General features: G+C 28.7%; 1 protein-coding gene across 2 annotated transcripts; it reads left to right on the forward strand.

The window, feature by feature from the left end:
* The first annotated feature begins 19,706 nt into the window (after positions 1-19,706).
* LOC129988014 (high affinity cationic amino acid transporter 1-like) lies at positions 19,707-74,544 on the forward strand. 2 transcript variants are annotated; one of them, XM_056096086.1, is made up of 15 exons: positions 19,707-19,949; positions 42,593-42,740; positions 45,455-45,574; positions 48,649-48,777; positions 50,812-50,967; positions 53,338-53,477; positions 55,159-55,273; positions 56,016-56,238; positions 57,362-57,501; positions 59,070-59,172; positions 63,364-63,432; positions 65,545-65,726; positions 66,652-66,818; positions 67,873-67,981; positions 70,584-74,544. In XM_056096086.1, exons 2-15 carry the CDS (start codon positions 42,626-42,628, stop codon positions 70,829-70,831), a joined length of 2,016 nt encoding a protein of 671 aa, XP_055952061.1. In that variant the 5' UTR covers positions 19,707-19,949; positions 42,593-42,625; the 3' UTR covers positions 70,832-74,544. The 2 variants fall into 2 exon arrangements, with proteins under 2 accessions (XP_055952061.1, XP_055952062.1); XM_056096087.1 differs by lacking the exon at positions 19,707-19,949 and adding an exon at positions 41,306-41,687.
* The last annotated feature ends 69,635 nt before the right edge of the window (positions 74,545-144,179 follow it).

The following is a 144,179-nucleotide window of genomic DNA, read 5'->3' on the forward strand; positions in this document are numbered from 1 at the left end:
AAAAAAAAAACGTAGAATTAGGATTTATATTGTTCTTATTATAGTCACCTATTTCAAAAAAAAATTTTGATTTACTATCGGCTTTCTTCCATTCTAATCGTCAAAATTTAATTAGCGTCAACGGTAAAATGATTAGCAGTTCCAACTTTTCCCAAGCAATCCCGATTTTCAGCCCAATTTGACAACTCACCCCCGACGCCTCCCCTTTCTTCTTCATATACAGACTAGCGAGAAATCAGATCACCTGAACTAAATGTGAAACCGCCTCGTTGTTTCCAATACATATATTTCTTCAATCGTTTGAAACACTTGGAACCACCTCATTATTCATTAATTTGTAAAAATCAACTTGCTATTTATTGACGATACATTGACCCTTAAATATAAAAAGGAAATTTTGATTAATGATTTGGTAATAACATTCTGATACAATTTTGTCGATTTATTATACTTGTTTCAAGCACGGCCATTCTGACAGATCAAAACCAGATAATAAATTAACCCGGACGCCAGAAATAGGTCGTTCAATTCAGGCAATTTGGGAATTGTAAGATCAACTTTTTTATGTTTTATTTTTTTTCCATTCAAATTCAAATATATCTTCATACCTTTCAATTTATCAGACGCTCGGTTTTTTCAGATAAAATCAAGTAAGTGATTTTTACACAATTCAGATCAAATATTTGCATTTTAAGCATTTTAAAATCAGTATTATTACTTACTGGATTTATGAATAATCTGCATATCTAAAAATATTTCTTTTTTTCTTCTAGATTAAAAAATGAGGGAGTTAATTTTTAATTAATTAAATTTAATAAAAAAGTAAGTTCAAAATTAAATATTTAGTTTTTTTTTTATGTCATTCTTTTGAATATTCACATCGATTTAAATGATTTCTGATTTTTTTTAAAAAAATTCTCTGTTGGTGTGTAAAATATACTGGGATAATAACAAATACAGAAATTTTCAGTTTAAGAAAATAAGAATATTCTATAAAAAATTTTTATGTATAAATATTAATTGAATGTTGAATATCAAAGTTTAATAAATAATTTTGTTTAGATTCTGTTATTTTAATTTACCTAAGAAATTGAAAATTATGTAAAAATTGATGGAATTGTTTTAACCAGATCTTTAAAGAAATGTATAAGAACACTGTTTTAAATTAAGAAGATGGACAGACATTTATGATCGAAATCTAATTTACATTTAACCACTAGTTGCAAGTTTATTAATCACTTAACTGTTTTATTTTCTTTACTATCTAATAAGATGGCACCTCCTATTTTGGGAATATTTTCTTATTTCAATTTAAATGGAAATCCATTGAATACTTGACTTATCTATGTATTAGAAGTAATTTTAATATTGAATTATAATAGTTATGAATGGTTTATTTTTTGTTTACAACTATCAAAATTCGATAAATCGATGCACGTATGACATTAAAAAAAACAGGCAAAACAGTTAAGCAGTTAAAGCATTTTATATTAATAATGTTTTAATTAAATCAACTATATTTAAAAATATTTCCTCATTCTTTTTCTATTTCTAAGCATACAATACCTAAAAAAATGTAAAAAATAAATAAAATAAAATCATTGTTTTTGTGGAATGTTGGTTTTTAAACGATTTCCACCGACCTTTCATTCTTCTGATGTGAAATTCGATCAATGAATTGGGTCATGGACAATGAACTCGCAATCGATGAGTCAACGTGTTTGGATTAATCGAAATCGACTCTACCAAACTTAATTGCCACCGCAGCTTTTTCCATTTCTGAAACAAGCAGGGAAATCGCAGACAAGCCGGTCACAGAAAAGTAAAGTCAAGGTCAGAAAAGTGTCCTGATTTGGATCAAGTGCGATATTAACAAGTCGGAAAAGGGTTTCTGAAACTGGTTTTCAGAGGTGTACGCTCTCAGAATTCGAAAGTTTGTTCTCTTAGTTTTGTGAAATTTTTCTCCCTGTATTCTTTTTCAACTGTCGGCCAAACGATATTCTTTTCCCAAGTTTTAATAACCGAAGTGACCTCCGTTTTTGTACTCGGAACCGGAACAGAATATTTTTCAAGGAAAAGAATCTGGTAATATCTGAAACATTTCTTTCTGATTTATGGAATTGAATCAGGTGCTATATCAAAATACAGATGGGTTTTATCACTAAAAAAAATTTTTTTTTGTGCTTTATTTTTAATTAATCTCGAGCAGATGACTAACAGAGAGAAAATGTTTAAACTTTTACAGCATTTTTTTTTACTTGAAGTGATTTATAAAAAATTTAAAATGTATATGCTAGAATTATCAATCATAATGTTTGGATCAGAATATACTGAAAAAAGTTTTGGCTAACAATATTTTTGTTTTTATATTTCAATAATAATTCTCGTAAATAAAAAATCGGAGTTGTTCGTTGTTTACATATTTTTGCGTTTTTAATTTTCTCTCAGAAATCTGATTTCAAAAATTATTTGTATTATGTTACTAATATTTTCATTATTTTCCTGAAATATCCTTGGGAAATATAATTTTTCTTTTTTTTTGCAACCTTCTTTTTTACTTTCCTGTATAAGAAGAATAAAAGAATTATTCTAATCATCAAGAAATTCGAACTCGAAAATTTGGTGCATCTCCACGCCTGATACTCCTGTGTTTCAAAAACACATTCTTGGAAAATGTTTGTCTGTTTGTGATAAAGATATCTAAATAAAGTTAAATGGATGACATTTGGTATATGGTCTTAACATCAAATTTGTAAATTTCCGTCAAATTCTGAGCAAAATCTATTCTGATGTTGTCTGTCTTTCCTACAACTCGAATATAAATTAACATGATAGCTACAAAATAAAGAGAGCTAGATGAATAAAATCCCGTTGTTGTTGTTTCTTATGGCACTTGTCATAGACAAGCTCGCTAACGAAGTCAGCGATTTTAAGCCGAGAGAGCGTCTCTTGATAAAATCTCGTACACAAATTTAATATCTATAATTTAGACACCTATCAAATTATGAGCCAAATTCAAGAAGAGGCTGTTGGTCTGCTTTTATAGAAAAATGTAAACGCGATACCTCAAAACCGCAATGATTTAAACATTTGAAATTTGCTATGTGGTTTTTAATTTGCAGTTATAGTTTAGGAAAATTATATAAAATACAAATTATTATTAGACAATTATAGTTTTAATTGCAATTATAGTTTCATTCGTTTGTGCAAAAACACGTATAAAATACAAACTCTCCTTTATTAGAGAGCATGCAAGAAAGTTTTTGAAAGACCACTCTTACTGATTTCAGAAATTAGCATTCCTCCCCTTTCTCTAAAGTTTGAAGATAATAATAAAAGATGCATGATTGCTAGTTCAAAATAGATGCGGTGCCGGCGTCCTAGTATAGGAGTAGCTCATTTTCCCCGGGTTCGAGTCCCGGTTCGGGCATGGTTGTTCTTCTTCTGTGTTCTATCTGTGAGGTGTGTGAATGTGCCCCTCTATAAAAAGGGGTCGTGCAAGCGATATGGCTCACGATGTAGCTAAGTCGTACTCTTGGCCCTAGTTGGCGTTACTGGAAAAACAAGAGACACTCACTAGGCTTAAATCGCTGACAGATAACTTTTAGCTGGCTTGTGAAGGGCCATAAGTCACAGCAAAATAAATGCGGTTCTTTAATTTGAGAAAGGTTTAATTGAGCTGAAAAATCTAATTATATATTCGCTATAATCTAAATGATTTCTTTTTATTTTTCAATATTGTACAATTCTCAGTGTTTAACCAATTAATTCTTCTTTTTTTTAAATTTGGAATTCATTTTGAAAGAACATTTTCTACGGAGCTAATTAATCCGAATTTGACTTACTTCCTTCTGTTTTGATTTTGGATCAAAAAGGATTCCGTTCATTCAGTTTCGTCCCACATATTAACTGTAATATTTAATTAATATAATCAAATATTATAATTAATATTTTTATGTAAATATCCTTAAAAATAGCTACGCTTAATTCATTTGAGCAGCATATGCATTTAAATATAATAGACAGATTAAATTTTAAAACAAAATGAAAAAATTAACTATTTGGATGTGTTTAATGAAATTTCTCAAAATTGAAGCTCAAGATATCTGTTCCAACTTATAATGGCAATTGGGATGATTAAAGCTAGCATGCAGCAATATATAAAACAGTTGGCGATGATAAATTTGCATTTTCTCACCAATTTCCATAAAAATTAAATTTTTTTTTAAAAAAATGAGCAAAATAATGAAAAGTTTTCTTTTGTAATAACATTTGCGTCTTTCTAAAGTACAGGCATCGGATAAATTTAGTATGACAACCTTTTTAAAAATTAATGGTTTTCTGCATCCCTAAATTTTCAAAGTAAAGATAAAAAACATTAATATAAAGATTTAAAAAAAAAACTTCTATCAAAACTTAGGGGTTCGAATGAAACTTCGGTTTTTCGAAATTCGAATAAACTTCTCAATTAAAAACAATTTCGAGATTTCATATTCTCAGAAACATAAAAGAACTGACCATATTCTCAAATTCATTTTGATATATTTGACATTTCTTCTTGATTTACGTCCCATTGCGAGCAACTCATTTTAATGCATTTTGAAGATCTTTCAGATTCAGAAAGCTCTGAAACTAGAAAAGATCATTTTTTTTTTGGGGGGGGGGGTGATTACAATATTCTCTCATTGTATTCTTTGCATGGGAGAAAATAAAAGATTAACCTTTCAATAATAAATTTTATTTTTGTACAAATTTTTCCTCTAATTTTAATAAATTCAGAAAATTATTTTTAGGTATCTTTTTCGCTAATATTTTTCTTTATTTTAGCATTTGCATTTGTACACATGTGCCTCACGCCGATATTACATGAATCTTTTATATATCTTTTTTTAAATAACTAAAAAAAAAGTTAGGCTGTGATATTTCAAACTGTAATTTTAAATCTTCTTTAATTTTTCTTCAATTTTTGTAGTAGAGATTTAACACGCACACGTCATTTTTCATACATTTTTTTTTCCAATTCTTTAATATATCATTAAGTGAAAACTCATGCAAAATGAATTTTATTTCTATTATATTATAAAAAATGATCAGCACTGGACTTCAAAAAATAATCAAATATGTTCTTTATTTTCTTAATGTATTTTTTATTAAATTAAATGAATATTGAGATTAATGAATACTGAGCCTTAATGAATTTATCGGTTATTTATGATTTCTCAGAAATCAAATTTAAGCCTTTTCAATGCCACGAAGAAACCTGTTTGAACTAATCACTTTTTATTAACTGAATGATTTTCTGGGATAATTAATAGTATCTTATCTTTAAAAACACTCTTTGAGGTAAAAGGATTTTGTTTTAGTAGAAACAAGTAATTTTAATTGTTGTCATGATTTCGACTTAACTGATTCTTTACTAAAAAAACGCATTCCATGAGTATTGCCATTTTTTTTTTTTTTTTTGCTTCTTTCGAATTTATTTCTTTGTGTTCTGTAATGATAATTTTGAATTATTTTTTTACGATTTCATGATAAAAACAACATTAAATATATCGCGGCATATTAGATCCAAGTGTTTGGTTGTGATTCGTCTGAATTCTGATTCATTGATTTTTCTTCTCATTTCAGACAGATTCAATCATTTCAGTATATTTTATAAATTTTAAAGCTTATACTAGTACGTAGGCTACGATTAAATTAAACTATCGGATTAGTATGAATCAATAGTTTGTCAATGATTCGTCTGAATTATGATTTACTGGTTTTTCTTCTCATTTGAGATCGATTCAATTAAATTTGCTCATTTCAGCATTTTATAAATTTTTAAAACTTTTACTAATGCATAGGCTACGATTAAATTAAACTAACTGATTCTTCTGAATTATGATTGATTCATTGATTGTTCTTCTCATTTCAGATCGATTCAATTAAATTCGGTAATTTATAAATTTTAAAGCTTATATTAAAGTGTATGTTACGATTAAATTAATGTATCCGATTAGTATAAATTAATATTATTTTTGACAAAATAATATTAATAATATTTTGAAGATGCACCGGTCTGGGCTGGCTGTTATCCTATTAATAATATCTCAAATCAGATTTACATAGATTTACTAACGAAAATTGCAATAGAAAATATCATGCACATTAGCAGAGTCTTTAAGAAATATATATATATATATATATATATTATTTTTATTACGCTTTTGATATAAATATATAATAAAATTAGAAGTTTTATTTCTTTATAGTGACATCTTCTCTGACCATAATGTTTAGAAAAAAATCGTTTTTAAAATTAAACGCTAATTATGGATTTAAATAATTATTAACTAATAGGAAAAAAAATTCAATATCAAATAAAAAAAATTTTTAAATGCTGAAATTAAATTTTAGAAATAATCTTCAATGTGTTCCATGAATAGAGAACATAATGAATCAGCATGAAATAAAAAAAAAAAGATGCAGACCACAGCTCATCGATCTTTGCTATTTATTTATTTTTATATTTCTTCGCACATGAATAAATCAATCAGTTTAAACATAAAGAAAATTGTCAAGATTATTTCAGGGCGAAACAGAAGTTGGGATTCCACATTTAATAATGACGCAGATAAAAAGGGAAGGGATACTTTTCACTCCACCCATCGTCACAGACGAGGTGGGCGATTATACATATTGATTCTAAACTTGGAAAAAGTTATTATTATTGATGAATTAGTTGCATGATCATACTTTAGATGGTAAAACTATGTATCAAATTTCATATGTATGAATGGTTATGTTGAATCATTGTATGTATATTTAAAATCAACAGATGATCAAGGAATGGCCTTGTCGGATTTGATTCAAAATATAATACGGGTCTAAGCATTATATATTAAGTTTGTATACAAAATTTCATTCATTTAGTGCTTTATCTTGTTCACTTGAGCAGTTGGTCAGTAAACTAGACAGTCTTCCTCTTGATTTTCTTTCAAATATTAATAGGTATTTAATCCTTTAGTGTAAAAACGACTTACTAAATTTCATTAGTCTAGTTCTAAACGTTTTTGAGATATCGTGTTCACAGACAAATAAAAAAAAACATAATACCAAAAATGCTTTTTTCAAATTCAATAAGATTTGAAAAGTGGAGATTTTTTACAATCTCCAATACGAATATTTTAACGATTATATACTTTGTATTCTTCTTTACAAAAAAGTGAATACTAACCTAAAATAAATCATTACTATGCTCACTAAATGAAAATTGTTTTGATATTTGGAAATAAATCGATTATTTTACTAAAAGAAGATCTTTATAATTTGCATTATTTAGGTCAAACACGTCACTAGATGTTTAATTATGAGCCATATCATATCAATTCGCTACAATGAATTAATAATAAATAGTAATAATGACTAATTTAATAATTACTGAAAAAAATTAAAGTAAAAATATGTTATAAAGTTAGATGTTTAGATAGACGTCAATTAATTTTGATTGTTGAAATATTTTAAATTACTATTCTTCACAAATATTCTGTGATAAAAGTAATCAGTTTCGTCGTAATAATTACCAGTTATGTACATGTTTATTATTTCTCCTTCAAATGCAAGAATTGTATTTAAAACGAGATTAGTATTTTAATAAGTTGAAATTATCGTCCGGTGGCCTAGAAACATCAGCAACCAACAATTAAATCAAAGAAATGAAAGTGAACTCTTTTATACATGTTTTCTCACAGTAAGTGCATGAATTTCCTTTCCAAGAAAATGATGAAAGTTATTTTTTTCTGTTATTTGTTACAAAGTATGTCATTTTTTTACAGTCGTTCTTTATTTCTTACTTATGAGTGTTGAAAATGTGTTGCGAGTTCACGTGCGGGTTATGGCAACGCCCCGATATATTTTCAAACTTAATAGAAAAAAAAATACAGAAAATATTTAAATTATTTTTTTAAATTTAAAACTTGTTTTAATGTATTTACTTTTACATTTAAATTATACATAAATTCTATAAGAGCAGCTATTTTATAAAATTCTCTTGAGTTAGTAAACAAGTAATCGGAAAAAATGTCATTTAAAGCATTGTGTTTGAATATATGAAATAAAGAATGGAAAGATATTTTAAAATTTCTCATTTACATGTCGGTGAAATTTATACGTCTGTTAATCATATTGCCAATTCATTTGAAACAATTCTAAAGTAGTTCATTTACATAGATATGATACAATTTATTTATTTATATTTTTTAAGAGTCATTATCACTTTCGAAGAATACTTAAACTGGGGAAAGGATATCATTAACTTCGAAATTATTCGTAACTAATCTTCTTTGATGACCAGATATTCACTGAAGATACTGGATATTAATTGATTTTAGTAAATTCAGCTAAATTTCATTTAAATTCTTTAAATAGAACTATATAATAATGAGTCTTTCAAACTGTCACACATTAAAATGTTGTTATTTGAATCGTTTGACATATAAATTATGTTCATTTTTGCACATAAACTTTTTAAATGGAACCAGTGCCATGACATCATTGCGCTTTTTAAAATGTAAAAATAGGGTTATCTATCTTCTAAATTTTGAAGTTTAACAATTTTTTATTCGTCCTATAAACTATATACAGTGGCACAAAAAATTAAGAGTACACCTTACTTTTACTTGATGAATCCGACTTTCAATATAAATAACACATTACCGGGAAGTGCAAACAAGTTTTTATTTTTACACATAACAAATGGTTTAATTTAGAGTAAAAATAAAGAAAAATCAACGAAGGACTTCTAAATTGAAAAGTTTCAGAAGCATTTTAAATAAACATACGCAGAATTTTGTTTCAAAAAATGGAGAATACACCAATGAAATTTTTGCAATATCACGAATAGAAACAAAGTGTCACTATTAAGTTACATGTCTTTTGGCTTTTATAATGGCCTCTGAACGTCATGGTACCGATTCTAGCAATTTTTGGGGTATCTAGAGATATTTTACTCCAATCTTCTTGCAACACTTGTTTTAAATGGGTTTTGTTTCTAATTTTGTGCTTTTGAACCACATTTTCGAGTATGGCCCACGAATATTCAATGGCATTGATGTCGAGGCACTGTTGTGGTGTGTAACTGCTGTTTAGAATGAAAAAGCCACCATATTTTGACGTTACATGCATTTTGTTTGGGGTCGTTGTCCCCCTGGAAAATGGAATTTCCATCTAAACCCAAATGTTTAACACTTTTCTTTAAATTGCTGCGACCATATGGTTCATCCAACTTGTTGCAGAAACTTTTCAAATCATAGGCGGAAGTGTAAGTGCTGAAACTGTGCAAAATGCCATTAGACAAGCTGGATATAAAAGTCGCATTGTTAGAGACAAACCGTTCATTAGCTTGCAAATTCAGAAAAAGCATTTGGAGTTTGCAAAAATCATCAATTGAAGACCAATAACCTTTGAAAGAAAGCTATATTTAGTAATAAAAGAAAACTCAACATTTTTGGCAGTGACAGCCATCATACTGTACGGAGAAAGCCTAATATTGCTTTGGATCCATAAAATTTACATCCTACGGTTAAAAATGATGGTGACACCGTTATGATTTGAGGTTGCATCGCTTCATGCGGGGTAGGAAATATAATTTTTATCGATGACATTATACACGATATGGTTTACTTGGATATACTTCACAGAAATCTAAAGGAAAGTGCTAAAAATTTGGGTTTAGATGGAAATTTCATTTTTCAGTAGGACCACGACCCCAAACAGAATGCATGTAACGTCAAAAATATATTGCCTTTTTCATTGTAAACAGCAGTTACACACACCCAACAGTACCCCGACATCAATACCATTGAATATCTGTGGGCCACACTCGAAGCAGTGGGCCAAAAACACAAAATTAGAAACAAAACCCATTTAAAACAAGTGGTGCAAGAAGAATGGGGTAAAATATCTCCAGATACCATCAAAAATTGGTCGAATCAGTACCACGACGTTTAGAGGCCATTATAAAAGCCAAAAGACATGCAACTAATACCGATATGTTCTTTCCATGCGAGATATTACAAGAATTTCATTGGTGTATTCTCAATTTTTTGAGGCAAAATTCTGCGTATGTTTATTTAAAATGCTTCTGAAACTTTTCAATTTAAAAGTTTTTAGTCAATTTTTCTTTATTTTTATTCTACATTAAACCATTTGTTATGTGTAAAAATAAAAACATGTTTGCACTGCTCGGTAATGTGTTATTTATATTGAAAGTCGGATTTATCAAGAAAAAGTAAGTTGTACTCTCAATTTTTTGAGCCACTGTAGATATTAAACAAAGTTCTTCTTCTTTAGCTTCCAACATTCGAAGAAAATCACACGAATAAGTATTCGACGAAATAATGAAAACGATTTGAATTTCATGGCAATAATGTTGTTTACTATTGGAAATCGGGTAAAAAAAAATATTCTTAAAATATTCCCATAATTAAAAAAAATGTATGACTATTGAATTGATATTGTTAAAAAGACACATTTGAAATAATAATATAAATTTTGAAATAGCGTAAAATTCGTTTTTTACAATAATATTTATTACAATAATAATGAAAAATTCTGAAATTTAGCTTTATAAAAAAAGGAATGAAAATTTCATAAATCTTGTACAGTAATTTTCATAAGTAAAAAAAAATATTTTTTGTTGAAAATTCCATCACTATAGTTAGATTTTGAGAATGAACAATTAAAAAAAAATTCACATTTAAAGCCCCAGAAAATTATAATATTATTACATCTGTTTGAATTTCAAATCTCTTTGAAGGCAAACATTTGAGCTTGACAGGCATGGAATGTTATTTAATTTACGATATTTTTAGTGTTGAAATACTCCTACGGTTCGCTGAATTTTGCATGAAAAAATAATTTATCTTAAAATGGGAAAGAAGTTTCACAATAGTATTCTCTCCTTCATCAAATACCTTACATACAAAACTTCCTCAACAGTCATTCTTCCGTCTGCTTTAAAAGTCTTACAGTTAATGAAGTTTACGTTTCTTATTTAACCTTTAAAAACGCAACCTTACTTTCCTTTTTAATAACTGAGTGCGTAGTTATTATGGTTCACCTTAATAACCTGCCTCTTCATTGCGAAAGAAGTAGAATATGATTTTTCCAGAAAGATTTGACCACACCCACTAATAATTTAAATTTAATTTATTTTTTTTTTTTTTTTTTTTTTGAAAAATTCGAATGATTTTAAAGACATAAGAGAAAACAGTTTTGTTTTGAATAGAAACCAAAAATAAAATCTTCATGATAACGAATTTCTAAAGTAATGGAATCTTCTTCAACTCCACCCCTCATTTGATGCTAGATTTTTGATTCTCATTGTCGTTTTGCAGTTCTCTTTCCGATCCTAAAATTCTTCAAATTCTTCTTATGGTTATATAATTATAAGACCATCTTTATTATTATAATATTTTTTTTTCTTTTATTATTCTATATCAAGATATTTCTATATCAAGATAATTTTTTCTATTGAAATACTTTTAACCTGGAAATGAGTTTTCCTTTCATATAATTTTTTTACCAGCTAGTTTGATTTATTTTATGATTAAAAGACATTTTTCCATGGTTTAGCAAATTTTCGAGTATGTTATCAGAATAGATTTTTGGTATGTTCTTGTAAATTTAAAAATTACAATATTTCAATATGATTTTCGGAAATGTATTGCTTTGTATATTTTATCTTAATTATTACGTTGATTATAACGTTATACGTTTTGATTATAACGTTATATATATATATATGATTTTTCATTTTTACAATCGGCAGCATTGTCAGATTCTTAAATATAGCATCACTTTTTTTGCTTCAGGATTTTTTTTAATTTTTAAATTATTAAAAAAAATTGCATTATAAGTTAATTTCATAACAAATGATTTTAAGAATTTATACCGGGTTTTTTTTTATTATTGTTTGGTTTTATTTAACGTCTGCAACTTCGGTTTGGCCTCATTTCTAAATAAAAATATTAGGTTAATAGGATATTTTGTCACAATACTAAAACAAAGGTTCCTGATTACCCCACTTATCACTTATAATTAAATATTTTTAAATGAACGTTATTATAAGCTTTGGTTTTATTTAATTTTAAGAAATATGCTTGTTGAAAATTCTTTTGTGTAAGAGATTCATATAGCATTTAATTTATTTATTATATATTTAATATTCCTCTTTTAATGAATAATGTCAGTTCAATATCATTTTCCGTTTTAAATATGGCAAGCTGCATTTTCAGACTTTATTTTCTTTCTTTCAAATCTGCTAAAATATTTGTTTGTTGTTCTTTAAAACTAATATTATTCACCGAATTTCCTTTATTTACAAAATACTTGCAAATAAATAATAAGTTACAGACGAAATAAAATATTATTCAGTATATTTTAAGAAAAATCGTCTGCGCAATCAAAAATAACATCGATCGATTCCCTTACGTTTACGATTGCGCATTTTATTGACGTCATCTAATGATGAACACCAGAACAGAATGTTATTTTACGTTGAAGCTAGAGAGATGAGTAATTTAACATCAATAATATGATTTGATTTGTGATTTTAGAAGTATTTTAGCAATTAATCAAGAATAAAAAGTGAGAAAGGTAGTTTTTAGAGTCTTCATGCGTTTTATATTTTACTTCCCACCTGGTCACTTAATAATTTATTTCGGGAAAATGTGCAAATAAACGGTTTCATTTCGAAGTTTTACTGCAGAACACCGCAGATCCAGTCATTAAAAATGTCTATTTTTGTCAACTTTTTATTTATTTTCACAATGATGTGCTTTTTCTCAGTCACATTCAATTATGTAAGTACATGAATGTTCGATGTTTCAAAAGGTTTAATTCTTTAATTTGTTGGCAGCAGCGTAACAAGAGTTTTAGCTGTCAAGAATCTCATAGCTGCAAAATAGAAAACTTTAAAACGTTTGTCTTCAAAATGCGGCGTGTTTTTATGAGGCTTTCCAAAAAAAGTTTTTAAAAATGAAAAGATTTTCGTTTTGATAATTATATGAAATTTCATATCTGTTACTCGTTATGTTTTTGCGTCATCGAATTCAAAAACAGATTTATAGACAAAATGCCAAGAATGTGTCTTTTGATCTCGGAGATGTTTGACATATGGAAATTCGTTTGAAATATCAGGTTTAAGTCTTTAATATTACAATACTTTCTCTTTGTATAATATCTTAAACAAGAAAGTAAAATAAAGCTTTAAAAAAGAAAAGCACCAAATACTATCGTTCTATACATAAAACGGTCCGTAACGTCACAATTTGAGCCATAAAAAATTTCGTAGCTGCAAAATAGAAAGTAACTTTTATCTTCAAAAGCAACATGTATTTACGGCTTTCCAAAAGAAGTTTTTAAAAATCGAAAGGTATTCATTTTAATAATTAATAAAAGTATGACATTTTTCATTCATATGTGTTCTTATTAATTTTCTTCATGAACAATTTTTCCTGAAGGAAATTTAACGAGTTATTAGCTGTTGAAAAAATATCTACTAATTGGAAAGGGACTTCTGATATTTAAATTAATTTCGCACTCATCTTCAAAAATGTTCATTAATAATAAATAGCATCGGAAAAATTTAAAACTAATTTTAATTATGCTTAGAATTTGGATTAAAATTGTTTCGATGAAAAAAATGCGGTTGTACACTTTATAACTTTATAACTAATAATATTACAGAATCAAATAACTGTCATTGATGTTTAATTTTGTAATCACGCTGCGCTTTCTTTTTCAAATAGAAGGAATCTGGAAAGTTTTATGAATAAAATTTTGCCTATCCAAATTACCTCGAAAACTAATCTACGTTTAGTTAATATGTTTCAATTACAAAGGCTTATTTAGACTTATTCCTAATTACAAAGCCCGAGTTCATACATCGTTGTATGAACTCGGAAATATGAACTGAATGTGCTTTGCTCAGAAACGTGAACTCCAGTCATGATTTGCCGATATAATTTCTACTTCATTTGCTCTTCAATGGAGACCATGTTACCCTTAGAACTCCCGAGCGGTTCAAGAGGTTTGTGTTTGATTTCAAATTCTTAAATTTATTGCATTAAAGTTCTCTTACAACTCAAGATGTATGTGTGACATTAAGTTGCGTTTACATTCCTTGCTATCATGTGAATTACTTAGTTTCTCAAGATTATAAGCAACTTATGAGACTACCAAGTTACTTTTAAATTCCATGCTACCATTTGGAATATGCAATTTAAGAATAAAGGAATATTAAAAATCTTTAAGCCTCTTCTAGACGGGTGATAACATGCAATTTTAAATTCGATGCACAATTGCTCTGATCTAGTTGACAGACAATTGCAAAATATCATTGTATAGACTGTATTTTTAATCACTTTCTCTAACTAATCTCGAGACATTTAATTAAGCTTAAAAATACTCATTTCCAACTACATTGAAGAAATCTAAAAATAAAATTCAATAATAAAAAAAAAACACCCTAGATTTCTTTAGAAATGTCTTGTATTCATTTTGGCCTCAAGAGCAGAGAGAACTGTATTTTTATATTAGAACCAGAGATAATTTCTTCAAAATGCATTTTGTGTTCATAGCAGAGTGAAAAACCAGCGGGTGTGGTGTTCCTAAGACTTTCTCGAATACCTTCTAATGAACTCGCCATGGCAGAGAATGCCTTGCTCGACATTGGCATGGAATAGTTATGAAATATTAACTTTCAAAGTGAATTTATCATTTTTACTGAATCTAACGTGTAATCCTGGGCGAGTTATTTGGCGATTAATCCCTGGCATACTTTAGCCAGGAAATACAGACAGAAGACAGTCAATCCTTTGTTGGTTTTGTCTCAAACTTTGGCAGGTAACTATAGGACACTATAGTGGTTATATCTGTGTACCGAAATTTATTTATCTAGCTTTCTTCTTTTTCTAGTTATCGTGTTGAGTTATATTCAAACAACCCCACAAATTATCGCCTCCTGAACAGATTTCACTCAAAATTTGATGGAAATTTGCAAATTTGGTGTAAAGACAATATATTAAATTTCAATCGTCTAGCTCAAATCGTTTTTTTTAGTTATCTTTATCACAGACAGACGGACAGTTTTCAAAAACGTGCCTTTTGAATTCAGGTGGTCTAAAACGTAGAGATTTGTCAAAATCTCGAGTTCGGGTTGTTTTGACGATTATTATACTTTCTCTATCTACGTACATAAGAAAGTATAAAACTAATAACGGATTTTTTAGTGCTTTCTTTTCCATAGACGGTACACAAAATTTGATGCAAATCAACAATATTGGAGACAGCATTGTATTTCAAATTTCTTTGAGTAGTTGTTGCATTTTCGAATTACGCAATTACATGCTCTTAAACATCCAAAAGGGTAAACTAGGACCAAACTTTGGCATAGATCTAGGGAAATATAATATAATTTATGCTTAATTTCATTCATCCAGCCATTTACGTTTTTGAGTTCTCGCGTTCATATGGACATAAACACACGAACAGACAAACATCTCACCGATGGATTTCCACTAAAATGAGATAAAAAAATTGGCTAATTTGGAAAAAGGATAAATTTCAAATCTGTAACTCGTAGTGTTTTTGAGACATCGAATTCATGCACAAACATACAGATAAGAGATGCCCAGATTGTGTTTTTCGAACTCAGAGAAGTCTGAAATAGGGAAATTTGTTTGAAATCTCAGATTTAAGTTTTTAAGGGTTACGATACTTTCTCTTTGTATACTTCGTACATGAGAAAGTAAAATAAAGCTTTTAAAAATGAAAAACACAAGAAACTAACGTTCTATACACAACGGACCAATAAAATCAAGTTCGAAATAACATGCTTTTCTGTCAACTAGTATTTGTGTTTGTTTAAAGCTCCATGACTAAATAAAAAATATGTTGTTTCACTGCCTCTCGTAAAATTTTATGTTCAGTCTTTAATCCTTTGACTGGATCTAAAAACAAGTGACTTTTTTTTTTAGTTACTTTGAAAAAGAAGCAAGTGTATTATTTTTTTGTTTATCTTCCTTTTTCAATCTTAGTTGAAAGTATAAAATATATATTGTGTTACATTCAAAAAGCGGCAAAGGTTTAAACATAGCGTGAATGAATCACACCTCATCTTTTTCTTGCTTTAAGAAATCTGTTTATTTCTAAGAGCGCATCATTTTTTTAATATTATTTGGTCATATGTCTTTTTTCTGTTTGGTTCTAAAATAAATAAACAGAAAATACATGTTTGCTTTCTGTGTAAGTCACCATGTAGACAGGAATCGTTGATTCGATAATATTGTTTGATAACATTTGGTTCGCTCGATAATATCGAGAGATAATATTGGTAATATATGTTTTACGTAATATTTGGCTTTTTTTGTATTTTCTTTGGATTAGAAGACATGAGGAAAAAAAATTTATATACCTGATATTATTAATCTTTTTATATTTTGTAACACATAAATAAGAAAAAAACTACATGTACTTTCATAAAAGTATTTTTCGATTAAAACTCAGTATATTTTAAAAGAAGTGTTTACTATCTCAATTAATAATAAAGATGTGTGTGTTTTTAGTCTTTATGGAAAGATTTTTAATCTTAATTTGGCACAAAACGTACTTTGGTGGGTAGGAATATGCATTTTTCATTTGAGTTAAGCTTAACTTCTGATGCTCTTCAAATTTCAACCTAATTCTATTTTCGATCTATATTACAATTCTCTAAGGTAATATTTATGATATGTAAAGTAAATATTCTTTCCGGCAACTTTTCGAATCGGAATTCATGTAATTTACATCATCCTTTACCAAAATTTTAGATGTTGTGTATCAAGGCCTATATGTAGAGAAAGGATTCTAAGACTGTTATTTGTCAGAAGTGTCTCTTTCACAAAAAGTAATACGGCTCGTAGGCCTCTAAAACAAACAATCACAAATCTAGAAGAAAACGCTTCACAGAAATTAAAATATGACTACACATTTTTTTTCTGCTAATATCTTTTAATAATAAAGGTGTGTGTGTGTGGGGGGGAGGTGCGTGTATCGATACTCTACAGGGATAGACCATTAAATGCAAAGAAATCAATTTGGGCACATATATATTTGGGAAGATGGGAATGCGCTTATTGGAGTTATTTTCTTTTTTTAAATTTTGATGAATTAAACAGTTAAGTACGTTTGACATGTCTGCACCTCAATCCAATTTTTTTATCTAAGGAAAATGAAATCTTATTCACTTTATTAGAATTTTTTGAAAAATTTTCTATTCAACCATTTGTACTGCATTCGACATGCATATGCTTGCTTGATCGCTTGACTTATGTCATGCATATGCTTGATTGACAGAAATCGAATTTTTTGTTACAATATAAGGCCTCTAGATTTAAAGTAAAATTCTTTTTCAAAGCAATAAAAAAATGTGGATCTACAAAGTTTGTAAGACCTCGCATTCTCTATTAGAATAAACCATATTTTTATTTATTTTAAGAGTCAAATTATTTATTTTTTAATTGAAATAAGACGTGTTAGAATAAATTAAGATGGGAAAAATTCCGCTCAACATACAAATTGTTGAACGGTATTATTCCGTAAAAAAAACATTACCTTATGGATATTTTATAGATTTCATAGACAGTGCGAAATTATATACGAATATTTAAAATGGAATTTTTCATAAGAGAGCCATATCATTAAAAAAAAGCCCATATTAACAACAGAAATCCATGTGGCTAATTTAAAAAAAAGACAAGAAGGAAACTAACTTAAAAATTTACAAGTCATTTTTAAAAAGTATATATTAATCGAAAAACAAATTTATAGTTTAGAAAAAATCGAATTATTGATTACTATTGATTACGTTGCGGTTTTGACGCAGATTTTACATACCAATGAATACACGCTCACTTTATTGACCTTTCAACAGCTGACTTCTTTTACACTCTCGAAACCAAATTGTACATGATGTTTATTGCTTAAAAATTCATCCCTGTGTTAAATTATCTTCTTTTAACAGAATTTTGCAATTAATAACTGACTTAAATTCTTTATTTAATCCATATGCATCACGATTGTAAATCTTCGCAGATTGTAAATTAAACAGTGATGATCGGAGGAAAACGGAGCAAAACAAATTTTAAAAAATGATCATTTTTACCTTTTGCTTCAAACTTTAAATCAAAAAAGGTTATGAACGCAAAAAATCAAACTGAAATTGAATGCAAACATGTAATTCTAAGAAGAAAACCACCTTCTTCACATCTTTACTCTCTCGTACATAAAGTATTGTAACCGTCAAAAAAGTCGAATTCGAGATTTTGAGGAATTTCCATGTTTAGACCACCGAAAAATACCTTTATGACATTATGTTTGTTTGTCCATCTGCTTGTGACAAAGAAAACGAAAAAAAAAATTTGAACTAAATGGATGAAATTTGGTATATGACTTTTACACCAAAATTGTGAGTTTCTATCAAGTTTTGAGGGAAAATCATTCAAAGGGGCTCCGCCTGCTCGGCTAATTTAACATGATAACTAAAAAACGAACAGAGCCATATGGTTAAAATTTTGTACACAGATTTATCTAAAGTGTCGATTCCTATCAAGTTTGGAAGCAAATCCGCTAAAGAATTGACTTTCAGAAACGTGTAAAAGCTATAACTCAAAAGTGCAAAGTAGTTTTGTGGCAAAATTTATTTTCCATCAATTAGAAAAAAACACATCTAAAATACAAATTCATTGTTCGAGTACTATTAAAGCATGCCGGGGATAAATTTCCAAAAAAATCGCCAAGGATCACACGACAAATTCTGTAAAAATGTTAAATTCGCGCCAAAGATCAATATTTCGTACCTATTTTTCGCAAATGCCATTCAGTACATTTTAGACCTTACTCAAGGTCCAACATTTTATGCGTGATGAGGAGTGTAACACTTTTATTTGAGAGCGTGGCAGAAAGTTTTAGAGAGACCACTCCCGCCAATTTTAAGTTATATAACATATAAATAAAAACAGATCATTTAACTTTTTCAATATATGTGCAAATTTCGGAAATGGGTGCTATTTCTGATTTGCTTGTATCGTTTTTCATCAATTTCTGTACTGAAATCAGAATGTCATTATTTCTTCAAATTATTTTTAAAGGTACTTGTTGGTTGTGAATGTGACCAAAAAGCGCCAAGAAAAATTTTCGCCAATTCGGAGATTTTAATCGTCAAATTATATAGCATGTGATTCGCCGTTCAAAATTTTTCACAATAAATGATAGTGCAATTGAGTATATTTTTACAATTTGGCGAAATTTTTTATTGGCGCTTTTTGGTTTCCGTTAAAACCGAATTGTACCTTTTTAAATTATTCAAATTCTATATTTCCCCAATTTTAAAATTTTAATTGTCGATTTCAAATCAATTATGTGCTAAAAAGTAATTTACTGCCAATTCCCATTCATGTTAAAAATACATAAATTAGTCGACAGACACTAATCTTTTCAACATAGCGCACAGAAAAAATCTGACAGGCGGACACTAACGTCATTCGGAATAAATCCAATTTATAAATAATGACATTCGAACTTTTTGTTTCCCGCTAAACACTAGTTGTCACCAAACAAACGTGAGTATGACCTTGATGTCAATTCCTCATTCCTCATCTAATACCTCAGAAGAACCGCAATGCTTTTACGAGGAGCAGATGAAATGACAAGTCTGATGGGTAGCCCGGCAGTGCAAACATTGTTAAGGCGCTCTGTCGTAGCTCAGCTGGTATGCACATGCGAATAATCAATTTCAAAGTCGCAGAGGGAAATTTTTCGCTGAGGTGCGAGTGCGATTCAGAACCGCTGATTAGAGAAAACATCTGCAGAGAGATAGATGCCAGAGTGGCAGCTGTTCCTGATTAAAAAGTTAAATTCCATACGAGGTTTGTTTAATTTTATATATAAATCGTTCGATATAAATCGTTATAATGTTAAAATATTTAAGTTTTTATTTCTGCTTTTAAAAAACATACTTTAAAATCCATCCAAATGATGAACCAAATTTTAAAGCTTTCCAAAACAATTTAATTATTTTGTAAGGCTTTCATTTAGAGAAATATAATAGAAATAAGAACTGTTCACTTCATTGCAGACCTGAAACATTTAAAATTTAATTGCACATAATTAGTATAATATTTTATTGAAATATTTTTTTAACTCTACCTGAAAATCTTTTCTAACATCTCATGCTTTTTTTTTCTTTAAATGAAATTATGTTTCTTTATTTGAAATAAAAGGGCATTCCTATAAGTGATTGTAGATTTTACGATAAAAGATTAACGGTAAAAAATTTATAAATGGATTTTTTTTTTCTGTTTTTAAAATATACTATATTTTCTGTTGCTAGCAATTCGATAAAATAAAATTGGTATACATTTGAAACACCTGAATTTTTTTAAATTTTCAATCTAAAAGAAAAATTTATAATAATAAAATGTTTTATCTGATTTTTTATGTAATGTAACAATTGTGATTGCATTCTGAATACGAATAATATAAAAAAAACCTCATTAACTTTATAACAAATTATAAATAAGACTTATATGGTAATTATTTTTATAATGAAAAATTATAAAGCATATAATTAAATAATACTTATTTTATTTGCCAATATGATTTAAAAAATAGGTGTATATAAACACACGCTGACAGCACTTTGATCTCTTAATTAGAATCTATGTTATAAATTAATCCCTTTTCAGAAAAAGTTCCTTCAGATTCCACACTTATTGTATAATAATTACTTAAGATATGCACTTTTTTCAGAATATTTCCATCCATTTAGTTTTTCATTCAAAATACTCACGTTCTTTTTTAATGATTTTATCAATGTTTAAATTTTTCAAATCGTATTTCTGCTTCCGTTTCCATAAATAACTTTTATCAGCTACAAAGCATCTCTACTATTTTTGAGTGCTGCCACTGCAGTGAAGTAAATAGGTATAAAAAAAGTGCACTTTGCCGGTAAAAACCTAGATAAACCGAATTAAGGATAGAAACAATGTTGAGTCACCTGTAAGAATGTGAGAACTAAAATTGGCAATAGCAGCTTAACAGTATTGCAATCCCTAATTCCAATTTCTAAAACATTTTATTATATCTTCTTAAATGTTGATGAAAAGACACTTTGTTTTTCATTTCGCAGTAAATGTTTTGTGTTCACTGTAGAATATGTCTTACAATCTGACAGCTGAAAAAAAATCAAACAGTTGATTAACCTTAAGTACTTAACTCATGAATTAAGTCAAAATTAGCATTAACTTTGATTCAGAGATGATTTTTTGATGTCCGTCCTATTTAGGCGATTTAAAACATGGTAATAGAATAACGAATGAGTAGAATAATATAGTAGCTGTCTGACATTTTTTCCGAAATCTATTTATAATATGTTTCACAGGAAAGACAAAAATAAGATGATAATTATTTAAATATCTGCTTTGATATAGAAAATATTTAGTAAAAGTTCTTGATGAAATTTTTTCAAAGATTTCTTTCTCGTTGCTTTATCGTCATATTAAACACATTTTCTCGATCATATGTTTTATATTGTTTATATTTGATTCATTGATTCTGATTTTTTTTCCATTGTTCTGTAAGTAAATAAATATCAACATAAAAGATAAAAAAATTGAAAACTTTCATTTTGTACATTAGTATACTTACTAATATATAGAACTTTTAGTCTAAGTCACTTGTTTAAAATATATAAAATATTAGTTTATATAAACATCGATTGCAAATCTAGCTTTCATTGTGAAATTATATAACAAAATTAATTTAAGAGTATAAAAAGATCGAATACGTGAATTTACATTGTAAAGTTGTATTTCTAACTTTTTCGTATTCTTTTAATACAAAATAATAATTTGAATCATGGAAAAATTAAATAACTCATAGTTTCAATGTTATTATCAAAAAATGTTATTAGTATTGCTGCCAAATAAATAAATAAATAAAGAATATGAATTCTATGGATTATAAAATATTAAGACAATAACATTATGTTAAGTACAACTGACTTTCCTGTCTGTTTCATTACCTTCATTTCTAATGGCGAGTAAGTAACTTATTTATAAAGACTAAGTATTTGTTTAAATAATATTATGCCATAATAAATAAATACATAAACATTTTCACATAATTACCAAAATAAAAAAAATCTAAAATAAATCATTAATATATTGATTAAATTAAAAATATATTGAAGAAAGTAACTAAATTGAGAAGTTTAATAATAATAAAAAGATGTGCTAATTGCGTAAATTTGCTGAAATCTGAATCATTGACACGTACGAATAAAGTTCCACATGTTCCAAACGATTTAAGCCCCCCCCCAAAAAAAAGCTAGTAGCGTGTTAAACAAGGAGATAAAAATTTCTGAAATAAATGCCTATCATTTGTAATAATATCTTTACAAATTTATGGATATATACTTTAACAAAGTACAAAATTCAAACTATACATTTATTATTGCTGAAATTACTCAAAGTTGTATTAAAATTTTTAATGAAAATGAGTTTGAAAATGTAGATAGGATCGAAACAATAAAAGAAGTAATTTTCAAACTCTTGTAAAGGTCGATGCACGACAAAGAAAGTTGACAGTTTATTCTATAACACATCAGTTTTGGAAAAAAATTGTTAATTTAGAAGAGTTATAAAATTACGACAAAGCATAATCGCAGGATTTTCTTCGCCGTAGCTTCAAATGCGAATCCAAGAATGCCACATTTTCCGAGTGTAACTCAATATCGCATTTACTGATTAAATATAAAATCAAACATCGCAGATCAACTCCTTGAGATTAAAAAAAAATGCTAAATCTTGTAAGGATTCTTGTTTCTCTACTCTTGCATGGTTTCTCTATGTGTGATCTTTAATTATTTTTATGAAAATATTTTTTAAAGCGTCAAAATTGACTACGTTAAAATCGAATTCACTTTTTGAGACGATTTTTTCGAGATATCGAATATCGACACTTAATAAACCTTCTAAAGATTCTTAATTTAGGGGGGGGGTCGTTCTTCTTGCATTTTCCTTAATTTCTTAAGATTCTTTGCTAATAAAAAGACGAATATGTATATGTATTAACACTCTGCAGGCCAGACCTTTTGACCTGCAGCTACAAAAGTTGGTACATATGCACCTCAGAGGGTGGGAATATGCAATTTTGAATGATATTTTTAAAATATCAATTAATTAAAAATTAACTTGAATTTTACACCGTTTCAAAATTTAAACAAGTAGGAGTGATCTCTTAAAACTTTCACGCATACTTTCTAATAAACTTGCCGTGCCAGAGAACGCCTCCCATTTCATTTGTATTCAATAATTGATAGCTTGGACGTAAATTTAGCAATTTTACTAAATCTGCCATGTCATTATTGGCGATTTATTTGGCGATTATTCCCTGGCATACGTTAATAGTATCCAAAAATCGAATTTACATACGTTTTTCCCAACCGAATGAAATAAAAATATGACACAAAACTGCACTGTTGTCATGAAATCCCATACCAAATTTGATGCATTTAAGTCATTACATTTTTGAATTATCGCGTTACATGCTTCTGAAAGAACTGACCGACAGACAGTCAACCCTTACTTGGATTTGGCTCAAAATTTGACAAGTATCTACACTATAGATATTAAATCTGTCTATCGAATTTTATCTATTAGCTCTTTTTGTTTTATAATTATCATGTTAACTTTTATACAGACAGACGGACATACTAAAGTCCGATTTTACTCAAAATTTGATAGCAATCTGCAAATTTGGTGTAAAGACCGTATACCAAATTTCACCCGTTTAGCTCAAAGAATTTTTGAGCTATCTTTGTCACAGATAGACAGATAGATGGACGGATATTTTCTAAAAATGTGTTTTTCGAGCTCATGAAGGTCTAAAACGTAGAGATTTGTCAATATATGGAGTTCGAATTTTTTTATGGTTATAATACTTTCTTTATATTACACATACGAGAAAATAAAAAATTGCTTTTTCGAATGAAATCAATTAAAAGTCGAACAAATTTTGTTCTCACTTTTTGTAATTTTCAAAGTTATTATTTTTTGCTTATTTTTTAATGATACTTAGTTTATGTTCATATCTTAAAACTGGAACCCTTTTGATTGTCTCATCAAATATATTTCTTGATTTTCTACTATTGTTGAAAACTAAAAAAGACTCTGTTTAATATCGACTTAGAATAATTTATATATTTGAATTGAAATTGCTACAAAAACGCATGTCTGCATAAAAAATTGGATTTTGTAATTTTTTCAGAAGTGCATTAATTGACTGAAATATCATAAAAAAAATATAATCTTCTGTGTCATTTTGAGCATTATTTTGAATGGAGGAAGTCCATCTCTTATTTAGAAAATAGCTTTTGTAGTGAGAATTTTGTATATATTTAGTATGCGAAACTAGAAGACATTGACAATCTTTGGTCAGGTCAATGCTAACTAATTTGCTATTCTAACTAATTTGTCTTTTCTTGAACACAGTTTTCAATAGAATACTGAAGATCAAAGTAAATATGTTCAAAATTTCTCAAAATCTTTTATTTAGAACAAATATATGCAAAATAAGATTATTTTATTTTTAAATATAAATTTCATGCATGACAGTCACTTTTGTTTGGTGAAATATTCCCCGATTTTGAATTTTATCAAAGCAATTACTGATAAATAATTTAATTCTTGTACTTCCATTATGATTTTTTTAACAAACGCCGTAAGTAATTAAAATTCTGTCTAATAAGCTTTCTGCTCAGGTTCCAATGTGATGACATTCAATAAAGGACAAGGTTAAACTGAGAGACGAAGGATTGCATATCAATGTCTCTCATAGCAAGGTCAGTCTAACTTGCGTTTCCGGACGGCAAATGGGATGAAGCCGAAAACTTTCCTTTAGATCTATATTTCAAAAGTGACCCATGAACGGAAGTTAAGAGCGACTCGTAAGATAGCGGAAAAGATTGAAGCAATAGTTCAAAGACTTCCTTTTCTATAGATTGGTTATGAAATTAAAGAAACTTGTGTTTAAAAGAAAAATTGGAGACTTACATTCCAAAGATTTCTTTCGGACTGGCAGTGTCCGGAAAGATTAAGGATTGGTAAAGTAGGGAATTTTACTGGCAAAAGAAGATTCTCGTTTTGAATTTAACCAATATTATTCAGCTGCTAAAAGCTGTGTTGTTATCCTGTCAGGGATCTGATTGTCACAGAAAGCTTATGAAAGCTTAAGCAGAAAATATTCTGCACATTGGTAGAGAGTTTAAGAAATAAACCATTGAGAGCAGTCTCCCAAAACTTTCTCTCATACATTCTAAAAAGTGTTAAAGTGCGAATGTCTTGCATGACTTTGATGTACCATAGTTACGAAATATTAATCTTTAGCGCGAATTTAGCATTTTTACTGAATCCATTGTCTCATCTTTGGCGAGTTATTTGGCGATTAATCCTCAGCATGTGGCTAATAGTATTCAAAAATCCAATTTGTGTTTTAGAAGCGTTTTTCCCAAACGACTGAAACTAAAATTTGACACAAAACTACATTTTTAGTCACAAAATCACACAACAAATTTTATATATTTATGCCATTAAGTTTTTGAGTTATGTATATACCTCACGTATTTGAGAATCGTGTATATATTTCTATCTATTTAGCTCTCTTTGTTTAGTGATTATCATGTTAAATTATATTCGAACAGCTGGACAGACAGTCATCCTTTGAATGGATTTTGTTCAAAAATTGATAGAAATCTGCAAATTTAGTAATAAGTCCTTTTTCCAAATTTTATCTGTCTAGCTCAAAATGCTTTTGAGTTATCTTTGTCACAGACAGATGGATAGACATTTTTAGGAATGTGTTTTTTCGAACTAAAGGAGGTCCAAAACATGGAGATTCGTCCAAATTTTGAGTTCGAATTTTTTGACGATTTTTACACATTATGCTACGTTCACAGGAAAGTAAAATGCATTATTTGCAGTATGCTTTAGATATAAATATAAAATAACATTAAAAGTTTTGTTTTCTTGCAATGGGATCGTCTCTATCCAGAATGTCCATAAACCTGCAAATCAAAACTAATCTCTAAAATCAGACTGAAACAAATATTGAATCATTAACAGAAAAAAATAGAACCCCCCCCCTCTAAAATTAAAAAATATATATATTGAAGGAAAGTATTAACAATAACCTTCAAGTTGGCCCGTGAAGGTAGAACATACTAAATCAATGTAATTATAAAATAGAAATAAATAAATAAAAATAAAATGCAGATCTCGGTTATTTTAAACATTAAAAAAAAACCTTTGTATTTCCGGTTAGGAAGGGACAGTAGTGAACGGGTTAAACTCCGCCCAATATTACAGATAGCAATGAACATTATATATGTTATCTCAACGAACGGCAGTGGTTTCTCTGAAACTGTCTCGCATACTCCCTAATGAAGATGTTATTCCTCATCCTTCCTCTGCAAGCGAGCATTTTGTGCTTCATGATATAATGGGGAAAATTGAGTATGCATTTTGAGCGCTTTTTTTAAACCAAAAATTGACAAAGGACTACAATTTTAATAAAAAAAATTCCAAGCGTATATTTAATCCTTAGATAACTTATCCTTAACTTAATTAACTTATCAACTCAATTAATTTCTTATCCTTAGATTTTATTAATCTAAGTCGAAGGAATGTGAATGTACGCATACAAATACGTTTACGTACATGTGAATTTACTCGCTAACAGGTGGTCAATCCTTTCACAGATTTCCTTTAAAATTTTATTAGATCTACATTTAAGATACTAAGTTTTGCTCCAAATTTTTCTTCTTGTAGCTCTTAATATTTTATAGTTATCATGCTCATTTGCCTTCAGACAGACAGACAACTTTCCTGTAATTTCCTTCATAATTTTACAAAAAATCTACAGATTCGATGTATAAATCATATATCAAATTTCATCTATCTAGCGCAAAGTATATTTGAGTTATCCTGTTCACAAATAAACAGACCGACATAAATATACAAATGTGTTTTTCGGAAAGGAAGGTCTGAAACGTGATGGCATTTGTCTGTTCGATTTTTCGATGATTCATTACTTTATATGTTCCGTATAGGAGGAAGTAAAAGCTGATAAATGCGCGTTTTAGTAAATAGTAGCTAAACAGACGTGTTGATAATTTGAGCCTACGTGCAAAACGCAGATAACTGTCAACTTCTCATAAAAGCATTCCCGGAATTTAACTTAGTCTTATACGTTTTAAGCTAAATTTCATATACAAATCAGTTTGGGCCGGGATAGCCTGGTTGGTAGGACGTTGGATTCACGCCCCTTGAGATGCGAGTTCGAACCCCGCTGACTGAAGACTCTCCGTGTGTGTGGTGGCTGGCGCACGTATCTGTCGTGGTCACAAAGTCCTCCATGTCGAGAATAATACCACTGGGGGTACTGGATCAGGGACGATCGTTCTCTAATTCAGGTCTAAATTACGATCTGTGAATAAAATGCATGAATGAAGTCCTTCCCGTAAAAAGGGTTGTGACGTGTGTGCACCTAAGTCGTAATCTTGGCCCTAAATGGCACTACTGAAGAAACAAGAGACGCACCCTTGGGTTAAAATTGCTGACTTTTAAAGTCAGTGGGCTTGTCTATGACAAGTGCCATTAGAAACAACAACACCAAATCAGCTTGTTATCGATATTCCAAAATCACTTTAACTGATACAAACCTCCGCTTCATTCGCGAGTCCTAAATTTAAGAACTTGACTATATTTTACTTGACTAAGGCAATATCAAAAAAATACTAATGTAAGAAAATTGTTTTCTTATTTATTTGAACTATAAATATTATTTTATCTCTACTAATAATGAAGACGAAAATATGCGTGTGTGTTTCTATGTACTGACATTTTACGACTCAGTCCTTTTGACTTAGAGTTACTAAACTTGGAAGAATGTATCTCGTGGCGAGTTTTCCATATTTTAATTAATTTAAGATTAAGCGAAATTTTGGCATTATTCCGAAATTATATCCGAAAATATTACATTAGAAAAATGATTTATATAGCATCTTAACATTCAAAAATTTATCTTTTTAATAATATAAATTTTTTGCCACATAATTTTTTCTCAAATTTTTATTAATTTTTTATGAAACATTTAAAGCGTAATTTGCAACAAATTTCATTGAATCTCAAAATCATTTGCATTATCATTTCATTCTGGGTTCTCTTTAATTTTTTGATAAAGATATGAAGATGCGACTTATTTTCCCATTTGTGTTGTTTTCAGTGTTAGACATCTAATAATTTTTTTGATGTTTTGTTCTTGAATTTAAGATTTAAGTTCAAATTCAAACAATTGCAGCAATTTTTTTAAGTGTGCTTATTTTTAAATATTGCTGCTCTTTCCTATGATATAATTATTTGTATAAAGATGTGGACAGAAAATTAAGAAAATGCAAATCAGATTGAATAGAAGGGTGCAAGGTTTTTGAAATAGTGCGAGTTACATATCTATCAAAATTTGAAACTTAAAAATATTTTACTGGAGAAGAAATTGAAATTTCTAACAACTATTAATCCCGCTATATTAAATGGTCGCCAAAGATGCCTGATTTAAAATTAAAAAAAATGACTGCACTTTGTTGTTGTTTATATATTTTACAGAATAAAAAAAAGACAGAAAATCCATTATTATTGTTTGAATTAAATGTGAAGTTAATATTTTTTTCTCAATTACTAAATATAAATTCATTTTCCGATAATCCAAGCCATGCACCATTAAACTTGCGAAAAAACTATTTAATGCTTTTAAAAGCCATTCACCTAGAATAAGATTTCTTTCTCTTTATTTCAAATTTGATTTCACCACTTTTTTCTTTGAATTGACCACTACAATTCCATCTTAAACCGTGAAATATCATTTTTAGAACAGAATTTTCTATCGGTCTGCGAGCTAAGATCGATCGAAAAATACTTATAGGTGTTTTTCGAAAAACTTAGTGGAATATTTCAAAATATTGATGTAATATATCGAACGATGCAGATATCGAATTGAAATTTTTACCTAGTATTTCCTTTTAAATATGATGTATATCTTGTATAATCTCAAAAATTTTGCTCAATTTAAAATAATAAATAAATAAATAATATTTCACTGAATTTACAGTTTTTTAAAAAAAACATTTATTAATTTACTTACCTGAACTCTAAATTTTTTTGACAACTACAGCGTTTTTACTAAAAAAATAAATTTCAAATTAAAAACTCGTTAATTAAATGCCAAAGATCGAGATTTCAATCATTTCTCACCAAGCCCCATATCTGATCTAATAAGTAGTGACCTGTTTTGAGTAACGAACTCTGTAACTTCAAACAATAAACTTGCTGTTAAATATTTGTCCATGTCAAAGTACATTTCACTTGTATTATGTATAAAACAGTAAATGTAAAAAATGCAAGACCTTGTTTAATGAAATAAAACGCATGGAACCTAATTCAAAGATTATCAAAAATGAGTACAATGAATGCAAGAAAATTCTAGAAGTGACGCATTATCTAAATTAGAATAACAATAAGTGAAGACTGCACGTGTTAGCTGAAATCATGAAATATCATGTGCTTCAGTATTTTTCAATTTAAAAAAATGATAGGCTTGCTTTATCTTTATATCAAATCCAGACGAAGCTACAATTAAAAATATGTTAACAATGCAAATTTTTATATGTCGGCTGGTCGTATCTGATAAGTATTTCCATTGTTTTTCAAACACCTTGAGAGCGATAACTTTTATTTAAAATGACATTATCGGACTGATTTTAAAAAGATAATTTCTTTTTTTCATTTTTAATAAATCGTCTGCTCTCATTGCGTGTGGTCTTCTGCGATAAAAGAAAAGAAAAAGCCAGAATTGCGGTTAAACCCAGATTATTTTCACTTTTTATTTGCGAATCGTTTTTTCATATTTAGGTTGCCCTCGAATTCTGAAAAAAAAATCACAGACAAAAGAATTAAAAATAATACATCAAATGAGAACCGATCGCTATGATTAATTTTTTTTTTTTTGAAAACCTGCTGTATTACTATAAACAGAATTTTTTCCGCAAAATGAAGTTTCTAATTTAAGAAAGAAAAAAAATTCTATGCAGTGATAATGTATAATGTGTTTCAGCGCTCAAACTTATTAAAAAAATAACTTCCAACAACTTTTAAAAACAAAATAACTTCCAACTCTTTTGTCTAACATTATACAATTTTTTTATTCTTCAGTCATAACTTTATAAGTCTGTGAATAAAAGATCTAAAAATAAGAATTTTTAAAAATAAAATTAAAATTAATTAAATTTACGTATGATTTTTAATTATCTAAAAAAAATTATAATTATTTAAACAATTTTTTTACGTGAAAATTTTTGTCTGCCAACTCAAAAGTGTGACCAATTGATTATTTTCCTATTTAACCATAAAATTATTCAAAACTAATTTTTTAATCTGCAGAAATTTATATAATTAAAAAATAAATCAGTTAAGAACAGTTCTATCGTACAAAATATAGAAGAAATATTTCAATATTTGATATTTACTAAATAGTTTTTTCTTCTCATAAGATAATGAAATATCTATCATTGCAAAACATAAATATACTATTTAACAAAATAATCTTAATAAAAATAAATTATAAATTTTTTAAGCTGGCATGATGCCAAAAAATCATGGGAATATTGGTATTTTTTTTATTTATTGTTCCATGTGATAGATTAAATATTTCTAAATATGCATGCAATTTTCAAAGCTATTTTTGTATTTCTTATTGAATTATTTAACAATTGTTTTGCTTATTACAGTATAGTAAATTATAGTATGACAGTACAGTATAGTACTGCCACACTCTCTTTTCAGATTTCTGCAGAAAAAGGCATGATAAATAATTTATTATTATTAAAAACTTTTAGGATATTTATTTAAGTAAATTCATGGATGGAACTGGAAACAAAATAATAAATCTGATATAAAATGGAAAAATAGGAAGTTAACATATAAAATTATAATCTCTACAAATATTGTATTTTTGATGCTCTACAAGACAGATCGTTTGTCTCTAGGCTACTAAATTTGGAGCGAATATACTTTGGAAGACAGGAACGGACATCTAGAAATGATTTTTTGAAATTTTAACTTATTAGAAATTGAGCAAGATTTGGAGAGTATTCCACGATAACTCCCAAATAATTTTCGTGTACAAAAATGACAATTTAATAATCCAAAGAAAAGGTTGAAGGAAAAGAATCATTTCAGTTATCAGATTTGAGTATCCAAGGATAGAACAAAATTAATTAAATATTTCGTTTCTTTATCGTGTAAATTTAATGTTTAATGGAATACATAGAAATTCAATATTATACTAAATAGTTTGTTTAAAATAACATCCACATTAAAGGTCGAATTTTAAAAATGAATTACAAAACAATTAATTTATTAATTGAGAGTATCTAAAAATAGAACAAAACCAATTATTATTATTATTTTCTTTTTTTGGGGGGGGAGGGGGAGAAAGAGATAAGAGGGAAAAGAAAACCAAAACAATTGTCCCTGAGGACGTTCACACTGCAGACCAACGCCCGCAAAAACCGAAAGGTGGAGTAAGGTGAAGGTTACAGTTTTCGAGACCTCGCACGAGTAGAAGCGTTTCCTTGGAACGGTTTATCGAATAATATTTCCTGACATGCATTTTTTTTGCGGTTTCCTGTGATGATATTTGTGTGACATATGATAGACAGACGCCTTTTACGATTGCGCATCGTCATTAAAAGAAATGAGACAAGCATCAAATCAGTGTCATTATTGAAATTGCTTACATTGCTACTTAGTTGACATTAATATAATCGTTTTTTTTTTTCTCCTTCTAGAAATATGCACATATATGTTGAAAGTGTTCGTATACGTATTATTTAAAATGTGCTTATTTATTTTTATACTATTATTAGTCATATTCATCACCCAGTTTTTTGAATAAATTTTGCATTTAAATTAAAGTAAATAAAACAAATTATTAAATAATTAAATTTAATTACAAAAATTTGAAAGTAAACTTTTAATGCTCAGAAAAGTACGATTTCGTTATTTTTTCATAATTCCTTGCTTTTTAACTTTAATTTATAATTATGTTCTTATAAATATCTCCACATTAAAAAACTAAATATAAACTTCTACGATTCTTTTCCTTGTTCTGAAACTGATTAAGTGCGGGTGGACTAAAATTTATAGCTTGAAGAGCTAGAACTAAGGAAATAAAAAGTAAGGATCAGAACAATTTATTGGCAATGATATGCAAAAATGAGCAGCTTTAAAAATGTAAGAAAATATGGTTGCTTTAGTTCTTGTTGACACATTTTTATCATAATCTAACTTTGAAACCGGAATGTGAGAACATTTTCCTTTTCTCTTTACTTCAACTTTAAAAATAAATCAAATTATTTATTAGTATTGTATTTTCTTTGTGACTATATTATTGAATCACAAAATATTTTTTTATCAATCTCACGGTAATGATTTATTACTTGCATACAATCAAAATTTCATTAAATTAATCACTTTGCTTATAATTAACTCTAAAAAAATTAATTGTCATTGAAAACGTACAATTGTACAGCTTTTAAAAGTAATCAATAGGAAAATGAATAAGAAATCAGTTCAAAATTTCATTTTTATAAATATGAAGAATACAAATGACAGAATCAAAAAATCGTTGCAAAAATGGAGTCATTGTGACGTCAAATATGACGTGCTAAAGCTTTGTAATCGATTGGATATTAAGGCTGATTCATACATGATGTTCTTACTGGGGAGACCATATTCTATCTCTTTAACATCCAAGCACTTTTCAAGCGGTACTCCCTTTAACATCCAGACTTTCTCAGCGTGTCTATAGGAGACATGGACTCTCCCAAACTGAGGGGCAGTTACCCCCCGCACTCCGAGTAATAAATCTGTCGACGCTCTGCCTTGAAAAATTGCCTTGCGGTTTTCGACGACGGGAATCATTTTCCATCAACTTAAGAGTTTTATTCTAATGTATTTATATTTTTTAGTGTAAAGCGTTTCGCTCTCGTATTTTTTTTTTTTTTTTTTTACAAATAATATTAAATTTATTCTATAATTGAGAAAATAGGGATTTTTTGCAAGTTTTATGTTAGGCTTCCAAACCATTTAAATAAAACTGGCTTTACTAGCAATTCCAAAAACATCTTTTCGTCTTATTTTCATTAGGCTTTTACATTTTTTTTTTTTTTGCCAAAATTAAATAATATGTCATATATTAGCATGTATTTTTTTTTTTTACATAGTAATGTAGAACATACATTGTGCATATATCAAGGCAATTAGTACATTTGTTTACATAATAAAGATGTCAATGCAATTCATTGATAGACGAGATAATGTTTTAAATCTTCATTTAATACCAAAATAAAAACATTCGTTGAATAAAAAAATAAAAAAATGTTACTGCACTTTTTGAAAGACGTTTCGAAAAGAATACGCTCTTTCAACACTTAGCTAAGATTTTTTTTTATTGCCTTTAGCATTCTTTTTTTTTTTTTTTTTTTTTTTTTTTTTAGTATAAACGGTTATTTTCATTGAAATTTTGAATGCAAAATATTATTTTGCATTTTCGATAGTGATACTAAGAGAAAAGTTTTAGAACTTTAATTAAATTTTTAAAGAAGTTTTTACATTTTTTTTCCAAAACCTTACGCATTCTTGCTTTTACATTAAATAATCGAAAAAGAATGTGGAGTAAATATACATTTCAAAAATATCTTTATTTTGCCACTCTTTTTTACTAATCTTTTAAAATATAACTTTTAAAATTTTTGTCCAACCAAGGAATATATTACGTCAAACTTTATATCTCTCATCTATCGAGACAATTCGATAGATGAGATAACATATTTTTTAAACTTTATTTAATACTGAAATAAAAAAATTATGAAATAAAATTCGGGAAAAAAATTACTCAGCGAAATATATTTTGAAAATACATTCCTTCAGTTTTCAGCCTGAACATTTTACTAAAACATTCATCTCTATTGCATTCTTCATTAACTAAACATGAAGATTTAACACAATTATTATTACATTCATCATAAATATTATGTTTTTAGTATAAACTGTCATGCTGAAAATCTGCTTTTAAAACGTTATGGGAAGTTTTCTATATTATTAAGTCAAGATAAAATTTTGAAAGAAAATTTCATATGAAATTTTCATAAATTTACGCATGAGGGAATCATTTGCAAATTTTTGATAATAAGTAAATTATATAACATTGTTATATAAATTATATAACAAATTATATAACATAGTCACATATTCTTTTGACTCCTCATCTCCATCTCTCTCGTTTATCTGATCCTCATTAGTTTCGTCTCCTGCTTCTTTGTTTAGAATAAACGAGAGCTGAGCTAAAGTATCATTTTTTGGCCAACCATCATCTTCGCTGATAGATCGCAGTCACTTTCATCAGAAGCAAGTAAAATTGCTTTAATTTCTTCTTCAATGTGTTCACGATTTCTTTTACTCACAATGAAAAAATAATAAGCGTTTCAATACAAAAATTACTCTGATAATCCAAAAATCCGATTCACAATACGTAAAATGAAAAGTAGAAATTCACAATTGGAGAAATTTTCAGAATGGCATTTCAAAAAGGAACTCAGTATTTATATAACTTATCTCACTCTGTGAAGGGGGCAATAAAGAATACTCCCAATCTTTTTCTGGCCTTTTATTGCTATTTTGAAAGCGGAAGTTTGTACTTGGCCTCAGAAATTCCACAGTCCTTTGATGACAGAATAAGACGCTTAGAGTGTAAAACGACTTCCATCTACAGTAACAAGAGTCGCTACACATTTTGTGAGAAAACTGCCATGTGAATAGGCTGCAGTGACAATGCAATAGTTTGTCTTTATATCATTACAATAGTCTTGATACTGAAAAGAGCTTCTGATGCTTATTCGTAAAATAAACGACTTGTCGGTATCCTTACATTTCATTCATCGTTAACAGAGCACTTCAGTGGAAAATTTTTAATAAATGGCCATAAAAGTCTTTCCAATTTTGAGCTAACAACACATGAAAATAGAAACTAAAACCCTTTCAAAATACAAAATATACGCCAACAACCTATTTACTGAATCCCTCCTCAACCCCTACCGCCCTAAGGCACAGGGGAAACTACTGTGAAAAAGCCGCGATTGTCATCGATAACGAGGACCACCTGGAGTGTTTAGGAGAGTAGCCTCTTTTAATACCCATCTCCCCTGAAACGGCTAGCAGCCGCCCCAAACCGACCCACGTGGATATTATAGGGCAAATTCTCAAACCGCCCCAAACCGCCCGGCTGGCATCGAGAGGGCTATACATACACACGTACACTCTTGAAACTTCGAAAAGCGTTCAAAATATCGAATATTTTTTTATTGCTTCAAAATGTTTTCTGATCCTTTAGCTTTCAAACGATACCAAGATGTTGACAATATTCGGAATATTTTTGCAGTTATAATTATTTTTTGAGGTACTTGCACTAAAAACTCTAGTTTCGATTTTATTTAAAACTCATTTTATGAGGAATGATATTTTTCCACTATGGTGCTTCATTCAAACAATCATAACTCAACAAGAAATGAACCAAATACAATTATTTATATATCAAAATAATCTGTATGAAATAGCGGATGTTTTGTGCCTCAATCAAAGTTATAATTATAGAAATAAATTTTTAATAGCTATTTAAAAGTTAAAATTATCGAAAAAATCTCGCTTTTTTTTCTATTTATCGTTGATGAAAAAATTGTTAAAAAAAACTATATATTTTTATAACTTGATTGAGGTAGACAACATGAAGACTAATATTAGGCATAGTTTCCAATTAGAATTGCGTGTCTGTACAAATTATAATTTAAGATATCATGTTTCAAAAAATATGCTAATTAGCTGATTAAATATTATTTAATTAATTAATAATTAATATGGTTTATGATTTGTTATATGGTTTTTTTCTCACTGAAATGAGTTTAAACATATATTAATGAAATACTGTAAAAAAACTTTTTGAAGTTAAAATTTTTAAAAAATCTTCTAGTGTGTGAAACAGAATTCTTCAAAATCTTATTTTTAGAAAAAAATTAAATCTAATTCATCTATTTTTATATGTACTATTAATTGTCAAAAATAATAAAAAAAGAGATAATCTTGACATTAAATTTAAACCTGAAAGCAAGCACACACAATCAACAATCAGCGGTGTCCTGTTCATGAAGTCTTTTCACATTATAAACACAGCAAAAAAAATAATAATAATAAATCTAAATTTAAAATTAAATTTTATTCAATTTTTAAACACTTAAATTTAGTGATTATTTTATGAGTACGAATTGTTTATTTATAAATAAGTTTCCGCACAATTCGCGATTTATAGTAAAAATACTGGTCTGTCTCAGAAAATTGAGGATAGTTTATCTTATATAAACGTAATTTTTTAGTTTTTTTTTTTTAGGAAGATAAATTTTTATTTTGAAAATGGAAACATACTGGTATCAAGTACATTTCACATCGCCCCCCCCCCCAATCCCTATTATAATACGTCTTTGCTTTCATTTTCCTTTTGTTGGAATCTGAAATCATATTCAGGTAGTCCGTTACAGTTGGCAGTCGAGACAAAATACTGGCACAAGGGTCTCACATGTAATCAATACTAATCATACACCCCTCCTTGTCTGGTGAGCCTATCGTCTACATGAGCCAGTTTCTTGTGGATTTTGCTTTCTCTTATGACCATCATTTCAGCTTTTGTGCTTTTCAGTTTTTGATCTCAATTAAAACTGTAGCCAAGAACTAGAGTGCATATGACCCGACAAAAATACTTGAATAAGAAAGAACTCAGAAGGCGAAAAAAAGAAAGAAAGCAAGGTAATCTATTTTCTGATTTGTGGCTTGAAATTTTTCGAATATATTTTATTTAAATAAAATCTCTATAGTCAAGTTTTAAACACCTATGAAGACACGCCCCCTCCCAGCTTACAGTCCATTGGATCTGATAATTCTGCGTCACCAACCCGTTTCTCGACAGGTTTGCACCAAACCACATTTAAATGGAAAAAAAAGTAGAGAAAAGTTAAAAATTTATAGATTAAAGTATTAAAAAGTTATTTTTAGAAAGTCACGTAAAAATGAGGAACCTCTTCCCCCAAAGCTTCTTAAATTCATCTTCACTTAAAATTTTACAACAATCAGTGATTGGACACGCTTTTATGACTTTTTAATCATTTTCATCTTTTTCTCACGAGACCGCCCGCTTCACTCATTCGAGACTACCGTTCTACTTTTGGCGAGGCGTTTTGAGTTCTTTCCACCTAGAGATTTTTTTTGGAGACCGTGAGCAAACTGCTTTCAAGGACCTATTCTTGGCACGTGTTCCGAGACATGCCTCACTCACTCGGTCACAGGGAACCGCGGGAATTTCGTTTCGCCCCGGAAAAGAACCTCGAACGGCGCGAAAAAGGAAGGAGACTTGCCTGACGAATGCACCGATTGGAGTAAGCGCGTGGAGTGGCGATGTGACAGAGGATCGTCTGCTTTGTTAAAAATTTATTTTCAATAAGTTCTTTCCTTCTTTTTATTTCATTTTTTTAATATTCACTGATAGCTGTTTTATGACGGAATATTACGTCAGTAGTCCCTCTCTTTGGAATTTGAGGAAGTGGACACGAGTAGAGCATGGATCCTCTAATAGATAAAAAAATGTATAAATGAATATAATTTTAATGCAAGAAAGAAATATACATGCAAGATTTATTCGTTTCTAAATAATTATATTTATCACATTTTAATAATATAAAAAACTTGATTAATATCATTTCATTTTCTTTCTTTTATTTTTGAAAACTTATCTAGAATTTCCCTCAAATATCATTTTTAATTTATTATCTTTGGAAAACCAAATTAGATTCGATTGTTATTGTGGACAACATAAACTATATGTTGCTCAAAAAATTATCAAGTTTTTTTAAAATTATTATTAATAATAATTGTTTGGTTAGTTATTTCTTATTGAAGAAGAAATATCAGGCAAACAATACTAGATTAATTCTTCTTGATCAAATAATTAATTTATTATATTTACGAAAAACATAAAAAAACTATTCTAAAAGGATAAAAATGAATGAATCCAGTGTCATACACAAGAGAAATATTTCAAATGAACTGAAAATGCAATGCTTACTTTACAATATTGAAACCATAGTGCTGCATTAATTTGGCATTTTATTTTATTGCAAACAAATATAATGCATTGTTATTTCTTCCATTTTTTTCGAATTAGAGAATATTAAAAAAGAATTTGGTTAAATTTTATAATTTTTGACTTTATACAGATTTACATAAAAAATAGATTTATTAATATAGATAAGCTATATTCTCTTCCACACAGCTGCTGACTGACTTCAAGAAAGCTAAATATATATAAATTGTTTAGCCACGCATTAAATTCAGTTTTTAGCTTAATGGTTATTTTAATGTTAAAATTAGCTACTTTTGTTAATTTATATTTTTTATTACTGCATTTATTTTTTTGACGCTGAATTAGTATATTAATAGTTTTACAATTCCAATGTAAACATCGAATGATAAATGTCATTGAAACTGAAATTTAAAATGAGAAATTTTTTTCTATTTTTTTTTTTTTTGTTTTAAATTATAATGACCAAAAATTTTTTGTTTCTTTTAAGGGTTTATGATTTACAATAACTCTTCTTTTTTAAAATCAAATAAATGCCTTGAAATTAAAATCGCTTCATTTTTAAGTTATCGTATTGGCGTATACCAAAAAACATAATTTCATTTTTTTTTTTTCAAATTTATGAAGAAACAAATCTTCAGAATTATTCAAAATTTCAAAGAGATTTGTTCAAGGAAATGCACTATTTTTCCTTTGCGTATAAAAAATAATAATTCGAGACCCTATTTCCCTGAAAATAATTTTTTAAGTGACAATTGCGTCAAACGCCTAGCTGGTTTGGCTAACTTAAACTAAAACTGAAATTTAAAATGAGAAATTTTTTTCTACTTTTTTTTTTGTTTTAAATTATTATGACCAAAATTTTTTTGTTTCTATTAAGGGTTTATGATTTACAATAACTCTCTTTTTTTAAAATCAAATAAATGCCTTGAAATTTATCATTATTTTTGAATAATTATTTGGGAGTAAAAAAAATCAATGAATAAATTTTTTGCATTCCGTGAAATATTATAAAATATTTCGTTTGCTAAATGCAGAGTCAAAACCCTAAATATTAGCATTCCAGGTCAAACAACGATCTAGGCAGTAAAGAAAAGAAAAGAAAAGAAGAGAAAGTCACGAATTCCACTGTTTTTTTTTCGGTCAAAATTCTATTTCTGTGAATGCCAGTCATAATGTAAAAATTATTTTTCAGGGAACGGAAAAATGGACTTATAATTAATAGTTTTCATTTTTTTTTTTTTTTTTTTTTTTTTTGTAAATTACATGTTTGTAAATATTTGTTTGAAAAATCCTTTAATGAAAATCTTCTGAAGACAATTAAAATCAATGAAATTTGAAAAAACTTTACATACATAAAATGAATCAAGACATTCTAAATTATGGTCCATGATCCCAAATCAAATCAAGGGTTTTTACAAGCCCTTGTTTCTTACAAACACATTGCATTTGCGAAAAAAAAAAAAAAATGCAGGAAAAAATCATTTTATGTTGAAAAAAAATGCTCCAAACAATAAACAGTTGATTTTTTCACTGCAGTTTAAAATTCATCGTTATTTCTGCGGCTGTAAAAGAATAAACTTTTATTATGTTATACAGTAAAGTATTCATATATATTTACACACAAATGAAATCCAATCGAAAGTTTGTTTTTACACCACAAAATATTTACTATATACTTTTCCATTTTATTATTTATTTAGAAAATATATTCTTTTCTCTTTAAAAGTTTTCAAATCATTGCAGTGTTTTAATTTATACCAACACAATAAAGTAATGTAGAGATTTGTATTTGTTACGTCTATTGCAATGAAAATGATGAATGCGATTTAGAATAATTTAACAAATACATACGCTCTAAATCCTCCAAAAATAACATTTCTTATCTTAAAAAGATTTTTCACACATACAAAGTTCATTTCCAATATACAAGAGTGACATAATTTCTCCCATTAGTTTATTTTTCTTCCAAAGCAAACAGATAACTATGTGCTTGTGCTGAAATAAATAAATGCTTAAAATCTTTTAATAAATAAACAAGGGTTAATGTTAATAAATGTAAACAAAACTTTTTCAAATAACATACCAACTATGAGGCGCTCTTTCATGCTGTTTATTCCTAACAATTTTTTCCCTTTATATATAAGGTATGCATGACAAGTACCAAGCGAAAGGAAATTAGAAATGATCTATAACATATCAGAAACAGCCAAAATCTTCCTTTTCTAGGTCAAGCTATTTAATTGTAATAAATCATTCGAAACTTTTAAAATTTGTAAATTAAATATGAAATAAATAATATAAATTATATAGAATGAAAAATAACACTTAAAATGAAAAAAAGTTCGAAATATCAAGATAAAAGAGATTCTGAAACTTTCACTGGTTTTTATATTCTTCTAAACGAGATCACCAACTAGAAAATAATCAGAAGTTTTTTTTTTTATCTTTTATTTTCAAAAGTCCCATTTTAATATTTTTAAGAGTTTTAAGTTTTATATTTTTTTAATATAGCTCAATTTCGTTCTTCCACCAAATTTTTATTTTGCTGAAATCATATTATTGGACACAAGATGCTGAATGGCCTATGACAGGAACTCAAATCAAAGCAATAAAAAATTTCAATTAAAATATTATTTACAGCTTACTTTAATAGAAATTTAGTAAGAAAAGCAAATGTACAATAAGTGATACAGAAAATTGCATATGCTGACATTTGATAGCGACAAATCAAACCATCTCAATCCACTTCCATCTGTGTGTGAAAGCATCTGAAACGACTCAAAAACAAACAAGATCCGTGAGAATCTGCTCGAGAAAAACTGAACGTGTATTTTCCCTGTTGAGCATTTAGCAGTGAAACCAAGAGAGTTTCTGAGATGCTTTCATGAGTGACGACCGTAGGATATAATTAAAATTCGCTCGGCCGACTCCCGCGAAACGGATCGGCGCGCATGCGCAGTTCGAAATACCTTTCTCTTCGACCAAACGTTTCCCTTCTCTTTTCGCTCTCGGCCACTTCTCTCACTTCCCATATGTGTCGTGTGCTGTATCGTTCATAGATTTCTACTCCTCATATTTCTCGCTTATCCTTCGCAATCTAATTGGATTGTTTCTCTCTCTTTTGATTAGTTTTAAAGAATGAATCGAATTTGCAATAGCTTAAAACGTTGATAATTTGAACTGATCGTAGCTTTCTCATTTGCCGGCAGTGTTAAAGTTGTGCTCTGAAAAACGTGGTTCAAGCCAGAGTTTAAAAAAGTGTAGGTGCGCGCAATAAATATATACTTTGCTTATTCTGTTTGTACTGATACAAGGTAAGTTGTGAGTGAATGAATCTGCATTTGATATTGTAATGTGAGTAAATGAATGACTTAAATTTGGTTTTATCCTAGAGTATTGGAAGCCATTGCTAGGGGGGAAAATCCATGATGCAATCGCCCCTGTAAATTACTAGCCCCATGGGCTAAAAAAAGAAAAAAAAATATTTTATTTGTTTAATCATTTGTTTTTTCATGGTATAAACAAATTTTATGATATTTCTTATGCTTTATTTATAATTTATAAATTCATATGTGAATAATTTTTTTTAATGTCAGGTTTAAGATTTGTGAAAATATTTCAAATTTATTGCTTTTTTTAACATACTGTGATTATTTCTTTTAAAATATTTTGCTACCAAATTTTTAAAAGATTTTTAATTAATTTTTTTATAAAGATATTATATTAAAATAGTTCACCTTTATAAAAATTATATTTTCACTCTTTGATATTTTCTTTTTGAAATTAAATATTTCTTTCAAATAAATATCTGACTTTGCAATGGATTATTGTTAAAATATTATATATTTACAATTAATTGAAAACAATTCTTGATGAGATTGTCATAAAATTGTATATTATCTGTCTAAAGTATTCTGTCAGAATTTGTCATGTCCTTTTTATATGTCTTCAAATACCCAGTTCTTATTTGTATTAATTCTGCTTTATATTTATATTTTGTATTTCTTTTTATGTGAAGTTTTTATGCATGCCGTGTAATAATATTTTAAACCAATTTATACTTTGTAATTATTGTGAATTTATTTCAAAGTAACATTATATGTTTTATCAATAGATAGAATTTAGATGAATAGATTTAATTTTTAGGAAAAAAGACTACTGCTTAAAAGCAAAACTGTCTTAAAATAAATTTTTAATAACTCTAAAATAAATTTTTCAGCAAGCTAATCCGACTACAGATACTCCTCAATCGATGGGTAAAACAAGAGAATTTTTCAAGGCGCTGGTGAGAAGGAAACCTGTACAGGTCAGCCTAGAAGAAACAAAATTAAATCGTTGTTTGTCAACATTGGATCTTACTGCTCTTGGTAAGATTTGCAATTTAATTTTATATTCCTGCTTTTATAAGACATACTGAATATTTGTTAAGAAATTTTTAAGTTTGAATCTGACTCTTCTGCTTATTTACAAAGTGTTATTCTTATTGACTTAGATAAATTATTGCTTAATAACTATTGTCATGCTTAAAAAAAATATTCTACATATGAGTATAATAAATGTTGCAGTTGATTTTAGCAAAATTTTATTTTACTTTTAAGAAATAAATATAGTTTATAATGATTTATCCCTCTCTCTCTATATATTCTATCATAATACAATTAAGATTCACATGTTAATTACTTTCAATTATGTTGGGATAATGTTCTTATCAAAGTTGGAATAATTTCTTCACACTGCTATAGAAATATAATTAATGTGTAAATACATTCATTACCCTTAAATGTCACTTACTTTATGCTTTAAAATTTATTTTTTTTATTGAAAATATATGTTTTTAATCAATTTAATGTACATATTTTTCATAGAGCCATGATCAGAAAAATTGTCAATATAGATATGAAGGCTATCTTTACTGTGTAATTAAACTAAAGCATAATGTTATAGCGAAAAAAGCGTACCTCTGTTAATTACCTGCAGCAAAAATACAAATGTTTTTTTATTTAAACCTGTTAATTTGCTAAAAATGTAGTAAGAAAATCCTAATATTTATGAACAGCCTGCTACAATACTATATCCTAAGTGTGTACTTATTTTTCCTACTAATTTTAGCTTCGTCATATTACGAACTATTGACATTTCTGTCAAGATTGTCAAACTTTTAGTCAGCAATTTATATCTGAATCATTTTTCAAGTGATGAACTCAGTTAGTTTGAAATAAATAGACTTTAAAATTAAATGAAACATTTGCATTATGCATATATGTATGTATATATAAATTTTTTTTTATCAGTATTAACTGTTATAACCATGTCTTCATCTGCATTTATCTGTTTTATATATGGATAAGAAAAAGCAAAGCATACATACTTTTGCATTGTACAATTTTGATATTCAATTAACACTCAAGAAGTTAAAGCTTTAATCATAATTAATTACTAAATATTTCACTTAAATCATATTTTTAGTTTTAAATTTAGCACAAAAGTGTAGACACTACTTGGACCTATTAACATACAGTTGAACACTGGAGAAAGTTTCTAGGTTCATATTAGCTCTTTAAAGAGATTAAATTTTGTTTTGAGAGATTAACAAAGCCAAGACAGGGCAATCCAAAAACCTCTCAAATAACAGACCTAGGATTTAATACTTGATTACTTTTATATATCTTAATATTAACTATCATGACAAATTAAGATAATGCACCAGTAAATAATTTTCACAAAGAAATATGCAATGTACACATTGAATAATGTCAATGCACTTATGAATAAACACATATTTTTTTTTAAAAAAATGTTTTCAGTTTGGTACAGGTCTTATAACTCATGTTCATATTCATTCTATCTTGGGCACCTTGATATTCAAAATTTTTTTAATGCTTAATCAAATATTTAAAACCCAGTACTCAGATTTTGAGCTGATGATATGTCTATAGTGGTTAACATGGAAATAAATAAATAAAGGTCAAAAATCTGTAGTAAGACAATGAACTAAAAGGAAAGTCTGTTGATGTATATAAATGTATAATTTTGTAGGCAGCATATTAAAATATATAATAATGCAATGAAAAACTAACTAATTTATCAAATAAAATAAATTCTTATTAAGATTTAAAAATAGTAAAAAAAGACGCCAGATAATATGCCAGCTTGTCACATTAAAACTTTAAAAGTGTTAAAATATATGATAAAATTTGTCCAATCTGTTAAAACTATATATAATAGTGCAATAAAAAGCAAAAAATCTTATCAAGTAAAATAAAATCTTATTTAGTGAAGCTGATAAAATTAGTTTTATGCTTAAAATAAATAAATGATAATTATATAAAAAAACATATGTTAACTGAGTACATTAAAATTTTAAGTAAAATTTTAAGCAACAAAATTTGATTAAACAGTTAAAAATAAAATTACAACATTTTAAGTGTTAACAAATTTTGCATATTAATTTAAATTGCTGCATCTGCATATTAAAATTTTTATTTTTATTCAATGTGTTAAAAGTAAAAAATCTGATGCATCTTTAATGTTGAGAATAAACAGTGAAATAAGTTTGACATTTAAAGGGAAGGGGCAGAAATTCTTATAATTTTTTTTTCCAAATTTACTTTGGAGAATTGATTAAAAAAGCAAAGCAAAATTGTATGGAAATAAACTTATTACTGTTTAACAAAAAAATTAAGATGATGTAATTTTTTTTTCTTTTTGTAATATGTTATGAAATGACTGCAGAAAACATAAGACTTTTATTGCCATTTCAATCCTTTTCAGAGTAGACTAGAATTTTTTTAATTACAATGATTTTTCTTGATCCTCAGGAACATGAACACAAAATTACATTACAAACACATTGATTATGACTTATAATGATTGGTAAAATTTTGGTTCACTTGTCTGTTGAGAGTGCATAAGAATGTGTTATGTACTGTAAAATAATATTTTAACGGCTGTCACAAATCACTATAAAATAAATTTAAAAGTATGAAAATTTTTACTTTTTAAATTTTTATAAACAATAAATTAGTTGAATTTAAAGTATTCTTGTCATTTACCATTATTATAATAAAAATAATCTTTGTAGGCATTGGCAGTACTTTGGGCTTAGGAATATATGTTCTTGCTGGTCAAGTAGCTAGTGTAAAAGCTGGGCCTGCTGTTATTGTATCATTTTTTATTGCTGCTGTAGCATCTGTTTTTGCAGGTAAGTTAACATATGAAAATGAGGTTTCTATAGCTTTCCATTGATAAAATTTTAAATTTTCTGTAGGTATTCTTCTAAATGAACAAAACTATTTTTATATATTTGATAATTTTTATGAAATGAGTTTTCAAGTCTCTAGTGAAAGTTACGATTCCAATTCCAGACATATTAGTATTATATAAAAAAAATAAATAAATAAACATCTATGAAACGAAGTAATTTTTTGTTGTTGTTCTAAAAGTGAATTTTTTTAATAATAAACACCAACCACATGCTTAAACTTAAATAGCTGAAACTTTTTTTTTCTTTTTCTAAACATACAATTTCTTTTAGGTATATTGTGATTAAATTCGGATCCCGTGATTAATATAAGTGTGCACATGTTCTGAGGCTCTAAAAAGGACTCCATAAAGTTATTTACATATACTTTCAGATCATATTCAGAACTATATAAATAGTTGTTATGATGCACTGCGTAGCTTTTTTATACTTTTAACTAGATTATAATTACAAAAAAATTTTATGCTGCCATCATTCATATTATAACTATTATATAATTTTTACATCAAATTTAGTAGTTAAACGTTCAAATAATTCATCCATTCTTATTATCTATTTATGAAAAAAAAAAGTTCATATTGAAAAATAATTACTTTTTAAAATTGTTTTAATTGACTACTTTTATTGCAAATTAGCACTTTTGGAAACCAGCTGGTACACCATGATTAATGTTTGCTAAGATTTTCAATGAAAGATTTTATGTACTTTGATCTTAATAGCTTGTTCAGTTAAGTAGCTTTAAGATACAAATTTTGATAGATATATATTTTATACTATTTTTAAAAGGCTTACATCATTCTCATTATTTTACTGTGCATTTCCTTTATTTTCTATAATAAAAAATAGAAGATCCTAAGCTAAGACAATTTAAAGTTTAGCATTTTGCTTCTACTAATAGTATTTTAAATAAAATTTGAATCTTTTACAGATTTTTCACAGAATTAGTTAAGTATATCACTTGCTTTTTTGAAATCTGCTTTGATAACCAATATTTATATTAAGGGCAGAAGTTTAATTTCACATTTTGCATGTTTCATTATTTTTTTAATTAATATTGATAGTAATTTGGATTGTAAAACAAAAATAATAAAATATCTGTAGCTTTACTAGTAGCCTTTATCAATATCTTAAATGCTTTTCCAGAGTTCATATGTTTTTATATTATCATTCCAGTTATATTTAATATTTATGCAGAATTCTTACATATCTTTGCATTCTTGTCAGAAAACATGTGTAAAATATTTTTACAACTTGATTAAATATAGAAAAAAAAAATTAATATGAAAAAAATGTGTTATCATTGAAAAGTTTATTTTTAAATTATAAAATTATATAAACATAATTTTTTAGTATAATATTTTCACAGAAAAATGCCAAAATGTTGTGATTTTTAATTAAATTTTCCTAATTAAAATTGCTCCAAGCTGCACATTTTCAACTTGCAATATATATATATCATGTAGCTTTTGTTTAAACAGTCTAGCCTGTAGAGCATTAACACACATTCATCTTTATTATAAGCTAAGATAAATCCATGCAATTTTTTACTTTAAATTTCTGCACCTTTTTACATATACAATACATCTAAAAGATTGTTAAAAAAGGTATCAAACTGAATAATTTGTATATCAGAGTAATATTATTTGAATATAATACAGTGGTGTATTATTATTTATTATTCAAATAATTGAAAATACATTTACTTTAGAGAGAAGAATAGAATGAGAAGATTTGATTTTTTAAAAATATAAATGTCAAGGTTTAAATGCATAAGATTTTAATATTTATGATTCTCATCAGTAATTATGGTATTTTTTCATTGGTATATGTGTCTGGGTCTCTTTTATTGCCAAGCTTAAATGTTGCTGCTATTCTATTAATGTCATACTCATTACTTATGAGAATTATTAACAGATTTTTATTTATTGACTCTATTAAAGGATATGTATAATAATTTATCCTTACTATTGTGTCTCCTGAAAAGCTTTCAAAATATATTATTCAAGATTTGCATTATTATTTAAGCTAATAAATTATACAAGTACTGATGTATAAATGGATATTTTATAAAGCATTGCATGCATAATTTATTAATTTAAGTAACAATATAGATAAGATATTAAATAAGGATATATCTATAGAAATTCAGTTGTTTGGTTTGGTTTCAGTATGAATTTTCCATATTATGTACAATATCAGTATGCTTTCTTAAATATCAAAAAATTTATTTAAAAATATCAATAAGTTACTCAAGATAATTGATACTTTTTGTGTGTACTTATGCAAATATTCTTCTTTATTTTAAATAGTTGTTGTGTGTTATATCTACTAATAATAAAGGTGATTGTGTGTGTGTCTATGAATGTGTATAAATATTAACTTTTTAATGATATCAATATAATAGCCTTACAAATTTCTCTTGATTTTTGGCTATTTTTTTTTTGTACATTTTTTTTTTTTTTTTTTGCCTATTTTTAACAATAGTACCATTGTTCTAAAATTCAAACCATTTTTATTTTTTCATCTTAATATTTCATTATGTGATTTTCTTTTAATGTTGAAAACTAAAGAATAATATATGTTCAATATGTTTTGTAGTTTGCAGATAAATAAAGTGTGAATTTGAAATATCACAAATATTAGAAGAGAAATGAACCAAGGGATTTCAATTTTAATAGATCTAAATTGTCTTGTGACTGATCTTTATTAGCAAAGTTCATGTACACAATGAACAGAATTTATGCAAGGCTATTAAAATATTACAGTTTTAATATCTGACAATTTCATGGAATCATGGGCATGAAATTATGTCTACATAATTTATCTGAAATTATATATAATCAATATTAGTGAATAAGCTGGTTGTCAAAGGTGACTATTTAAATAATAGGGAAGCTCATTTACACTGTTTGGAGATGTTAGGACCAATATGCTATATGAATACTTTAGTTTTTGAGAGTAATGTAAAGTTTTTCTCGCTTTTAATTTTTTGTATGTACTTTTTCTCCCCTTAGGTTTATGTTATGCGGAATTTGGAGCTAGAGTACCCAGAGCTGGCTCTGCTTATGTATATAGTTATGTGACTGTTGGAGAATTAATGGCTTTTATCATCGGATGGAATCTCATATTGGAATATGTGATAGGTATATATATATGTAATGCTCTTCGAATCCTGTCGGCTAAATAATATACAACATATTTTGGTTTAAGCAGAGGGCAGGTTTGAAGACATAGACGAGACGTTGTATTTTCCATTTCGTTTTATTCTATTCCGAGAGGCAGGCATGATAATTTACAAGAAGGAGCAGAGTGGCACAAAAACAGAATTTAGAAGAAGCAAAAAGGGACGAACAAATGATCACTCGCCTTATATAACATAGAATTTCCGGCCATGCGCCAATGGAATGACCTTTGACAAATGCAAAAGTATTACTTTCATTTGATACGTAGTACTGATGGCGCATTATTTTTACAAAGGGATTAATTAAACCGAAAGTGGAATTGGATCACTGAATAAGAGAATATTTTAGAATGAAGTTACAATGGGCTAAATTAAGATAAAATCTTGAAAATTAATTAAATTGAAATTAGAATTTAAATATCATTACACACACACACACACACACACCATATATATATATATAACATGTTTGAATGTGTTTTTCCTTTAAAATTTTACAAATATACTGTTTTTAAATCTAAAATTTCACTTTCTTAATGCTGGTATCAAAATATTCTCAGTAACACTCCTTGTTGCTTGCAGAGTGATTCAGTATTGTCAGAAAAATTTCCACATAAAGGAATTTAAATTGTAATAATAATTAGAAATCAAAACTTCAACAATCAGTTTCAAGGAAAAATTTTTTAGCTTTCTGAAAATTACTTGAAATTGTAGAACAGGATATTTTAGAAAATCTAACCATGTTTCCTACAAAAAAGTATGATTTTATATTTTAGAAACCAAATTGATTCCCTTGCCCCCCCCTCCTCCTCTTCTACCTTTTGGTTAAGAGTTGATATCCTATAAAAAATATGCCATATTTTACTTTCAAATCAAATTAATGTAACAAATATATTTTAATAGATATATACTACTTAGACTACACAATTGTGAAAATATCTTAAATCAACTATGCTTATGTAAAGTATTTTTGAACATTTTTGGAAGTCTACAGCTTGAAATATAAAAATGCAACATAATCTGTCTCTGAATTAAACTAACCTGTTCTTTTTCTGGGAAAAAAAAGAATTTGATTGTGTGCCAGGATTATATGTATATATTTAATGACTGGTATATACATATAATCAGTTGAGTCTTATCAATTGGAGAACACAAAATGCGACATATAGTGTAACATTGCATCCAATTAAATATTCTTTTTTGTATATATATGTTACTGTATTTAACTCTTGTATTTGAACTACTCCCCTCATGGGGTTCTTCAGATATGGAGAAGTTAAGTTTCTGGTATCATAAAGCAGAAGCTTCCGATTACCTTAGCAGGTATAAAGTTGTTCATAGTGCTGCCTGAGTCCATCACCTATATGACATATTGGCACACATGTTGTTTGCCATTATTCATCTGCTAAATTGTCTTATATTATTTGTCATTTCAGTCTTCCTGCCCCTTCTCCTAGGGGCTAAGACAGGGTAGAGATTTCTTCTCTGAGGTTATTTTTAAACAGCTATAGTTGATACTCTGTATGCTACAATTTTCTGTTTAAATTGAAAGATCTTTCAGTTCATAAATATCTTTTTATATTCTGACATGACATATATTGTGTTATTTTTCTGTATTTTAAACTCACCTTACATTGTCACTAATTATATATTTTATTTCATAAATATTAGCTGTCATTGCTATGCATAAATATAATTTAAAGGCATATTTGTATATAATTGGAAGATATTTTCGATTAATTATCCTTCTAATATTTTTAATAATGAAAAACTGAACTGATTTGTGGATGCATTTAAAAATTTAAGCATATGATTCTGATTTTTTTCTTGTTTGATTCATTTGATGAAATTTTTCATAAAGAGGATTTATATAGTATTTAAAGGAAATTGTTTGATATATTTAATTTTTTTTAATGAAATCTAGAAAATATATAAATAAATAATGATTTATTGTGCAAACAAGATGCTAATTTATGCTGATTTACTTCATTTGCAGGGACAGCTTCAGTTGCCAGAGGTTATAGTGGTTACATAGATTCTCTTTTTAATGGTACAATGCAAAGGCGTTTACAAGAAGTCATGCCTATGAATATTCAGCATATTTCAGAGTATCCAGATTTCTTAGCTTTTGGGATTACATTATTTTTAGCATGTATGTTGATTTATATTAATATTTTTATCATATTTGTTTTTATAGGAATGCCAATTTTCAATTTTAATTCCTTGGAGGCTTAACAATTATTGTTTTTGTTAATTTTATAGATTCTCTTGTAAAGAAATGAAATATGCTTTGTTTTCTATCTTTTTTACAAAACACTATATTTAGTTGCCATTGATTTAGTTGAATTGATTTCTTAAATGAATTTACTTAACTGTGCATCAGTGACCAATGAAAATCAGATAAATTACTATGCTTATAATATTATTGTTAATTTTCTTGTTATTGGAAGATAAATCTATGAAGTACCAGACATGGGATTATCAATCTTGTTTTCCATTATTGGAATACTAGCCGCCTTTGGCGACCAGCCGGTTCGCCAGTCTTAAATATTCGTTTAAATTTTAATAATTAAATAGGTTGAACCGGAGTTTAACCCCCTTCTTCGCCAAGTTGCGATAACGCACCAAAGCTGGCAATCTTTATTATGCACTATAATTGGACATTTGCTCCTTTGCTTTTGAACATTTTGCAAGACTGTTGTTGGCTATTTTTAAAAATTGCACCAAGCAGGGGGTTAAACTCCGGTTGTACCATTAAATATTTTACGCAATTCCAACTTTAATAGATTCTTCATCAAAATATTTTAAAACTTCAAATTTTGAGAGTCATATAATTCACTCATAATATTATAAAGGCCTTCAGTCATAACGTAATATGTATCTCTCTAATTTTCTGTTACCTCTCGTAGAATTTATGCTTTAAATTAAAATGTAAATGATTAATCTGCAATTAATATGATAATATTTTTTACTGATAACAGAGTCACTGAGCGTTTAAACTTTATAGGCACTAAAGAATATCTTTCTTAATTTATGTAATATCTCAAGAATTTGTCAACAAAATTTTCTCAGATTCATCATGAACAGATCGATTCATTAACAATGTTTAATTTTAAATGCATCAAACACTAAGAAAATAAAATGAATCGTTTAAAATAATCGGTCGAAAACAGGTTTAAAAAACTACTTAAAAAACGATGTACTTAAAATTATAAGCATATACAAAAAAATATATAACTAACATAAATACAATTTAATTACAAAAGCATGCAACTAACCTAAAAATAATTTAAATCATTGAAAACAGGTTAAAAAAAACTACTTAAAAAACGATGTACTTAAAACTATAAGCATATACAAAAAATATATAACTAACATAAATACAGTTTACTTACAAAAGCATGCAACTAACTAAAAATAATTTAAATCATCCGTTGATAATGGTTGTCATGTCAACAATCAGAACACAATGCGCATACGTGAATTGTCTTTGCCAGTTAAGGTAACGCAAATGCGTGAATTTTTCTACGCCAGTTGGGGTAACGCTATGCAGATTAGACATTTTTAATTTCCTTTATTCGGTGTTATTTTGATTCAAAAGTACTTCAGAATGAATGTGAAACATGGATTAATTAACAATGTTTAATTTTGAATGCATGAAACATTAAGAAAATAAACAGAATCGTTTGAAATAATCGGCCAAAAAATGTTAACCCTAGCCTCATTACTGTTGGGAGAAAAAAAACAACTGAAGCCTTACTCATTTGGCAGTGGGGAAAATGGAAGATTTTTTTGGAGGGAAAGTTGGTGGTGAGGAAAATGGAAGATTTTTTGGCGGGAAAGTTAGTTTTTAATTAATAATTAAAATTCTAACTAAAAATTCAAAAAAAGGGACTCCATGTGCACATTCCCGACCTCTAAGGTATACACGTACCAAATTTGGTAACTGTATGTCAAATGATCTGGCCTGTAGAGTGCCAACACGCACACACACACATTGAACTTTATTTATAAGTATAGATTACAGTTGAAATGACACAATAGAGCTTGGACTAAAAATTCACATCGCGATTAGAGGACAGATATATTCATTTTATTTGAAAAATAGACTTATAATGAGCAGCATTTATATCATTTTATAAACTAAGGAAAAAAATTATTTTTTATGCATTGTCTAAACTACCTGTAAGATTAGACTAGACAATAGTGATGAAGCTTTGGTTTCTGTTTCCATTTTAAAAAATCTATACAAACCTGAGTATTTAGTAGCTAATGGATTATTTTGATGATTTTCTATTTTGATATTTGTAAATAAATGAATCTGGAACTCACATTTTGTCCTGATTTTGTTGTCAATAAATATTCTATTTGGCCCATTTTAATAGAATCAGAATTATGAATTTGCAGATATTCTCCAGATAAAAACTAAATTTAAAACATAACAAACTTCTATTTAACTTTGTAAGTATAATATTTTTTAATTGTATGTAAACAGCATTTTTCATATTGCAATTTATTTTAGTGTTGCTTTGCTTTGGAGTGAAAGAATCCTCACGCTTCAATAACCTCTTTACTGTGTTGAACCTGGGTGTTGTTGTTTTTGCAATTATTGCTGGATCCATCAAGTCTGACCCAGCGAACTGGAAACTACCACAATCAGAGGTACACTTGACGTTTTTTTTTTTTATATCTAAAAAAAAAATATGTTGTACGTGTTTTAAAATTTTGCTTTGCATTCTTCTTATACCTTACTTTAAAGTAATATTCATTGAATTTCTTTTTGGTTTTCCATATTATCTGTTGAGAATTTTTTTTTATTATTATTTAAAACAGTTTCTTAATTTTTAGAATAGTATTTTTAAACATATATATTTTTTAAATCAAAAAATTAATCTATGGATAATTTATTTTTTTCTCTGCTTTTACCAAAATCATTGAGTTACTTTTGAATGTTGTCTTTTTTTTTTTTTTAATTTTAAATTGGATGTAGTTTTGTGTTTAAAACATCAATAAAAATCTTATATAAAAACTAGGTTACTGTTAGAAATTATAATTTGTAACAATAGCCGTTTAGAAATTCTTAATTTTTTTTAAATGTCAGAATAATTTTTGTTTGGTTTTAATAATAATATATTCTATATCAGTTTAAAGTCAATAATTATTTTATATTATCATTATTTTTCTTTAGAATGCTACATTACAAAGAAAACAATTAATTTGAAAAATTGTACAAATTATGCTATTATAAAAGTTTTAAGATTAATTTTTTTGAAGGATTAAAGGGACATTTTTATATGCTTCAGTAATTTTTAAATTGCACTTTACAAGAATTACTAAAATTTGCATTAAAAATTTATTAGCCTTTTTGAGTGAAAAATGATATATAAAAGAAGTTATATTTTTGATTCAAAGTCATGAAAAGTGAAATCTTATAAAACATATTTGATGAGCATAAATTTTATTTTAATAGTAATAAAATCATTTCAGTGTATTGGTTATACATTAATAAAAATGATACACTTTCTGAGAATATCACCAGTTATTTTACTAGGAATTGGAAGAATATAAAAATCATCAGATAGTTGTAAAAAATAAATCTTTGCTATTTTTTTTTTTTTTTTTTAATAATTTCTTTAAATATACAAAATTTCCTTCTGATGAAAATACATTTAATATGTTTAGTTATTCAGAGTGTTTCAAAATGATTGCTCTGATTAAAACAATTTGTAATTTATATTGTATTGTTTTTTAGTTGTTCTATTGTGCACAGATATGCAAAAATTGATTTTATTTTATCTAACATGAGCTTGGAAATTCATGTAAAAGCTATCTACCTTGTTATTTATCTCTGTTTTTTTATCTACATATCTTGTCAGAATTTTTGAATCTAAGGTTTTATTTCTTTTATGCCTTGTGGTTGTTTTTAGAATAAGTTAGAAATTTCCCTCTTGCCGTTTATGTCTTGGTCAAACACACTATAAATTTTGCCTCCTCTTTTCTAAAAACCTTATTTCCAAATCGTATTGTAGCAGTGACTATTGAGACTAACTTGCATTTTCTTTTTTCAAAACAAGTCAAGGTTCTGTGCATCTATAATAAATCTTGACCATAGCGAATAAATTTTTTTTTATAACTTAGATATTTTGAGACATCTTATATTTTATACTTCTGAATTTCTTCTGATAATATAAGTTGATTTTTTTGTAATGTCCAAATTGGTTTCTAAATAGCTACATTTATTACAGAATTTAAGATTATTTTGAATATTTATTTATATCTAATTTTGATTATTTAAATATTTTAAACACTAGCCTGTAAAAACTTAATTTGCTTTTGTTTTCAGGTACCAGAGGGTGCTGGAGTTGGAGGGTTTTTACCTTTTGGTGTATCTGGTATGATGTCAGGAGCTGCAACTTGTTTTTATGGTTTTATTGGATTTGACTGCATAGCTACAACAGGTAATTAGAACAATTTTATTTGATTATTAAATACTGCAAAAATTTGCCTTTTAACATTATAATATTTTTAGATAGTATTCTTTCTGTAAATTGTTTGGCATAAATATTGTTATAAACAGAATGTAATGGCTGCTGCAATGTTTATACTTATTTTATTAAATTTTCTTGTCTCTTTCCTCAGATAATGCATTTAAATAATTTATTTAACAACAAAAAAAAAGACAGAATTGCCTTTATTATATTATTTTACTATTAATGTATATTATAATGAATTAATGAGATAATTTAAATCTAATAATAATCTTACTTGTATGAATGAGATTTTTGGTTTGCAACTCAACAAGGACACCGAAATTTTAACTTTAAAAGACAAAGTATGTGATGATGTAGTATTCATTCACTGTGTAAACCATACACAAATCCAAAATAATTTCCTGTTTACAGTTACCCTTTATGGGTGTATTTAATTCTGTAGACACTTTGCATATTTGCATTTCTATGTTTTAAATGTGTAATATTGTAAATAAGGCTTTTTTCAAAAAGAAAAAAGAAACATTTTGAAGAAACATTTTAAATCAAGCTTAAGATGTTGTCATATTAAAATGTTTAAGAATAGAGATTTTATTTTATTTATTTTTACACTCTAAATAATATATATTTTCCCATTCACAATTAAAAATATAAAAATTTGCATTTGCTTTTCTAAACTGTCTATTTTATATAATAACAATTATATTTTCAGGGGAGGAAGTTAAAAATCCTCAGAAATCAATCCCAATTAGTATTGTTCTATCACTTCTATTTGTCTTCCTTGCCTATTTTGGGGTATCCACTGTGCAGACATTGATGGTGCCATATTACCTCCAAGACAACCCTGCTCCTTTACCATTTGTGTTTGAACATGTTGGATGGACAGCCTGCAAATGGGTCATTTCTATTGGAGCATTGGCTGGCCTTTCCACCAGGTAAAGGATAAAAATTATTCATTACTTAATAATTATATTACAGACATTATGTAATCTCTCTTAAAATTTGTGTGGTTAGTTAATGATAAATTAATTTTAAGTGTTTATTGTTTGATTTCTGTATTGGTTCTAAAGGACTCAAATATTGAAGAGCATTCTGTTAGATAGAATACAGCCATATTAATATATAGAATACAGCCACACCTAAAATTCATTAATTATATATTTTTAAACAGTAGTGGATGTGGGAAAACAGGACACCATATGAATAAATGAAGTAGTATTCATATTTATTAACTGTTATTTGCAAGCTTGAAAGCTTTAATTTGTAAAAATATATTGAATATTGGAAACTTCAAATTTTTTATTTTGTGCTTTTCTTTGAAGTTATGATCCAAGGCTTTAATTCCTATATTAATTCAGTCCTGATTTTCGACTAATCCTGATTTCGAAATAATGCAAAGGCAGGTCTAATAATGGAAAATTGTATTTTCTTTTAATTTTCAAACATAAAATTTTATTCATTATTGCTAGTTGATATTAATAATATTTTATTTCCTCTGTCTGTTTATTCATATATTAATCTATTTCTACTTTATTTTAGCATCAGTTTTGTGACTACATTTAATGGCAAGAATTATTTTGTATATCTCATTGTAAATCAGTTAAAAAATGTATACATAATTTTCACTTCACTTTAAATATTTAATAGATTATACTTCTGGGATTAAACAGTATTTGGTTCCTTTGAAGTATAAAATTCTAAAATACTAATGCTTTCAATTTTTTTTTTTTTAAAGAATTTTATGACAGGAAATTGTGTTTCTATTTCATTTTTCCCTAAAATTTTAAATGCCTGATTTAAAAAAAAATATAATAGTAATTTTTTTTTTCAAATTTATGTAAATATTTGATATTTTTTGTTTAAAACTTTCAATCTCATATAAAAGGATATCCTTTTAAATATTATGTCCAACCCCTTATTATAATTTGCTTACTAATCTTTAATTCAACTCCTTTGTTTTTAGTTTTTAACATATTTTTATAAAGATTAGATTTATGCTGATATTTTTTTTTCTATTTCTTCAATTTGAATTGTATGCTATAATTATTTATATTTCAGCTTGTTAGGAGCTATATTCCCTCTTCCCCGAGTGTTATATGCTATGGGTTCTGATGGAATAATTTTCCGCTTTTTGGCAAAAGTAGATCCTCGATTCCAGACACCTCTCATTGCAACTGCTGTTTCAGGAGTTTTTGCTGGTATGTACTTAAAGAAAATCCTTCCCAATTTCAATTCTTAAAAATTTTGAAGAATTTTGAATTAATATTTTGTAAATACAATTTGGGCACTTTCTTGATGTCTCATTATTTTAAATTGTCATTTATTGTAATTTATAAATTTTTATTGTAATTTTCTAATTGCTATGTAACAAAAGTTATCTCGGTGTTTTTAGATACTATAATATAATAAATTTTATCTACATATTAATTCTTATTGTTAAAATGTTATGTTATGTTGCTTTGTGTAAATATGCAGTCTTTTTTTATTAACTAAAGTGCATGTATTAATTATTTCTACATGTATTTGTATTAATTATACTACATGTACATACTATTAATTATTTATCAACAATTTTATTATAATGTAATTGATATTATACATAAATATAAAGTTTGAAAATAGATTTATCAGAGTTTGTAATTGTTTAAGAAGATTAAGCATTACTCATTTTGTCTACAATATTTCTTATGTGTGATGATCATTGATATATAAATTCAAATTATAAAAATTTAACTCTTATTTAACAAAACAATATCCAATTAAAATCTATAAGTCTGTTATGCTATTTTTAATTTTGTAAGTTGGACATTACATCATTTAATGGGATTGCTAAGTTTTCTTTATAGATGGAATCATGTTTTCAAATATATTTATCTATCTTTAAAGAATTTTTAATTATTGTGGCCATTTATCTATTTAATTTGTGTTCATTTCGGGCACTCTTAAAATAATCTGTGATATGTTTCTTTTTTTTAAAATTACTTTACAGTGAACTGTAGAGTATTTATAGAAAACCAATTCATTCTCAGTTATTACTTACAAAATCTGGAGTTTACTTCAACTACTGATTAATCTATTAATAATCTATTGCTTATTACATTTTAGAAATAAGCAAATAAAAAAAATGCCATTGAATTTGCAACTCTTATTGATTTTATCACATTCTTCATTTTGATAATAGTATCAATACAAGTAGTTCTTTCAGAGTGAAGTTTGCTTTATTATATATCTATTGATTTTTAAATGTTTGTTTATACTCTCAAAGTATGTATCACTGTAAAACGATAAACCACACTTTCAAATCTTTCTCTTAACTAGATTAGCTCTCTACCCGCGTTACTTAGCTACTGTCCATTTCTCTGAGATGTCTACATTTTAAAAATATTGGATCAAAAGATCTGAGAATTGTGTGTAGTGATGGGAGAATAAAAATGTGTTTTTCCGGCATAAAATAATTTATTTGCAATTTACTGCATATGTTGCAGAACATTTAGAGCTTTCCCTATATTTTCTGATTATATTTACACAGATTTCCCCAAAAAATAAATAAATAAATAAAATGGTCAATAAATTCTGTTTTTTTTTTTTTTTTTTTAAATATTGCTAATTATATTGCTTTTGATGCCAGTTCCTTTGTTATTTCTTTCTATTTTATTTTGTTTTGTACATTTAACATTTAGATCGTACAAAAGTAAAAACATTAAAAAAAAAGGTATAAAATGTATTGAAGGTAAAAACTTTTCAATTAAATAACTTTTTTTTATAGGAGCCATGGCTATGATGTTCAATGTTCATGAACTGGCTGATATGATGTCAATTGGAACTCTTCTGGCATATTCTCTAGTTGCAGTCTCAGTGACTATTTTAAGGTATTAATGACTAATTTCAATTTTTCATAATGTTTCTATATTTTTTTTAGTTATTTTGTATTTAACATCAGAGGTAACTAAACCATGCATCTAATTACATTAAACTGTTTTAACTTTGATGGTGCAACTTGAGTTCCTGGTATTATGATTTCAATCTAAATTCTCTCCTTTTTTTTTTCCCCATAATAAATTGAGTTGTGTTGTACTAGTAGTATTCATTTATGGAATATGCAATTTAAGTCTGATTAATTCTTATGTCCTCAGTCTACAATTACACAGCATGAATTTGATTAATTATTATGATTTAATTTTCCCTTTCCAGATAATATCAACAATGTATTATGGCAAATTGAATAGATTCTTTGTCAGGGAATTGTTTCAACCAAATAGAAATGGCTTTATTTTATATTTATAATTTTCAAACTTCTACCAAATTCTTTTTAAAATTAACTGCCATGGCCATGCTTTACTGATAAGTTCATAAGACTAATCTCTTTTACATCAGACCAAAATTAAAATTGAAAAAACTGTTAGAAACTCTTGTAATGTTATTATTTATTTTGTTATCTAGATGTTATTTTTGTAATGATTTAATCTTTATAGTACTTTTGTTCAAAAGGTAAACAAAATGGATCAAATATTGAAATTAGAGGAACAATTTTTTTATGAATTTGAGCAACTCTCATCTTGAAAACGAAAATTACAACTTAATGGCATTTATTAAGTATTTTTTTAATTATTTTTATTTTATTATATTTTTAAGCTTTCCAAATGATGTACAGGATATTATGTTTCTTCATTAAATTCTATATTATTTGTATTCTTCTAAGCTTTATTGATTCTGTTTAGCTAATACCATCACAACTTTGATAACGTATTTTTAAATATTTGGTTTTTATATCAATAATGTAATATCATAAATTCACATTTGAAACACAAATATTAATATATATACAGTGGCTCAAAAAAATTGAGAGTACACCTTATTTTTACTTGATAAATCCGACTTTCAATATAAATAACACATTACTGGGAAGTGAAAACATTTTTTTATTTTTACATATAACAAATGGTTTAATTTAGAGCAAAAATAAAGAAAAATCAATGAAAAACTTCTAAACTGAAAAGTTTCAGAAGCATTCTAAATAAACATACGCAGAATTTTTCCTCAAAAAATTGAGAATTCACCAATGAAATTTTTGCAATATCACGCATAAAAATAATTTGTCACTATTAAATTGCATGTCTTTTGGCTCTTATAATGGCCTCTAAACTTCATGGTACCAATTCGATCAATTTTTGGTGTATCTGAAGATCTTTTAGCCCATTCTTCTTGCACCATTTGTTTTAAATGGGTTTTGTTTGTAATTTTGTGTTTTTGGACCACTGTTTCGAGTTTGGTCCACAGATATTCAAGGGTAATGATGTCGGGATACTGTAGTGGTGTGTGTAACTGCTGTTTACAATGAAAAATCACCATATTTTGATGTTATGTGCATTCTGTTTGGGGTCGTTGTCCTGCTGGAAAATGGAATTTATATCTAAACCCAAATTTTTAACACTTTCCTTTAGATTGCTGCGACAATGCGGTTCATCCAACTTGTTGCAGAAACTTTTCAAATCATAGGCAGAAGTGTAAGTGCTGAAACTGTGCAAAATGCCACTAGACAAGCTGGATATAAAAGTCGCATTGTTAGAGAGAAACCGTTCATCAGCCTGCAAATTCAGAAAAAGCATTTGAAGTTTGCAAAAATTCATTAATTGAAGACAATAACCTTTGGAAGAAAGCTATATTTAGTAATGAAAGAAAACTCAACATTTTTGGCAGTGACAGCCATCATACTGTATTGGGAAAGCCTAATATTGCTTTGGATCCAAAAAATTTACATCCTGCAGTTAAACATAATGGTGACTCCATCATGATTTCAGGTTGCATGGCTTCATCCCGGGGTAGGAAATTTGATTTTATAGATGGCATTATAAACGATATGGTTTACTTCGATATACTTCGCAGCAATCTAAAGGAATGTGCTAAAAATTTGGCTTTAGATGGAAATTTCGTTTTTCAATAGGACAACAACCCCCCAAAAAATGCACGTAACGTCAAAATATGGTGTCTTCTTCATTGTAAACAGCAGTTACACACACCACCACAGTACCCCGACATCAATACTATTCAATATATGTGGGTCACACTCGAAGCATTGGTCCAAAAACACAAAATTAGAAACAAAACCCTTTTAAAACGGGTGGTGCGAGAAGGATGGGGTAAAATATCTTCCAATACTACCAAAAATTGGTCAAATCGATACCACGATGTTTAGAAGCCATTATAAAAGCCAAAAGACATACAATTTAATAGTGACTTTATTTTTATGCGAGATATTACAAAAATTTCATTGGTGTATTCTCAATTTTTTGAGGAAAATTTCTGCGTATGTTTATTTAGAATGCTTCTGAAACTTTTCATTGTAGAAGTTTTTCATTGATTTTTCTTTATCTTTACTCTAAATTAAGTCATTTGTTATGAGTAAAAATAAAAATATGTTTGCACTTCCCGGTAATGTGTTATTCATATTGAAAGTCGGATTTATCAAGTAAAAGTAAGGTGTACTCTCAATTTTTTGAGCCACTGTATATATATATTGGATTACAATGATATCTGGCATCAACTTTTAACAGAGTAGAAATGAATTTACTTAATTACAAAAACATGTTTATGCCTTTGATATATGCTACTGAAACATAGGTAATAATTGTTATAAACAAAGAGATTCTTACAATTTCTGAAAGAAAAATACTAAGTATATTTGATGAAATACCTAGGCTTAAAAATGCATGAACAAAACAACTCAGAAATTCATAAATTGTTTTTAATTTATGATAATTCAGAGATTAAAGTGGATTTAACATATAGTCAAAATAATTGATAATGGAGTTAAAGAGAAACTTTATTTTCGAAACAATATGGAATTTTCAAAAAAGACTAGTGCAGCATTAGAAGGAGATTATCTATGAATTGACATATGAAAAATGACCAAAATGACTAAGATAAATGACCAAAAATAATGCAACATAGGAGATAATTCTAAAAACTTTCATGCCTATAACAAAGAAGATAGGTCATATGTGCATCAGATTTTTAATCCTGAATTTCAATAGTTTGTAATAATTTATTGTGAAAATTGCATAGAATATGTAAATATCTCTAATGTTTTAAGAGAAATTAGGGGAGACGGTATTATGATACATTCCCATTGTAAAAGAAATCATTTGATTAAGCGTCAGGTGAAACAAAATAACTAAAATTAGATTATTTTTTTGAGAAAATTGTATATTCATTAACTGTTATTTTTCAACATTCCCAACTATAATATATATTCAGTTTAATTATTAAGAGTAAGATACATGAATTCTTTCATCTGAATTTTTAATGCCTTATATTTTAATTTAAGCATTGAAAATACACCACTCACGTAAGACCTCTCTTTCAAGCACTTCCCCTATTTGGTTCATTATTTAAAGATTTGTCTTCCGTTTGCTGCTACCATTATAGATCTGTCCAAGATTTCTCAGGAATTTGAATGTTGTTCTTCACTATCCATTCTCTATTTCAATTAGTTCTCTCTATTTTTCTTTGTTCCTCACTATTTCAATTATAGTGTTAAAATTATTTTAAATATGTTTAATGATATTAAAGTTGAAATTTTTTGAAATGAGTAACAAACCTTTGGTTTTATTAATTGGGAACAACTTTTACATGTGATTAATCTCTACAAATGAGAACACTTTAACAATTAACTTTCACTTTTAGCGATTTTATGTTTTCACGTTATTGTTTCCTAAATTGCTCTACTACTCATTCAATAATATGTATGGGTACAGAGATTTTGAATTATTGAAATTTTCTCACAGAGTTTGTATTCAGTTTTATTTTTAGATTCCTAATTATTTTTGCAAGTTTATTAGTACCATACAGGTTTCTAAAATTTCATTTAGAAAATTTTATTCATAAATCACTGTTTTTCCATGTTTTTTCTTTCATTATTCGTAGATATCCATTCAAATTTTTTATATCTTTTTTTGAATGAAATTATTTAATTTTTCAAAAATTAGAACATCTATATGATATAAAGGAATGTCTTATTGATAATATTTTATTCAAGATCTTCTCCTTGTCATTTATTTTAGGTACAGGTGTATGGATCCAATCGAACCATCACCAAGAAGTAATGCCAGATATTCATCTATTGCTCAGAGGTATTTTATCTCAGTATATTAAGTACTATTTGCTTATTGTGTTTTTGATATTTTTTTACATGATTATAAATTTAGCTTCTGTTTATGTTATGTTTCATTCATAAAAAACTATTCAGTTTAAAAGTATAGTGAAAACTCTTGATGCAGTCATAGTCCACACAGCTGTTATCCTACTCAAATAACCACTTTATTTGGTACTTAATTAATAGATTAAGAAATCTAAGTATTCAATGGCAGATATATTAATTGTGAATGCACCTCCTTCCAAGATATTTATATATTTGATTCGTTATTTCAAGACAAACCCTGTTTTTATTCATATTTCTTGAAATCCTTCTAGACCTGACTAAAACTCTTAGACATAATAACCTCTAGGAAACATTGCACCCTTCAGAGTAATAGGGGTAGTGGTCTTAAATGAACATATCTGTTATCCTCTTGTTCTTGGGACTTTTTATTAGAAAAAAATATCCAATCACAAAATAATTATACTTTGTAGAAATATTGAAAATAAATTAAAGGTTAATCAACTTCAACTGCCAACAAATAGATTAGGGATTTATTTTCCAAATAAAAACAAAAACAATTATTTTTGAAAAAAATAGCAATCCAAATAAACACAATTTGTATCTTCTTTTATTTTTTACAGAAAAAAAAAACTAATTAGAATACTTTCTTTTTAATTCTTAAAATTCAATTTAAAACTTATTGAATTTTTAAGTTTCACTATCTAATTGACACTATTACACACCTATTGACACTATTAAGTTCATCATATAAAATATTATCATATAAAGTTCATCATATAAAAACAACTCTGTCATTCTCAACAACATTTTAATTTTTAAAAAAAAAATATGGGGATTCATTAAAATACTTAAATTGATATACATAAAATTAAATTTCTGAACTATAATATAATGTCAGGAATAATAAATATTTGAGTTATCAGGATTGTCTTCATATGTTATTTCATTAAATATGTTTGTAAAAAGTTGCTTATAATGCATAAAAAATAATACCTAAAGTATATCTATATAAAATGTTATCATATGTGTCACAAAAATCGTTTTTACTACATATTATTAAAGGGTAATGTTCAAATGTAAACAAATTACTATATAAGGATTTCAGACTGCTTCATTGAACATTTTTCCAGCTACACTTAATTCGACACTTTGTTAATTACTGAAGTTGCAAAATATTAAAAATGCTGTGTTAGGTCTCTTCAAAAACTTTTTTCATTCACAAGAAAGAAGACGTAAAAGAAATTAAGAAATGGGCATTAATTAATGTCAGTTAAGTGTGAAAATTGTTAAATATAATTAATCATTGACAGATGGGTAATTTTTATTATTTACCTACAGAAATCGATGACCGTATTTTGTAAAACTATTATTTCATAAAATTGGTTTTTGCATTATTTTAAAATTTTAAAAAATTACCTTTTTAATGATATGAATTTTATCTTTTTACTATGTTTTCTTTATTTCTTAACAATGTTTTAATGTAATACACAATATGTAACTATTTTTTAATATTATGCTGAAATTCGAATTCATTCTTCAAAATATTCAATTTGATGTTTTTTGCCAGTTTTAAAATTAAGATTTAAAAAAATTACTTTCTACGGACATTAATGCCAATGTATGGTTTTCACTTCATTCATACTTCATCTTTGCTTTCATTTCATAGTATATACTTTGTTTAGTTAGAACATGCTATAACTTCTTTTTACTTATTGAATTAAATTCATGCCTTCCAGTCTTTTAAATGGTGGAATTAAAAAAAACAATGCATTCCACATTTATATTTAACAGTCCAAAAAGTCAATAATCTGAATGAAATAAATGTGGCTAGTGTAATAAAATTTTCTATTCTTTAGAAAAATGAAAAAATTAATATTACAAAGTTTAGATAGCAAATCACTTAGAGTAGGCCATTTGAAAAAAAAAGAAATATATTGCAGAGGGTTTTTTTTTTTTTTTTTTTTTTTGTGCAAATATTGGCAAAATAAGAATTGAACAAGTCCATCTTTGTATTATCTGCTGTCTCTAATGCATTTATACATTTATTAAGATATCCATATAACATTTGTGAAAATGTTTTCAGCCCAGAGAAGCGACTCAATGATAATGACACAAATGGAAAACCAAGCTTAGCAGATGCTTTACAAGTTCCTATTGTTAAGATAACATACAATACAATATTACGACAATTATTGAATATTGATGGATTGGAGAAACCAACAGCTTTATCAAGCAGAATTAGTGTTTGGCTGATTGGAATAACTGGTAAGTAATCAATTTTTATTATGCAAATTATTATTACTTATTTTTAGTCTACTTAAATTTGTTTGAAATGGTTTTATAGTCTATTAATATGGCCAAAATTATGAAAATTGTTGTATACGTTAGGAAACTTGCGTGTTTCTTGAAATGAAAAACCTGTCATAAATTATTTCTTATTTTAAAAATATAATATTAAAATAAATTTTTGTTAAAAGAAAGCTTCTCTAATACAGATTTATCATTAAAATTAATAATGCAATAAAACATGACAAATCTGTTGTATGCATTTTCCATTTATTTAAATAAGTAAATTTGGGTGAAATTTTCCTTTAAATTGATATTTAGCAATAAAATATTTCACTTTGAGTTGGCGTAATTGATACTTTAGCTGATATCAAATAGATATTTTAAAAATAATTTTATGGTATCCTCAGTTAGTTTTAATATTGCACATTCAAGTAAGTGGTAATTGACAAGTTTTTATTTCATTACTGTTTTTTTGTTATTACTTACTTTATTTGAATTTGTATATAAATATTTACAAGGATACTTTTAAAAACATCTTTTATGCTTAATTTATATTTTTGTTTTATTCATTATCATGGTATGCTAAATTAAATAGCTTACTAATTTTTTCTCCGAAAATGTATGTTTAATTTGTATGTACTATGATTGTTGTAATCATTGATTTATAAATTTAGTACCTAAATTTTGAATTTATTTGATATGCTTTTAATATGATCTTCATAATAAATTTTATAGAATTAATTTTGCATCATCATATTTATAAAAACTGGCACTTTTATCGCAGTTTTACTATAGAAGTTTTAACTCTGCAAAATTTGACTTTTGAAATATTTGGAAAAATATAATTTATTTCTCTTTGAATCTTATATGTCTTATTAATATTTATTTTTGAATTTGATAGGTGTATTGATTATTGCTATGGATGGCCAACTAGCTTTGAATGAAGAAGGTTTGAAAAATAAAGATTTCACATCCCTTCTGTGTCTAATTGTGGTCATTGCTCTAATTCTTTTGTGTCTATTGATGCTGCAGAGACAACCTTCTGAAAATGCCAAATTATCTTTTAAAGTAAATCAGATTTTCAATTAAATTTAAATAATATATTAAGATATATATATATATATTTAGATTCCTCATAAATATGTGTAACTCCTTTTTTTTCGTTTTATTTTTTATAAAGTTTATCATATTAAAAAAAAGAGAAAAAATTATAATTATTATTTGAGTTTCTTGCTGCCTATCTTAATTGTCACTTCAAAATATTTAAATTTAGCAGTGGTTAGGAAATTGGTGTTTCTGCTTGAAACAATTTGTTATTATAAGTTTTTTTTAAATGTAAGTCTTTTCATGTATTGCCATTAATGTCATATTTTGGATTTTTTTTTAAATTTATTTGAATTATTAATATGTAAAAATTATTGTTTACTTCTATAGTTTTGTCATTGAATGAATAGTTTTTTCTAAGAAATTGTAATTCAATAAAAGTTAGCTTTATATTACATTTTCTCCAAACACCCTTTCCAAAATGGTTTTATTTTCAAGTTCTTGAACATTTTCAATTCATTAGTGATTTATTTGTCTTATAATAATATGACCATTTTTTTTTTAAAAAAAAAAAAGCTAAAATCAATTTATTTGTCATTAATAATTCTTAAAGAAATATCATGGATTGCTGTAGTAGAAAATTGTGATTCTATTTGTAATATTTTTACATTCTATGACTTTTTCTTCCTTTTAAGTATTCTTGAAGTTAAGGATCCATATTTGGCCTTCTTAAATGATAGAATACTGAATATAACATTTATTCTTATTATCATTCAATCATTTGTAATTACTTAATATTATTATGATGAATTTTTTATAGTTTCTATTAATTAAATGCATTAGAATATTATTTTTTAGTTAAATAATAAAGTAATTTCTTGTGTATAAATTATTCTGTTATGTCTTCCTTAACCAAAATTGTAGAATTTTTAATTCCATGGATAATTTAAAAAAAAAAATTACTTTAATCATCTATTTGAATGTGTGGTATTATTATGACTTTTATAGTATGTGTATTTGTATCACTTCTCACCAATATGTTGTAATAAATTTTTCGCATTTTTTTATTAAATTTTAGGTCCCTTTGGTTCCTTACATTCCTATGCTGAGTGTTGCCATTAATACCTACTTAATGTTCAAATTATCAGTTCTGACATGGCAGAGATTTGGGGTTTGGATGGCAATAGGTAACTGTAAAATCATTCAGATTTTTTATTTTCATATAAATTTTTAAAAGTATCTAACATTTTATAAAAGTGTTTCATAAATTCTTTCTGAAACAGAGAAATTGTTTTTTAATCAAATATTTTCTTTAGTAATTGAAATTATGTTAAAACAGTTTAAGTTTTCTTAATTTGAAAGCCACTTTTGTTATCTTGCACCACACTCAGGATTCACACGTAATGTTTTTGATAAAACATTTGGGATTTCAAAATTGAAACTTATTATGCATGAAATCAAAATGCATAGAAAAGAACAATTTTGAAAACAAAATTTAAATTTAAACAAAAATTAAGTTATTTGCAAAGTTCTATGCTATATACTTAAAAGTGTAGTCAAAAAGCTTTATAAATGAATAAAATAATTTAGATGTAATTATGAAATTCCATATTCTTTATAAGAAACTGAAAAATATGAACAAACAATTTCAAAGAACAAATTAAGACAAGTTGTGATTATATAATTTTTTTTTTTAAAAAATGACAACAACATTCTAAATCATAGTTAGCTTCTTAATAATGTTGATTTAATAGCTTTAAATTGTTAATTATGTTGATTGAATTGCTTTCACTCTATAAAAAATAGCCTTCCACAAGTCCATTCTTTTTGACAGATAAATTCTAAAAAATATTTTGGGGGGATATTAAAAAATATATTTTTATGCTTGAATACAAATTATTTGTTTTGAAATCGAGAATGAAATATGAAAAACCAATTTAGATACTTGAAGCTATCCTAAATATAAAATTATTTTAGTATCAATATATTTTATGATTGTTAAAACATAATTTATTATGTTGATAATGATACATTCTCTTTCCCCAGGATTTTGTATGTATTTCTCTTATGGTATATGGCAATATCACTTTAAGCACCATAATAGTGCAGTTGCTGTTTAAAAGAAAAAGAAGCAAAGCAATTTTAGAAGCATCTGGACACTAAATGCTATATGATTGAATGTATAGTTTAATAAGGTTCATAATGATAAATAAAATAATTTAAATATAATGATAAAATTATGTAGTCTTTAGAGAACATAAAAAGTTAATATAAGGAATTTCAGCATATTAAAAGGGGCAATTTTAGGCTATAAAATGGTTTGCTGCTGCTTTTAGAGCTTTATCAGAGAAGTGCAATATATTTATATATAATTATATATCAATTATACTGGAACATATTACAGGGAAAGCAAAATTGTAAAAAAAGAAAGACATAAGCCAAAAGTAGAATGAAAATTTGTTTTCAGGAACAAAATTATTTTATATGCAAGAAAAATTACTATATAATGTTGCACTATTGAAAATATACATAGCAATGCAGTATTTATTTTTTTCAGGGCTTCAAGTAAATGACAGAAACTTTCAAAAATTATGGTACTGCTTTTCTAAATTTGATTTTACCATTGTGATTCATATTTAAAAATGAAAATCAAATGGTTGAAAAGCATTCAAAATGGAGATATTCATTTATAACAAAACTAATTTAAACTGTTCATATTTGAAGCTATAATAATAACTCTAGCATGTGAGGTTATTATAAAGTGTATTTGAAGATTATTTTGAATATCAATTCTATAGTATTTTTTTTTTATTTTGTGTTCCTTAATGATTAAATTTAGAGATATAGGATATTACCAGTATGAATTTGGGAAGTGTGAAATTTTTAATAATGTCCAAGAAATTTATTCATTTTTTCTTTTAAATTTCGCATAAAAGGAAGGACATTTATTTCTGAGTAAGAATAAATGCCCTTCCTTTTCTCTTACTAATATAAGGAGTTTATAATACTTTAAGTGATATCAGTGAAGAAAGCTGATTATGCTTATAAAATTTAATTTATTGCCTACATTCTGGTTGTGCATTTAATTAAATTCGATTTATCATATTGCTTATAATTATTATTCATTCAGGTGGTATTAGCATATTATATTGCAAAATATCAAATCTTCTCTAGACACTGGTAAATCTCTTATATTTGTTAAAGTGTGCAAAAAAAGAAAGAAAAAAGTGATTGAATTCAAAACTGAACTGAAATTAAGGAAACTTAAGACAAATATAAAAGAATCCTGGATTAAATTGAAAGATATCAGTTTAAATTTACATTTTGTTTCACAATATTCAATATAATTTTAAATTCATTAAAATCAGTTTGATAAATAAAATCTTACTATAAAAATATTAATGTTTTACAAAATTAATTTTTTATTAGAAGCACTGAAATTTTATTTTTTTACAACTTATTTGTTCTGAAAATGAGAACAAAAAGGAGCACACTGAAATAAAAATTTGCTTGAGATAAAAAAGAAAGATATTGGACATTATTAAGAAAAGCAATGTGTTAAACATCAAAATTTGAAGAAAACAATATATTAAGTCATAGTCAATTCTTCTAGTTGTCAATTATTTTGATCTAATAACTTTTACCTTCGAATAAAGGTTTTATAAATCATACCTTTTGATACATAAAATAATATGAAAAAATTATATCTGTGGAAATTTAAAAAAATTAAAATTATTTTAATATTTACGAATGCTACATCATTAATGATAATGCGTCCACTTTCTACAGGATTTGCTGTATATTTCTTCTATGGCTTATGGAACAGTTCTGAGCGCTATAAGCATCGTAATGGTACAGCTGCTGTTTATGCTGTAGATAATGGTGATGCTCAACTAGTGGAGTGTAAAGGCATGCTGAATTCCAGCCCTCTGCATAAAGGTAAAGCTAGTGTTGAGAGCAACATGTCTGATATGTTGTCCAGTATCCACTCAGAGGCCAAATTAATTTCGGACCATCCCTCTAATGGGACAGTTTAAAAACTTGTACAAATGAACTTTTCATCATTATAATGGACTTTCAACGTAAAGGCATGATTGCAAAATCATTGTGTTGGAATCTTCAAGTGATCATTTTAATTCTTCCCAGTGAAAATTTTGTGAAAAGAACTTTTATGTTGAGTGTTATATATTCATTTAGAACTCTATTTAAGTTAAACAAATGTTTTCAAAAATTTTACATTAAAATTCAATTTTGCATTAAATGATAATTTTTACTATTAAAATAGGGAATTGTATGTAATTAATAATTTGCATTTATAAATTAATTTTCTAATTTTGTTTATAAAATGTTAATTTAATATTCATAGACTGTTACCTCAAAATTTTATCCATGTTTTGAACATAGTTTTGAAACTATCATATTATTAATATTTGTTTAATAATGGTTGATGGTTGAATAATATGGTTGATGCAATAATGAATTATTCTTTAGCTTAATGAATTAACACTAAAACAACACTAAACACTAAAACAACTGCAACTTTTTTATTATATTTTAAAAGTTAAAGCTTACATCTGTAATTACTTATTTATAACTTTTTTTAAATTCATTGTGTTAGCATATCCAGGTCATATAAAACCATACAATTATCTATAAAAATTGATTGAATCTTTCTTTGTTTTTTAAATAGTCAAAAGCTGTTTTTAGTAAATGTTAGATAGTATTTAATAAAACAGTTATTTTTACTTTTTGTATCATGTTTATAACTCTTTGTACTAAGCTTTGTGCTTTAAAAAAAACTATAGAGGATTTCAGTTATGATATAATTTATAATTGTATCAATTAAAGTTACTTATACTGTGCAGTTTTAAATTTAAAATATTTTCAAGGAAAATATTAATTTGAAAAAAAAAGTGAGTAAATTATTAGGATGCCAAATAACTTTAAATGCTGTCACTAAGACATTAACATAAAATATTTATCATTTAAATGCAGTGTTCATGTGAATTAACCATAGTGTGAAATTAGCATGGTTAGATATATTAGATATATATTACAAAATATCAAAATGAGACTTCAAAATAACAAGCCAAATGAAATCAACCAGAATACTGGTTTAAGTAAAATATTTTGAAATATTTTTATATAAAATGATCTTGAGAATTATATGAAATGTAATCTTTATAGAAGTAAAAAAAAAAATAATAAACTTTAGATTAATTTAAACTGTTTATATCATCATTGTTTATTATTCTATCAAATATTTCTTTTACTGTTTTATAGAGATTTCATTCATTTACTTCTGTGACTTGTTAGTATTAAATTATAGCTGAATTAGTTATTTGTTTGAAATTAATTGTTTACTGCAACAGTTGGGATAAAAAATATCTGAATATAAATGGTTACTAAATTTTTTAAAATTCCTATTATAGAATTATTTCATATTACTCTTAAAAGAATAAAAATGTGATATAAAGTTCAACAATACAAATTTCATGAACAGAAAAAATTATGCAGTACCATTGTGAATATTTGGTCTAATTAATCTTATTATTATTAACATCAGGTGCTCTTAATTGTTCTGTTTTAAAAATATATGTTATTGTAAGAAGTATTCTTGGAATCAAGAAATGCACTTCTAAATTGGTTCTTAAATATTTTAAATTTCAATTTGTCAGGTGATTTATCTCATGCATAGTATTATTGTATATAAATTCACAAATGAAATGAATTCAGTTTTGCAATCATACCTTTTACCTTGTGTGCACTTGAGCTTACAATAACAGGAGTAGAATGAGTTATTGTACACACTAAAGCTTGTGACTCACAATTAACATCATTTTTAAAAGAAAAACCAATACTGCATTTGTTATTCAACAAATGTGACATTTTCTGTGATTCACATAATCAGAGATTCTTGAAAGGTTGTAAAGAAGGAAAAAAAAATATTTTGTTATTGTTAAAATGGCTAGCAAAAAGGGTTGTATTAAGTATTAATTGTATTAAAAAAAACTGCTAGATACATTCTTTGAAGGCTGTATGGAAATTTTACAGCATTATCTGAAACTTGTGATAAAATTGAAGGCTACATATGTATTAATCACATGCCATTGGTGAACATTAGTTATGAAAGAACCTATTGACATGGGGGTTTTCTTTTGGTGATTAATCACTGGCAGTGATTAATGCACAAGTACCAATTAATTAATTAAAGACTGGAAATGGAAATAAGAATAAATATTTAATGCAAATTTTATAAGAGAGCTATAAATAAAATTCAGACCAGTTTCAGCATGTCTGCATTTTTCAAGTCATCGATTCAAGACAGCTGATAAAATAGTAGTGGTTGTAATGATAATTATGGCACTTTATTTTCCTGGTCACTCTTTGAGATATGTATGTCACTTGACATTTCATAGAGTATGTTAGACTTTAACATAGTTTCTCAGATTGAAAAAGTTGGTATTTACTAAATTTTAATGCTGAATGGGAAGGGGGGAAGGAATTTAACTCTGCTACAGTTTCCATTTCCAATCTTCTGTTTGTTTATATGACTAAAACAGTTTCTTCCATGCTGTTATGGTTTATATTGAAATTTGTTTTGTGTATTGTATACAGACTCACTGAAAGTAAATCTCTATTGATGCACTTTCAGTATGAAAAAAGAATTTTCTTTGTCATATTAATAAAAATATGGACTTTTCTGCGGTAAAAAAAAAAGAATTAATTTAATAAATACAAAGAAACGAAAAAAACAGGAAAATTCCATATTTTTAAAAATTGTATTGTATATACTTTCCTTGCATGTTTTATGTGAATGTATTGAATATTTTGAAGTTTCTGTGAAAATGTTCACTATTTTATTCATGAAATGTTATTGTTTTCACTACTAAGTTGTTGACGTTTTCAATTATTCATAATTTTGTATATGGATTATGCCTTTTCTGTGTGTTTTATATTCATTTTTATTAATGAATTTTTCTTAAAGATGTTGAAAAAAACTTTTATTAGCTAGTCATATTTACCTAAATTAATAGATAAATAACTCAAAGAAATGAAAATATGTTTGGAGATAAGTTTACAATTTTTTTTAAAAAAATAATACAAATTATCTTTTATGTAGTACTTTTTTTTTTTACAGCATGAATAATTTCATAAAATTTCTTTTATAAACAAAAGTGATATTCATGTTACTAAACCAACAAACAAATGCAGAATCTTTTTAATATAATATTTAAAAGAGATAAATATGTAAATTTTTATGACTTATAATGGGAAAAATAACTCAGCCTCGTTGTTTCCTTTATTTTTTTTTAATCTCTAACTTTGAATATACACACTTAAAAGTTTATGTATAAGTTTTCAATGAATTTTGAATTTATCTATAAGTAGCATTTTATTTATAAATTTCATTGAAGAACAAATCATTTTTTTTTTTTTTCTTTTTTTGACATAGCTGTTTTTTTTTGTGTGTGTGTTTCATATTACACAGAAAACTGGAACATTTCATTTGGCAAATGCTTGAAGTATACAAAGCATGAACTGTGTATATTTTTTATTTGTTACCTAAGTTCTTATTTGTAAATAAATAAATATATTTTTTCTTTTTAAATTGCTGGCTTATATGCTGTGTTTACTGCTTCCGATTCCAAAGGTATTGTATATTTTGTTATGTTTGGATCATTGTAGACATTCTGTGTTTTGGTATTTGTTAGTAAATATTGTTTGAAAATAAAATTTGTGTTCCTAATCCTATGTTTCAGTTATTTTTGTGTCAAATGTTTTCATGTTAAAAATTTTTAAAGGATATTATTAAAAGAAAATGTTTCAAGTCTAGAAGTTTGTTTATTTAAATATAAAGAAAGGCAAAAATGATTTATTATAAAATAGATGAGAAAATAAAAATGTTTGATAAAACTTGTTGCAAAATATATGTGGAAATATTTTTAATTAAAAAGCTGTGCATACTATTAAGCATATCAATATTCAATTCGACGTTGAATCTGAAGTTTTGTTACAATTTTATACTTGTAACTAAACTTTATTAAATGTAATTACTTTTATTTTTTTTTTGTTGGGGAAAAAAATTAATAATAACAAACTTTTATTTTTATTTTTTCATTTTACATTACAAACTGTTGTAAAATTTTTAAGTACAATATAACTTTTATCACAGGTATTTAGTATAATGTTTCATACATAATTCATTGTATGAAACATTATATTGAATAGTATTAATTCATTTCATACATCGTTTTTTTTTTATCCAATGAAAACAGTTTTATTTATATTCTTCACATATTGGAGTTAGCTAAAAGAATTGTTTTTTAAATTCTAGGTCATTGATTGATTGATTTTAGGTCATTTCAATCGTTTGCAAAATATTTGCTTCAATTATAGGTTGTTTGTATTTGTAAGCCAATTAATAATAATCCTAATATTATTTCAACTAGAATGCATTAATGATAGACAGGATTTTGAAATGAAAATGTGATCATTTAGAAATTTATTTTTCCTTTAATTAATTTATTTCTTGTCTTATGCAATAAAATTCAAATACATTTTTTAATATATATTTTACTACACTTAAATTTAATATACAGGCATAAGAAAATTCCTTACAATTAATAATTTCATGATGGAAAAAAAAGAATAGAGAGATTTTACTTCACAATTATACTAATATTGATATTTCTAATATAATGAAAATGACTTTGAAAAAAGCTGAAAAATTTTTGCTTTAAATTAAGTTATCATAAAGGGGTTAATAGCATATGGGGAACAGGGTCATGGCATTGAACATATAGCATACCCTCCAACAGCTACGGAATTTCCGTATTTGCTAGGGAAATTTGGTGAAAAATACAGAGTTACGTATATAAAATTAAAAAAAAAAAACTAGGGAAAACTATAAAAAACGCCGAAAATACCCTCTTTCCGAATCCTTGCTCACAGTAATGCTGGTAGTGAAAGAATTTTTAGCATGGTTATATATATATATATACTTAAAGACATTGAAGAGACATTTTACATTTTTGAAATTCATTTTAATGCATCCCGGGAAGGCAATTTTATTTACTAGCAAAGATGCCGACAGAACACGTCCACAACAAAAGCAGAAGTCAGGAAGAAATGAAACAAATGATCACTAGTGATATAACATGGGATTTCCAGCCACGTGTCAATTCAATACACGTGTTAACCTTGGACAAGGGCAACGAAGGGATCACTTTCACTCGCCACGTGGAACACGGCTTCAGTTGAATTAAAAAGTGGAATGAGATCAGGAAATAAGAGAATATTTTAGACTGACTTTGAGATGGGCTGAATTAGGCAAAATTTAGGAAATTAATTTGAATTAAATTAAGAGTTTAAAATATCATTACATATATATAAACGAAATCTTGTTTCATATATATATATGAAAAAAACTGGAGCAGCTCCTGATAACAAAAATGTATATGGGAATTTATTAATTGTTAAATTAAGCAATGATGACTTAAAAAAGGCAAAAATGTTTGCTGTTTAATGAAAAATAACTGTAAATGTCTAACAAATAGTGTCAATTTGATCAACAAAATTGTGTTGTGTGATTAAAAAAAAATATTTCACTTATGTATTGAGTCAATAAAAAAATGTCTGTTAAATAATAATTTTGAATAATGTTAGAAAATATTCGTTTTAATTATTTAAAATTCTTTAGAAATATTTATTCTTGAACAATTTGTCGATACTATATTACATATAATATATTGATAAGAAGTGTTACTGATGACTGGCTAACCAATGTTGTAGGATATTATATAGCTCTAAAGGCTCTTTAAAAAAATTATACATATAAATTTTACAGCGATATGATTTTAATCTTTAAACAAAACATCTTTTTTAAGTTAAAACTTAAATTTGAGCGTTACTTGTAAATTTTCTTAAAAGGAAACCGCAAAGTTATCCCGTCCGATTTTCGAGGTAATCTGAATGGCTGAGTTACCTCGAAAATTCAAAGCGAGCATTATAATGAACACATTATAGCCTCCATTACGACACATACTCTATATCCAATTTTGATAATATCTTTCATTGGAATAGTGGTAGAAAACTCATATCCTTATTGGATCCACCAGGGATCATACCGGAAGTTTTTCAACTTTGATGACCATAATTTCACCAAAAAAGTCATTTTGTTTATCAAATACTGATAAACATTAAATCTGTAATTTTAATAGGTTTATCCATGTTCTGCTTATTGGGTAAATAAATCTCCGAAATTAATGGCACCATAAAAACATAATGATCCATGCACTTTATTTCATGTTGTCTTTCACAATACTATAACTTCATTTTCTTATCCCTCTTGTAAGATGTACAGAAGGCCGGGTTGGTAGGGCGTTGGTCGCGCATCTCTTAGGCTGTGAGTTCAAACCTCACCGACCGAAAACTCTCCGTGTGCGTGTGTGGTGGCTGGCGCACGTATAAGTCTGTCGTGGTCACGAAGTCCCCCATGTCGAAAGTAATACCACTGGGGGGTACTGGTTCAGGGGTGATCGTTCTCTGATTTAGGTCTAAATTACGATCTGTGGATGAATGAATGAAATGCACGAATGAAGTTCGCCTCGTAAAAAGGGTTGTGACGCGTCAGAAGCTAAATCGTACTCTTGGCCCTATCTGGCGCTACTGAAAAAACTAGAGACGCTCACTCGTCATAAATCGCTGACAGATAACTGTCAGCGGGCTTGTAAAGTGCCATAAGTTACAACACAACAACTGTACAGATGAAAGGTAGAGTCTTTCTTTTCAGCAATAGATACAATTAAATATATGATGAAATAGTAAAAACGATACATAGATGAAAACGGTAGGGAAATGTTGCTAAAAATTATATAAAAAATAATTTTTAGAATTCAGGAAAAAACAAAATAAAAAAAAACACCATAACTCTCAAAAGTTATGACGAAAAGGCCGTTTAAATCATCTTCAATTTTTAATTAATCAAAATTTCAAAAAAAAAAAAAAACCCTCTTCAAACATTTATATCGATTATTTATTTATTGTGCCGTATTTTATAGATCTAGTCGACATATCCAAAAAGCAAGCTAAACGCCTAGATTTTAATATGTTTTGAATCTAAAACTTTGGATTCAAAGCATTAATAAAATGCCCCTTCACATTTTTTTTTTTTTTTTCACTATTTGACGAAGCAAGACAAAATAAATGAATAATATAGAAGAAGTTTACTTGAAATATTGAGGAGAACATACTTCTGCTGTTTTCAGTATTGATTGAAAGTTGATGAAATTACAATCTTGTAATTAACATATATTTATATATTGTTAAACTATCCTTCTTTGGTGGTCAGCTGGTTCGTCAACATTAGTTTTGCTTAATTTGCTTTAGATTTCTTATGCATTCATTACTTCACGTCCATGATTATCTCAAAAAAATATATATGAACCTCATGAACCTTTCTGAACCTTTGGGATGGTGTCGAATCCCATGACCTCATCTTAATGCAATTAAAAACTTAAGTGTCTTAGTATTCTATTTCAAACTGCAATCTATGTTTAGCAATACTGAATTTTCGTTTTCTGATGCTTTACGTCAACTGCAACAATAACAAGTAGTATATTCCTGTTTTAACTTTCTACAATGGAAGAAGTTTACGCAATTAAATATGACTGAATCACTTAAAAATGGTTTGCATTTCATTGCAACAAAGAAGAACATTGCTGCATAAATTGCACGAAAATGTTTTTAAAAATTGCCAAAATTCAAGAATCACGAGAAAATTCCAATTTTCATTCGAAATTCCAAAATTATTTTTATGCATAATATTTTCGGAAACCTCTGAAAAATCCAAACGTTCACTTACCAGAATCTTCATTTTTTTTAAATTTTTAATTTTGATTTATCAATTTTAAATTTCTTAATCATAAAGAGGAACACCATAAAAGAAGCTTATGATATTTAATTGCAATATATTTGTTTATTTCCGAATTGGGGGTATAGTTATGATATATAATTATAATTAAATGCCTTTATGATAAATGTTCCAGGCGCTCTAAAATTATTCCAAAGTCGCCAAATTTTTTAGTCTCTTTAGCCCTTTTTCAAGCAAAAGTTGGCATTAAATTTTGTGCTTGAGAAGACTATATCAAAATGAATTTATGTTATTGCCTGAACCACTGATTTTACAGAGAAATAGGGCCAATATTACTCCAAGAAAAGAAATGTATACATTTTAATTTCAAAATAACTTTAATGTGTATGACAAAATCTCTGCTCTACAAGTGTTCATATAGGGTAGTCCCGAATTCATGATACAAATTTTAAAGACAGACACAGGACATTGCAACAATCATTTATTGTATAAGAATGTATGCGAGCAGGTGAGGCGCAAACAAGGGAAATAAAAGAACAGAGAAACGGAGTTATCGGTTGGTTGCGTTGCCGGTAGAGGGCAGTAGATGTCCAGCCGCCATTCAACATGATGCATCTCGGTAGGGGAAAGTGCCATTCGCAATTCTGCTGACATCTACGATGGGAAACTTTGCGTATGCCGAAAACGCAGACATGCATTACGGCAGAGCTGCCCTACGAATATATCATGCGCAGTTTTCCTACTCGACGAATGCCGGATCACAGAATTTTTCAGCGGTTACATCGTCCACTTTGTGAAACAGGTTCGTTCCATGTCTCCAGACATGAAGCTGGTCGACGAAGAGCTGTACTCAGTCCAAGCCTGGAAGAAAACATTTTGAACGTTGTGGTTGATAGACCCGAGTCAATTATAAGAGCTGTTGCTCATCGCGTAAGTGTGAGTCATCAGACCGTTTGTAGAGTGTTAAAAGAAAATCGCTCACACCCCTTCCATTTTCAGCGAATACAAGCTTTGAATTCGGCAGACTATCCTCTCTGCCTGAACTTCTGCCAATCGAGTGGTACAGCAATGTGCGCTGCAGCCGGACTTCATAGCTCATATGCTATTTACAGATGAGGTGACGTTTACACGCGGGAGTGTCTTTAATGCGCACGATTCCCATGTGTGGGCAACCGAGAATCCACATGCAACGCGACCACATACGTATCAACAACGATTCTGTGTGAATGTGGTATTGTCAACAACTTTTAGACTGGCCCATACTTAATACCGATGCGACTTAAAGGTAATTGTTATCTTATTTTTCTGGAACAGGTGTTACCAGAACTGCTGCAAGATGTACCGATCCCCATTCGTAACCGCATGTGGTTTCAGCATGATGGAGCCCCAGCCCACTTCAGCACTGATGGGCGCACTTATCCGAATGCTACGTTTGGGGCGCGATGGATTGGACTTGGTGGTCCAGTCCATTGGCCACCCCGATCTCCCGATTTATCGAGCCTCGATTACTTTTTAGGGGGACATCTGAAGATTCATGTTTATGCAACTTCGTTTGACTCAGATGAGGATCTCGTTGCTCGAATATCCGAAGCTGCTGCACGTAAGCGTGAAATACCTGGCATCTTGAACATGCCTGCCAATCGCTCCACCGAAGCTGTCAAGTATGTATCACTATTGGTGGACACAATTTTGAACAGTTGTTGTAATAAACATTACGCTTGTCAACGACGTTTTCAATATACACTTTGTCTTTGTTTCGTCTCTTATTTTTTTGTGTTTGCGCCTCATCGCGTCACTTGCGCCCATACATTCCTATACAATAAATGAATGTTACAATGTCATGTACTTAACCTTAAAGTTTGTACCATGAATTCGGGACCACCTTGTATATTTATATAAAACTGCAATGGAATTGAAAAAAAAAAATTGAAATGCCTGGAACACTTTGAGGTTTGATAAATATTCGTTTTTCTTTTTTGGAGATAATAATCTTTTAATCAATGCCTATAAGCGTTAATTTATTCAATAATCAGTGTGAGTGGTCTTTCCCAAATTTTCTCGTATGATTTTTAATAAAGATATTATTTCCCTTCTCCCGCATAAAACTGTAGACCTATGTTTAGACCACGATTGCCCTGCATGGCATTGATAAAAATATTACGAAATATTGATCTTTGGCACGAATTTAGTACTTTTTCTAAAACTATCTTTTGATTCTCGACAATTTTTTTTGGGGTCATTAATCCCTGGCATTTATTTAGCAATTGGTACTGAAAAATTTAATTTATTTTTTAGACGTGTTTTATCAAAATGATAGAAACGAAAATTTGACACAAAACCACAATTGTAGTCATAAAATCATATACCAAATTTCATGAGTCTTGAATTATTCTGTTTACACGTTTTGGAAATGAAGACCGATATAAAGTCTACTCCTTGACGGATTTAGTTCCAAACTTGATAGGTTTGTGCACTTTAAATGTTAAATCCATGTACAGAATTTTAACGAGATAGCTTTCTCCATTTTGTACTTATCGTGTTAACTTATTTTTGGACAGCCAGTCAGCCAGATTTCCTTCGAGTGGATTTTGCTGAAAACTTGATAATATTTGTGTAAAGATCCTATACCAAATTTCATCAATCTAGATCAAAGCGTTTTTCAGGTTATTTTTCTCACGGATAGACAGTCATAATACCAAAAACGTGAATTTTTTGACGATGACAATACTTTTCTTTCACTTCGTGTACGGAAAAGTACAAACCCTGCTTTATGTATTTAAACTTTTTGCGCGCATTTAAAACAAAACATACACACTTTTACGGTATAATCCGATGAATATATAATTTTAAATATCATAAAATTCTTGAAATTGCATTTTACTTATTTAGTTTTAAAAAGCCACAAAGATGCTGAATCATTATTATTAAAAATAAAGGAATAATTAATAAACGTATATTTCATATTCAAATACCGTTATATTATTAAAAAGAATTTTAAAATAATGAATAATTTTTTTGTGCTTATCAAATGATCAAATTTTCTTTTTTAATACCTGACTATTGATATTCTCTAACGTTTTGTGCAAAAACTGGAAAAAAACCCCTGATTTTTCCCATTCTGAAATGGTCTAGGAAAACCTCTTTTTACTTTAATTCCTAAATAATTAAAATTTTAAAACAATCTGAGGTATTCACTCTCCAAAATATTCCTTGGCCAAATTTAGCTACTCAAGATCAAACGGTCTATCCTATTCAGAGCCAGTGCATAGATACTAACACATAGACAAACATACACATGTATATTTTAGATTATTATTATTATTAGAGGTAGAAATAAGTCTGTTTTAATAAACACTAATAAAAGCAGATTTGTATTTTATTACATTATCCTTTTAAGTATTTTTTCCGAAAATTATAATATATACTTATAATGAGAATTTATCACTAGTCTAATTAAACCTTCAAAATTTTCAAAATAATTATAATCATCTTTTTAGTTTTCTTAAAATTGTATTTAAAAGTAACATAATGTTTGAATCAAATGTTGTCTGAAAATCTTCCGTGAAATATGTCAATCGTTACAAGCCACATTTTTCAAATTCTGTAAGTGACTAATATAAAACAGATGTTTGTAACAAAATCATCAGTTGCCAATATTGAAAGTAGTTACTAACTAATAAATAAACCATGCAGTAAGTTTTGCGTAAATGTAAAACAAAATAAAAAAAACAAACTTAAATCCAATCCCGATTCTGTACCAGAACTGAATTCGGTTACGAAGAAAATCCCTCCTGGCTTCCATCTAAAAGTTATAGGTACATTTTTTTTTTTTCCTTTCGTGGCGTCTCCATCAATTTTAATGCCAAAGTCGCCAAACAGAAATATTGCTATATTATAGAGAGAAGCCATAAAGGGACTCCTATTCGAGAAGCGGAATTTGAAATTGAAATTTTCGAATATCTTTTCCTTAGAAATAAATTGCACATTTTGGAGGGGAAGCATGAAATATGAAGCAGGTGGTTTCTAAAAACATAACTGCATCCTCCCCTCTTCCTTTCCCTTGATTTAGTAGCTGATGCACTAAATATGGTAGTTGGGGGGGGGTAGCTATGAGATATTTTTCCGATATTAAACCCTGCGAAGTTTTTCCGCCGTTTTAAAAAAGTGATTGAAAATTCTATGCGCCAATAATATGGATACCTAAAGAAGCAAACTCTTGGAAAGAAACGGGCGATAAAATCCTATATCTTTTAGAAGTTCTTTTACAAAATGATGGTTCTGATAAGATGGTGAAATATATATTCCAGAATTTTAATACGAAGTCAGAAAAAGAGAACCGCAATATATCTGTTTTTATTCTGGCTTTGTCTCCATTGTGTTTAGAATTTAAAGACGTAAAAGATTGTAGAGTACGACTCAGAAACTAAGTAACAAAGTGAAGATATTTAAAAAGCAGAAGTACTTTTATTGCGGGATATTTTTTTGCAGAATTCTCGATTGGGTCATTTCATCGTCTGGTGAACCACAGAGATATGACTGTTCCGTATTTGAATCAGAAACACAAAAATCCTCAGTTGTGGTTCTGTATCCGACATTTATCTAAGAAATTTAAGGCATACAATAACTTTAGAAGAGTTTGTGACTTATAGATCTTTGGAACTTTTCTGAAATTTATATCTTTAGTGATACCATCTCACAAATTTATGTATTTATGCCATGCATATAATTCAAAATTCTGTTTTCTGTTTTGTTTTTTTTCTTTCTTCTGTTTATCTATTTGAATAGGTTTCTTTGAGGTTTACTGAATGCTTAATGCTCCTCAATGTCCCGCTTAGAACATATTTCACTGGAAAACACAATCTATAAATCTGCCAAAAGAGCAAAAATAATAATAATAAGCAGAATACCCTCTTCTCTACTGCATATTTTATCTTCTTTGTTATGCAAGCAGTCATATATGCAATTAACGGTAAAATGTATTCAAAAATAAAATTGGCTCATTGATATAATCCGGTTTCAATCTTCGTTCTCACATTCATCAATATTTAACTGATGATTTTTTAAAATATGCTATTGGATCTGATCTCACTTAGTGTTATATTTCCAATTTATGACATGCCCATGATTTAAAGACATTATAAAGGGGAAATATGGTATCGTCTGTTAGTTGAGAAATGGTGAATACATTAATCTATCGATGTTTCCATTAATAGAAATCAGTTCACTGACGGATTAGATTACTCATTCAAAAGTTTTTTTTTTTTTTTTTTTTTTTTTTAACAACCATCATTACTATACATTTCAACTTCATATTTTTAAATTTGACTCAATCAAATTCCACACTCCAAAGATTCTTTATTACGTTGGCTATTTTTTTTAGTGTGCTTAGATTCTGATCTCACTTTGTGTTATATTTCCAATCTATAATTATGAATTATGCCCATGATTCAAGGACTCCTTATAGAGGGAAAGTGTGGCATCTTCCCTTGGTCGAGAAATTGTAAATACATTAATCGGTAGGTATTTTCATTAATAAAAATAATTCACTGACGTAATTAAATTCCTCACTGATTCAATGATTTTATATTATATAATCGATCTTTTTAACCCGGTTTAGGATTTTATCTTAATTAAAAATTTCAAGTCTGTGATCTGGTCCATATAACCAGCTGCGCTGGGAAGCGACATTGTAAGAAAGGCAGTTTTATGGACATCTCTGCTGGATTCTGTTCGCCTACTAAATCAATGATTCCAGTCTTGGTGATGAATTTAATGAATATGGCGCCAAACTGGAAGATTCTAGAACCTCCTGGAATTTTGATTCCAATAGGAAATAAATAATGCCGATCCTCCAAGAAACTTCTGCACCCTGCTCCGGAAGCAATAAAAAGCCGGCAGACTAAGCTAGAGTCAGTTTGATCAGTTGAGCGAAAAGCAAGCGTTGAGTAGAGCTCAAGCGATGAGTGAAGCGAGGATTGAACCGTGCGCCGAGTTTATAGAGACGTGAATAGTTGTGTGAATTCCGGTTCTGTCTGACCGCTTTATGTTTTGTTGTGGTTGCTTTCCACCGTAGCTATTAGTGTGCTGCTATTCATTGTAAGTGCAGTTCTTAAGTAGGTACTTTTTTTTTATGTCATCTGTGTGCTTGTGCCTTCTTGTTGAGTAATTGAATAAACACATGTTCACGAGACGCGAGCGTCATATGACTAATATAATTGCTCATGGAATTTAATTGCATTATTTCTATCAAAAAATAAAAAAATTATAAATAATTTTTTTAAAAATCTAATTATTCGAATGAAATTCAATAAAAAAACCCCATTTTCATATGGGATGTTCATATTTTATTCATTCTTAGGTCATGCACGTATCGCCAATTTGATTTTAACATTCCCTTTGCAAGCATAGGAAGAAAAAAAGGCGCCTCAACTATCAAGATCAATATATATATATATATATATATATATATATATATATATTTTAGATAACATGAGCATTTACTTTTATCATGTGACTGTGACGTCTTATAACTTCCTTTAAGTATATAAATATAGCCTTATCAGTATAAATCAGTAAGAAAGGTGTCTCCGAAATATTCCTCCCTTCTCGCATGATGATTTTTTTTCTCCACCTATCCCGACACAAAAATTGTGGACAAGGAGCAACCTAGTGAATGTCGCAAGTGCTCAGATTTATATTTTCAAAGTCCTGTATATTTGCATTTTGTGATACGTAGCGTAAAGAAACTAAGTGTGCAGTTTGTATGCTTTTTTAGAAAAAATTGATGTCAAATTTGATACAAAACAATTGAATACGAATATCAAATGCCAAATTTCATTTACCTAAGTCAATGAGATTTGGAATTATTATTTTTATTTGCAAGCAAATGTACAGACTGACAAACGATCAACTTTTGCCAATTTGGTCAAAAAATTTGAAATGCATATACAATTTAGATGCCAAAACTGTGAAACCAATTTAATCCATCTAGCTCCTTGCATCTTATAATTATCGCGTTTATTTACACTCGGACTTATTTTGAATTAGTTTTGTTCAAAATTCAACTGAAATGTTATTTTGATGTAAAGACCACATACCAAATTTCATTCGTCTAGCTCAAAATGATTTTGAGTTATCGTGTTTACAGACATATTATTAAAAATGTCATTTTTGGATTCAGAGAGGTCCATAATGTAAAGATTTGTCAAACCCTAGAAGTTTCTTTCTTTTTTTCTTTCTTTGATATTTACTATACTTTCTAATCGTATATTTCGCATACGAGAAAGTAAAAATAATTACATTAAAATAAACATTTAAAAATTATCTATTATCAAAAAAGGAAATTAAATATTTCCTTTTATTCAAATTATTTTCCAGAAATTTACTATTGGCCTTTTAATTTCTTATTCGATGTAACGGAAGAAATTAATTTCAGGCATTATGCTCATGAAAGAATGTATCATTAAAATTGCTTTAAAATATAATTATAAAGTCACCTTTCTCTTGGGGAAACATCCTCTCGGCTTAAAAGTAATATTTTAATTCAAAATTTTATTTTTTAATTTACATAAAGGAAATTGTTTTGATAGTTAAAAAACATTATAGCGCAATCTAATTAATTAGCTTTAAAGCTACGTAATAAAATAATTAACTATTCTGGGAATACAAAAATACTTTTAAAACAGAATTATGCTTTTGTTTAATTTTTACAGAAAACAAGTAATAATGCAAAATTCATTTTTATTCCAAATTGAATTAAAACTCCTTCTTTGCGGGAAAGCAGAGCGAAGACTATTAAAAATAAGTTAATTCTTATCGAAACCCTTAAATTTTTGACATACATTTAGGAATATTTTATTAATTAAAACAGAAACAATTTTTTTGTTTAATGTTATATTAAAATGGAAAGAAAATATATGAATTTGGAAAAGCTGGTTCTTGGACGTAATTTGAATATGTTATTCAGCGTGAAGCTAAAATGCTTTTAAATAGATGTTTTCATTAAAATAGAATTTTTTAAAAGGATTTTCTTTTCTTTAATCACATCTTCACACGAAGAACAATAAAAATTTCACAGAATAAGATTAAGAACATAAATGTAAGATTCTCAAAATTTCTGTAAAAAAAATGTTTTTATCTAGGCATATTAAAAATTATTTCATTGAAATCATCTAATTTTTCTGCAAAAGAAAATCAGATTTGAACAGAGAAAATACTAAAAATTAATTTCAGGCTGAGATATTCCCAGGAAGCACTTCATTAACCTAATACTAACTGTGCAATTTTCATTTTTATTTTCTAGTATACACAGTATAGAAAAAGCATAGAGATCGCCTGAAAATTCGAACTCGAGACTTTGATGAATCTCTTCGTTTTAAAACTCCCTGGGTTCGAAAAATAAATTTTTAGAAAATATCCGTCTGTGTCTGTCTGTGACTAAGATAACTCAAAAACGCTTTGATCTAGACGGATGAAACTTGGTATATGGTGCCAAATTTGTGGATTTCTATCAAATATTGTGATTCCGCCCAAATTTTCCGGCCAGAGGAAGAATAGTGGAAGTTATTCGTATATAATTTTACACAATAAATGCTAAACGAAGATAGCTAAATTGATGAAATTCGATACGCAGAATTAACATCTATAGACTAGACACCTATCAAAGTTTGAGCCAAATCCAACAAGGGATTAACCGTTTGTCGGTCTGTACTTTCAGAAACAAATAAACGCGATAACTCAAACGCGCATTGACTTAAATATATCAAATTTGGAATGTGATTTTGAGACTATAAATGTAGTTTTGTGTCAACTTTTTGTTACAATAGGTTGAGAAAAACATGCATAAAACAAAAAATAGATTTTTGGATAATATTAATTCATGCCAGTAATAAATCGCCAAATAAAGGCTAACAACTGAAAAAAGTTGATATTTCGTAATTATTGTACGCCAATACCATCTAAGAGGTTCTCTGGCAAGATAAATTTATTAGAAAGTATGCAAGAAAGTTTTGACGAAACAACTCCCATTTGTTTACAAAGCTACTGAAATAAAGAATTAACCCGAAATCAATTATAAATATATTAATTAAAAATGTGTGGAAATAGAGAATTAGCTCGCTTCATTGGAGCCTCATAATGTGCATTGTCAGAGCCGCAAAATGCCTACATCCTTTTCTACTAAGGGCGGATTTAGGCTAAGAATTGTTAAACATTTTGCGTTGTAGGGAAAGATTGCCCTATAACCTAAAATTTCTAGCAAAATTGGTACTTTGTCCCCAAGATATTGTATACGACAGTTAGAATATATATAAAAAAATATCGTATAGTATCATGAGCTAACAGGGTAGCATTGTAGCTTTCATTGGAACTACTAATTGAGCACAGCCAGTGAGCAAAGAAAACTCTGAATCATTATCTTTTCTTGACAATAAAATTATCAAATATAAATTCATGAATCGCACACCACATGAAACTGTTCATATATTTCTATCTATTACATAAAATGTTTTATGTAAACATTGCATTTTATTAGCTTTGTAACTGGTAGGTAGAGAGTCACCTGACTGAAGAAACTTGAGGTTTGTTTTGCCAGTATGTTCGAAATATTTAATGGAAATTTTCATTACGTCTTAGTAAGTACTTATATTGCACTTTATATTGCATATCACTTGACTGTGATATATATGTAGGTAAATAAAGAAAAGAAAAACTTTAATTAACATCAAATTAACAGCAAACGAGTTTAAAATAATATTAGTAGTTAATTCTACTTTTAGACACACCATTTGTGGCAACACTAATGAATAATAGTTTTCTAGTTTCTTACCGTTTTGTAGCAATGGAAATATTGTGTCTCTCCGTTAGCAATTGTTTGAATATCCAAACAATACATGTGTTAACCTTGCACTGATTTTTTTAAAAAAATAGTAATGGAACGTTCAGTGATATCAAATAAAGAGAAAAATTGAAACAAAGGTTTAACGGTTTTAAAAAAAGTTTTCATTTAATTTGTTACTTTTTTTTGTTTTTAATTTCATGTTTTAATTTTTCATTCCTGCCAAAAAAAGTTAAAACCATGAAGTGATTTCTTCTAAATTTTAACTAAGATGCTAAAATCTTTCTTTTTTTCTTTAAATTTGAATTGAGATTTTCTGTTCATGACATTTTTAAAACAACTTTTTCCATTTACTTTTGTTATCTGAAGGAAGGGGAATCAATCCCTAAGGAAGCCCCATTAACCTGAGGACATGCATGATACCATGACAATATCGAGGTTGGTGAGCGAAAGCGAGTAGGAGGCGAAGCCTCCTAGTCATTTGGAAAATGATTTCATATCCAAAAAATCATTAAACTAATACAACAATGTACAAATTTTGTTTCTTCGTTTGTTAAAAGTATTTGTTGTAAAGAAACAATTCACAATATTCTTCCATCTTAAATTTCATTTATTTTTATTTTGGTTCATTTTCAAAATGTTCTTTAAAAATTTTCCCCCTCTTTGTTTCTTTAAACTTTATGGTAAAATCGAATTTTGTCATTATTGGAACAAAGGCCCAAAAACATTGAAGAAAATCTAAACTTATTCCACTATTACATAGAATTAATAAAAGAATCAAAATAATTCAATCTTTCGATAATACAATTAGGGATAGTCTTCCAATTATTTGCAGAAATTACTTTAGTTAAAATATTAAGTTGCAAAAATTTTGTCCATTAACTCATTTCTTTAATGAAACTCAATGTATAATCAAATAATGCTTTTTATTAAATAGATTGACACGTGATATTCTAAGTTAGTAAGCCTAAGAATTAGCATTTAATAATCTAATGGAGTGAAATGTACAAGAATGCCGTTCTTTTAATAATAGCTAGTATGTTGCTAAACTAAATGAACATAAAAATGTCTTGCTCCATATAGATAAAAGCTATTAATAACCTTTGTAAAATAGATTATGCTATGAAAATAAACTTTATTTATATTTATTCCCTAACATTTTCAACTTTTATCTCCATTATTAAAGAAAGTATCAAAAATGGCTTTATGTCTTAGAAAAAATTATCTTCCCCCATTTGTTATATCAATATTTTTATTTAAAAACAAAACATTATGTGCTTTTCCTTTTTGATTTGGAATCAGTATTAACAACATTAAACTTCTTTGAACCAAACATTTTTAAACGAAGAAATTCGGAACTTACATCTTTTATATTCTAGAGCTCAGAAAGTACTTTTCCTTTAGCTCTTTTCTTTGTTCCTAATCACACATGGTGCCATGAAAAACAGATGCCACATTCTGTTTTGGTAGAACCAATATCATAAATATTTATGTTAGTTCTATGTTCTTCCATTTCGGAAAGTTTAGAACATAAAAAAGTAATACTAACGGCTAAAAACGAGAAAACTATTTCCTTACAAAATTCTAAATGGCGTATCGCTCATTATTTACTCCCTGCAGCCGTCTGAGTTTAAAAATGAACATAATTATGAGAGTAGCTATAAATCGCAGACGATATCTCGTAGCAGATTTCTGTTTTTTTTATTTTATTTTTATTTTGTTTGATTGGCTGAAAGCGAATTTTTTTCTTATTAGGTTCCAACCAATCGGAAGGAAGGAAGTAATCCGATCAGTGGCCGAGTTCTTGAAAGCAGATTAGGCATTTCATCCAATTGGTCCATCAGAGAGATGAGACTTATTTGTTGTTTGTTCTTGCGTTGCCACTAGCGCGATTTTATCTAAAAGTTATATCTGGAAGTTATCAATCAACTATATTACTTTTGCGTTTGGCAAGAAAAGTTAAGAAAAGAGCAAAATATAAAACTTTGTCTAGTCGAAACACATTTTTTAAATTTGCTACATTTTTATTTGAACCAAAACCATATTGGTTATAGAATACTAAAATATGTATCATTTTTTGCAGACGCATTTGAACATAATTTAAAGGCTTTTTAAAAACAGATTTGATATATATTGGAAAGAGCCTCATTGTTGTTTTAATTCAGTTTAAATGTATAGACATCACATTTTAGATTTAGAATTAATTTTTTATCTTTTATTTAAAAAAAGAGGTAAACAATATATATATATATATATATATATATATATATAAAGTTTTAGATTTCTTTTGTGTAAAATCGACAAATGCAGCCAACAAGCACGAATTGTTCATCACTTGATTATTTATACTTTGCTATTTGAATGTCTCATGTTTTTGTCATTTCCTTTAATTTATGCAAGTTTATCGAGATATGTGAATTTCATCCAGACAAAATTTATCTTCTAGTAAGTATATTATCTCAAAGAGAACGATCATTTCACTGATTACCGATACAAGTATACAAATAATTAGATAGAACGTGTTCTAGCTTCAGCCTCTTATTTTGTCTCTAAAATTAACAATTGTAGATGCATTCATCAGTAAATGTATTTACTAACAGAATCAATGTATTGATGTGATCAATTTTATATCTTTATTATCCTCCTTACGTTCCCATTGTAACTTTGGTGGATGTTACCAATTTTAATATCTCATTTTGCAGCATATACAATCAAATATCGCTAAGCAACCATCTAGCATAGCGAATAAAACAAAATGTAAAAAAGTGTCTCACTTAATGAGGGGTGCTCCACAAGATGTGTGGTAAGAAGGTAACGTGATACCACATGCTGGATTAGCTGGTTTCAGTCTATTGAGTGCTTATTAAAAATGAACATTTATATATACATGGAATACGTTTTGGGCAGATAGCGTAGTCGAATGCTATTCTTGGGAGTTTGAACAAGTGCATGTGGACCTTACTCGATCAGACTGTATCTGTGACCGAGCTTATGGGATTAGAAATGGATAACAAGGACAGCGATAAGCTGGTAGAAGAATATAGTAGAACCAGAAGGAGATTTGGTCAGAATAATAATAATGGATACAACAGAGCAACAATCTTCCAGTGAAGTAAAGGAGATTCTGAAAGCATGGAAAATTAATGCTTTGTATGTTGAGAAACATCACCTTGATATTCTAGTAGCTATGCGTGCTACCAGCCTATTCAATGAAAATACTGTGCCTTATTTTCACTAAATTTTGAAGTACAGTCGAAGATAAATGTCTTTGGACAATTTGCTTGTAAAAGGAAGCACGCATTATAAATAATAAATTACATTATTATACGTTTTGCTATCTTTTTTGGAATGGAATGGATTGTCCAATTTTAGATAAAGTTTTGTGGAAAAATTATTTCATTTAACGAATATTTCGCATTACTAGTAAGATTTGGGGACGAATTAAGTTAGTTAAGCGAGATTCCACTATAATATTAATGAAGAAATTATAATGATACCACTTCAAGTTTTACAATATGAATAGTATTATTTCGAATTCGTGATGTTGCTTCCCAGCGTTGTTACTTCCATCGTAAAAATGCTATAATGTATGCTGGACGAATGCCAAATCAATGACTTCCCGGCTTGACCACAAAATTGGTGACCATCTGGTGACAAATGTGTCAACTTCGGCGAAAAAGGGAAGATTTTGGAATCCTCAGGAATTTTAGAGTAGCTCCATTGGATCGAGATTTTTGATGAACTTTATCGAAACCTTTCTGCTCTCCCTCGGAAGCTAAAAACAGTCGGAAGACAGAGTTAGAATTGAACCAGTTAAGTCAGTTGGATCAGTAGAGCGAAATGCAGGCTTTGAGTGGAGATCAAGAGGCTAGCTATGAAGTGAAGATTGAGCTGTCAGCGATGAGTTTGTTGGACATGAATAGTTGTGTGAAATCTCTCTATTTGCTGAGTTCTCTGTCTGCCCGCTTTGTGTTGTTGCAGTTGTATATTATCAATTAACTACTTGTTTGTTTCTATTTGTTAATAGTATTGTTGTTGTATATGCTCAGCTCTTGCATTTCACAGAGATTTCATTTGATCATAAAGAGTGAAGGATTTTTTCTCATCCTTTAGAAATTTCTCTAAACCTTTCTTTTCTACCAGAAGACTAACATGAAACAGAAATGACATTATAGATTCACAATTGTCCTATTCATAATTCTGCACTTTTTTTCTAATTTTAACAAATTCATGTAATTATTTTTCAGTACAATTTACGACAACTTTTTATTTAGAATTGTTTTAGCTACTGAATTTACACTCACAAGCGTTGTGACTACATTAAATACTTTTTTTATGTGGACATGTTATCGCTATGATGTAATAAGAATAAATTTTTTAAATCAAGTTGACAAATCAAATGTAAAAATAATTATGCTAAGATGTTTTGAACTAGAAGTTGTATCTCCAGTAATTTTTTTTCTCAGATTCTTAGCAATAATATTAATAAAAAGATGGGTGAATTCGATAAATTAACTTGATAAATTTATTTTCAAGAAATAAATACTTGTGAATAAATTATAAATAGTCAATAACAAATTTTTTTAAAGCACAAATCAATACTTTAAAAGCATTTTTTCCCATTAACTGATATTCTCGATAGAGTTTCATATCATTTTAATAAACTTTCCTTTGTTTAAAAAAGTAATATGTTTATATACGTAGCAAAATCAATTATAATAAAATTACTATTACATTGTCTGCATGAAGAGCACAGTAAAAAATTTCTTTTAATGATTTAATGGAACATGAAATGGCGTATTTAAATTATTAAAAAGTTTTCAATGAAATGCTTAGTAAAGTTTAAAAAAAGATGCAAGTTTTAAATAGATAATTTAAGAGTCTTTTTTTTTACAATTTACGCAAAATTCAAAGTAACAAAGCATATATAATATTAATCTGTTGTTGATACTCAACTGGTTTGAAGTAAATTTAAACAAAAGCACCACTTTTCGTTCTCGCCATTTCGGTATTCTTATTTTTTTTTTGTTGTTGTTGTTGTTGTTGTAATATATTCTTATCTGTGCCACAGAAAAATGAAATAGGATTTTTGATGGCGAAAATAAACTTACACGAGCGTAAAATATGTCATTCAAACATCAAAAGTCTTCCAACCATTCGCTAAAAAGATTTTTTAAAGGAAATTAACACTACAAAATGCGATAAACCGAACGTCAAAAAACACCTTATCTTTGTCCTTATCATCTGCTCCTTACCCTAGAGCAAACTCTCTTATCATATAACTAACATAAACGTGAAACCGAGCATCGCAGACGACTTCTTTTTTTATTCATTTTTCCTAATTCTGTTTTATCTATCATCCTTTTTTATGACTGTTAAACGTTTGTTGGAAAGAAATGTTCTACGAAGAATGACAGAAGACAAATAAAAAAAAATGAAAGGAAGATCTATCAACTAAAAAAAAAATTGCCAGACAAGTCATAATAAATAAACAAGAGCGAAAGGAAAAAAAAGATTCCAAATAACGCTATTGCCCTTTCTGTGCAGCAAAAGTTCTGAATCGCGCTTTCTGGCGGGAAACGTTCAATATCTGGAGCAGTGCCAAGTTGTCTTGCTTCTGCTCTAGCATTGTTCTCGACGTGTTCGTAATGTAAAGGGGCTTTTCTTCCTTCTAATAAGCTTGCTTCTGGGCATAACGGTACTCTATAAAACAAGAAGACATTTTTAGGGCCGAAGCATCTGAAGTTTGCGATTAAAAATGAATATTCTGATGGCATAAAAGAAATATTTTCTTCTTTTTTTGAGGCGAAGACAATGTTTCCTCTATAATGATATTTCAACAATCGAAGAAGGCAAGTCAGGAATTTCTGATTTATCGAGGTTTTAGGCTATTATTCGAATCTGTTATAAGGAAATTTGTTTTTCTGATACTTGAATAGCATCATTATTTTAAAGTGCAGGAAAGCTCTTTTTGCGGAAACGGCCTTGAAGCAAAATCTATCTTCTGAAATAGTAAACTGCTGATATAACATAATCGAATTTCTGAAAAGTCAAATCATTTATCATAAGAAAAAAAAAATTCTTATGTTTTCAAAATTTTTTATAAATTCCGCAGTACTTGAAACAGAAGCTAATAAATGTAAGTTTTCCAAATGCATTTAATGCTTAAAAGTGAAGAATTTCTAACTCAGTCATAATTATCAGGGAAGGAATTGAAATCTAATAGCATAAACAATGTAGACTGTGAATCATACTCTCTGGTTTTTGCAGGCATATGACATGATTAATGAATGTAATTTAATGCTGAAACGAATAATTCATTAAAGATTCACTTACACACGGGTGTTTTCGCAATCAGTATGTTTCAAATATGCAAAATTAAAAGTATAATTGTTGAAACATGTAAAAAAAATCCAATTTCGATTAAGACGAAAATGAAAGTAAAGTCTGTCTGAATGAGACCAATTTGGAAATATGAATAGGTGAAAGAATTGATTAGAAATGAACTTGACTTGTGGGTTTTGATTTCCACTTCTTACCACAGCTGTAAAAAAAATTGGAGATGATATTTATTTGTCTATAAATTTAATTTCTGGAATTAGTAGCTCAATATTACTTTGCAATAATTGGGCATCATTTCAGTTTAATTAACTGTGAGATATTGAGTGCACCGAATTTCTTGCTTGCTGAGATGTCAGAATTAAATTGGAAAATCACTGGGAAAAGTTTCTTTTTCGGTTTAAAGATATGAACCAAACATTTGATATAAACTTAAATCCTATATTTGAGGATTATGTGCGAAATTTATTCATTAAAACACGCTATCCATTTGGATATATGGATGACTTGAAGTTCTATGGAGCAAGAAACAATATGAAGGTCATATTGAGTCAAACAAGTTTATTTCTAGTTCAAAGTTAAAAAAAAATAGTTTCTATTAAATTATGCAAAAATAATCACTGAATAATTAAATTTAAATTATGATAAATTATAAAGAGTCATAACAAAATTATGATAGTGTGTTCAAATTAAGAAATAAAAATCTTGTAGATTTTAAAAAGACAAAAAGGTTCTCATGTAGGTCCCTGCCATACAACAATGGCAAAAACCACTGCTATTGTTTTGAAGTAAAACAATGGCATTAAAATAAGGACATTCAATAAGGATATGACTAACTGTTGCTCCACGATTACAATGTGGACACACCGGCAATTAATCATTTAATAACAAATGTTTGCGTTAATCTAGTGTTGCCGATTCTCATACGAGTTAAAACTGTGTCATATTTTCGAATTGTTTAAAGAAGGCCAGTTTTCTATGATAGGCTTACAAGTATGAAGTTTGATTAGAATTTTCGAATTTCATTGAGTTTGCCAGTTGATATAAAGACAGCGTTTTGCTTGCTTCTTCAAATCGCATGCAGATATGAGTGTTTCTAAAAAAATTATGGCTTTGGCACTCTTATCAGCCTACTCATTACTACATATTCCCACATCGGATGGTATCCAACAGAATATAACTATAAAGCCTCGAGAGAGCGTTTTAAAATACAAGTCGAAACTCTCAAAAATCATTGGACGAAAATGAATTTGAAGTGATTTTAAAGACTGTAAAACGCTTAAAGAATCAGGTGAAAATAATAAATCTTTCATTACGTTTGTTTAAAATTCTTTAAACAAACTAATTAATTTTAATTCTTTATTCTTTGCTGTTCCTTCTTTATGTGTGTTTTAATTTGCTTTGTAGTTTGTTTCCCTGGGTGTTTTTGATTAATGCACTTTCTAAATGGAGCCAATCTCCATAGTATACTTATTTGAAACAAATAAATAAATAATATTCTATAGGCTTTATTTAGTCTCTTTAGTATTAGCCCATTTTACTAATTTTATAAAAGGTTTAAAGAATCAAATGAAGTTCATCAACGTTCAGTTCGTATTCTCGAAAATGGGGAAAGAAAATATAACTTTCTATTAGTTGATTCATCGATTAGACTTAAAATTCAATTCCGTTTCGTCGCCAAGTTCCCGAAATACTCAATAACAGTTAGAATGTTCACCAAATAACTATTATTTCGGACAACAGCAAAAATGGAAATCTCATTTGAGAGACATCAGTTTTTGTTTTCTAGGTCGGAAGTGAAATTTTTTTAATTTTGCATATTTGGCGAGTTATAGCTTTAAAAAAATATTTGTTAGCAATCATCTTATGATGAATATTATTTTTAACATTAATTTAGGGAAGAAATATTCTAGTTTTAAGGTTAAGGGAAAATGGATTGTTGCAGTACTGAATTTGTTGTTTACTTCTTTTATAGTTACAGCTAAGAAATGATATTGCAAGAGGAAAGTTAAAAAATTTCAATCCTCGAAAGTATTTTAACTAAATGTGATCAGCTCATTACATGAATACGGGAATATGAAAATGTGTTTAATTTTGCTATTAATTTTTCTTAGCAAGTGTAAGAAATCTAAGATCTATTGTCTTGGAGGTTTGAATGATGGATGGTAGAAAATATGTTTTCTTCAATTAATTTTTCAAAGAAGAAAAATTGGAACGCAGCATAACATAACGAATAGACAAAATGATTATAATTTGTGCTCTAAACATCAGGTAATTGCACTGTGCAAAAACATTAGAGACAAATGTAATGTGACAACAAATTTCCTGAAACTGATACTGACTAATAAAAATGTGCCTTTGTTGTTTACTTTTTTTATACCTTTAAGCTCAATACCATATTTTAATTTGTAAGTATTTGGGCATGTATGGAAATTTTTAGTATCTATCGAATTTCTATGCCAATTAAATTTTTTTATGACTATATTTGATTTATAATATGATAACTATTGAATTATGTCCATAAAATAAAATGTTCCTAATTGTCCTTTATCATTAATTATTTGAGATTTTATTTCTCTGTATTCTGAAATAGCATTGAGATTTGGATTTCTAAAACAGCTAGAATTTTCTCTCTTTCGATGATGCCATGAATAGAAAGTAGGAAAATAAATAAATGAATTTTTTAAAATGAATTCTGTATGAATTCTTTAATTTTTACCAAACGATAATCTTGCCATTGTAAATATCAGCGGGAGTTTTGTTAAACTGTATCAGAGTCATTTCAAAATATTTAGGTGGTTATTACCTAATTTTAGTTAAAGAGAGAATAGGATTTTTCATGATTTTTTTGGAAATTTTGCAGTTCTGCAACTAAAAGCAAATAAGAACGCTCTAAAAAAATGGGAAATTCAAATTTATATTCAACTAACTATTACCCGCGATTTTGTTCGCGTGGAAATTTTGATGTATATCTATGAGAACTGACGGTCTGATCAAAATGTAAAATGTTATCAAACCGTATCATTATGATGCTGTTGAAAATAGAGTCTGATATATAATCAAGGAACTTGTAACTCATATACGGGAAAATTTCAAAATTTATTTTTATTCTATTACCATAATGTATAAAACGTTAAATGACTTATTATTTTCTGTCAGCACATGCAAGTTTTGGGCACTTGAAACACGTGAACAACCAACACATAATTGACCGTGTGAGAAACATGGTAATATAGACGTGTGAGCCCAAATTAATGCATACCACTTTTACTTTGGCCCTGTAATATGTTGATCGTCATTGTACAAGCCAATTTTAAGGGAAATTGCAACTTTTTAAAACAAAATGACAAGTTGTTTGGAATAATAGGTATGCGGGGAATTCAAACGCTGTATCTTTTAGCAGCTCCAATAATAATGGTAGCTTTGATAATATTACTGCCAAGCTCTGTGATACGAAACCTGGTGCCTTTGCACAGTGCATCAAGATTTAGCATGAGCAGAGCTGGAACACCAACTTTAATCTCCAGCTTATGCGAAGGTACACCTGCTGTTAACACTGGGGAGTTGAGAAATTCAACGGGGTAGGCAGTACTACAGTCATTAGCCATCACAGTGTCTATGGATGTTCGACGATCATGTCTAAATTTTTTTTTATTGATTCATTTGTTCTTTGGCAACAGTACTGCCTTCTCACACAACCACTCTTCATTATTTATATTAACCTCGAAATTTGGAAAAACTTACATGATAAGTTCATCTTTTGTAGCCACAGGATAGGAAAATCCTTCTGAAAATAGAATTATCCCATCTGCATCTGTTTCTAAACGAACTTCCCCAATTTGCAGAATCTTATTTGAAAAAACACCTGATTCATGGTCGTTGTTCTGTTGGACGTACATGTTGCATGTAAGATGGAGCTTTTCAATCCTAGACCACAGAGGCGACGCCTTGAGACATGCGTTTATTTCATCCGCCGGTGTGGTCCTCTCAATAACTGGCAGTGTTTGTCTAAAATTGCCTACGAGCAAAACGACAACGCCGTTCATCACTGCCTGGTTGCCGCTGATGTCCTGTAGGTTGCGGTTTAACGCCTGTAATGCATGCTTGTGCGACATTGCGCACTCACCCCATACTATTAACTTGCACTGCAGCAAAAAGGACTCCCCGGCTGCTGTTTTTGGTGATGTTGCTTGTTGACGTATTTTCGATTGCAAGATTAAGCGACAATTTGAAAACGGATTGTGCAGTCTGGCCACCATTAAGCAAAGTGGCAGCAATGCCCTAGGAAGCTACAGTCAGAGCTATATTGCGGTCCTTGCGGAGTTGGGCTAGCAGAAGATTCAGCACAAACGTCTTACTCGTACCTTCTGGTGCGTCAAGAAAGAATAATCCCTCCTCTCCTCTATTTACTCGGCGCAGAATCGATTCGTAGACTTGACACATCTCGGGAAGTAATCTTGGTGTCAATTCATTGAACTGTGCTTCTAGCCCGAAATCAGCTAGGCATTTTCCCGATATGGAAATCATTTTATCCTCAATCAATAACAAAGCCCCGCTAATGATTAGATCATTGCGAGTGCCATCCAGCCTATGCACGATATTTTCTGAAAAAGCTTCCATGTAATTATCCCACAGCAGGAGGAGGGTTGAGTCCGCAAGTGCTCACTAAAATTGCAAACAGGTCTTCTAGCTACTTTCATAGCCCAAGCTTTATTACTTCTCTTCGAAAGATTAGATTTGCGTTTTCCGGGCATTTCGAAAAACTATCAAATAATAACAAATAAAAAAATTAAGCTAAAAAACGCTATACTTAAAACTATAAGCGTATACGAAAAATATATAACTAACATAAATACAATTTAATTACAAAAGCATACAACTCACCTAAGTACAATTTATTTACAATGTATACCTGAAATAAAACAAAACAGCAAATCAAGTCTGTATTTATCTAAAATCAAGTCAAATTTATTTTATTTATCGATTGAGATTGAAATAGCTACAAAAGCATAATACAAATAATTTTTAAACTTTTAATTAAAATGAAAATACAGTTGTCAATAATCAGAACACACTGTGCATGTGTGAACTGCCAACACCAGTTGGTGTGATGCAAATGCGTGAATTTTCTACGCGAATTAGGGTAATGCCATGCAGATTAGAAATTTTTAATTTCCTTTATTTAATTTTAATTTTAAAGTACTTCAGAAAGAATTCGATAGATCTATTAATTAACAATGTATAATTTTAAATGCATCAAACTCTGAAAAAATTAACTGAATCGTTTGAAATAATCGGTTGAAAACATGTTAAGCCTAAACTCTTTAGCGTGGGAGAAAAAACTGAAGCCTCACTCATTTGGCGGGGAAATGGCGAGAAAGATTTGGCGGAACAGTTAATTTTTAATTAATAAAAAATAACCACTCAATTAACCGGAATAAATAGTAGCCTATGTCCTATTCCAGACTATAATCTATCTCTCTGCTAAATTTCATTCAGTTCCGTTCAGCCATTCTGGCGTGATTGACTAACAAATATCCATCCATCCATCCAAACTTTCTCATTTATAATAGTAGTATAGATTCCTAGCTGAATGCAGAAGTCACATCGAAAGGAAAAAGACATGGAGTTAGATAAACTATACCGAGACATTTGATTTTGTTTTCCTATCCTAGACATTCTTTATTCTTGTTTTGAATCTTTCCCAGGAGATTTTTCCTTCAGTTACTGATCTTAAATTCCTTGCTATTTTCAGAATTTTGTCATTTTTCTTGCCTTTTTTCCCCTGAATTATCCAAATCCTTTCCGAATTGTTTTAAGTGTTTGTTTTCATCTTCAATAGCAAACAGAATGAATCAAAATAAAAGAGAGATTCTGGTTGGCTAGGCGGCTTGTACAATGTTAGCACTTAGATCTATTATTTTCATAAGAAATGTAAAATCACTGAATTTACGCACGAAAGCCTCGCAAATCTGAACAGTATTGATTTGAAAATTCTTCCCATTTGAAATAAAATAAAAAAAAATATGTTCTAAAATAAATATTGTATTTAAATATTCTAATATAAAAGTATTCTAAAAGAGTTGGTTACATTTACAATTAAAGGACGCCAAAGTGTACATGATATAAGATACTAAATTCCTATTTTTCAAATTGGGAAGCTATCTGTTAATTTAAATTTATACAATCGGTTTAAATAGTCGACTTTAATTTTGACATTTGTTTGTCAATTATTTGTTCTCTACCATTATTTTATTTGTATTTGTAACTGGCTGGTTCAGTTGGAATATTTGTGTTTAATTTTAATTAAATTTTATTAATAATTTGATGTTTTTTATTTCTTCTACAAGGCATTTTCTGCATTAAATTATGATATATATTAAAGCATATTATTTTAATATTCTTACATCAGTTCGGTTTCTTGCATATCCAAGCCTTTCTGTTGGAGTCAATAATATCATTCTCATAATATCATAGTTACTGCCTAAATAATCTCTTTTTTTAACTGCACATTATCTTTCACTCTACTGCAGCTTTACTGAGTTTTACATGCAAATTCAGCAGAAGAGGAACATGATTTTTTTTCTTTATATTTCATTAAAAGAAGAAATTAAAACGATTGAATATTTGAAGCGAATGAAAACGATTTGACTTTAATTGCAGGAGGGAAAATTATTGATGAAAATCATACAAAAAATAATTTTAAAAAATAAGGTGAAAAATTGCAGGATAATAAAATTGATAAAATTAAAAAAATGAAACATTTTTTTAAAATAAAAAATTAATTTTAATTGGTGCAAAAATTAATTTGATGCAATATTATTTTTTGAAATTATAACGGTAATATTATAACAAAATTGTATTCATTTTTTACTGTTAAATTTTTAAAATATATATAAAAAAAGAAGATATTGCTCAAGGGGCACATTCCTACATCTCAAAGTATATTTATGACAAATACGGTTGTTCTAGGACAAACAGCCTATCACGTAGAGCGCCAACACGGTCACACATAGCACATACATATATACTGTTAAAAATCTGTAATGTTGCTTTCCAGCACGGTTAGTTTGATCACTGGAAAGACCACTTTTACTACCAGCTCTGTTGGATGTTGATCGAATGCCGAATCAATGATCTCAATGGTTGGCGACAAACCTGGGGACGAATTTGGGGACTTTGGCGACAAAATAGATAACACTGGAAACTTCCAGAATTTTAGCGATTGAGCCAATCGGAACCGGGATATGCCTGATTGTTCCAGAATCGTCTCTGCCAATCTCCGGGAACTATAAGAGGCTGGAGTTTTATTTAAACTGGAGTTTTATTTCATGGCTATAGTAAAGGATAATTCAATCTATTAGCTAGCAGAAAGTTAAAAGATGCTCATAATGCTTAGAATTGCGGTAATACTTTGTACTAGTACAAAATGTGCAAACTTTACACTTCACAAGACCTGTTTGAAGTTATTTCTGTTCGCAGCTTTGTAGGGTTCACTGCAATGGTCAAGGACTAGTGACTCCTTTCGAATGTGGCCAGAATTTCGAGGTCATTTTCTGCTACTTTTCTATTCCTGTCAAATATTCCATATAAAAAGTCCATGCTTGCCATTTAGACATTTGTTAATTCTTGCAATTCTTTATGTTGAATCCGAACCCTAACCAAACATAACGTTGGAGAACAATGAGTTCCATCTCATACAGGTAGCGTTTCCTTTAATACTTAATTTTATGATTTCGGTTTTTTTTTCTGATTTCAATTCCTCATAACAGTTTATAAGTTGAATTTTGTATTACTTTGTCATCCTATTTAACTAAACTTATTCTAGTTAATTTGTTGTTCCATGTAAAAATGATTTTAACTCTTTATATGAGTCTACAGTCTACGTAACCTCCTTTAAATAAAACCTTTTTATACTAAGATGATTAAACAAAAATTTCAATTTTCTAATACATTAAATACGATAAATGTGTTTGGTTATTATAATCAGAAGACCGACTTTGTAAATAAAAATTCAAATATTCCACTATAAAAATTATGTAACTACATAATTATAATATAATTACATTATAAACAGATTTTTATTTTATGAAATTGTCTATACGCTTGAAACTAATAAGTTAAAATTTATTTGTTGATTTTCATTAGTTGTTTGAATTCCTTCTATGTTTTTATAAAAATATATGAATTATTTTTTCAATTAAAAACAGATAAAAATGAGAGGAATGAAGCAATAAATGGGTCGGAAGAATGGATTTTCGCGTTTTTTACTAATGTTTACGAGCAGCAAATTAAATCAAGTTCCCCTGCTCCTTTTCAGTCTAAGTGAAATAATTAAGTTTCTTTAGTAAATAAATCAAAGTTTTTCTTAGTGTATTGGAACAATTTTTTTCTGATATGAATCAAAAGTTTTTGTTGTAAAGATAAAGAAAAGGAGTAAAAGATTCCAAAATAATACTTTGTTCGTTTTCCCATTAAGTACACATTGTTTTAGAAACAATAAGTTTAAAATTTTCTTTGCCTTTATCGTTTCTTGTTGTATTTTAGCAGTGGCTTTGTTGTTTTAAATATTGCTTTAGAAAAAGTAAAGATATAAAAAGAAAATATATTTCTTAAAAAAAATATTTTCAGAAAAAAATACACCTTTTATAATACTTTAAGAAGCAATTTTTATGCCTGAAATAATTTCATAGTCTAAGAAATACTTTGATTTTGAGATATTTGATAAGCTGATTTTTTAATATTAAATTTTAGTAATATTAAAGTTATTATCACCCTTCTGGAAAAATGTAAACTCATTCTTTATCAATATGCAGTGAAAATCCTATGTAACGAATATGGATTTTAACTAGAATCCCACCTAAAAGTGATTTGGAAAGCATCTTCAAAAATATAAAAATATATACTCATACTGTACGCGCTTATACATATATAGTTTGTGCTTAAAACAAGTAATAATTAAATCGGTTTTAAGTATTGATACGAATTTGTTATATTTCCTCACAAATCAGAATACATACGAATCGTCGTGGCGCAATCGGCAGATTGGCTAGTCTATGGTTCGAATCCCAATCACAGTGCTTTAGCCAAAGACATGAATTCTTTTATTTAAAATGTCATCTATTGTTTATTTAAGATATGGAAGGTTCTAGATCTTTCTTAAATACTCGAATTGGATTGTTCTCGAACATTTTATATGTGCCGAGCCCCATCAGTAGGGATTGCAATACCGGTATACCGGGATACCGAATACCGGTATTTTGAGCCATTTTACAATTTCGTAATACCGGTATTTACAAGTTCAAATACCGGTTTTTCGGTATTTACTAGAAATTTTTTAAAATGTTTCCACTATATGTTCAAGGATCACCAACATAGCAATATAGTATACGTTTTTGTTTTTATGTCTCCCTAACGGGCGAAATTAATTAGCTAATTAATGGCTTAATTAATTGCTTAAATCTAAATTAGCGAAGCATGGATTATCCCTGAAAGAAAATATTGTATCTATAACGACTAATGGAGCAACAGTTATGAACGAAGTTAGAAAGTTGATTGGTGCAAATCAGCAATTGTGCTGTGCTCATGGAATTCAGTTAGGAGTAATAGATGTATTATACCAAAAAAATAAAGAACAGAAGAATCCAAATACTGTGGATATAGAAACTTCGGATTCCGACATTGAAGAGAGTAAGACTGAGAGTGATATTGACAATGAAGATAATGACAATGTAATTGTGGAAGAAAATATTGCTAATGAGGATGAAATATTAACCCATCAAGAATTGCTTCCTATAATTTATAAAGTTCGAAAAATTGTTAAGATATTTAAACGTTCCCGTACAAAAAATGCCATATTAAACAATATGTACTAACTGAAAATAAAACAGAATATATGTTAATATTAGATTCTAAGACACGTTGGAACAGTTTACTCCTAATGATGGAACGGTTTTTGAAATTTAGAAATCCTATCCAAAAAGCAATAATCGACTTAAACCTGCAAATTAATTTTTCAGACAGTGAATTCGACTTAATATCCAGAACTATATCAGCTCTACTTCCAATAAAACTGACTATAGAGGCATTATGTCGGCGAGATTTTAATTTATTAACAGCTAATGAAACAATAAATTTCATGTTGCAATGATGAGAGAACAGCACACATCACTATCTGAAGAACGTAGACGTAGATGCAGAAAGAGCGTTTTCAACAGCTGGTAATTTTTGAACAAAATAACTTTTCTTGCTTAATGACAGTACAACTGATGCATTATGTTTTTTAAGATCACATTTCAAAAATTTGTAATAGTACCACAGACTTAATAGTGATATTTATACTTTTTGTGATTTAAATAAATAAGATGTTTCTTTACTTTTTTGTGATTTTATACTGTTATAATTTATAAGTTACAAATTATTTTTTGTGATATTACACTCTCTTATAAAACAAAGAAACACCTTGTTTTCTTTCTTTTTCTAAAATTTCTAATACCGGTATTAAAACCGGTATCCCGGTATTAAGATCTAAAAAATACCGAATACCGGTATTGAAATTTTGGTTCGGTATTGCAATCCCTACCCATCAGTGATGGGTAAGTTCTCAGTCTCGTGCTGTTGTGAGTTGCTTCGTTCTAATAAATCTAATTGTTTGTATAAATTAACGGCTTAGTTCTTTACATCATGACAATATTGTTACCCTGCGAAGTTATTTTCAAATTATGGAATAGACTTTAAAGAATAGATAGGTATTTTAATGTGTTAAATAGTCGCCGAAGAGGATACAAGAAGAGGGTTATAGAGGCCACGCCCCCTCCCCCAACTCTTAAACAATATTTTGAAAACTGTAAGAAATTCTGCCTTAAGGTTGATAGAATTTCACCCATTAATCAGGCTGTTTATGACTGATAGGTTTTTAAAGACATTTGATCGAAACCAGTTAGGTAAAAGAATAAATAAATTAGTTCCTAGGATATTTTAAGAAAAGTAAAAAACTTCTTTGATGAACAGTCAATTCGCCCTCGGGGACTCTCATGTAAAGTACTATTATAAACACCAGACGTTATATATTACATATAATCGAGCCCAGGCGGCAAGTCAATAAAAAAGTATTATAAGCTATATATTATAAAAAAGTTAATATATACTCTATATTATATATATACATATGCTTTCTCTATATAACGTTTTATATGGTTGAAGTTTGGAATAAATTTAATATTAACGGTTGACAGTCACAGAAACTTTATTCCAAACTTTAAAGACTTATGTGAAAATGTTTAAATAGAAAATTAATGATGCTGTCTTCTCGCAAGATTCCTAATTATGACTCGAATATGAAGAAAATAGATGACTGAATGAAATGAGTAAAGACGATGGAATAAGCAGTTTAAATAATGCGAATAATGATAATGCTATATATCATTCCAGTTTTCGAAGATTTTACAGCATATATTTAACTTTATGATTCTATTTATATTAAGATATATTATTTCGCATTACGTAGTGACGGTTTATCCATTAGGGTTGCAGAGCTGAAGCTCTAACTGAAATTAATTTAAAATGTCAAATTTCCATTTTATATCATTTGTTTACTTTTCCACTCAGAGAATTCGGTTATGAAAGGTAATGAAAACAATAATGAAAATGAAGAAAATGAATCGATGAGTAGAAAATACCTAAAATGAAAAGACAGCAATGAAAAGTATTAAAATTTGTTTAAGGTGCATAGTGATGAATTGGAAAAGAAAAATCTAAACCAAAATTTTCACAGCTCTAATTTGGCATTCAACCAGCTTATGTTTTTTCCATATATAATAAAGAAGGGAAAAATGAAAAGAGCAAAGGAAATCAAAACAGCGTCCGCTTTTTTGAATTGTTTTTCTTAATTTTTCATTCTTTGTCTCTCTCTCTCTCAATCTTTCAATTCCTTTCTTCCTTTGATTTTTTTTTGTTTCTGTATCGCTTTCAGTGACGCTCCAAGGCAAATCCATTTGTTTTAATATAATAATTTAATTTTCTGTTAATAAAACTAGAAAGAACATATATAATATGCTGTTTATTGGTATAACTTGGATTTCACAAAGATATAATGAAACCAAAAGAATTATGGAAAAGCTTTATGTTTGCTCAGATTTAATGATGAAAAATAACTTTATAAAGATTTATAAAGGAATGAATAAAATACTGATAAAGAATAAAAAAAGAAGCATAATTAGCAACTTAATTATTATTATAGAATTTCTATAAAGAATTAAAGAAAGAATAATATCTATAAGAATATAGAAAAATAAATACATTTCATAAAAGATAATTTAATTAGTGTCATAGAATTACAATAATAATAATTTATGAAATGAATAAAGAAAAGAATAATATTAATTATTCTTCTTTCTTAAGCCATTCTTATTATTATTTGATTAATTCTTATTAAAGAATTATTGAAACTAAAAAGAGGTAATATAATATGCTGATTATTTTAATACAGAGCATTTCACAAATATTTCAAAAATTAAATCAAAAAAATTATGTAAAAGCATTTTTTTTTGCTTAGAATAAATGATGAGAAATAGAGTTATAAAGAATTGTAAAAGAATAAATAAAATGCTATGAAAGAATAAGAAAAAAGAAACATAAATTGTAATTTAATTATTTGTATAGTATTTCTACCAAGAATTAAAGAAAGAATAATTTTCATAAAAAATGTAAAAAAGACTACTTTTTGTAAAATATAATATATTTAATGTTATAGGATTACAATAATAATAAATGAACAAAGAAAAGAATAAATTTCATGAAGAATAATATAATTAATCTCATAGAATTACAATAATAATAAATGAATAGAGAAAAGAATACATTTCATGAAGAATAATATAATTAATGTTATAGGATTACAATAATAATAAATGAACGAAGAAAAGAATAAATTTCATGAAGAATAATATAATTTATCTCATAGAATTACAATAATAATAAATGGATAGAGAAAAGAATAAATTTCATAAATAATAATATAATTAATGTCAACCACAATAGTAATTCTAAAATGATATCGCAATAATATAAAACTTCTCCAAAATATAAAAAAGGAATAAATACTACAAATGTTTAACGAATAAATAATCATAAAAACTTCATATTCAATAAATGCAGAACCATAACGGATTTTCAAGTGATTCGAGGCATTAATAACGACATGAAAACCTTTCAACCAGTTTCCCGACAGATTTCCAAATCCTTCGCAAATGCCAGACAGTCTACTTTTCTGTTTGAATAGCAATTCGATTGGACAAAGAGGAATCCATTTCGCTTGGCACTGACTCTAAATGCCCAGCGAAACGAGACGCAGGCTCCTATGGAGACATATTCATGCATGCATTAATACAGTGCCGGACATCCCGTCTGCCGGATTAAATCCCGTTTGACTCACAGTGACAATCTGCTCCAGATCGGGCGAAAATGCTCATAGCTAATTTAAATGGAATCAACAGACTGCGTCTAACTGGAACGGTAACGATTAGAGAGACGGCTTTCAATTAATTTCTGTAGGTATGGAGAATGTTTAATAGGTGAGTTGAGCGTGTGATATTAATCGGAAAGTTTATAATATTCAGATTAATTCAGAATTAGCTTCATTAAATTGATAACGCCTATTTATAAATTTTAAAAATCCAATGGGGGAATTCGGTTCTTCATCTTTTCAGCTCATGGATAATGCTCCCTATAACTTTCCGCTAGAGAGATTATTTAAAGGTAAAACGATTTTGTCAAAAGCAATATCGAATAAAAGGGATAATGGCAAATTTATTTTTGAAAGTGATATATATTCGATGTAATGATTACAAACGGCCATTGAGTAGCAAAAATAAAAAGCAATATTTTGTACAGTCAACAGTATGACGTTAACTTCTCTTCTAATTAATTACCTTTTATTTATAATAATTCTTAATCAATAATTTCTCAATTGTCTTAATAAATGGCAAGAAGCTTGTTATCCAGCTAGAAAGAAAAATCATCTCAAGCAGAGCAAATAATAATATGAAAATTTAGTGAAGCTTCGAACTAATCGAAACATCGTATTATGATAATTGTTTAGACTTTTTTTGACAGTCTTTATATTTTTTATGCAAGAAAATTATACAGAGATTATATAAAAATTCAAAAGACATTCTATCTTCCACTCCGAAATATAGTGAGGTGACAAAAGTCAAGGGATAGCAATATGTAAACATATAGATAGCAGTAGTATCGAACACAAAATGTATAAATGGACAGTGCATTGACAGGGTTTCCATTTGCATTCAAGTTATTCATATTAAAATTTTTCTGAAGTGATTATGTCCTCACGATGGAAATTAACAGACTTTAAGTGAAGAACGGTAATTGGAGCTAAAAGATTGGAATATTCCATTTCAGAAATATTTAGGGAATGAAACATTCCGAAATCTACAATGTTAAGAGTGCCCAGAATACCTAATTTCAAGCACCGAGAATATCTAATTTGCGTTGTCCACCATGGTCAACGTAATGGCCATCCGTTTGCACTTAATGACAAGACTAGCCATATGTGCATAGAATTGTAACTTTTTAAATATCAGCAACACTGCGTGAAATAACCAAGGAATTATATTGGAACATACGAGGACATGTCCGTTAGAACAGTATGTTCAAATTTGGCTTTAATGGGATTTCAGTATATATACTTGGATTTACTGGGATTTCCTGTCTATATGCTTGTCTTTGCTACGCATCCTTAGACTGTGTATGATGCTGTGCCTATGTGCGTTACTATTATTATAGGTGTAAATAAGTGTCTGTAAGGAACGAGCATTCTCTTTGTAAGATTGGAATGTTGTAGCAGTATATATGCTTTGAAGTGCGTTCATCCTAGTAAATATTATTTTTAGCGTAATTCTATCATCATTCCTAATCTTATCGGATCGCTCTATTCTTTGTTAGAATTCCATGCAAGGATCAAAACATTTTTGCCTAGAATCCAGTACAGCTCTTTCATAACAAAAATAATAAGACAAGCTGCCTGTCTTCAAAGCAAGAATTATGGTCCTTTTGAAAACAAATATAATGCCATCAAAAACATAACTTGTAAAAAAACCAAGTCTTGCAACTCAGTTCTTCTGTCGTAAAAAGTTGTGAGATCGATGTAATACCAAGTCGGTCAATTTATTCAGTCCCTACTTAAGGGTCCTTCTGTCTTAAGTTATTACGTAATTAGCTAACCTAACAACATCTTATAGTGACCATATCAATATTAAAAATCTTTTATGGTTTAAATAAATAGATTGACTTGGCCATCGCATGAAAATACAATGTATCTTTACATTAACATATTATATTAAATTAGATTGTTTAGTGCGATTGCCAAGTCAATCTATTTATTTAAACCATAAAAGATATATTTATATTGATATGGTCACTATAAGATGTTGTTAGGTTAGCTAATTACGTAATAACTTAAGGCAGAAGGACCCTTAAGTACGGACTGAATAAATGGACCGATTTGGTATTACATGGATCTCACAATTTTTTACGACAGAAGAACTGAGTTGCGAGACTTGGTTTTTTACAAGTTATGTTTTTGATGGCATCTCATTTCTTTTTGTAGATAGTCATTTTCTTATTTTTGTATGTAGTCTTCCTCTTTTTCTTTTCCGGTACTACTTCTTAAGCTTCAGCTACAGTTCTTCTCAAAGCCCACTCCCTGTCTCTATGGGTTTTTCTCGTAAGCTTTGATGTTACAATTTTTGACAAGTCTGGACGGTAAATGCTTCTTAGTCTGTTGTATTCACAAATTGAGGATTCCTGTGCTTTAATACTTCCAAATCGACATTTATTCTATGTAAGCCGTCCAGACTTTATATTTATATTCTTCTACCATATATATTATAACTTGTATATATATTTATATTACATATTTTGTAATATATATTTATATTACAAGTTATATTTATATTCTTCTGCCAGACTGATTCTCTGAAATTCACCCATTACGTTTGCAGCTTCCACAACTTCAAATTGAATTATTTCAAATTAGATATTGTTACAAAACTGTAATTTTGCTTCCAACGCTGTCATTATAAGAAAGACCGTTTTACAGTAATCTGTATTGGATGCTGTCGGATGCCGAGCCAGTGATCCCAGAGCTTGGTGACAAACCTGGCGACCATTTGGCGACTTGGCGACGAATTTGCCGACAAAAGGGATAATGCTCGAAACTTCGAGAAATTTATCGATCCGCCCATTATTACACGCATATTTTAGTTTTTCCTTGATTTTATACACTAAACACTAATAGTATTCTAAATTTGAAGCTTCTATGTCTGCTAGAAGTGCCTTAGAGTTTTGATGATCGGTCAGTCAGTCAGTCAGTGACAAAATTCACAAATTTTGACTAGTTATAATTCTTAAACTATTGGTTCAAATTTAATGAAATTTGAAATATATTGTGTTTATATAATGCCTGTTTGGTTATTGAAAATTCTGGCTTCTAGTTTTATCCACAACGAAGTTATAGGGGGTCGAAAATGGCCTGAACTGCTTCGAGAAAAGGATGGTACGGCCATGCCGCTTGGTTTTGCTCGACTTTTCGTGGGCACTGCCGTGCCTCTAGATAAACCTAACAAAGGTCAATGGCCAACTCGCTTTCTGTCCTTAACAAAAACTAGATATTAATCCAATAAAAATAAGGAGATTAATTGTGCATTTGACAGTTTTCATTTTAATTCATGGAAAATAAAAGATGAAAGTTTTGATTGTAAAATCTGCTTAAAAACAAGCACCAGAAATGATTAAACAAATTTCTTTTTCAGTAAAAACATCTAAAATTAATGGAACATTTCGACATTGACTTCCTAGTATATTTAGACAATACAGCATATCTTTTTAGTTCTCTTTATAAAAGTCTTCACCCCCTGAACTTATCATAAAGTATGAATGTTGAGTGGAAATCAGCAAATCTTCTAAGGGCACAGAAGTCCTCAAGAGGAATCCCCACCTCTCTTCTTACTTCTGCGTGCTGAATAAGTTGTTTTTTGTGTTTGTGTTTTGTACAGATAGATAAATATGAATTTAGGCCATATTCCTTTCCCTTAGTTTAGGCCATATTTTAATGCACATTTACATTTTTGATAACAAAAAGGGCGTATCAAATTTCATTTATCTAAATCGATGAGTTTTTGAGTTAACACTTTTACATACCTATAAATAAACAGGTAAAAGGATAATTATCCTTTTGACAGATTTCTTTCAAAATTTGCTATCACACTATATTCCTGATGATAAAATTGGGCAACAAATTCCATCCATCAAGTTCTTTGTGTTTTTGAATTATTGTGTTCGCAGACACATAGACATAATACCAAAAATATGCTTTTCGGAACGGAAGTCTAAAAAAGGAAGATAATCAAGGTTTCAGAGCCGAATTTTTTTAACAATTACAATATTCCTATTTTGATGGTTACCATTGATCTGCTTATACTGTTTGTTTCAGTGTCCCGAGATAATCATTTTATGACGATTCTACTTTATTAAGGGGTGAGACGCGGAAGGGTAAGAGCATTTCCGGAATTCTTCGTTATTGTTTGATCTTGATTTCTGCTCTATTATAGATACGTTTTCGTTCATTAACCCTTTCCCCTTCGTGTATGTGAGTGTCGCGTCGTTTCTGGCCATACTTTTTATTTTAATTCAGAATTTTTATTGATTGTTTACATGTCTAGTGCGTGTGACAAAAAAGCTGTCGGGAGTATTCCATGCAATATCATTAAATGCGATCGATGTTATTTAACATTGTTAACCCCTTCACTGCCAGCGAAATTTATAAATGCTTAATTTTACAGCAGTTTCCTGCGAGATATCTCATAAATGGCAGTGAATGAGTTAATCTCAAAATGTTATCAAAAAATTCAATAACAAATAAAGAAATGAAACGATTTTGCATTAAGAATTATTATTATTTTGTTAAAAAAAAGAATTACCAAATTTTTAGAACATAAATTTTTTATTTGTTCACAATAGCGTAATGTTTAGGCTCTTTTCAGTAAATTAAAATTACTCTAAAGTATTTCATATTGGATTAGTATCCTTTTTCGACAATTTTACGAATTAGCCGTAGTTTTACGTTTACTAAGTGCGCATAAAATTCGAGTTCAACTTATTGTTAAATGTTAATATCACCTCCTTTCGTCTTTCCTTTCACCCCTATTTTGATTAAATAAGCGCATCCGGACGCACGCTCAAAAGCGTGATGGGTTTTTGAATCTTAGAATGAACAATACTCATACAAGAGAGCAAAAAAGATCAGAAATGAAATTTGACCTCTTTGTTGTATAACCTTCTGGATAAAATTCAAGTTAATTTTACGGATTTCAATAGATATAATGTATTTGAAAGTGAAAACTAATAATAGAAATGACAAATCAGAAAGGCATAGAAATTCTACTCGAACAATGCGACTGTAAAATGTGCAACGCAAAGTCACATATTTAAACACACAGTCGTTAAGAGTGGAACGATCAATATTCCATAACAAGCAGGACCACAACAATAGAGCTACAATTAATGAATAATTGGTTTGAAAGTTATCTCTCCAGCCAAAACGTCTCATTAAAATTAATTTAAGAGCATTTGCATTAATTAATAATCAGCGCACGAGAACATCATTAGAATGATTCAAAGCTCTTGAATGTTCTGATTCCAAAAGCGAATAAATCTCATTCTTCTGCGAACTCTTTTTATGTCCTGTTATATAGAAAAAGAACAAAGGAAAGACTGTCGATTATTGGCAGGATTTAAATTCTTAATCTTTACTTAGGCTTAAGAATTTTTATTTGAATTCCGGCTTTTTAAAAAGGATTTATCTTTGGAATGGGAATTAACTCCGATTTTTATTGTTCATTTGAGTTGAAAGAATTCTCAGTAGAGATTTGAAAGGAAAGAGTTCTTAAATCCCTTACAATTGAATAAATTAGGGAATTTTATGGTTGAAGAAGGCTAATTAGTCCTTTTTGTTATTCCTCATGTCTTAAACTTCGATATTCGAAGATTGTGCTTTTTTTTTTCAAGGAAGTAAGATTCCCGCCAAATTGCGAGAGGAAAAACTTATTAAAATTTTTTAACTAAACTAATGCATTTTTTAAAGTATGACTATTTCTGGGAATACATGTCTGAAACAAACTGTATGTAATAATTAGTTAAGTAATAACCGAGACCATAATTACTGTTTGCGATTAACACCGACTCATGCTTCTACTATTTAAATTTAATTTTTTTGGAAATATTTTCTAATTTCAACCATACTAAAAGAAATGTAATTTGAAAGTCGACAATAAGCATTAGGTTGTACTAACATTTAATGACGTTAACGTTAACGTTTTCATATAACGTATAGCGTAACTAACTGCGTACATATCAAATCAAAATTCAGCTAAATAAAGCCAAGAATTCATAAGCGATGTTTATATGAAGTTACTAAAATAAATAAGTAAAAAATAATGTTTCGTTTATTAGCAACACTTATTAATATATGCTGAGATCACAAAAGTCGCAGGATAGCGACAAGCAAATATACAGATAACATTAATATCGTGTACAAAATGTATAAATGGGAAATGCATTGGCAGGACTTTTATTTGTATTCAAGTCATTTCATGTAAAAAACTCTCTGTCATGATTATTATTAAAAAAAATTTTGAATTCGGAATGGTAGTTGGAGCAAGACGCATGAGACATTCGAAAATCGTTCAGGAATTCCATATTCCGAGATTAGCATGTCAAGAGTCTGCTGATAACATTCCACCATGGACAATGCATTGGCCGACTGCTTGCACTTAATGACTGAGACTAGCGGGATGGGTGTAGAATTGTCGGTATTAATAGGGAAGCAACAATGTGTGAAATAAACGCAAGAGTAAATGTGAAGCGTACGACGGATGTGATCATAAGGCCATGCGGATAAATCTGGCTTTAATTGACTATGGCAACAGAAGCCCGACTTATTTCTTTTACTAACACCACGGCAACGCCTGCAGCGGCTATCCTGAGTTCGTGGTTACAACTTAGAAGACTAGAAAATCATAACTTCAGATGAGTCATGATTTCAGTTGGTAAGAGCTGAAGCAATGCGCTCAAGTTGTCAACAAGGAACTGTACAAGCTGGTAGTGGCTCCATAATGGTTTAAACTGTTTATACATGGGTTTTCTGGTCAAACTGAACCGATCATGTTATATGGAAATTGTTATATTCAACTACTTGGTGATCACTTGCAGTCATTCGCTGATTTCATGAACAGAAACAACAATGGAATTTTTATGGATAATAATGCGCCATGTCCCGAGCCACAACTGTGTGCGATTGGTTCGAAAAACATTCTGGACAATTCCAGCGATACCTAGATTGCCTGACATGAATCTCATTTATGATCAAATTTATAGAAAGTTATGGTCAAAAGGTCAGCTCGTGCACAAAATCAGGTACCTGCAACATTTTCGTAATTGGGATGTCTGTAGAGGAAGCCTGCCCCAATATTTTTGCAGGGGACTTCCAGCTAGATATTGAGTCCATGTTATGTCAAGTTGCTGCACTTCACGAGCAAAAGAAGGCCCGACACGGTATTGAGAAGTATCTCATGACTTTAGTCTCCTTAGTGTAAATAAAATGAAAACATTTTTTCAGCCAAACCGTACGAGGAAAATAGTTGAAGCTAAATTCTCTATTGATAAAATTGAGGCGATATGCATAAGCAAAAATTTGTTCCCAATTGATGGATATTAAATTGACTGTTGTTGCTAATTTTTCAAAATGTGATAAACCAAACTATGAGTGTATAAGCATTCAAACCAAATCCTATGTTCGATTAATTAGAGGTGATATTAGCAAGGAAATATTTGTCCAGTTGATCAGCATCATGTTGGCTGTCGTTGCTATGTATCCTAAGGTTGGTAGGAGATAGATAGGTGCTTGGTGTGCTAATCGCAAGCAAATCCAATTGATTAACACCAAAGTGAGTGTTGCTGAAAAGTTTCCAAAATGTGAGAAACCAAGACATGAGCGGAAAATTGTTCATACAAGATCCTAGACTCGATAAAATAAAGTTGATACTAGCAAGCAAATATTTATCTGAAGTTGATGAGCACCATGTTGACTGTTGTAGCTATGTATTCAAAATGTGGGAAACCAAATCATGGGAGAATAACAGGGCAAGCCAAATCCTCGATTTGATAAAATGGCGGTGATAATCGCAAGTAAAAATTTGTCCCCAGTTCATCTACATTAAGTTATTGTTGTGTAGTTTAAGAAATGCGGGGGACTAAATCATAAGAAAAGAATAATTCAAGCCAAATCCTTGGCTCGATGAAATCAAGTTGATAATCGCCAACAAATGTTTACCTCTAGTTGATCAACGCCAAATCTATTTTTGAAGCAATGATATCTATAAACAACATATGCCATTATTGTAAGACATTGCCTTCTGAAATTGAATGGAGCTATTCTCACTACAGGCTACATTTACAGAACGGAAAAAGAGTATAATGGGAACACTTCTAGTCCATTTTCAAATTTAAAAGTCAATTGCATCAAGTTTACGATGCCTGACACTTATATATAGCATTACTTACGAATTATTTACTACTGCCTCAACAACGTTACTTCGATTCAAGTCCAAAAAGTTCTTTCAGCATAGGGTAAGTCACCCCATTTTCTATATCTTTATTTTAATCTTAGTGAAAAATACTGCCTTACTAAAATCTTAGTCCTGGACTTTAAAGAGCATCAAATCAAAAGCATTTGATTCTAGAAAGTGACTCTTTTAATAAATTCACAAAAATTTCCGAAGATTATTTGATAAAATTAAAAAGAAAAATCCATTTCGACTAGCTGTTGCGATTACTAGTCTTAGGCACCAACTATCAGCAATGCCGAAATTAGCCTTGAGCGTTTTGTGTTTGAGCAAGAAAGGTTATATAAGACATTATCGAGATTCTCCAATCCCTTCCACCAAATCAAAATATTCCCTGCTTCATTTCAAATGGAATACTTAGATACAAACTGGATGCCGAAAATAGCTTTCTTGGAGTCTTGGCAAATTAAAATAATTATTAAAATATCTGAAACAATTTTTTCAAACATTTCCTGTGCGCATATCGAGCAATGGGTCAATTTAATTAAATAAAGGCTTATAAAAATCAGACTTTGAGCTGTGCTCAGTTCATATTTAAATCTGGAATATAGACTAGTATCATTTGAAACCTTTTAAACTATTGTTTGTATGGTAACTAATATTTTTTTTATTATTTTAAGACCTTAATTTTAAAAATGTAGGATTGTGTGCCCCCGCCAATTATTCTTGGGGTTTCAAAAGCATATTCAGAAACTAATGGTGAAGACCTAGTGACCACAATTGAAATTCTAGCCTTATTGACTAGTCTCGACCTTATTATTCCCATAGGAAATATGCATCCTACTCTGAGTGTCGATAATTTAACACCGTATTATTAATATACTCATTTGGAAAGCGAGACCTTACTTATCATATGGCAGCTTATTACTTACTTATATTGATGAATTCTTTGCATCCTCCAGTGGCAATCTTGAATTAGTCTCTTTAAAATACCTTGTGGTCTCAATAAAATAAATTTAAGATGCATTGCAATCAGCGCAATTTTTTATTTCTAAAACTCTGTAATATCTGAATAGACGAAACACGAAACCACTGTTTATTTATATATTTTTTGAAAATGAGTTTCTGTTCCAAAGACTTTTTTGGAATAAAAAAACGAAACATGTCTGAAAATTGGATGAAGAAAAGTTTTATAAAAGTACAACGTATAATTGTAAACAAAAGTAGCATACAATTATCATTCTGTAGTTAGTGTTTAGAACCTATGTTTGTACTCAGTTTGAAGAATGATGAGGTTCTTCCTCCTTTGTAAGGTAAAGAATTCATTTAAAATTCCATTAATTTTGTCATAGGAGGCACACATCTAATCCTTTGTCTGTAGATAACAATAGTTACTCTGCAAACTATACCTATGTCTAGACACGTATTATCAGTGAAGATTATCAATTCCTTTAAAACTCTTGGATCTTGAGTAACTGGATCAAGTCAAGAGCTTTTGTGGTTAAACCCACTAATGGTATTTTCGCTAAGATAACTGAGCATCGAGGATAGAGAAAACTGCCTTCTGAGATAATTAATAAGAACTATTCAGATAATGAACAAGGAGTATTCTCTTGACGCAAATTACTTTCGTGATAAATTAAAATACGTTTCCCATCTCAAATTTCACATGAAATTTTTGTTTCACATATTCCTTGATTTAAAAAATGGTAATGAATAAGATTTTTTCAGATAATGAACAAGGGGTATTCTCTTAACACAAATTACTTTTGAGATAGATAAAAATAAGTTTTCTCATATTTCCCATGAAATATTTGTTTCAAACACTCCTTGATTAAAAAAATGATTATGAATAAGAGTTCAGATAGTGAACAATGGGTGTTCACTTGACGTAAATTACTTTTGGGATAGATAAAAATAATTTACTTCAAATTTCCCATGAAATTTTGTTTTAAACATTCCTTGATTAAAAAAAAAGATAATAAATAAGAGTTGTTCTGATAATGAACAAGGGATATTCTCTTGACATAAATTACTTTTGAGATAGATGAAAATATTTTCCTCAATTTTCAAAAGAAATTTTTGTTTCAAACATTCCTTGATTAAAAAACAGATAGTGAATATGGGTTGTTCAGATAATGAACAAGGGTTATTCCCTTAACGCAAATTACTTTTGAGATAGATAAAAATAAGTTTTCTCAAATTTCCCATGAAATATTTGTTTCAAACACTTCTTGGTTAAAAAAAAATGATAATGAATAAAAGTTGTTCAGATAGTGAACTATGGGTGTTTTCTTGACGTAAATTACTTTTGAGATAGATAAAATTGAATTTCCTCAAATTTCTCATGAAATTTCCGTTTCAAGCATTCTTTGATTAAAAACAGATAGTGAATATGAGTTATTCCGATAATGAACAAGGAGTATTTTCTTGATGCAAATTACTTTTGAGATATATTAAAATAAGTTTCCATCTCAAATTTCCCACGGGATTTTTGTTTCACACATTCTCTGATTTCGCTTGACGCAAATTACATTTGAGATTTCCTCAAATTTCACTAGAAATTTTTGTTTCAAACATTCCTTGGTTTTAAAAAAAGATAACGAATAAAATATGTTCAGATAATGAACAAGAGGTATTCTTTTGACGCAAATTACTTTCGAGGTAAATTAAAATAAATTTCCTTCTCAAATGTCACAAGAAATTTATGTTTCACAAATTCCTTCATCTAAAAAAAAAATGACACGGAAATTAAAATACTTTTCCTTGATATTCCAACTTTAAAATCATATATAAAATAACCAAAGTAGAACATACTATTTGAAGAGCATGTACTATTGATCGAATTCAATTTTGATTTATTGTGATCTATTTCAATAAAGTAAGAAATGAAAGCTATAAGTAGTTTCGAACTGTGCATCTAATTCAACCGAAAGCAACAACAAATAAAATTGGAAAGCATTCAGAATATCAATAACAAAATGAAAGTATCGGTTATTATCTTAATAGCATTGGGAGATGGAATATTATAAATAACTTCTTTATAAATAATACCGAACGATTCCAATCTCCTATTCTGATATTCTTTCAAATTATGCTGCCACGTGCAAAAGTACAGAAAAAAATTGGAGGAATCATTATGGACATTTTGAGAGATCTTGTAAGTAATAATTAAAAATAATTTAAGAAACCTTAAAAAATGTATATACTCTTTAATGAAAGGATTTTTAAAAATTATGTATTAGTGCTGTTACGAAAAATTTATTCTGTAAATGTATGGTGTAATATAACACGATTCTTGATTTATGACATTATCAATGCATACCACTAGAAAAAGAGAAGCATAGGTAACGAAACACAGAAGAAGTGTGCACGAAGACAACGTTTATAATGCAATGCTTGTAATAACGCACACGCTAACAGAAAATAGTTATTAAACAGACTCAAAACACTGTAGTGCTTAAAGTGCAGATGCATAACTTGTTTCAAAACTTAACACAGAGAATATGTTTGCGCTTATATGAATTTTGTAAAAAAATCCCTGGCTCTCCAGTTCTAGTAGCAATATTGCTAAAATTCCACATTTTTAAAAACCTATAGTGAGTGTGTTGTGATTTTCTAATGAACTGCCAGTTTTAAATACACTAGTTTAATTTGCCAAAACACAGATACACTACAAAATTTACAAACACACATAGACAATTAGGTTAAAGAAAACAGTATGGTGGAGGGATTCCACCGTTTCCAAGGGTTGCGCATAGGAAAAAAGTCGACCTCAGGATGCAGATCTCCCGTTCAACTGCTTATCTTCTGTAAAATGCAACAAGGGGTCGCTCTGTCCACAAGGGGAAAAAGAGGCGCTACAAACCTTTAATTTGTCGTCAAATGGTGGCCGACTGCGGGGATCATAGATTTCTATTTTCAACGATGACCTTTATATTTCTAGAAAACAATTTTACAGATTCGTAACAATATTGAACTTAATTATAGGTTTAATATAATCATAAATCTAACTGATCTCTTTAATAACGCTGACTCCATTGTCTAAATTATATTCAGGAATACGGATAGTTTCCATTATATGTAAGAAATGATATTTTGTGGGTATTCTTTCCATATAACGAGTTCAACATAAGCTACAAATAAAAACCTAGCTTTAATTAATAATTAAAACTAGGTTTAATATTTATTAAATAACTGTACTTTCTTTCATTAATTTTTAAATAATGTAAACCTGCATAGCAGAGACTGAGATAAGTTAGAAGTTCAGATGATACCTCTATATGGTGAGAGGTATTTATTTTCCCTTTGTTTCCATTTTAACTGTGCAAAAATTTGAATTTTCTCTATATTGATATCAATTTTGTAGTGGTGCTGATGGTAAGGCATCATTTCACAAAGAATTTTGTATTTTAATTTTAAAATGTATTTTTTTTACTTGACAACATAGATAACTCTCTATGAACTGGATTTGTATCAGCATAATGCAATATTTATTAAGCCATTCAAATATAAAATCAACAATTTAAAAATTACAAATATATTTACATATAGCGTTACTTAATTTATGTTTAGACTACGAGAAGTCATATCACTGACTCTCTGATCCGCCCGAAGGCACACAGATAATAAATATTGAATGACCGGACCGCTGCAACTGGCGGGAACTGTGGTTGAGTTCCTAAGGGCCATCATCGGCCATGGTATAACCCTTCCCTAAGGAAGTACGTCCCGGCATCGATGGGAGGAGCCAGACCCCCACCTTTCGTGTACCCTCCAGGGTGGCGAGATCCAACCACCATGCCGGAAGCATTAGACTATGCGAATCATAACATCGCAGTATTGAAGGTATAAAAGAGACATCTAGCTACATATATATATATATATATATATATATATATATCACAATTACTCTGGCCATACCATATCACACAATCACTCTGAAATTATTTGTCATAAAAACTTACATTTTTTCATACATAGTTACTCATTTCTTTCAAATCGAACCATCATATTTAATTAATGCACAATTTAAGAGATAGAGAGAAAAATAAAATGAGCCGTTTTTGGAAGAAGGTATTAAATTGAAAGAAATTTACCAAAACACACTTCTCAAAGATTGATATACTATCATTAATACTTAAGGAAAAATATGTGAACCATTTTTTCCTTTCCAACTACTTTACGAAAAGGAATTTATGCAATAAATGTAATTAAAAAATAAAATCCCAATATGTCGCTTTTCAAGATTGATATACTATCATTGGTATTTTATGAAAAATATTTTCGCCATTTTTTCTTGTTCCAATACTTCACAGAAAGGAATTTACGGAATAAATGTAATTAAAAAATAAGATACAGATATGCCTTGTTTAAAGACTGATAGATATACTATAATTTATATTTAACGAAAAATATGCGCGCCATTTTTTTTCCCTTTTCCCATTATTTCTTATAAAAGAATTTAGTGAATAAATGTAATTTAAAAAATAATCTACCGATATATCTTGTTTCAACATTATACTATCATTAATGCTTAACGAAAAAAAAAATGTGTGCCATTTTTTTTCCTGTTCCAACCATTTCACAAAAAGAAATTTAAGGAATAAATGTAACTAAAAAATAAGATATCGATATGCTTTGCTTCAAGATTGATATATTATCACTGATACTTAACGAAATTATGTGCGTCATTTTTTCCCTATTTCAACTATTTCACAAAAAAAGAATTTATGGAATAAATGTAACTAAAAAATAAGACACCTATGTGTCTTGTTTCTAGATTGATATACTACCAATGATGCTCAACGAAAAAAGATGTGCGCCATTTTTTTTCCTGTTCCAACTACTTAACCAATTTATGGAATAAATATAATTAAAAAAAAACAATTACCGATATGCCTTGTTTTAAGATTGAGTTTCATTCCAATCAAAGTTCAAGGATATTGCATCACATTAAAATATCAATAAATCATGAATATTCCATTTATTGCTGGGCTTGTTGAAGAAGAATGCGTCGTAGAAGTGTCCTTGAAGGAAATAATCCAATTCTTCTTACAATCACGAATAAAAACAACTCATCTCTTCCCTTAAAGCTTTTCCAAGAGATCTGGAGATGTTTTCGGAGAAGATGTGCTTCACGTTTCCTAATCACATTACAAGCCATTTTTTTCATTGCAAAAAAAAAAAAAAAAAAAAAAAGGCCAAATCAAATAATCCGCTCATCGTCGTGCCGGTCCATTCATCCTGATGCAGACTAATGGCTTGGTAGTAAAAAAAAATTGTAGGAAGGCAGATGGATTGGGAATATATTCTTTGTACTGAGAATTTAAAGCTTTTATTTCTGGCAAAGCAAATAATTTTTTGTTGTAACACAATCACATTCGATTTTGCTTTGGGATGAAGATGCATGTTTCTTGCAAGCTTCGATTTTGTTTTGTGTTCTTACAATTCAAAGTACCGTATTAGCAAATTGACTGATGTTAAAACGTTTTCCGTGATCTATAATTACTTTCTCGCAGTTCAACAAAATTTAAAATTTACAAACAGTTCGATAATTTGTAGATTTTTAGATTGTCTACAATTACTTTGCACTCAGTTACACAAAATATCTTTCCTGAAAACAGAGTAACTGCTGCCTCAGATTTTTAGATGGTATGTTATCACTTTACACATAGTAACATAAAAAGTATTTATAGACAAATGACTGGTTGTGTTAGGTTTTGGATGATTTGCCATCATCTGTATTTACTTTGCATACAATTACATAAAGTGTCATATTTGTAAGCATAAATATGGTTTTATTAGATTTTTTCATTATCTATAACAAATTTGAAAGGTAGATTAAAGGTTAAAGTCTTTCCATGATATACAGTTACTTGGAATTCAATTACATAATGTACCTACGTATTTATGAACAGATGAGGGGTTGTACCAGATTTTCCATGCCCTGTCATTAATTTGCGCGTAATTGCTTAAAAGACCATATTTGTAAACAGGCTTTGTAATACATTCCACCCATTCCATTTCTTGTTGTCTGTTGTGGCTTTTGTTATACATTCCACGGTCTGTAATTACTTTACATACAATTACCTAGGAATAATTATAAACAGACTAACAGCTATGTAAGATTTTCCCTGATATTTTAATACTTTGTTCATAATTACATAAAATATCATATTTATAAACAAACTGTATTGTATTAGATTTTTTATAATGTATAATTATTTTGTTCACAATTAAGAAAAAGGTATCTCACCGAGAATATTCTTTGAGAGTTATAGAATCCATTTTTGATACCTTTAAAGTTGCTTTCTGAGATAAATAAACTTATTGTACTATCTGAAACTAGACTCAAGAAAATCGAAAGAAAAAAAAATAAACAAATGATTTAGAAGGAAAGCAATAAGGATTAAAAGAACAACACAGTTAAAATAGTAAAAGAATGAAAAAAAAAAGAATGAGTATGAGCATAGCCACACAACTGCATTTGTTAGAATATGTTTCAGCCTTTTATGAGCAGTACAAGTTTACAGATACATTATTTAGGGCCGTATCTCTTGGTAAAGATCTAACTCATATAAGCTGAAATTTAGTTATTTAGATATGTCAATGCAAAAATTACATGGAATTCATTAATATGTTGTTCTTTAGAGATTTTAAATCAAATCAACACATTATTATAAAAGAATGCATCATTATGCATTATGTATGCACGTATTATATAATAAAGAACAATGAAGAGTTAAAATGAGTTAAAAATAAATTACACAAACCGAAGCGCAAACGAAATGAGACCCAATTACCCTTTCAATTCAGAATTTGTGAAATCTAGATTACATCGATCACTGTGATAAATTGTTCCCGCCCACATGTGTTAGTGTTAAATTAAATTAATTAAAATTTGGTAAGAAAGGTGACAAAAATAAAAGTCTGTTCGTATATTTTATCTGGCAATATCACATGAAGGAAAATATGACATTAAATTATGGATAGTTTAACTACGTTTTATGGATAAAATTATCATTATAATTTAAAAAGTAAGCTGTTTGTAAAAAATTTGATATGTGTAATCTATCTAATAAATCAGCGTTTCTCAACCTTTCAGTATTTGTGGCCCAGTTTTCATCATAATTTTCATCGCGCCCCCCGCTTACAATAAAATGTATACAACAATAATGTATATTAAGTATTTTGGATTCTGTTTTTAAATTATTTTTAACTAACTGCCAAAACAAGAGTAAAAGTGAGCCAACGTTGGCGATAAACCACATCTTGCATTTTGGATAAGCGGGCGGTGAACAGATGAAGCAAATGAAAGCGGAGAAAATTTAAATATTATATTTGAAATGAAAGCCAAACAGGGAGAAAACGTTAAAAGAATATAAAAGTAGAAAAATTCGTTAATGAAAGTTAACGTAGATGGGGTGAGCTAAATTTAGAAACTGGGAATACATTTTTTCGAATAATAAAAGAAATAAAACAGAAGGATGACAAAACAAAAGTGAAAAAATAGCAATGTTTGTGGAAGGGAATACACACGACCGATGCCGTCTCGAGCATGCGTGGAGCAAATGTTTTCTCATAGGAAGAAGGAAAATGTTTAATAACGCAAGTTTCAATTCCAGCCAGTCTCATTCCAGTCGATCTTTCTAGCTCTATCGAATATATTGTGAATGTGTATGTTATACATGTTTTCGTGTTAATTTCAATTCACCATATTAAATATTCACTGCAGCAGATTTATCCAGACTCGTGAATAAATTTTTAAGCGGAAGTGGGCAAGCATTAGACGACAGTCAAGCATCAACAAGTACACAGACGAGCGTGGTTCTGAAAATAAAATCAAGGAAATATTCTCAAGAATACTTAAATTTTGGGTTTACCAGTACTGAAATAAATAAAGCAGAAAGGCCCCTGTGTATCATTTGCTCAAAAATGTTGGCCGCAGGCAGCATGAAACCTAATAAATTTATGTGACATTTGGAAACGCTTCATAGTGAGTACGTCAACAAACCCAGAGAATTCTTCGAATTAAAATTAAAATCATATAAAAAGCAAAAATCATTTTTTAAAGAGATTTTGAATAAAAAAGCTTTAATTGCATCTTACAAAGTTCATATAAAATAGCCAGATGTAAGTCAGCCATCTAACTCTCCGACCCGCGACGAAGGCACACGGATTTAAACCATAAAAACTGAATGACCGGACCGCCGCAACAACAACATTGGTGGGGACTGTGGTTGAGTCCTAAGGGCCGCCACCAGCCACGGTACAACCCTCCCCGAAGGAAGTACGTCCCGTCATCGATGGAAGAGTGAGATCCCCCACCTATTAATGTACCCTCCAGGGTGGTGAAATCCAACCACCATGCCGGAAGCATCTCATCCTCATTTCGAGGTGCCTCCCCCCACCGGGGGTTTAGCCAGATGTAAAAAAAAATCTCACACCATTGATGAAGAGCCTATTTTGCCAGCAGCAATTGATTGTAGAAACTATGTTTGGAGATAATTTTTCAAAACAATTGCAGTCCTTATCTCTTTCAAATGATACTGTTGCTCGTTGAATCGGTGATATAGTTGAAGATGTACAGTGGCAGCTTTTCTCGAAGTTGCGTGACAAATTGTTTTCAATACAGCTTGACGAAGCAACAGATAGTAATAAGGATGCTCATTTAATTCCTATGTTTGAATTTGTGATAATATGTCAGTAGTAGAAGAACTACTTTTCTGCAAACCAATAGAACTCAAAACATCAACGCTCGCATTATTTGCTATTTTAAATGATTTTCTGAACGAGGCAAACATAGAATGGAAAAATTGCATCGGAATATGCACCGGTGGTCCTTGTTCAATGTCCGGAAGATTCCAAGGTATGCAAGCAATTGTAAAACAAAAATCGCCGCAGTGCACACATTGCATGATCCACAGAGGTGCTTTGGTTTCGAAAGAAATGAGTCCTGGTCTGATCCCTGAGATCAGGAATCTTTTCCGCACTTTGTAAAGACATGGGTTCAGTACATTCAGCGTTACCATTTTATTGCGAGGCAAGATGGTCATCACGTGGGAAATTTTTGCAACGTGTTTATGAATTTGTTAAAAGAAGAAATTGCCTTTTTCTTAGAAGAAGAAAACAGACAGGAGACCGAGAATTTTCGCGATGGTTTATTTGTGATGAAATTGAGGTACTTGGTCGACATATTCGAGAAATTAAATAACTTGAATCTTCAACTCCAAGGAGCAAATGCACACATGTTGGATACGAGTGATAAAGTTAATGCTTTTTGTAGAAAATTGAAATTGTGGAGCAGAAATTTAAAGCAAAAAAACCTAACAATGTTTGCAAGTGTGGATGATAGTACTAAAACTTATAAGGCTGAAGAAGAACAAGTAAAAATTGTTTTGTAACCATTGAAAATCATTTAGCGATGCTGGCAAAGAATTTTAAGAAGTATTTTCATGCTGACGACAAACTGATAGCAAGTTACGAGTGGATTAGGGATCCATTTCATAAGACTTCCGAAGGACTCTTAATTGATGAGGAAGAAAAATTCATAGACTTCACTACAAGTGGCGAAAACTAAAAGACAATTTCGTAATAACTATTTGAATTTTGGGCAGGAGTAAGGATGATTTTTCTGCACTAAAAACAAGGGCATTTCACATTCTATTACCACTTTCAACATCCTACCTTTGTGAAACTGGATTTTCTGCTGTGGCTCCTTTGAAGACAAAATATAAAACAGAACTGAGAGCTGCTATTTCTAATACTAAGCCTTCCTTCGAAAAACTTTGCTTTGCAAGACTGGTCCAAGGAAGTCACTAATTATTAAATTTGTTTTTAATTTAGTATGTTTTGATTTAGTAAGTTATGATTTAGTAAGTTATGATTTAGTAAGTTGTTTTACTTTAATAATTTATTAAATATATCGAAATATATTTTGTTTTCTATGTGTACGTGTGCTTTCTTTTCATTCAGTTAATCATTTTTTTTTAAATAATATTTTCTCTTGGATATTCTCGAGGCCTCTTTCTAGTGTGCTCGCCCCCCCCTAGGGGGGCGCGCCCCACAGGTTGAGAATCGCTGCAATAAATACATAACCTATATATCTGCCCTAATGGAGTAATTTGTCAATTAAAAACGGCTCCACATTCATGGAAAAACTCAAGTCCGAGTAAATATTTAAAAGTATCCATTTTAATAAAAAATAAATTTATAAATTAATCTCAAATTAATTTAAAAACAAGATCTAGGAAAAAAGTATCTACCGTGAAAGTGACTTAATGATACTGTTCAAGTTTATAACATTTTTATTTAAATTGTTTTATCTTTTAAAACGAGAAACTCTGCGAACGACTTAAAAAATTATTTAAATAAATACTTAATATTTAATACTTATTTAAATAAATGCTTAATATTTAATACCTATTTAAATAAATACTTAAACTTCATGGGTTCACAAAAAACATGTTTGGGTTAAATTTGTGTGCTGTGTCCGTAATCTTACTTATGCGCATAAATTTTGTCGACTCATTGGCGAACAATAGAAGCCATTTTTAGATCGCTGAGTAATGTTTCGTACACATGTTCAATTTTTTAAATGTTTAACGAATTGAATATCGCACCGCCTGTCAGTTACTCTCTATCATAGGCATCTTTAAGGCTCAGAAAAATAAACCAACTGAAATTCACACACACGCGCGTGCGCATTAAATTTTGTGAGTCACGTGTTCAAAAGAAAGAGACTTTTTGAATTACCAATTTATTTAACCACGGGAGCCATACAGAGATAAAGAAAAGATACATAATACGCACCAGAAGATAAGAGTGAAAGCGACAGAAATTTTTCTTTCGGTGATTTTATTGTGAGATTCCGATGGGGAATTATTTGACACGTGTCGACTTAGGAAAGGAAATCTCAAGTATTTTTGAAATTCCTGCATAAGCGTCAGGGATTCTTATCACTTCACTCGTGGCAAGCGAGGCAAAGAAAAAGGAATTTCTTTAGAGCACAAGTTTTCAATAAATAAATAAAAAGGTGAGATTTAAATCAGGAAATAAGAGAAATTTAGAATAAATTAGCATGGACTAATTTAAGATAAAAAATAGAAAATTAATTCTGATTTAAATTAAATTAACATATATTATTACATTTATATATAGTATTCAAAGTTAAGCAATATATTAGTATCTGTTTTATACGGATTGTTGGGAAATTGCTCTATGTTTTTGTTATGGCATTTACAATTAGATTCTCAATGCAGTTTTGAAACAATTTTATTCAATTGTTTCAGTAATAATTGAATTTGTATTTTCTCAATAATAATTCAATTGTTTCAATAACACGTTTTAACATTGAATTCTCTAAATTTGAAATGGCATTTTGTCATCAAAAATAAATCAAAGAACCTAAATGTAAAAGAAGACTAATATGGATTGAATACATTCACCACTTATCAATAGGATAACTTTGGAAATTTATTTTAATTTGAAAAAATTGTTGACTTATTTTCTAGTAACAATCGCAAAGAAACTAAAGGTTAACTCCATTTAAAATATTTATAAAAGTACAAAGGTTTGAAATAATATTTCAAAATGTATAGAAAATAGATTTATAGAAAAATTAGAACCCATTATGAAAGAAATGTTAAAGACTAATGAGAGATATTAGAAACAACTGCAAAATTATTTCCTAATATTATTCCAAACCATATTCCTTGCAATAGGAAATTGAATATTGCAATACTGGAGTGCAATTTTCTTTCGCTATTTTATTACTTATATTTAATACTATCTAATTTTAGAAATTTGATTCCACTCTGTTTCATGTTAATGCAAGAACGAATCTCAGTAAACTGATCCTTCATCTTATTGGATAAGTAGAACAAAGAGATAAATAATCGGATGGATTCGGTCTGTTTCACATGATGAAGGATCGGCTTAGAGTGGATTCGCTTCAATAGCATGGCTCGTAGATTAACTGAGAACCTCTAGAGAATGTTCAGATGCGATATCATATCACTTTAGCGAGGGCAACTGATCATTGACCGCTCCAGGGACCCAATTAGAAATAGCAGTATATTTTCAGAGGATATAAAACATAATTTACCTTTCAGGAGATGGGCATTATTTCGTATGTTTCTAATGTTTCAATTTACTGTAACGTAATGCAATTTCTAAGCAAAATTCTCATGACATTTAAAAATAAATTCCTAATTTTATCACATATATGTCCATATTAGGAATTTTCAAATTCCTTGATAAAATAATAGCTTTTCGTAATTTGGACACACACACACACACACACACACACACACACACACACACACACACACACACACACACACACACACACACATATATATATATATATATATATAAGAAAAATTCGTCCTGTGGGTTCTTCTTCACAAATTTGTCCTAAGGAAAATCCAACTCTATCAATAACGAATGAAGATATATTATTCTAAATGAAAGCATGTAACGCTGGAAAAAAAATAGACCAAGATTTTATAAAAAGCACATGCAGAAATTAATAACATACACGCAAGCTAATAATGATTTAAAACTGTAAAAGAACGAAGTGCTGAAAGAGAACGCGCTGAAGATCAAAACTCCAAACAGATAATTACTACTTTGTTTTTGATGTTTTTTAAGCCTTCGGTATGGGACAAAGAAATTTCTAGAAGATTATCGTATCTTCACTCCAAATTCGATAATTCAACAACATTCCAATTATTTATAGAATATCTTTATGCTTCCCAAATGATTGCTGTTTGTCACCTTGAGCGAGAAATCACTGACTTTGCGTCTATCAGAGTATCTGTAGAACTTTCCTGTTTACCATGAAACTAGACACGCAGGGAAACGGTATTACAAATTCGTGACAATATTCCTCGCAAAATTTTTTCCATGTTTTATAAATTGTTCTAAGAAATTATAATATTCGGAACAATAAAGTTAACATTGTGTTTAATTGAAATACTTTTCAGATTATTTGAATTAGTGCTGTTATTTTCAATACACTAAGAAATATTTTTGCTTTGGTAAGTTAGATAATGAAGATTTTGTTTCGATAGAATTCTGCCAAGATACTTTTTATTTTACGTAAAAACTGTTTGTATTCTCTGATATTGTGACTTTTATGTAGATGTGGAAGATAATAATATATGCAATAAATTTCGAAAGTACAAAAATTTTCATATGAATCCATTTAAATATAGAAAAGCTTCGACAGCAGCAGAGAAAGAAGAAACATAATACACCAACATATATTTTTGTAAGAACATTTCATTCATAATTTTCTTTCACTATATTGTTCGTTTATGAATTTTTCCTTTATAAAATTAGAGGAGTGCACAAGTACCCTGACTTAGGAATAGGCTGTAATCAGAATTTCCGATCATTATAAGATAAATTAAATTTTTAAAAAAATTAATGTAATAAAGAAAGAAATTAGAATTTTATGCATTACATTATACCATTTCTCAAGAACAATTAAGTAATACATTGTGATTTATTTAGTATTTATTGAAATGAAATATTTTTTATATTTATTATTTGTAAAAATGTAAAGGAAATTCGAGTCTCTAATTCAAAACACCCTAATATGATGGTATTTTACTTATGATTATTGATTAGGTAGCTAGGCATCTTTATCTTAATTTCATATTAGCTTCAGCCTCATTGTCACCAATTCTGCGGGAAGTCTGTACGATGGATGTACGGACGGATGAGATTTTCAACAAGTGCGATATCGAATAACAATATTTTATTTTTCAAACTCAAAATAATGTAAGTAAAACACAGCATAAATGCACACAAAGACTGCACTTGCAGAAATCAACTGCACACATTCGAACAAAGAGTTACTCATTAAACAACTGCATAGCACAATAGCGTTACATAGCTCATTTTGCAATCACTCTCCGAAGATTGAATTCCCCGTTTGGAATAAGAATAATGGAGCGAATTCTCTAACTGTTTCGCGCTGAACTTTGTTGTACTAGCCTGCCATTTAATTGGCGATTTACTGTCTGCTAGCGCTTTGTTAATTTCTACAAGTGTTGTCTTTGTGTGCATTTCTGATATATTATGCTATTTGCATTTCGTGGCTTTTTATTTCCTCGTATACGTTGTATAGAAAGTATAGTAATTGCCAAAAAATTCGAACTCCAAATTTTGAAAATCCACGTTTTAGACCTCTCTGAGTTCGAAAAACAGATTTTTGGAAAATATCCGTCCGTCTGTGACAAATCTAACTCAGAAAATCTTTGAGCTAGACGTTTGAAATGTGGTATGCGGTTTTGATACCAAATTTTCAGATTTCTATCAAATTTTGAATAAATTCTGTTCAGAGCAAGTCCGTCTGTCCGGCTATCTTCAAAACAAAGAGAACTAGATAGATAAAATTCCGTACACAGATTTAGCATGTATAGTATAGGCACTTGTTAAATTTTGAGCCAAATCCAACTATGAGTTGAATGTCTTTCGGTCTGTGCTTTCTGAAACATGTAAACCCGATAACCTACGAATTACTTGAATATATCAAATGTGGTAGGTGATTTTGTGACTACAATTGCAATTTTATGCCAAATTTTTGTTGTAATCGGTTGAAAAAAAAAGTGTGTGCAAAATACAAATTCGATATTCGAATACTATTAACTAATCGCCAAATATCGCGCCAAGGATGATTCATGAAAATGCTAAATTCATGCTAAATTTAATATTCCGTAACTATTGTACGCCAGTACCATTTAAAGCATTCTGCCATGAGAAGCTTATTACAGAATATGAGAGAAAGTTGTGGGAAGACTACTCCCGCTGGTTTAGGAAAGGGATGAAACGGTGTTATGACGTTATTAATTGCATATTTTGTTGAAGTTTTCTTACTATGCATCTACCAGAGAATTTAAATTACATTGGTAACATTTCTGTAACAATCGTGGAACAACTATAATTTAGACTTGATTTATCTGTTGCAATGATATTTATAATGACCTACAATCCCTGCCTGATAGTATTTATTTAAGTAAGTATATCTGGCATAATCAGTTAAATACCTCAGTAATAAAGCAGAATTAGTTCCTGATTGCTGCTTATCTTGCTGACCTTGTATTTAATAATTTACAAAGTTATTACATGTATTTTCCTTTTAGTATTAGCTTATAATTTTTTTAAGTACAGTAGTTTAATTTCATTTTGTATTTTTCAATATTTTCTTTATATTTATGTTGTGTTTTTGATACTGTTTACTATTCAAATCGTTGCTAGTCTGGTACGCTTAAAAAGTTTAAAAACTAATCTATGTGGGAGGAATTAATGCATTTCTCTGCGGTAGCCAAGCAGCAACATTTTATTTTTACTTTCTGAATTTTAAAGTTTTATTTGGTTGTAATTATTATTCGCTGTAGTAAAAGCGATTTAAAATATATCCTATAATACTAGTCCCTAGTTAAGAATGCAACGATTAATAACAATTTGAACAGATTATTTTTTATTTTTTTTACTTTTTAAAAATTCTGAAATTTGGTGAATTTTTTGTGAATAACTAAATACTTAATTATAAATCTGCGATATCGTACACACACCTGATGTCATCGAGTATAAATAAATAAAAATAATAATAAGCCAGTAAAAATATTGTTTTAATTAAACTTAAGATATTTTAAAAAAATATCTTACGTATAAATTAAATATAAAAATCTTTTATAATAAAATATCTATTTTCTAAAATATATAAAATATCTTTTTTATCTAATTTTAATAATATTAAAATTAGATAAAAATTATAGAGAAATAAAATTGCTTTATAGAAAAGCTTATTTGAATTTTAAACCAATTCAAAAATGTGTTTTTGCAATAGTTGGCTGTGAAGTTATTGAAAAAAATTACAACTTCCAGTGATGTTTAATTAAAACTCTAATTAGTTTTTAGAACCAATTACTTATGGGTACCTACTATCCATAAGATATTTACGGGCCAAATTCAATTCCAATGGTTTTTCCTGCAGATAATTTCGAATAATGTTTTTTTCTTCCTAAATTTTAAATCAGAAATGTAGTGTGTGTGCCAGTCTTAATATTTTGATGTAAAAATTAACTATTTATTTACTGTCACATAATCCCCTTTATATTTCGAAATTCATGCGCAAAATTTGAAGCACACATATAACATAATAAATCCAAATAACATAACTTGCATTACAGCTGTTACATAACTTTACTGCCTTCTCTTTTGATACAAGAGATGGCGTTATCTTATTAACATCAAGGTATATTTTACATGATCCTTCTTGTGGGTCATTATTAGATCATATTCCGAGTGCCGTGTATTTTCATGTTCGTGTTTGTTTTGTTTTGTGAAATGTGCAACTTAGAAAATAATTAAATAATTGTTCTTGAAACTCGTCTATTATTTTCATCTTTCTCATAATGAAGTTATAAAGAGTCTCGTCTCGTCTCTCGTCAAGGTATATTTCGCATGATCCTTCTTGTGGGTCATTATTAGATCATATTCCGAGTGTTGTGTATTTTCGTGTTTGTGTTTGTTTTGTTTTGTGAAATGTGCAACTTAGAAAATAATTAAATAATTGTTCTTGAAACTCGTCTATTATTTTCATCTACCTCATAATGAAATTATAAAGAGTCTCGTCTCTCTACAGTGTTACATTTAACACATATCAGATCCGACGTTGATGACTAGATGGAATGACCGTCACATGAAAGGAAGTAACAATTTTCAAGCAAGTAAAATTCAATTATTTAAATGTTTTGCATATTGTAGAATTCGAAGTTTCCTTTATAATCTACTGCAGAATTCAAAAAGATTTTCCTTCCTTTCAAATTTTTCTCACAGATGCTAATAAACATAAGAAAGATTTTAGTGCAGTTTTCCTGATTCTGACTTAATTAGAATAAAAAGAAAAATAATTCATTTCCCGGATAAAAGCTAGAATGACCGTCACGTGCAAGGAAGTAACAATTTTCAAGCAAGTAAAATTCAATTATTTAAATGTTTTGCATATTGTAGAATTCGAAGTTTCCTTTATAATCTACTGCAGAATTCAAAAAGATTTTCCTTCCTTTCAAATTTTTCTCACAGATGCTAATAAACATAAGAAAGATTTTAGTGCAGTTTTCCTGATTCTGACTTAATTAGAATAAAAAGAAAAATAATTCATTTCCCGGATAAAAGCTAGAATGACCGTCACGTGCAAGGAAGTAACAATTTTCAAGCAAGTAAAATTCAATTATTTAAATGTTTTGCATATTGTAGAATTCGAAGTTTCCTGTAGAATCTATTGCAGAATTCAAAAAAATTTTCCTTTATTTCACATTTTTCTCAAAGATGATGAAAAACGTAAGGAAGGTTTCAGTGAAATTTTCATGATCACGGAGTTAATTGGAATAAAAAGAAAAATTATTTCCGAATAAAAGTTACAAATGGCTTTACTTAATTAAGATTATTTATTTTTAAAAAAAAATTAACTTGTTAGAAATTACTTTTTCACGCATGCTTAAAGCAACATCAAAAATTTTGCTAAAGGGAAATTACAAGAATGCGCATTGTTAATTTAAATTTACTCTCTGTTTTCTGATCCAGTTTCATTAAAAGGAACAAGGAACAAATTAAGAAAGCTTTGCATCTGTAAACTTTTTTTTCTTATCTTATTTTTTTCTTTTAAAATTTCATCTTTTCTTAAAGAAATTTCAGCCTCGTTGTTTTAATAAGAGTTGCTTCATGTTGCTACTTACACTAATAACCCCTTGAGATAATTCTGGAAAAAGACTAAATGCAGTATTTTTCACTAAGTGGAAAGCCTTCGAGAACTGCATTAATCCAAATGTCTTACTTAATTTTCCGTTCTTCTCATTAAAATAGCTTTTTAAGAATCTTACATAAATTGATTCAATATTCTTTTCTTGAAACTGCAAAGAGTTCAGGATAATTAATTATTACTTAAGTTGCAAATTAAAGCCTTTAATAGATAAAATTATGAATTCAGAATATAAATATTTCGGTTCATTAAGTAAAAGAGAAACAAATTAAATAAGATGAAATTCTTCACTTTATTTGATAAGTCACTTTTTAAGTAGCATTTTCCTCTGTGTACGATTATTAATCCAGATGAGAAACTGAAAGGAAAATAATATGCTATTCAAAAAATACAGAATTGACTTTTTTGAATTTTTGCATAAAATAGATTGAAAAAAAATCAATGAATCCAAAATATGCCAGTTAAATTTCAAAAGTGTTCTTTTAATAATTGAAAAAAAAAAGTATTTTTTCGCTAAATACAGGTACAACACAAAATATTCTAGCTTAAAAGTTAATAAAATGATTTTCCGAAAATCTTTAGATAACTTAATAAATATATTTCGTAGTTCCTGAAGCAAAAAAGAATCTCTCTTTCTATACAGTTTTTAAATATTAGGTTTCGATTGATAAAAAACAGGAAATTTTCTCTTTTTTTCGCATTGTGAAGCGTTAAAACAAGTATAGAATATTTCTAAATGAATAGATTGTTTATTTATAATTTTTATAAAAATACGAATTTTTTAAATTCATTATTCTTAATTTCTTAACAGGCTTCTTTATTAGTATTTTGAATTATTTCTCTAAGCTTATTCTTTGGGAAATTACATTGATTTTTAGATTTGTGTAATATATGATTTAATGTTACTTTTACATTTTTCAATGCTATTTTCACAAATTCTAAATTTTAGCAGAATTTTCTTAAGAAAAACATTGCAAATCAAAATCAAAAGCACATTTTCTTTGTTCACATTTGGTATTATAATTTCTCATTTTTCTATTCTTGAATTAGAGAATTATTTCTATTTTTAAGAATTGCAATTATTTCACCGAATCAAATGGCAGAGTCTAACATTTCTATGTGACTTACTATTAATTGGAATTCACTAATAAACTCTACATAAAAAGGTAAAGCAAGAAGTTCCACCTGCTGAAATAGTGGGAAATTACGGCAGCTTTTTATAAATAAAAAATAATTATTTAATTAATTGTTACGAAACCAATAAAAACAACCTTATGCTTTATAGCAATTACATGCAAAATTTCTAAGAAATCAATTCAGTAATTAGAATTTATATAACATACGAAACAATTTTATGTATTATTATCCAAATTGGACAAGAATAACAGCAGATTTTGAATTAAACATTGAATACAAAAATCTAAAAATAGCCATCCTATCTTTTGTTAAACTTCATTTCATTTTACGATATTAATATATTTCGATCCACGTGAATAATTAGAACTTTAACCTTTTAAATAAATGGGAATATATAGCATAAATAAAATTAATATTTCTCTACGTACAAAAAAAAAAAGCAAACTGTTTTTTATTCCTTTGGGATTTCAGGTGGCTAGAGATTGATTAACATTTATTTATTAAAATTAATCTGATTTTTAAAAAATAAAAATAATTTCTTGATGCTTTAACTTTTTATGATATTTTTGATATTTATTCAAAAACAAAGATGAAATGTTTTTTGTTTATGTTTGCTTTTATAAATATGCCATCCAAAACAATATATTTTATTCAATTGCTTGCATTTAATGGATTCTAACATTTAAAAAATAATTTTAAGTGATTTAATCATATTATTTTAAAAAATACTTATGAAATATGATTATTTAAATGTCTCGAGCAAATGCAAAATACAATATGTATTTAAATGCCACTACTTTTAGTTTCTTTTTTATCAATCGTGTAATTAAAAAGGTTATATATTACGTTCTGCCTTATGCAGAATAAAAATAAAGACTGTTTTAGAATCTTCAAAGTTAGATCTTTATCATTAGAAAGTAATAAAATCATTTTTTTAAAATGAAAGCCGTCACTTTAACCTAGTCGGATGCATTAAGTAAAAATTCTCAGAATAAATTTTTAACTTTTTAATAATTTTAAGGAAACTCTATTGCATGTTCATTTAATAGGTCAGAGTATAACGGACAGTTTAAATAAGCCTTTAAATGTATTAGGTTTAGTTTTTTAATGGTTTTCAGCTGCGTTAATCAAATATAACAAACTTTTTCTCTCTATTTTCGAAATTTTGCAAATTACTTTTAGATAAATATGTTTTAAAAAGTCCCGGGTCTCTAAAAAGATTCACATTTTTTTTAAATACCTGTCTGATGATAATTTGTTTAAACTTGATCATACTTTAATCATTATTATTTCAAAGTTCTGAGCAATAAATATGAAAGATAATGTCGGGCATTCTTCAATGTAATATTATGAGTGAATTTGTTTTCCTCCTGAAAATTTGCAAAAAGTTACTCAAAAGACATTTGATCATATTTATTCTTTTTTTGATAAGACATTTCTATAAAAAATTATTCATGATAATTTTACAAATCATTTTGTTAGTTATTATCTTATAATAACAATGTTAGCGAAATTTATAAATTTTGTTGTGAAATCGTTTCTTCAACTCATGGATACGAAGCAATTTTTCAATATTTACAATGTATTCTAATTTTGTTTTCACAAAACTTTGAATCATAGATAGCACAGCAGTTCTGAAAAAATATTTTTATTTCACAACAAACAACCTTTTTTCTAGAAAATAAACAACCCATTTGCAACGCTCTTACACTTTTCATTTTAAACTTTTCTGAAAAAGATGAGCTGTTTCGTTTTTGCTCTTTCTTTTTTGTGCGTGTGTGAACCAGTAGTATCTGGCATGGATGAAATATCGTCTGCCACTTTGATTGAATTTTGCCCCGAATGAAATTTCTCATTGCTAACGTTAAACAAACATTTTAAAAAACGTGTATATGAGGTATTTCTAAAGGTTTAACAATCTATTTTTTCTAACTGGAATGGAAGCTTACCTCGAATTTTTGTACCATAAAATCCAATATAATACGCTTCGTTTCACCTTATTCTGTAAAGAAATATTCAAAAAATCATTTATTAAGAATAACATCACGTATTCTTCTGCAGTATTTACAACGCATCTTCATAGCGTATTTTACATCACTTTTACTTTAGAAATTGGATATTTTTTCTTGAAAATAGTACTGGAATGTGTCATAAGACTATGGTTTTTATCCTTATGCTTCAATTTAAATGACTCTTTTTAAAGAAAATTGAAATTGAAAACAGACCATAGTCTTTTTCATGTGTCTATATAGAGCGGAATATGTGTTAATAGCATTCATCCATTTGTGTATATATATATATATATATATATATATATATATATATATATATATATATATATATATATATATATATATATATATATATATATATATATATATATATATATATATATATATATATATGTATGTATATATATATATATATATAGTAGACACAGCGCTGCACAAAAGCAGAAGTAAAGAAGAGCAAAAAGGGTGAACAAAAATGATCACTAGTCTTATATAACATGGGTTTTCCGGCCACGCGTCGATGGAATACATGTTTTGGCCTTTGACAAGGGCAACGGAAGTATCACTTTCATTGATACGTAGTACTGATGGCACATTATTTTTGCAAAGGGATTAATTAAACCGAAAGTGAAATTGGATCACGGAATAAAAGAATATTTTTAGAATGAAGTTACTATGGGCTAAATTAAGACAAAATCTTGGAAATTAATTAAATTGAAATTAGAATTAAAATATCATCACACACACACACACACACACACACACACACACACACACACACACACTAACAAACAGCACACACACACACACACATACACTAACACACACACACACACACACACACACATATATATATATATATATATAATGAAAGAATAAATGACAAGATAATTAAAAATTAATTTATCTTTTAGACCTCCATTATGTAAATTTCATTAACTACAAAATTTTGGAAAAAATAAAAAAATTAATGAGAAAATAAAAAAAAACTAAAAACGAAAGTACTAGAGAAAGTAAAAGTAAGTAATAGAGAAGGCATTTGTGCTTTAAGGTTTAGGTATTTTAAATCATTTACCTTATTTTGGTGTGGGGTACCATCTATTAGCAATTAGTTGAGTTATAATTTCAAGCAGTACTCACTAGTATACAATAGAGATTTGCCTTTGTTTACAATGCAAATCTTTTCTTATGAGAGCAACTGTAATTTTTTTTTCTTTTCAAAAAGTAAAATCGTTGGAGAATTATATTTCTTCATTTTTTCATCATTTATTTTCATTATTTCTTCATAATCTTCATTTTATTATTCCGTTTCGTCATTTTTTTTCTTCATTATTTATTTCCTTTCTTCATTCTATGTCAGTTTTAGTAACTTCAGGAATTGTTTGAGGATTTTCAGTACATTCCAATTCTTGCAGTATATTTTAATAAGTAATCTTATACTGTGTTTATAAATTAGAATATGATTTGGAAAGATCATTAAGTTTCCAATTATAAAGTGCACTATAACTGTCACCTCTTTCACTATAGATCGCAAAAACATCCTGTGCTATAGATCATTGTTCCAAGATATGTTAGTTATTGTGGCCTTTTTCAAGTTATAATTGACCTTACGGTAAATCAAGACTAGGGTAAAGTATTGATTATTAAAAAAAAACTCAGTCTATAATTCTAAAGTAAATAACAGTTTCAACAGCTGTAAAAGAAAAACAATTTCAGTTTTAACAACATTGAAAATATCTTTAATAATCAAATACATCATGATATCGATAATCAAGATGAAATAGTGTTGTTGTTGTTTCTGATGGCACTTGCCACGGACAAGCCCGCTTCTTCAGAATTCACCTATTTTAACCCGAGAGAGAGCATCTCTTGCTTTTTAGTAGCGCCAACTACAACCAAGAATACGATTTTTCGACTCAAGCATCACATTCGCTTGCACAGCCTCTTTTTACAGGGGAATCTCACAGATAGAACAAATGAAGAACAACCATGCCCAAACCAGGTCTCGAACCCAGGACGCCCAAATAACGGAAAAGACGCGCTACTCCTACGCCAAGACGCCGGCAGATGAAGTAGTACTAACAACAATACAGACAACAGCATGATCCTTTTTTTTTTGTTCAAGATGGTGGACAGTGTGCTTGATGCGTTGTACGCGGCTCTTGCAAATCACTTTGAAACTATGCAACATGAACTATAAGCTGAGGGAACAAGACAAGATTGCCTTGGGTGAGTTAAAAATTGCAATTACTAAAAGTTTTGAACGATTACAATCCGTTAATTATCGTAAATCTTGCGAAGAAACTCTCACTGCTTTGGTTACAAGGCCATCTTACTCTGAAGTGGTATCGCCATCTAGCAGCGACTTTGTAAACAATTCGTAAAATAGTTGTCTTCTTATTGTCAGCGCTACTGAAAGCTTTGAAAATGCCTTTTGCAATGATGTGCAAAAAAAAAAAAAAATGCTTAAAGACGTTATTAATCCAAGAGAGAAGAAAATAGGAATTAAAAATTTTAGAGCAATAGCTAATAAGAAAGTTATTGTTTAATGTTGCTCCTCGGCTAACCGGGACAAATTAAAAAATGAATTGAAAACTAATCGTTTACTTCAATCGGCTGAACCAAAGGAGAAAAATCCGGCCCTTCTTGTTAAAAATGTGCCAAATCAAATAGACAATAATAAAATTGTTAACATAATATTTGATCAAAATCCTGATAATTTTGCGGACGGTGAAAGTAGCATAGACATTAACTTAAAATTCACCTTGAAAAAATTTCCAAATGCCAGACATGTTAGGTATGAACTTTCACCTAATCTCCATCAAAAGTGTTTATCTTCCGGATATTTACACTTTGAATAGTCTATTTGCAGGGTCGAAAATTTTGTAATAATAAATAAGTGTTTTAAGTGCCTTGGTTATAATCATAAAGCAGTGGATTGTAGAAATTCAGTTGCTTGTTTTAAATGTACTGAAGAACATAAAAGTGAAACTGCGAGAATACAGCAAGCCAAGTTTGCGTTAATTGCATTCGCTACAATACAAAGATAAAGGATGCCAGTAAGAAAGTTGATGTTAAACATAGACCTTTTGCGGATAAGTGTCCCACGGATATTTTTATGAAGAGCAGAAATATTTCAAGAATTTCTCATGTTTAATTCTCCCAGATCAAATCTTAGGGTGATTCAGCTTAACTTTCACCTCTCAAATATTGCTACTCAGCAGCTTATCCTTAACATGGACACTTCGGACATCGGCGTTGCTCTTGTTCAGGAGCCTTACGCTAAAAATGGTTCTCTTCCTTTCTTTCCATCGTATCGCACGTATTTCAACGCAGGTTGTGATACTAACAAAGTGGAGATCATTGTTCGTAACCAAGGGCTTTCAACATTTTTTTAAATTTCAATAATGTCGATTACAATATGGTTTTTATTCACATACTTTCAAATTTATTCTTCTGTCCTACTATTTTGAACTCAACAGAAATATTCGATTTACATAAAATCAGTGGAGTGTTTCCGTAGGCTGATTTGGGGTATGGACGTTAACAGTAAGTCCGAACTCTGGCACAGTCTAATTTCCGACATTCGCGGTACTAAGCTCTGTGGCTTTTTAAGTATGAACAACTTATTTGTAATTAATGAAGATTATGGTCCTACCTTCAGTGGCTCTCAGGACTCCAGCTATATTGATATAACTGTTGCGGGAACAGATGTGCTAGGTGACGTTTCATATTGGTGCCTCCCAGAATATGAATCTCTTTCCGATCATAATGCAATTGAATTTGAAGTTACTGCAATAATTAATTCTTCTATCAGATTGAACAATTTTCTATACTTCAATGTTAAGAAGGCAAACTGGGATCGCTTTGACTCTTTTCGCAAGCAACCTTTTGTTGACCTTTCTAATCGTATCTATTCTTCTGCTGATGTGGACACCTTAATATCTGTTATAGAAAACTTTCAAGATGTAGTCCTTTTTTTGCTACTAAAGCCTCAATGCCTCTTAAAAAGATAAGAATGCACTTGGTGGAGTATAGAGATTGAGTGTATGAGGAAAAGGGTCAATGCTGCTAGACGCAGGTATCAAAGAAACCCGAAATTTTATTCTTAGAAATCTTTGTAGACAGAAGTATTTACAAATAAAAGAAAATGACAGTTCAATGCTTCAAGAAGCTGAAGTCCAATCTTGGAAGGATTTTCTAGAGGATATTAACGAATATAATGTTTGGAAGAAAATATATGCGTACGGTATAAAACAAAACTTCATGAAAAAATTTGAAATCTCTGGGATTCGTCTTCCAAATGGTTCCGCCACCACTTCTGTTGAAGAAACTATAAATGAGGTTTTTAAAAAAGGCTTTCCTATCGATACTATTAATACGGATACTCCTTTCCACGGACTGCAACTGCCTTGGCAAATTATTCTTCGAGTCTTGATCCTCTATTTGCTATTGCTGAAATAGATGGAGTGATTAACTCCCTTAAGCTTAATAAATCTCCTAGTCCTGATTGCATTCAAAATGAAACTTTGAAACGCATTCATTTGATGTTCCCCTGTTCCTTTTTAAAACTTTTTAATGCTTGTTTTCAGCTTAGTACCTTTTCGTGCTTCTGGAAGAGAGCACCTTTTTAATTCCGAAAAATAATGACTTTCGGGGTCTACATCTGGACACTTTGAGATGTATCAGCCTCCTACCAATTGGAAAATGTCTTGAAAAGCTGACTGTTAACAGGATTTCCTGGTTTTTGCACAGTACAAAAACTGTTGAGACCCAGCTTGGTTTCACTCCGCAAAAGTGTTATGAAGATGCTCACCTTTACCTGAAAGACGCAATTGATGGAATCAAGAAAAATAAATGCTTACAATTTTAGCTTTCCTTGACATCAAAGGAGCTTTTGATCATGCTTTGGGGCCGGGTATTCTCGTTTCGCTCAAAATTTCACGTTTCCAAGTAACATATTTCATCTGGTCAGAAATTTCTTGAATGATAGGTCTGACTCGCTTACTCTCGGTGGTGTTTCAGTATCCCGTTCCTTTCAAAGGGGCTATTCCCAAGGCTCCGTCTCTGGTCCGCTTCTTTGGAATTTAATTATGAATAGCCTTCTTTCTAGGCTTTCGAGGCTCTCCGGATGTGAAACTATAGCATTTGCGGACGATCTGCTCGTCTGCTTTCAGGGAAAATGTCTTGATGATATTTTTGGACTTTCTCAAAGCACATTGAATGATATTTTAAACTGGGCAAGAGATTACAAAATGGAATTCAATCCGAATAAATCGAAGGTTATGGCACTTAAGATAAAGAATGTGGATTTTTCCAGCAAGCAACTCTTTTTTGATAAAATACGGCTTGAAATGGTAAATAAAATCAAATATCTAGGGGTAATGCTTGATGACAAATTCTGTTGGAAAAATCACATTGTGTATCTCTCCAAAAAAACTTAAGAGTTAAGAAAACATTCTTAAACTCTTAACATTCTAAATCGTATCTCTTGCAACACCTTTGATTGAATTCCAATGTTATTGGTATGATTTATAAACAGGGAATTGTACCTTTTGTCTGCTACGCTTCTAGAGTTTGGGGTAATGCTTTGAAGAAAAAGTTCACCTGCCGTAACCTACGTAGAATTCAAAGAAGAATTTTACTCAGAATTATACGTGGCCACAGAGCTGTAAGTTACGAAGCCTGCTTTGTTATTGCGGGGTTTCCGCCAATTGACCTTTTCGTCTTGTAAAATAAAGATTTCAAAGATAATGCTGTAAATATTACCC

This window comes from Argiope bruennichi, chromosome 10 (genome assembly GCF_947563725.1).
Source record: "Argiope bruennichi chromosome 10, qqArgBrue1.1, whole genome shotgun sequence".
NCBI lineage: Eukaryota > Metazoa > Arthropoda > Arachnida > Araneae > Araneidae > Argiope > Argiope bruennichi.

Coding starts and splice junctions, on each gene's coding strand:
- LOC129988014 (XM_056096086.1), top strand. CDS start 42,626: ATGGGTAAAACAAGAGAATTTTTCAAGGCGCTGGTGAGAAGGAAACCT. Junction 55,274..56,015: donor TGACTGCATAGCTACAACAG/GTAATTAGAACA, acceptor TTATATTTTCAG/GGGAGGAAGTTAAAAATCCT. Junction 65,727..66,651: donor TTGGCTGATTGGAATAACTG/GTAAGTAATCAA, acceptor TGAATTTGATAG/GTGTATTGATTATTGCTATG.